The sequence below is a fragment of the Schistocerca piceifrons genome, chromosome 1 (assembly GCF_021461385.2).
Source record: "Schistocerca piceifrons isolate TAMUIC-IGC-003096 chromosome 1, iqSchPice1.1, whole genome shotgun sequence".
In the NCBI taxonomy this organism is placed as follows: domain Eukaryota; kingdom Metazoa; phylum Arthropoda; class Insecta; order Orthoptera; family Acrididae; genus Schistocerca; species Schistocerca piceifrons.
The window spans coordinates 1,133,991,003-1,134,135,181 of NC_060138.1; the positions used below are offsets into that span (position 1 = coordinate 1,133,991,003).

Consider the following 144,179-nt stretch of genomic DNA (forward strand, 5'->3'; position numbering starts at 1 on the left):
AAATTCTGAGATGATCAAGTCGTCCTACTGGTCAATTAAACCATAGTTCGTAAGGGGTTTTATTTTCAACTGAAGATTTTCCAGTACGATTTATTAGGTAGACTGCTGTGTTACATGCCTCTGCCCACAACCCTTTAGGTAATTTACTCGGATTTAGCATTGCCGGGCAGCTTCAACAATGGTCCTATTTTCCCGTTCAGCCACACCATTTTGTTCAGGAGTGTAAGGAGGAGGAATCAGTAGCTCTATTCCCCTGTCTGCAAGCAGTTCACTGACATTCTTATTGTTAAATTCTTTGCCACCATCACATCTAAATTGTTTGGCAACATGTCCATTAGTTCGTGCTTCATTTAAAAACTGCTTAAGCGCAGTACACACTTCACTTTTGTGTCTTAAAAAGAAAATTCGACGAAATTTACTAAAATCGTCTTTGAAACATACATAATAATGCTTGCCTCCAAAAGATTTCGTGCTAATTGGTCCATTTACATCCGCGTGGATTAATTCACCAGTACTGGTAGCGCGTATTGTTCGTGTTTTGAATGGCAGCCTATGCATCTTTCCAACCGCACAGCCGTCACAAAATTCACTCTTGGCATCTTCCACATTAATGTTCATTCCTTTTAAAATATTCTTCACACGTTGTTTATTCTGATGACCAAACCTTTCATGGTACACTTGCAAAGTTTCGGATGAAGTCATCAAGCTCATACGATTCATTTTTGCATTTCTAACAACACGCATGTTCAACACATAAAGTCCATTTTTCACATAACCTGTCATAACAATATTGCCACTGACTTGTTTTCGAACACAGACATTATTATAACTAAAATTAGTACTGTAGCCTCTGCAGGCAATGGCTCTCACAGAGAACAGATTAGCACTTGCATCAGGGACCTATAAAACATTGTCCATTCTAGCATTGTACCATTTATTGTTTCGTCGGATTTGGATGTAAACTGTTCCTTGACCGTACGCACACATTTTCACATCTTGTTTTCCCAATGAAATTACTTGAGGAACATCAAATTCACTATACGAAACAAAATACTGTTTGTTGGGAGTGATATGATTTGTAGCGCCACTGTCGCAATGCCATTTATTTGGGTCACTGTAATTACTGGTACACTCACCCATAGCGTATGAAGTAAATGCAGTGTGTTCACTGTCTCGCTTCTTTTCTTTTAATGCTGTCATGAGTGTTCTGTGGACACACTGCTGCCCAGTGACCTAATTGTTTGCATTTATTACACGGAAACTTCTGTTTTAATTGTGACTTCGTCATCTTTACTTGCTGATTATTTGTTTGCCGTTTTCTTGTTTTAGAAACGACAAAAGCTGCACTTCCATTAACGTCTTGTTCACGCGGTTCAATAGTACAGAGTTTTTCAATCAATAAATTCAAGCTTTGCTTTTCTGTCGGTATCGTATCCCAGAGATCCTTAAAATTGTCGTAGTCTTTTCCCAGTGTAGACAAAGTTCGACCATTTAAGATTCTTTCAGATAGCGTATTTTCTTCATGTTTTGATAATTCATCGTTCAGGTCCACAAATAACTATTTGCAGTTTGGCCACATGTGCACTAATATCTTCCGATTCATCACGTTTAACACGGAAAAATGTTTCAATCAACATATTCAAACGCTGAGTACTGCTACGTTCAAATCGGGCGCGTAATTTGTCCCAGATTTCTTTAGCATTCTTGCACGTTAAGACGAGTTCTGCAACAGGTTTACTTAGCGCACTTGCTATATAAGACTTGCTGCCTTTGCGTCGTCCTTGTGACATTCCACATACGCTTCTTTTTGTTCACTTGTCGCATCTTGCGGCAACTCTACACGTTCACGTGTACCGTTAATAATATCTTCTAGTCCATATGAACGTAGCGCCATAGAAATATGCCATTTCCATTTGGCCCAGTCGTCAGGTCCTTCAAGCTTATCAATGCTGACCTTATAATCGCCACTAGCAGTCATGTTTCTTTACAGACATACGCTCATTTCAATTATTGTTTTAATTAAACTGTGTTGTTTGCCTTTACACGTGCACTGGACCCATAACCTGATGAAAAATATTATTTAAAGGCAACAAAACATTTTATTAGCTTTGTAATTACACCCTGGATACGAAAAAAAAACACATTTACTGTAAGAAAAAACACAGAAGTTACACTCAAGCCAAGAATAAAGATATTGACAGCAGAGTCATGGAGCAGCACATAAATATAGACGTCAAGGAATTTTTTCTTTTCTTTTAACAACCGTACCTCCTTTGTCGATGGACTACGTTTCCTGAGAATCCTTCCAATGAATCTCGGTCTGCCAACTGTTTTTTTTTTTTTATTTGTGATTAGTTTTATGTGGTTGTGCCACCAGCAGCGGACCCGTACGCTAGCTCTTTAATGGACGTGAATGCTTCTTGTGATTGTTCTGCACTTGTGTGATCATTAAGGCCCGGATTTTAATGACTTAAAAAACAGCGAAATATGTAAGCATTTACGAGTTACAACTTATTTTTACCTTAAAAATAAAATATGTCTTTATATACGTTTATTTGAAAACATTCTTGTCGATTTTTTTTAGATACCGGTACTGGCACAGACGCCGGCTCCATGGGACCTGAAGGGGCCTGAGCCCCCTCAAAATTCGTTTGGGGGGAGGGGGGGCAAGAGTCCCCCCAATAATTTAAGAAAAATATTAGTTATATTATGCTTTGTAAAATTACAAAATTATGTTGGAATTGTTTATTTTCCTTGTTTGACGATAGTTACCTTTTAAAATACGTTCAGTAATGACTCAAAACAAAGAATTACTACGGTAGTAAGCAGGTTTACTGAAAACGAGTTTCCAGAAGGCTTACGACACCGTTCCTCGCAAACGTCTTCTAATCAAACAACCCCTCTTAGATTGTTTGCAGATGATGCTGTCTTTTACCGTCTCGAAAAGTCATCAGATGACCAAAACGAATTGCAAAATAATTTAGATAAGATATCTGTGTGGTGCGAAAAGTGGCAATCGACCCTGAATAAAGAAAAGTGTGAAGTTATTCACGTAAGTACTAACAGAAATCCGCTAAATTTCGATTACGAGATAAGTCACTCAAATCTGAAGGCTTTAAATTCAACTAAATACTTAGGGATTATAGTTACAAATAATCTAAATCGAAACGATCACATACATAATGTTGTGGGTAGAGCAAATCAAAGACTGTCATTCATTGGCAGAATACTTAGAAGGTGCAACAGGTCTACTAAAGAGATAGCTTACACCACGCTTGTTCGCCCTATTCTGGCACATTGCTGTGCGGTGTGGGATCCGCATCAGGTGGGACTGACGGATGACATCGAAAAAGTTCAAAGAAGGGCAGCTCGTTTTGTATTATTCGCGAAATAGGGAAGATAGTGCCACAGACTTGATACGTGAATTGGAGTGGCAATCACTAAAACAAAGGCGTTTCTCGTTGCGACGGGATCTTCTCGTGAAATTTCAATCATTCATCTTCTCGTCCGTTTGCGAAAACATTCTGTTGGCACCCACCTATATAGGGAGAAATATCACCACGACAAAATAAATCAAGGCTCGCACAGAAAAATTTAAGTCGTTTCTCCCGCGCGCCGTTCGAGGGTGGATCGGTGGACACACATCTTGAAGGTGGTTGTTTGAACCCTCTGCCAGGCACTTTATTGTGAACAGCAGAGTAATCACGTAGTTGTAGATGCTAACCTGCGAGTTTGTTGATTGACTGGTGTGGTGTAGATGTGATGCACAGTCTTATAAATCAGAGCGCGCATGCTTATCATCTTCTTGGCCTTTTTTACATATGACACTACTCTGTATTTATGCTTGTCGGTTAGGTAAGTTCATTGTCTCAATATGCCAAATATTATCTCGTGATTTCTTTTACTCTGTGCCTTATTGATGTCTATTACAATTTTCATGTCATAAAGAAAATCTGCACCTAATATTGCTCCTGAAACCTCTGCCAGAATGAGAGTCCGGGAGTTGCCTTGCTTGAGTGTTAAATCTCTCTCTAACTTGCACATAATTTTAGTAACTATTGCCGATTTATTTGCTGCAGTTAATCACATTAACTTAATGATAGTCTGCAAGAAGTAGTACAATGACATCTGATGCACAATCCACTAGGAAATAGCGGCGTTGTTTAATGTGACTGACATACAGCCTTCTGGAAGGGATAAGAAAATTTTTTAAGACTGCCCCCACCTGTATGTCGTAGGCGCTCTTCTCGAATGTTATGGCTCGCCACACCTATTGCTGCTCTTTGGTTAAAAGCATCGGTTTGAACATACTGTAGCTCTATTCCCAAAACGCTGGTGGACCAACACATTTGTCCTGTTGCAGTTGTTTAGAAACATATTTTTGTCGAATTTTCTGCACTCCTGCCACCACGTACGATACAGCTCCCTCTTTAATTATTGCCTTGTATGCTGCACTTGAACTGTCCAATGTCACATGTACTCTCTTGGCTACCTCCACCACAGCATGTGTGTAGTCATTGCCGCAGCCTACAATTGCTGCTTTTACCATGCCTGACAACTGAGCCAGTCAAACATGCTCGAGTGTTGCATCCAGCAAATCCACTTCTTTGACAATCTCTTGAAGATGTCTCCAATATTCTGATGGCGTCCTATCCCTTATATGTTCCTCTTTGAGCACTTGCCATATTCGTTGACTCAACAGTGCCCGCATTTTGATAACTGCTACATTTTTTAATGTTGTATATAGTCATTCTGCTGGATGTCAGAGTATCACATCCTCTCCCCTTGCTGCTACTCCAGCATCAAGTACATTCACTGTCATTGTGAACTTCTTGTGCTCGTCGATGAACTCATTCTGGATAAAAGTGAGTTCAATCATTGCAAACCAAGTTCTGGTTTTCTAGTATGTACTGTGGTGTCTGTACTTTCATCGTTTGCTCATTTCTCTTCATGCTGCTGTTATGTACTGATGCTTGTCATTGGAGTAGTTAGTATCTCTAATCTCAATTTAAGTTCTTCAAGTTGCTTCCTTATCTAATTTTGGAGGCTTCCTAGTTGCATTTCCTCAATCTTGTGTAAAGCCTCTGAATCTCAATTGCCTGTGCAAACTAGTTCTTGTTGACAGTTTTTGTGGTCACCACTTTAGCCTGTGGGGCTTTTATGTTAATGTAACTACAGATAAAACTATGGTTTGAGCCAACTCTTTATTCTGCAAATCAAATTACAAAGATAACTGACATCAAGGGTAGCTCTCTCTGCCGAAAAAAAGAAGACTAAACATATTAGGGCTTGACACTTTTCATGGAGTAACCACCTGTGTGCAGTTTACACTTCTGCTACATCACTGGTGGTTCATACAATACAACAAATGACCTTTCCACCTGTCCATGGACAACACATTCCATTCATTTACAGTCAGGGTCAACTGCCAATCCCTGCACCAGGTTTCAATCCTTTTCAGGTCTTCCTGCATTTTGCCACAATTTTCTAGCATTGAAACATTTTCATATACAACAGTATCATCGGCAAACAGCTTCTTGGGGCTCCTAAGATTATCCCCTATGTGATATACATATTTTTAATGGTCCAACAACACTTCTTTGAGGTACACCCAAAGCTATGTTAAGTTCTGAAGATGTTTCTCAGTTAAGAGTGACATCCAGTATTCTGTTTGCTAGGAACTCTTTGATCCAAGAACAAAGCTGGTCTGGTATCCTCATATTTTGTCCTTTAGGCAATAATGCATAACTGAATTGAATGTCTTTGGAAGTCAAGGAAAAGGATATCAACCCCGGCAGCTGTAATTTACTGTCTTCTGGACCTCATGGGCTAGGTTTTTCAAGATCATTATTTGTGTAATCTATCTTTATATGTACAAAGGAGACCTTTGGTCTCCAGAAATGTCATAATGCATGAGGATAAGTGTTTTACAAAATTCTACAAGAGACTAAGTTAGTTAGTTAAAAGTTCCATTGGTCAATCTCACTGTAACCATTATGATGTGGAATGTGTCAAGTACATAAAAAATGCACACATGAATCAAGGTTTCTTTCTTTCTTTTTTAAAAAAGCTTAAAATTTTTATTACCTACCCCATTCCCTTAAATGGCACAAAATGCATATTATATCTATAGATTTATTTATTCCCATTCACAAATTCATCCATGGTATGGAAGGAGCTGTCAAGGAGATACGATTTCAGTTTATTTTTTGAAACTATTACTACTGTAAGTCAGACATTTTATTTCATCTCATAATTTATCGAAAAGTTTTACAGCAGCATATTTTACCCCTTTTCTGTGCCAGAGATAGGTTATGTAGACGATAGTGTAAGTCTCTCTTTCTTCTGGTATTATAATCATGAATATCACTGTTTTTAAATTGGTCCATGTTGTTATGAACAAATTTCATTGCTGAGTAAATGTACCGTGAGGCTGTTGTAAGAATTCCTAACCTGTTAAACAGATGACTACAAGATGTGCAGCTATGAGCCCCACATGTTATTCTAACCAACTTTTCTTTTGAGCAGTGAATACTTTTTGCCTAAGTGTTGTGTTACTCCAAAATATTATCCCATATGACATCAGAGAGTGAAAGTATGCAAAGTATGTTAGCTTAATTCTCAAAATGGGTAATTATTCTGATTGCAAAAGTTGCTTTAGGAAATACAAAACATGAATTTTCCAATTAAGATTCCAGCCCATTGTGATATGTACAATCAAAAACTTAGTATGCTCTACCCTGGCTACTGACTTCTGTTGATGTGTTATTGAAGGAACTGTACTCTTTGCAGCAGAAATTTGGATGTACTACCTTTTTTCAAAGTCATGAGCAAGCCCATTCGCAGAAATCCAATTCATAACTTTTCCAAGGACATTATTTGTATAATTTTCTATTGGAGTTTGTTTTAGTGGATTAATAATGGTCAATTTAGCTTCTTGCTTCACATGAGAAGGGGACGTCATTCATGTGTATCAAGAACAGAAGGGGGACCTATGATCGAACCCTGTGGAACACCCAATGTAGTTTCACCCCAGTTACATGAAGTGGCAAACACCCCTAAATCACTTAAACCATATAAAGAAACTTTTTGCTTCCTGTTCTGCAGATATGACTTAAACCACTCACATGCTGTTCCATTTATACCATAGAATTGTAATTTCTGTAACAATGTCATGGTTCACAAAATCAAGTGCTTTGGATAAGTCACAGAAAATTCCTGTCGGTTACATTTTACTATTTAAAGACTATTATGTGTGCAGTGAAATTGTATGTTACTGTCTCATTGGGACACAATTTTTGAAATCTGAACTGTGATCTACTAAGTATCCCATTACTGTTGAGATGGCTAACAGCCCTCAAGTATATTACCTTCTCAATGATTTTTGAAAATGCTGTGGGTAAGGATACTGGATGGTTATTATTGACATCTGTGGTGTCCCCTTTTTGTGTAGAGAGGCTTGATAGAGGCATATTTTAACGTGTCTGGGAAAATAACTTCAGTTAGTGATGCATTACTTATGTGACTCAGGCTGCAGACATGTGTGCAAGTTGCATTTGCGTGTGTGTGTGTGTGTGTGTGTGTGTGTGTGTGTGTGTGTGTGTGTGTGTGTGTGTTTGTTTGTTATTACCAACAAAGGCATTAATGGCCAAAAACTATAATTGTGTGAAATTTTTTGTGGTGCCTATTGCGACTCAGAATCTCCGCTATATGGTGAGTAGCAACATTCCTTCTCTAGTATTTCTACCATAAACTATAATTATTGTTTATTTTCCACTATTGGCCAAATTTGGTTATTATGTCATTGTCATTTGGTAGGCGACATGCACGAGGACAGGCCATCAAGCAATCCGGCCACCAGCATATGGCAGACAAGCACAATACTTCCATAAAATTTTTATAAAAACAGTTTAAAAGCAGTAATAGAACTGACAACACTGCCCAATGGTGCAAGTCAACTAGACAGTATTCTCGTTTTTGCTACTGTCGTATCATTGCCTCTGGAGTCTAATCATTATACACAGCTAAGACTCCAACTTTGGAAACATGTACTTTATGATGGCTGCACCAAAATTCCCCACTCAAAGGATTGCACAAGTTCTCATCTACCATAGTCTTTTCAATATGATAAACAAATTATCCATATCTTTATTTCTCACTGTTTGTTATAGACAGAGAGACAATTTTCTCATGGTAGATTGACTGATAATGTTTTGTTGAAGTAAACGTTCAATGAAAAAATATCCATTTCTTGTGCCAAAGAATGATTTCCATCATTCCCTGCCAGTGAAATTGATGTTTTCACTTTTTTCTTGGATGAAAAGTGTATGTGACAGCATTAGCACTCATTTTGAGCTGTATTTATAGCTGCCCAAGTTTCACCTCAGGTTTCAACATAGTTCAGAATAATCGTCTTCCTTATGTCAGGTTATGAAGCCTAATACTTTCAGAGGATTTGGAGTCAATGCGGCCAATTTGAACTCTCTTTTCATGTAAAATGGTGACAGAATAGTTTTCTTACATATGGCACATCATGTGGGAAACTGAGGAAATAGAACTTGTGAAAAATTAAATCAGTTTTCAATTTTTATTAACATGTATTTACTCTCTGGATAACCCTGTTACAAAACAGGTAGTCCAAAGCTATGTCGACACAAACAGAAGAAAGATCAAATCTGGGTCTGATGAGAATTATGACCGCTGACAACATAATAAAAGTTCTAAAAATGTACAATACTTGAAACAGAAATTAAAGTTCTAAAAATGATCAATACTTGAAACAGAAATTTAGCTGAGAAAAGACTGTACAAGTGAGCAATTACTACAATAATACTTTCTCTGCTACCTGAGAATTGCTCTTAAAAATATTTTAATAATCTACTGCTTGAAAACTGCACCAGATCACACAGTTCATAATGCATTAGAGTCAGGCTAAGAAAAGGATTGCACATGAATTTTGTTACATTGTTAATAATGTACATAGGAAACAAAAACTTATGTGTATAATGTGAAACGTAAGCTGAAAACGCATAGCATCTGATAAGAAAAATTCAAACTATTATTAAAAAATACTTTCAAGTTTTATTTTGTCCAGCTGTATTTTTACAGTTAATACTGATAACAAGACCAAAGAACAATTACACAAAACACCCCCGACATATGGAAAATTTCAGGTCTTCTACCTGAAATTTCCAGCATGCATCAATAAAAGTTGACTAGAGATTTGCACAGGATTATGTCTCATCACTTAACTGAATCTTATCAGTCTGACCACACAGAAGGCTGCCAGTTACAGAAAACACACAGTTAACAAAGCAATATGAACAAAAACATGTCCAACATATAGATTACTATTAAATAAGGGGCAGCTGGCCATCCATCACTTTGCTGATGGACAGTGTGTCCACTTCTATTTATTCCTGTGTTTAATACTTCAGGCTGCCTTCTAATGTGTTGGAAACTCCAATTATCGTCAGAAGATACAACATTCTTTTCAGTAAATAACTTCTGCTTCCTGGCATTAATTTATCACCCCAACTGTTATTGTGGCTGGTTATTTGACAAGTTCGTGTAAGAGATAAATGAAAATTAAAGAAATGCTACTTAAATGCATAAACATATTTAACAGTTGTGCTCTTTATATGCTTTACAGTATCACTGTACATAGTTCTAATGTCAGATTATTAACAAGCCTAAATACATTTTATTTGAGACCAACTCTGAAGTAATTGACAGTGTATTAACCAAAATTTTGTACTTTATTCTGTATTTCTGACATTGCGAGTATTACTTCTGTGACAAACCAGGAAACAGGACTGTTACATCTACTCCCAAGTCTACATTAACTGTACAGTATTACATTTTAACTTTTCTGTAACTTTTATGTTCTCTTATTTACATACATTAGTACGAAAAATGTAATATAAAAATAGTTTTAGCAATTTAACTTTTATATAAAATTTATGACAAATTTAACTAGCACATAAAAATTTTTGGAATCCTTTAGTGTGGATACATTAGAAAAATAAAGGATCACATTTATTATGCAGCATTTCATCCCTTGCCCTAAATGTACAGAATAAAAAATTCTTGATACCAAAATCAGAGAGAAACAGTTATAAAAAAATAAATGCTTATCGTAGTTGTGATAAAAACTACATTGAAGTACAACATAGTGCCTTGGTTTTTAAGTGAGAAGTCTCTCCATCAGATTACAGGTTGGATTTGAATAGTGGTTGCATGTACTTTTTGAAGGACATGTTGACAGATTCTCTGTTGAGTGGACTTTTTAAAGCTTCATCGAAGAGACGTTGGTACACTTGGCCGTCCCAGGAACCCAACGTAGAGCGCAGAATTTCATCACAGATATCAAAACCATCTACAATACCGACTGCATTTGGCCGTAATAAAGTCAAGAGGGATTCCATCCACAGCTGCACATCCTCTATGTCTTGAGGCTTGGCACCAGCAAACTGGAAATGAGAGAGAAATATTGAAATGAAAGGAACAAATGAGAGGGGCCTGACACGTAATTTCATAAGATATTCTTTGGCACACTGTGTTACACCTGATATAGTAGGATCACCCTCCTGAAGTCACATGAATGATATCACTTTTCAAAGTTAACAGCCTCTGATAAATATATATACTAATATCAAGTTGTATACTAACCCGAAGAAAGTCACCTGACCGTTGCAAAACCCAGTAGGTGGCATATAATTCACAAAGCTGGGCCAAAACAGCTCGAAGAGCATCTGATGTTTCCAAACTGGATACTCTTTCAGCAAATTTTTCCACAATGAATGCACGGCAGTGAGACTGCAATCATCAACAACAAATTAATTATAATATCTACAGAAAACAGTTATGAATTAATAAACTATTTTCATTCCCACAAACAAATACAACATTACATTGAACAGTGATCAAATAAACTATGAATTCAGTTGAACAGAACAAGGGCAGGAGACAAATGTTAAAAACAAGTGTTTTACACAAAAGGTGTGGATAAATGATGATATTATTCAAAATTCTAGCTCTAGTACTGCAAGGCAGGGAATGGAATTTAACTAACAGCAAGAAGTCAGTCATGAACACTTAACACTACAGTCTCTAAGCCTTACCTTAACTAAATGCATGGAATGTTGGTGTGGGAGATATTTCAGGGAATGTAGGAAGGGTTGCACATGTACCTGAAGGCAGGGTGAGGCGCGGTGTGTCCTGAAGTTGTTAAGGGAGGAGCAGGTCTGTATGGGTAGTGAATTTGCCACATATGATTGCAAATCATTTAATCTGATTCGATGAAATGTGTTACTTGAACTACTAAAGGCTGTTGTACTATGGTTATGGAAGTTAATGAGAACTCAGCCTGAAGCTCCAATCATCAGCAATTTGGGACTGATGTGACAGGCAACTGTTGTTGCAATTTGTGAACTTTGCATTCACCTACGTTATTTGATAGCCATGTTCACCATAACAATTCACCAGTACAATATCAATATCACAGACTATTGATACACCCCTCATGAATCATGACCTAGCCATTGGCGGTGTGGCTCGCAAGCTTCAGCGATACAGATAGCCTTATTGTAGGTGCAACCACAATGGAGGGGTATCTGTTGAGAGGCCAGAGAAACGTGTGGTTCCTGAAGAGGGGCAGCAGCCTTTTCAGTAGATGGTGGGGCAACAGTCTGGATGATTGACTGTCCAGGCCTTGTAACATCAACCAAAACATTCTTTTTGTGCTGGTACTGTAAACAGCTGAAAGCATGGGGAAACAGCCGTAATTTTTCCTGAGGACAAGAAGCTCTACTGTATGGTTAAATGATGACGACGTCCTCTTGGGTAAAATATTCCAGACGTAAAATAGCCCCCCATTCGGATCACCACATCAGGACTACTCAGGAAGATGTCATCAGGAGAAACAAAACTGGAATTCTACAGATCGGAACATGATTTGTTAGATCGCTTAATCGGACAGGTGGGTTAGAAACTTTAAAAAGGGATATGGATATTTTGAAGTTAGATATACTAGGAATTAGTGAGGTTCGGTGGCAAGGGGCACAAGATTTCAGGTAAGGTGAATACAGGGTTATAAATATAAAATCAATTAAGGTTAATGCAGAAGTAGGTTTAATAATGAATAAGAAAATAGGAATGCTGGCAAGCTACTATGAACAGCATAGTGAATGCATTATTGTAGCCAAGATAGATACGAAGTCCAAGCCTACCACAGTAGTACAAGTATATAAGCCAACTAGCTCCACAGATGAAATAGAGAGTGAGGAAATGTATGATGAGATAAAAGAAATTATTCAGATAGTTAAGGGAGACAAAAATTAATGGTTGTGGTGGACTGGAATTAGATAGTAGGGAAAGTAAGAGAGGGAAAAATGCTAGGTGAATATGGACTGGGGGAAAGGAATGAAAGAGGAAGTCGCTTGGTAGAATTTTGCACAGAGCATAATTTAATCATCATTTTTAACACTTGGTTTAAGAATCATAAGAGGAGGTTGTATACATGAAAGAGACCTGGAGCCACCAGGAGGTTTCAGTTTGATCATATAATAGTTAGATAGAGATTTAGGAACCAGAGTTTAAATTGTAAGACATTTCCAGGGGCAGATTTGGCCTCTGACCACAATTTATAGGTTATGGCCTACAGATTAAAACTGAATAAATTGGAGAAAGGTAGAAAATTAAAGGAATGGGACCTGGATAAGTTGAAAGAACCAGGAGTTGTTGATAGCTTCAGAGAAAGTACCAGGCCACAGTTGACTGGAACAGGGGAAAGAAACACAGTGGCAGAAGAATGGGTATGTTTGAGAGATGAGATACTGAAGGCAGCATTGGATCAAGTAGGCAAAAAGACAAGGCTTTCATAGGTAAAAAGACAACACCTTGTAGGAATCCTTGGATAACAGATGAGATATTGAATTTAACTGATAAAAGGAGAAAATTAAAAAAATGCAGCAAATGAAGCAGGCGAAAGGGAAAATAAATGTCTAAAAAATGAGATTGACAGGAAGTGTATAATTGCTAAGCAGAAGTGGCTAGAGGACAAATGTAAGAATTTAGAAGCATATTCCAGGAGGGGAAAGATAGATAACACCTGCAGGAAAATTAAAGAGGGAAAAGAGAAGCAGCTATATGAAGAGCTCAAATGGTAAACTAGTCCTAAGCAAAGAAGGGAAAGTTGAAAGGTGGAAGGAGTATATGGAGGGTCTATACAAGAGAGATGAAATTGAAAGCAATATTATAGAAAGGGAAGTGGATGTAGATGAAGATGAGATAGGAGATACGATGGTGCGAGAAGAATTTGACAAGACTCTGAAAGATCCAGGTCAAAACAAGGCCCCGGGAGTTGATGACATTCCATCAGAACTACTGACAGCCTTGGGAGAGCCAGTGTGGCAAAAACTCTTCCATCTGCTGTGCAAGATGTATGAGACAGGCAAAATACCCTCACAGACTCAAAGAAGAATGTGGTAATCCCAATTCTAAAGGAGGCAGTTGCTGACCACTGAGAAAATTACCGAACTATCAGTTTAATAAGTCATGGTTGCAAGATGCTAACGTGAATTCTTTACAAAAGAATGGAAAAACTGGTAGAAGCAGACCTTGGGGAAGATCAGTTTGGATTCCGGAGAAATGTAGGAACACACACAAGTCAATACTGACAATATCACTTATCTTAGAATACACTTATAGCATTTGTAGACTTAGCCAAAGCTTTTGACAGTGTTGACTGGAATACTTTCTTTGAAATTCTGAAGGTATTGGGGGTAAAATACAGACAGCAAAGGTCTATTTACAACTTGTACAGAAACCAGATGGCAGTAATAAGAGTTGAGGTGTATGAGAGGCAAGCAGCGGTGGAGAAGGAAGTGAGACAGGGTTTTAGCCAATCCCCGACATTATTCAATCTGTACACTGAACAAGCAGTAAAGGAAATCAAAGAAAAATTTGGAGTAGGAATTAAAATCCATGGAGAAAAATAAAAACCTTGAGGTTCACAGATGATGTTATTCTGTCACAGACAGCAAAGGACTTTGAAGAGCAGCTGAACAGAATGGACAGTGTTTTGAATAGGGGATATTAGATGAACATCAACAAAAGCAAAAGGAGGATAATGGAATGCAGTTCAATTAAATCAGACGATGCTAAGCGAATCAGATTAGGAAACAGGACACTTAAAGCAGTAAATGATATTTGCTATCTGAGAAGCAAAATAACTGATTACAGACAAAGTAGAGAGGACATAAAATGTAGACTGATAATGGCAAAAAAAGCATTTCTGAAGAAGGGAAAGCTGTTAACAGTAAAAATAGATTTAAGTGTTACGAAGTCTTTTCTGAAGGTTTGTCTGGAGTGTAGGCATTCATGGAAGTGAAACGTGGATGATAAACAGTTTAGATAAAAAGAGAGTAAAAGCTTTTGAAATGTGGTGCTACAGAATAATACTGAATTGGGGAGACAATAAATTTGTGGTACAGCTTGAGCAAAAGAAGGGATCAGTTGATAGGACACATGCGGAGACATCAAGCGTTCACTAATTTTGCATTTGATGAAGTGTGTGTGTGTGTGTGTGTGTGTGTGTGTGTGTGTGTGTGTGTAGGGAGTAAAAATTGTAGAGGGAGACCAAGAGATGAATAAAGTAAGCAGATTCAGAAAGATGTAGGTTGTACCAGTTATTTGGAGATGAAGTGGCTCACAGGATAGAGTAGCATGGGGAGCTGCATCAAACCAGTCTTTGGACTGAAGGCCACAACAACAAACAGACTATGGATAATCCCCAAATAGATTGATAAACTTTACATGTGGATTTGTGCCAACCCTTAGACAGCAGATTCTTGCAAACAGTCAAAGAGATATTATTGCTCCCCCTGACTTCGGCTCTCTTCATTCATTCCTTGTGTTCTGTTACATCACATAGGCCTTCAAGGTTATACATTGATTACAGTTATACATTGACAAAGAGAAGTAGTAGTGAGAAATTAATTTTGTACGTTGCATCGTCAACTAACTAAGTAAATTCTGTACACAGGTTAAAACAAACATGCTGAAATTAGTTGAAAAGCTGGTGCTTCCTTAGTTATTCTAAATAGCTGCTTTTTATTTACCATTAGTAGCTTATTCGCCAGCTTATCAGCCGTACTTGAGTCTGTGTTTAATAACTACTGCTATTATTTACAGTGACCAAAACAAACTGTTTTCTTCACTCTGTAAGCAAATAGGGCTTCTGAAAATACCTATGATTTTATTTTGACATTAAAAAATTTAAAACTTTATCATAATTTTTTATTGTGACATCTGCAAAGTAACAGAAAATAAATATAAAAAATTGGCTTCAGATTAATTAACTCTTTATCACCATTCTGTCATGATCTGCTAGCTTTAACAAATGTGAGTATTCCATTTCCAGTTGTGTAAAATGCTTCAGCTTCCAGCTGTGTAACATGCTTCAGCTAAGGTAACTGTTTCTCTCTTTTTTAAAATACTTTTTAATGGTGTAATATGGCCTAAAACTCAAAAGTATTTTATTCAAGTCAGAAAATGTTGGCAGAAAATGAGTCAGTACAGAAATAAGCAGAAGTTTACACATTTACTAAAACACATTAAAAATTTTTGTTGTTTTTGATGATAATACGTACATTTTACAAAATTTAACTTTTAAGTCCAAAATGGAAATTCACATAACAGCCATCATAAAATAGCAGTAGTTCGTATCTGTATCACTGTCACTCGTGGTTAAGCTTTCTGACCTATGTTCCAGCATATCAACCATTACTGTCTTCAACACTACTCCATTTCATACTTTTTCTTTTTTGCTCCAGAAACTTTTGTTATCACAAGATATCCTGCTTGGTCAAGCCATGTTCATGCTAGATTTAGTTTGCACCTAAAATTAACTGGTGTTCCATTTCTATTATAAGCAACATTTTCTTTGATATTATTTGCATTGGTGTACGGTACCCTTGTCCTCGCTAAAGGTTGATCTCTCTCTCATCCTGGGGTTATGCGTGGGCAGCACTTTCTTTTTAACTCCCCCCAAACTATCCCTCGCTCCTCTTGAGGAAGTAAGTATTAGTTCTGAATCTAGGTAGTGGGCCGCTTTTAGTTTTATATTTGTCTATGGGAAGTGCAACACATACATTCTTCTGAAAGTAAATAATGGCCAGCAGTTCAATCTCATAATTTATTAGTTTTCTTTACTGAATTTTCCTTTGATACAGTTTGCATACAGTAACTCTAATTAACATAAAACACAGTTGGATTTCAAATAAAAATTACCTCCCGTAAGTCCCTTAAAGGACTTTCTATTAACATTCCCCTTCACAAAAAAGCAAGAAGCCTGAAAATGTCTAATAATAAGATAATGTAGCTTACAGAGTAAAAGTAGTACTACGAATGCAAGTTAGAAGGATTACGTCATTTGGTTTCAGTTGAAGACAAACTCACCTCTGCGCACTGTACTAGTTCTATAGACGTCATATTCCAGGCGTCCTCAGACGAATATCCACCTCGTATCCTCCTTTCCATGTCTTGGTGACAAAGCTTAATTTTTCTGTGTACAAATACACTTAATTGAAAATGTGCAATTTTTGGCATATAATATCACCAGTTACTAATAAAACACAACTACTACAATAGACTTCAAGAGAAGCTATATCAACTAATGGATATTTTGTGATACTTCAATTCAACTAAATCATTAATAACTTACACAAACAGCTCATTGTTTCACCAGTGAATGAATTTAAGAAAAGATTAAGGAAATACATACTGAATAACTTGTGGTTCATATTCAAGACCATGCACTAAGTGAATAAACGTGTTCGGTCTGCACACATCTCATTTGTACGTCAGCAATATTCACGGAAGCACAGGAATTTAAAAAGAAAGGGGAGCATGGATATTTTACTTTAAATATTTCAACTTCTTTAATCAACAGATTTGGTACTGCAACAGATTCCCAAGTTCTTTAGCGCTCACTTCATTTATTTGCTGCAATTTTATTGCAGCTCCTTAGTAGCACCGGAAGAGATGCAGAACATCAGGAAGGTTTTCCCTTTTTGATATTACTCTCACATTCTGTCAAGTGCAGTTAATTTTATGCAAATATCTCTTATTAATTTTTTTTACTAAGAAATCTGATGTTCCACTAAAATAATATTTCTCTCTCCTCTTTTAAGCGAATAGAAATATTGGTTCAGGTGAACTTTTAAACTGCATAAATAAGCAGCAGGATTCAGCAAAGATTTTTGACATGAAAAATTTTAGAAACTCATTTCCTCGTCCATTCAGGGTGTAGGTGCAGATATTGTGATAACTGGCACTTTAATACATACCCACTTCAGTGTTTTAGTTGTTTTTTCTTTGCATGTAACAGTCTTCCCACAAACATATCACATAATTTACTCCCTTATGTTTTCTGTACAGTTGGTACAGCTGCGCCATGAAGTGGACGACTACTGTCAGTATAGACGATCTGCTTTGCACCCTACATTTTTAATACCCAACCTGTTACCCAGGGGAAAATAAATGTTAATGTCTTGCTTGTGTCATGCGTATTTGGAGGTACCAACCAACCTAAGAACATATTACTTGAAACAGCTAAAATTATTAGTCTGTAAATGAAGTGAATATTGATGTTGTCTGTACACTGCCCCCTTCCCCCAGCCCAGCCCCACCCCACCCCACCCCCATCAACAGAAATATCTGCACTTATACCCCTAACACTATGTATACAATGGTGACATATTGATTGTATTTTCCTCAACATTCTATACAAAGACTATCCCTCCAAAGACTCCATCTGATCCTGCCTTACACAGATATCACAGCGATATTTAATATTTGCTGATAGTGTCAGCATTCTGACCAGGGCTATAAACTCAACCACACAATCAAGATATGTGCCAGATAAACTTCTAGTTAGTACACAGAAATCTGATTTGTAATCTTAAAACAGTCTGTAATATGCAATCCCAAATATGTAAAAATAATTTAATTTTCTAAATAGTAAATAAAAGTAATCTGGGTCACAGCTGCTGCAAGCCTTTCAATATGAATGCCACTTTGATAGCTAGGCTTAGTTATTGTTCACATATTAAATGAAGATTCACTGGTAAAATATTTTATATTTTGTACTGGGATGAATGACACATGATCAAGGAACTCTGTTTGTCCCAATTTCAGAATATTATCTTTCTGTGTTAATATGCATGTAAACACATTAACTGAAAGAGACTTGCTTTGCTTTGTCTATTTTTCCACATGCAGTCTGATCCGAAGACTGGTTTGATGCAGCTCTCCATGCTACTCTATCCTGTGTGAACTTCTTAATATCTCAAAAACTACTGTAACCTACATCCTTCTCAATCTGCTTACTGTATTTATCTCTTGGTCTCCCTCTATGATTTTTACACTCACACTCCTCTCCAGTACTAAACTGGTGATTCCTTGGTGCCTCAGAACATGTCCTATCAACCAATCAATTCTTTTAGTCAGGTTGTGCCACAAATTTCTTGTCTGTCCAATACTATTCATCTAACTTATGTAGCCACAAATAAGATTTGCTGCTTTGCTTTTGGATGCAAAACTGAATAAGTTTTTAGGTTGACATAAAAGTTTTTTGTTGAACATGCTACTTGCAGTTGCCCATGCAAGATACAAGACTTTTGAAATCCACTCCGCAATGTTAGAATGTTTTCCATTGCATTTTATCGATTGTCATGCTGTGCGCTAATCTCACTGGAAATCTGATCCTTTTAAAACAAGATGGCAAGTTGAAATGAATGGAATTTGTGGTGTGAATACTACCGTTCCTTTTCCGCTAATTTCTCTGGTTCTACGTAGTTTTAATAGAAACATTTTTGCACGGGCATACTGGGAACATTGAATTCAGGAATTCTGTTAGGAGCTTTTCTGACTACATCAAGGGATTCATCTTTTCTTGCTAAAATTATTCTTTCACACAACTATTCTTTGTCTGCATTCTTTCTCTCTATAGGGGGATAGGCCTTTCTTTGAGTTGTTTCTCTCTCTTTACTATCTTGCACAATTCACTGTTTAACAAGATAATGCCACAGTGTACATCAATGAGATATGTGCCGTTTCAAAGTGATAATCTAGAGAGAATACTGCAGAACATTCAAAAACATTTGTTAAAATTAGAGAGAACTCATAAATGCCTAAGAACAATCTGGAATTTCCCTCTTGAAAAATCCACTGATGCAAAAGAGACAGTCTGGTGGCCACATCAAACACTCATATCTCCATGATCACAATAACTACCACCACATGGCTACTATAGCCACAATGGAGGATTGAAGGGAAGCTAGCACCAGACACAAAAGACAGCTATATGATTATATGAATGCATGGTGTCCAAGCTTTTGGACATGCCCGAAAGAACAGACACCACACAAAATCCACAGCTATGATACATTATACGGAAATTGAAGGTGGGGGGGAAGAAATGAAAGGAAGAGGAAGGGGTTATTGATGTTAGATGCATCAGGACATTACGCAGAACCAGTGGCGACAAGTGAAAATGTGTACCAGATCGGGATTCAAACCCAGGATCTCCTGCTTACTAGGCAGGTGCGTTAACCAATGCGCCATCTGGGACACAGTGTTATTGCAACTGCACAGATTACCTCGGCACACCTCACGGTCGACCCACATTCCCACAGAGCTCCGTCTATCTGCAGTCCCTGTCCATTTCCTCATGCTCGGATGTACTTGTGCACCCACACTGAAGAAGGTGGGTCCATGCCCAGCTAGGGGAATCAGTTGTATGAATGCAGATAGGCGGCGCTCGGTGGTAATGTGTGTTGTCTGTGAGGCATGCTGTGACAGTCTGTGCAGTTACGATAACACTCCAGCCCGGATAGCGTAGTAATTAACGCATCTGCCTGGTAAGCAGGAGATCCCGGGTTCCAATCTGGTCCGGCATACATTTTCACTTGTTGCCGCTGATTCCATGTAATGTCTTGATGCAGCTGACATCAGTAATCCCTTCTCTTTCCTTTCCTTTCCTTTCCTTTCCTTTCCTTTCCTTTCATTTCTTCCCACCCCTCCCCCCTCCACCTTCAATTTACATATAACAAAAACCAGTCACTGGTATTGGGTGGTTTTGAGCCACTGCCACTATATTTTACATCCTCACCAATCTATGGGATAATTTTGTTCTAAAACAGAAAATTTCAATATGTCATTTAAAGCACACAGTGAGAAAATTATTCTTTCAACACCTACATATATACTCTGTAAACCATTGTGCAGTATATGATAGAGAGTGTTTCTGACTGTAACATTGATCATGGACTCTTCCTTCCATTTGTGTATGGATCATGGGAGGAATAACTACTTAGAAGTTTCTGTGCTCACTGTACTTCTATTAATATTGTCTTTGCAATATGTAGACGGTTGTACTACATTCCTAGATTCCTTAAGGACATCATGGTTGCCTTTGACCATAAAATTATTTATTTAACACCCACTATTTCAATTTTAGTTGTGTGGCCATTATCAAGTAGAATACTGTGAAACTATGCTTCAGCTCATGTCAAACCGTAAGAACATATTTAAAAGTTTGCGATGGTACAGTGACCTCACATGGCAATGTTTTTGCCATAGTGCAGTGATCAGTCATTACTTATGTTTGTTTCAGTGTGGAAGTGATCGGTAGCAAATTGTGGCATGTAGATTGAAATGCTGAATTTTATCAAAAGTGTTAATATTTACTGAGTGTTTGAATAAATCATAATCCATGGGCCCTTAACACGTCATGTTCTCACTTGAAATGTCATCGTAGTAGCCCTGGAGGGATTATTTAATGAGATTAGCTGTACGGAAAGTTTGTTGGAAAAGCAAGGAGAGACTGCGATGTAAATATAGCGGGCCTGAAGGAATACTGACAGTGTTGTTATACATGAAGAACGATGACAAGGACATCACTTTCTGCAACAATCTTTGTATCCAGAGTTCGAGTGCCAGCATCTGTGTATGGTGAGTGAATTAGACATTTCCAAGCAATGTTGGACAGGAAAAGAATGGTAGGCTGTAAATAATCTCATTTTAATTATAATTTGTGTGTGCAGTATATAATTGAACAACAATGTCTAGTCAAACAGAGAATGGTGACATAATCAATGGAGAGGACAGTCTTAATCAGGACAGTGGTGTGTTAATGAATCAGAATTGTGTGGAATTCAAAATGTAGATGCCCCAGGAAGTGGAAATACAAACTTGACTGTAAATGTTGAACCAAGTCATGCAGTAACAGATAACAATATGGTTGAGGTTGTAGGAAACGTGGATGTACTGATGCAGTTTTTACAAAAACTGAACGCTGATTTGAACAAAAAACTATGATTATGAGCAAAATCTGAACAAAAAATTCAAACAACGTACTAAAAACTGGACAAAATGTTTGATCAAAAGGTATTGCATTTTTGTAATGAGTTTCAGGGTCAGTTTAATAATTTTGTTCAGGAATGTAGGAGTCATGTGCAGGGTTACAGCACAGTATCAAAATGTCAAAGCAGATGTAACTAAGATACAGAAACAAGTCACCTCACAAAAAGATGTATTAAATGAGCTTTACTGAGCAGTGCCATTACAAATAAGGAGGTATTTCTAGTTCCAACTGTGTGTCAACAAAATAAGAAATCAGTCATTAAAGTAGCATCAGGTGTGCAACAATGTTTCAATCTAGGATCAAAAATACAGACACTGGCACAATTAAGAATGTAAGAATATTCCGTACCCCAGTAGATACAAACATTATCCAACAAGAAATTGAAATTTTAATACAAGAAAATCATGGTACAGGTTGTTGTAAAAACCTTGTTAACATTGTGCTTGGTCAAGGACAGCTAAAGAATTTGACCAATATAAACAATTACACCCTGTGGATTTCATGAAACAATTGGAAGTTGTATTTGTATGAATTCAAAATGAATCAGAAAAGAATCGATATTTTTGTATAAGGCACATGCATGCAGGTGCTAGGACATGGGGAAACTGTGTATCCAATCAGTATGCTCAGGACCGGCACGAGGAGTCAATGCATGTATTTCTTCAAAATCACTGGAAGTACAGTAATTATCTGAACAATCCTATGTGTTGATAATTTAATCATAATTCTGATAAAGCATTTACCACGGAAAGTAAGGAAACAGTTAGCATTGTGAAAATTTGATGATTTTGATGAGTTATAACGGGTTGTTGTTCATTTAGAAGAAATATATAATGAAGGAACACTGAGTGGATCAGAGTGAATCTCAACTCATTCTAATGAATTGTTTCAATGAAATGATGCACTGCAGCAAGATAATTATGGACCTACAATGTGACAATCAACAGCAACACACTACCACAAGAGGAGATGAACATTCGAGAAATTACTGGTGTAATGATGATCAGATTCGAAATGATGAGAGGAGACAAAATGATTTTGGTAGACATAACCAGCAGATATTAGATTATGGAAGAGTTTGGCATTATTTGTCACTCAGAGATATGGATGACAGACTAGGAGTTTCGATGAGATGTGCTCCACAACGTCTGGAAAGTCTATTGGGTCAAATAGGAGAATACAAATGATTAAGTGTGAAAGTGAAGATATTAGGGCTGAACTACTGAGAGGAAGGTACACACAATGTAAATGAAGTGTTGAATCCAGTAATTGAACTTAGTGTAAGTGGACAGAAAATTACAGCAATTTTAGATTCTGACAGTGATACTACAGCAATTTCTAAAAGTTTGTATGAACTGCTTCATGGAATAGAAGAGGTACCTGCTTTCCCTGTCAATAGTGTGCATATCATTACAGTAACTGGGCACAGAAGTTGTGCTGTTACTGGATGGGCGCTCATTAGAAGCAAGATTTCAGACAGATATTCTTGATTCTTTGTCTGTGGACTGGACTTCTGGCAATGACTGGCTGGCAGAAAGAAGATGTAAGATTTATTATGGAAGAGGACGTTTAAGTGTTTGTGATGGGAATGATGAATTGGAGCCTTGTTTTGTCAGTTTAGTAGAAGAAAAGGAGACATGTCTGCAGGACTAGGAATTAGTGTGACTCAAAATAAAATAGATGATATTGAAGCACCAGGGTATATGAAAGAAAATGTGTCCAGAGGAAAGGAAGAAATAGTTTGAGACGTCACATAAAAAATTCAGGAAAAAATAGATGACTTAGTAACTTGTCAGCTTCTTATTGAGAAGAATTACAAGAAGTTTTACGTATGTGCATGCCAAAGTATTTTCAAATAAACAAGGATTTACTGAAGGGAGTGTAAATATCATATTAAAGTATGGCTGCATGAGCCATTTAAAATTAAATCATATTCAATACCATTAGCTATAAGAGAGGCCATAGGAGAGGAGATTAAACACATGGTGAACTCTATGACAGATCGGATAGTGAATATTGCAATCCGATATATCCAGTAGTTAAGAAAGATGGATCCGTCTGCCTGGTGATGGAGGCTCGAGCTATTAATCACATTATTTTGTCCCACAGGGATCAGCCCAAAAACATGGAATATTTGCAGAAGTTTGCTGGTGCTTATTTTCTTAGTAGCCTTACATGACAAGTAGCTATTGGCAATTGGAACTGGAGGAAGGGAGCTGAAAATATGCTGAATTTTTGTTCAGTGGATGGTGTTATCATTTCGAATGGATGTCATTCTTTTAAACATTTTGCCAGCAGCATTTCTAAGAACTCTAGATGACATTCTTGGAGAACAACTCATACAGCACATAATCGTGTATGCTGATGACATTTTAATCGCGTCTCCATCTTCTGAAGAGCACATGTATATCCTCAATCAAGTTTTGAATACATTTGAATCAGCTGGAGTTACAATCAGTTTGCAAAAATCTGAATTCGCTCGAAAGAAAATCTAATTTTTAGATGTGTTATCTCATCAACACGGATTGAAACACATGAAATCCATTCGACCAAGGCATAATAACCCAGAACTTTTATTAATTGTAAACCAGATCCACAGAAATTAGAAGCTGTATGAAATTTTCCTGTGCCAACATCTGAGAAATAACTTCAATCCTTTCTTAGGTTCTATGGGTATTATTGTTGATTTCTGAAAGGACATTGTCAGTCATCACCTGCGTTACTGTCATTAATCAAGAAGAACTCTGTTTGGAGCTGGGGGACTGAATAACAAGAAGCATTTGATGAGATACAGTAACAACTTTTGGAATCTCCACTATTACACCAGCCTGACCTTCATGAACCATTTAATCTTGAAACAGATCCAGTGAGTGTGGACTTGGTGTTGTTCTATATCAAATAATCATTGAAGATGGTCAAGAACAGAACTGTATAGTTGACGTTTACAGGTCATGTTTTGACAGCAGGTCATGTTTTGACAGCATGGGAGAGAAAATGTACAGTGACGGAAAGAGAAGTGCTTGCAATTATTTGGGGCTTTGACCAATTCCACTATTTTCTTCTGGGATGGTGTACTATTGTATGGACAGATCATATGGCATTATCTCTCCTTCTGCACTGTAAATTACTTCTTAATTGTCTTTCCAGATGGGCTATCGCTCTGCAGGAATACAGTTTCGAGATTCACTACATTCCTGGTGAAACAAATGTGGTAGCTGATGATCTGACACATCTTCCTCAAAATTTGAAAAAAGTTTGTACAGATACACCACATGTGAACGACATCAAAATTAATTTCATGAAAGGATTTGAAGGAGAATCAAAAATTTGTTCCACACACACACACACACACACACACACACACACACACACACACAAACAAACGGAACTTACACACACATGACCACAGTTTCTGGCAGCTGAAGCCACTCCGCTATATGTTGAGTGGCAACTATCCTTTTCATAATATTGTTACATTCCATCCTGGATTTTCCATAGTTTGAATATGTTTTCTTGTACAAAAGAACAGACTTAAACTCTGAAGAATGGAGGCTTTGCATACCACAGCATATGACTGATTAATGTTTTAATTAAATACATCCACTATGGTTCTGGAAACTTTGGTCTGAAGAAATGCTTACAGCAATTTGAAAAACTCACAATTTTCAACAACTACTCAGTGAGTTGACAGATTATTAAAGAATCTCCTGACTTATGTCAGTATACCAAAATATCTACAACGCAACATAAAGGACTTATGCACAACATTTTGCCACATAAAATAGGTGAGATTGTTGGGTTAAATCTTCTTCGACTTTTTCCAAAGTCTCATGGAAATTTCATACATAGTCATCATCGAATTATTTTCAAAATTTGTTCATTTCTTCCCACTAAGAAAAACTAACAGTAAGATTGTCATTAAGAAATTGAAAGTGGGTTACTTTCTGAATACCATACGACTGTGTAGTATTTTGACAGATAATAGACTGTAATTTCATTTTAAGGTATGGAAATCATTTATTGATTGGTACATCAACATATAGACCTGCATCGAAACCTGCAGAACGTATGATGCGCATACTTGAACGACTGTTTAGAGCATATTGCGGAAGGAAGCACATTAATTGGATAATAAGTTGTCTGACTTTGAAGAGGTAATGAACAGCTTAACCCATGATAGTGCTGGTGTTCCAGATTGTACCATTTTGCATGATAAAGAACCTGACAGTATCTTTGATGAATTTATTTATTTTCCATCACAAAGTGAACTGACGGCTGGGGGCAAAAACGCAGCAACAACATACAGCTCTGAAGCAAATGGATGGCCTTGGCAAGAAAAGAAAGACAGAACCATTTAGTGAAACCTGTTGTGTATAAGATCAGGGATTGTTTATTAATACAATACCATTTTAAATAGTCCGTAGCAAAGGAAAAAGTTACGAAGTTTTTACATTACTGTTTGAGACCATTTAGAATTTGGAGAATAGTACAACCCAACTCTGTTGAAATAGAAAAACTTAATGGGAAAAATATTTTGGACCTCATCTTGTTGAAAACATCAAACTTTATCACATGAGGCTGGAAGGAAATGGAGAAGAATAGTGTGATAGTGCTCAAGACAAGAACAGAATGGTTGAGGATTTTTTCCCAGTGAGTTAGGATAACAAATTGATTGAGTTTTTTTCTTTTTACGCTGCTATTAAGATGTTAATAACAGAGAATTAATGAATAGTTTGATTTTTTGCAAGTGCTATGATGTAATATGTCTTGTGATGGTTTTCAAACTTAATTTGCTTAGGAATTATTACAATGTGAATGTACTTAAATTTCATCTCTGTGCCATTTTGAATTGTACTGTTAGCATGTGATGATTACATTTATTTTTGTTGTGGTTAAAGTGTGTTAAAGTGAAGTGTCCTGCTGCATGTTTTCTTTCTGTGTTTATGAGGTACCATAACCTGGCAGTATTACGTCACCACTACGTCAGAGTGTGCAAACTGCTGGCTCATGGAAAGTAACCAATGTCACAACATGTGACATCCAATAGATTACAAATTCTCTGCTGAGTGGTGCACTGTGGCAACCAGCCATGCTACACTGCCACCACCGCTGTAAGCAGCGCAATGTCCCCCACTCCACCAGAGCATCTCTGTGTGCAGTCGCCCTACCCAGCAGGCCATGGACAACGGGGTGTTTATCAACAAACCCACATGATGTGGAGCAGTGTCACTGTTGTGAATCCCATGTAATGTATTTACTTTGCTGGTTAGGTATTTAAAAAAAAAACAAAGAGTACCCACTACTGTAGTGATTAAATGTGATACCAAAGTGCAACAAAAATATTTTTTGGATATTGCAAAGATGTAAGGTATTTATGTATTCATGTATTTGTTTCATGCACTCACTGCAACTGAAACAACATTTGCCACCTTCCCCCCCCCCCCCCCCCCCCCTGCCCCCCTTTTTTAAAATCCATTAATTACAGATGATGGATGTCACTTTGATTACTTATTTATCTGTGTGGCTGCATTGTTAAGCATGTGATTACTTGTCTTTTTGTTGTGTTATGACAATATTTCATCTTTGATTGTGGTGATAACAAGAATGTTAATTTTATTAATGATTATTACTGTCTGGTTTAGCAGTGCTTTATTAATTGATCTACTGAAATTGATTACTTCATTGACTAATTAAAAAGTTGATTACTTCAGTAGATACTTTAATGATGAACTTTAAAGTTGATGAATTCAGTTAGGAATAAAAGACAGAAGAATGTTATTTTACACAACAGTGGCAGTTAGATTACTGTATACTGTGCTGACAGTTTGTGGCTTAATGCCTGACAGTTTGTGGCTTAATGCTCTCATCTTTCTTTATCGATCTCTCACAGGCACAAAGTGGGCTGTTTTGATGATGCTAAAAATAATTTCTCTTGGTAATGTTGTGGTGTGGTAACTCTCTTGGAATGACAATAACTTCAATATTTCTTTAATTAAGGTTATATCATATTCCCTTGTGCTCTTTACTGTTTACTGGGGCCCTTCTTACATGATCAATTTCACACTGAAACTTTATGTCACCACAAATTTCTAGGCAAAATTAATTTTTGAGATCTGAGAGCATGTGAGGGTAGTGTCTTCACATGCCAAGTATTTGCTGTATGTTAATAATTTAGAATGTATAGTTACTGATGAAGTTCTCCATTGAACGTGTTGTAGCTGTGGCTACCAGAATAAGTTAATCTTTACTTGTGGACAGTAGGCTAGAGACCAGTCATTGTTGTGGTGTGAGTTAGTTGCAGTTGGACTCTCGGCGAGGACAGAGTGAGCCAAGTTGGATAGTGCATTCATTGGCACTGCTCGGTTGTCTTAATGATTTTACAGCATGTCCATGCCACAATAGGTTGTTGCTTAAATTTCATTGTGGCATGTAGATTGAAATGCTGAATGTTATCAAAAGTGTTGATGTTTACTGAGTGAATAAATCATAACTTGTGACCTCTTAACAATCAATGTTCTCAATTCAAACAGTCATCATAGTTCCTCTGGAGGAATTATTTAAAGAGATTATCTATATGGAAAGTTTGTTAGAAAAGTGAAGAGTGACTGAACTGCAAGAATGCAGCTACATTAACTGAGAACAAGACTATGTATATCACATATGGAAATGTGATTATGACGTACACGCATGTCAGGTGTATTTTAAGGTCCGACATGTGCTGAAACACAGTTTTACAGTATTCCACATGATAATACACCCACAACCAAAACTGCAATAGTATTGTCTAATCAATTAATTTTAAAGTCATTGGCAACCGTGATGACCTTCAAAAAATTTGGCATGACCGTGAACCCCAGATAAGAGAAGTTAATCACTTAATACTGGTTCTTAAAACTTCAAAAGTAGCCTTTCACAAGAAGGTTTGTATGAATCTTCAAGTGTCTGCCAGATCAGTTTTTTCTGAATGTCTATGACACTCTCCCATGATTCAGACAAACCTGTGTCCATTTGTGCTGCCCTTCTTTGTTTACAAAATAATATAATTGGATAGATAAAAAAAATCTACTCATCAAGCAGCAGCAGAACACACACATAAAAGCAGGTTATAATTACAAAAGCTGTCAGAGTCAGTGGCTCAGTCTTTAGGCAGAAGGGTTGAAGGAGAAGGAAGAGGAGTGAAGAAAAAGGACTGGAGAGGTCTAGGAAAAGGGGCAGATATCGGGAGATGTACGGGACGGGGTAAGAAATAAAGACAGACTGTTGGGGACTGCACTGGATGAGATTTGAAAACCTGAGAGCTTAAAGGTGGAAGTCAGGGTAATATGCAAGACAGAGATTACTGATAAAACATCATACATGAGTTAATAAGAGTGAAAAGCTAAGTGCATTGTACATAACAGAGGTGGAGGGGGACAGCAAAAGATAGACAAGACAGAAAATGAAAGATGTAGAAAAATACAATGGAGTGAATAAAGGAAGAAATGAAGAGATGCAAGAAATTAACATAAATTAAGACCAGGTAGGTGGCAAGAACATAGGACACGTTATAGTGTTAGTTCCCACTAGTAGAGTTCTGCAAAACTGATATCTGGGGGAAGAATCCAGATGGCGCGTGTGGTGAAACCAGGCACCGAGGTTACAACAGGACTGTCATGTTGTAAAGCATGCTTTGCAATAGGATATTGTGTGTTACCACTGTACACCTTCTGCCTATGCCCATTCACCCTAACTGCATTCATGCCAATGTAAAAGGCTGAGCAGCATTACGCCACCAGCCTAGTTCAAAAGCAGATTTCCGGCCATCACATCCAACCCTGGTACTGCTGATCCCTCCAAAAACCAACTTCAGAGCACACCACTTGTCACACAGTAATATCCTGGTCCTGAATGTATTAATTAGCTACTTCAACAAGGCCACGACTTCCTAAAATCATGCCCTGAAATGTGAGACATTCTGTCTTAGATTTTGCCCACCACACCTAGAATACCTTTTCGTTGCCATTCCAATCTCCGCAATATCCTTGTCATAGTCAGACTCTATGCTCTTTATGCACCCATCTCCCTACGCTATGGCTCCTATCCTTGTGGCTGTCCCTGCTGTAAGACTTGCCCTGGGCACCCTCCTACCACCATCTATACCAGCCCTGTAACTGGGAAACATATACTATCAAAGGGGACAGCAACCTTCTAAAAAGACACGTCATATACCGGCTGTTACGTAAACACTGTTGGGCCTTTTACATCGACGTGACTATTACCAAGTTATCAGTTAGAATGAATGGACATAGGCAACACACAATATCCTGTTGCAGAGCATGCTTTACGACATGACAGTTGCGACTTTGGTGCCTGTTTCACCACACACACCATCTGGATTCTTCCCCCAGTTACCAGTATTACAGAACTCTACAGGTGGGAACTAACACTACACTGTGTCCTAGGTTCTCGACACCTACCTGGCCTTAATTTATGTTGCATCTCTTCATTTCTCCACAGTAGCTACTCCTTTCTTCACTCCATTTTAGTTTTCTACATCTTTCATTTTCTGACTTATCTATTTTTCGCCGTCCCCCTCTTACTTCTGTTACGAACAAAGCGCTTGGCTTTTCACTCTTATGAACTCATGCATGATGTTTCATCAATAATCTCTGTCTTGTGTATTACCTTGTCTTCCACCTTTAAACTCCCAGGTTTTCAAATCTCGTCCATTGCAGTACCCAAAAATCACTCTCTTTCCATCTCATATGGTAAAAATGTGTTTGGGCACAGAAGATTTTTCTATTTGCTTTTTTTGTCATATATCAGCCATAATAAAGACTACAGTTTCAAAAAACCTATCACCTTACAAGCAAAGTGCATTCCAAACTTTATGTTACAGGTCAGTGCAGCAGGATGATACTAGTGGCTAGTGTGTCACATGGTACACTGTGTACTCATGCTCCACGTCGTCCACCATCTGCCTTCTTATATGCACACTACTTTTGTGAGTTCAACAGTGATGGAATAATAAACTTACTTTCTTCTAGTCCTGGTGCAAAGTACAGAATATGTTTCTAGTGGAATCTACATATTTTTTGAAAGTTTGTGGTATTTTATAACCACATACAAAAAGTATTTAATGATCTATCTATGGTCATAATATGGAGGATGTGAGGGGAAAAGATTCCTTGAAATCCATTTTGCTTTCTGCATGATCCTGAAATGAAAGTATCTTTGCCATATCCCATCTGCAGCACTGCTCCATTATGAACAAGAAACTGCTTACAATGAACCAAAGGACAATCACTTTTGTCGCAAACACTGGTTTCAGTTTTATAGCATAACTTCCATATGCTTTGTAAAAACTTCATTAACATTGTTTTCTGTACGTACCCTGCAGCCACTTGCCAGTATGCACGGATGAGTCCTTGCATTGTTTTCTCAAAGGTTCCCTCACTGCCTCTGCCTACAGCTTGGCGTAAGTAAGCCACCGTTGGTGTCAGTGCCTGATTGCTGGCAGCAAGGCCCCATGCTTTCATCAAGAACCTGCAGAAAGTTAACAATGATTTTACAGTTTAACAACCTTCAACGCAAAACAAAATAATGTATTTTCAAAAAACAAACTGCAGTGAGTAATGACAGATAAAGAGTAACTGTGTTGAGATGCAGTAACAGCCCAATAGACACCAATAAAAAGACAGCTGACACTGAAACTTATTCAACTAAAGCATCCATTCCATTTCACAGTGTATAGGGTTGAGAGAGAGAGAGACTAGAGTAGGTAAGGAGGAGGAGGGGGGGGGGGGGTGAGAGTGATAAATAGGGAGACAGAAACATTTAAGAGTGCATATATTGTAGCCATAGATTTCTGTCCAGCAAAATGTATGGAAATTACTGAATCACTTATCAGTTAAAAAATCTACAGATATACAGCACATTTCAGGAGGAACATATTTTAAGAGATGGTAGTATAGACTAATTCAAGTAAAACATTCCATATCACAATGCATCCAGTTTTATTGTTCACAGAAACACAGCTGTTAGAATGTAACTCAAACAGAATACTGACAGAAGGTTTTTAAGCAAACACAATTGATAAACTTCAAAGTTTATTTTAATAAATTCCACTTATGACTTAAATGTGCTTTTGAATTCTCTTGATGATATCACCTGTCTGTGTGGTTACCTTTTCTTTGTAGACTTTGCCTTTCAACCACCACCACAGGCAAAGATCTAAAAGGGGCAAGTAACATGAAATTTCTACTGATCCATTTTTCAGGGATTGTTAGGTTTATATGATGTCTCACCTAACTACTACAATGTGCAGAACAACATACCCTCCCTTGTAGCCAAAGGAACCTCTTCCAATAATGCCAGAAGCTAATTTGCAGTGAAGTCTAAATAACTGGTCCGTCTATTATACCATACTGCACATTTACAGAGAAACATTCTTGAAAATGTGTCTCCATAAAGGCATGTGAGTTGTCATTGAAGAAACAATGTGAGTTATCAGTGTTATTTGATACAGTCATGAGTTAAAGTGGCTTCATCAGTAAACAATATTAATGAGATTAGCTGCTGATTTGCAATTAGCTGATGACAACATTCCAGTTGCCCACCTTCATATCCTCCTTGAAGGCCCTGAATCCACTGTAAATGGTAAGGATACAGGCCCTGCATATACAATGTCTGCCAAATTCTTGTATGTGAAACACAGAGACATGTAGCAACTCTGTGTGCGCATGTTTATGGACTATATTCTACAAATTTAATAATGCTTTGCATGAGGTCTCCTCAAAAAATTATGGAACATTCGTAATTTCATGGCCACTGCTGTGTTGGAGTGAAATGTAGTTGGCATCTCTGCACATAAGTCCAACCCCTCGTCCAAGTCGTGGGAGATGGGCAACGGCACAAAGTAGGGGATTGCCTTTAGGGGCGATGTACAGCGGGGACTTCGTGTGCCCCAGGACCGCTACGGTAGCTGAGAAGGCCCTATGGGAACCCTGAAACGTGACGGCTAACGGGGCTCTGGTGAAGCTGCGATAGGCCTAGCAAGCCAGTAGTGGATAAATCAACTGCTTTCAAAAAGGGAACATGCCTCGGATCACGGAACGGATTTAAAGGAAACGGACCAAGCAATGGAAAAGGGTTACGAGATGGTTTACGGCTGGGCACCTTAAACATAAGGACTCTAACTGGGAAGTTAGAAGAAATTGTAGAAATGATGGAAAGGAGGAAATTGGACATCTTGGGACTTGCTGAGACTAGGTGGAGAGGAGTTGGTGAAAAACCACTAAGTAAAGGATGTAAACTGTACTGGATAGGGAATGAGAGGGGAAGAAATGGAGTGGCAATAGTGGTCAGAGAGGGTCTGCAGGAGGAGGTGGAAGGTATCAATGATCGAATGATAAAAGCCAGAGTACGGGTGAAAGGAAAAAGCATTGAAATCATCCAAGCATATGCCCCACAGGTGGGGTGTACAAAAAAGGAGAAGGAGGAATTTGAAGATGACATGCAAAAGCAGCTAAATGGAGGAAATCAGATTATAATAGGGGACCTCAATGCACATGTTGGCACAGACAGGAAAGGATTCGAGGAGATAATGGGACCAGAGGGCTGGGGGAACCGAAATAGAGAAGGAAAATTGTTGCTGGAATTCTGCAAGAGGAATGGGCTGGCGATCGCAAATTCGTGGTACAAGAAGAGGAGTAGTCACAAAATAACTTGGTACAGTGGGGACTGGTCCCAAACTTCAGTAGTAGACTATGTACTAGTGGATAGGCAGATGATGAGCAGCCTCACAGATGTTAAGGTCATACCATCTGAGGCCTTAGACAGCGACCATCGGCTGTTGGTAGCCACCCTAAGAGAGAAAAAAGATAGGAGGGCAACAGATATACAGGAGAAAAGGTTGAAGACATGGATGCTGAAAGAGGATGAACGGAGGACCCAGTACCAGACACTGATCAGGAAGAAGCTGCCAAAGGAAGATCAGAGAACAGTGGAAGAAGAATGGGGCGATTTTAAGAGGGCTCTAGTTGAGGCAGCTGAGACTGTGTGCGGAAGAACTAGCACAAAGAGGAGAAGTAGGGAAACCCCATGGTGGAACAACATATGTAAAGAGGCAGTACTTCGAAAGAACAAAGCCTTCAGAGAATGGTTCCAGACCCGAACAGAGGAAGCTAGGGTAAAATATAAGGAAAGCAAGAAAGCGGCACAGACCATAGTAAGGGCGGAGAAGAAGAAGTGGATGGAAAAATGGACAAGAATGTTAGAAGAGGACAGTGAAGGGAACAAAAAAGTACTTTACACCATGGTAAGAAATAAGAGGAATGACAGAAGCGAGTGCCTGAGGATCATGGATAATAATGGAAGAGTTGTGGAGGAAATGCATGAGCTCAAAAAGATTTGGAAGGAGTACTTTGAAGATCTGTTGAATGCTGCCAAGCAGGTAACTAACAGCGATGGAGAGCCTAAGGCAGCAGACGATTATAATAGTGGGGAAATTGATGATCTAACTTGGAATGAAGTGGAAGAAGCCATAAAGAGGATGAAAGGGGGCAAGGCACCAGGTTGGGACGAAGTAACAGTGGATATGATACGAGCAGCAGGAGAAGTAGGAACCCAGTGGCTATACAGAGTGCTGAGGGTGGTGTGGAAGGAGAACAGAATTCCTGAGGATTGGAAGAAAGGAATTATAGTCCCGATCTTCAAGAAAGGGGTAAAAGGAGATGTGAGAACTACAGAGGAATCACCCTGCTATGCCACTGTGGAAAAATCTATGAAAAGATGCTGGAGAAGAGAATAAGAAGCAGTATTGAAAGTAGACTGCAAGAGGAGCAGTACGGTTTCAGACTGGGAAGATCAACAACGGACCTCATATTTGCGGTAAGGCAACTGCAGGAAAGGCACTATGAGTACGGGAAGGACTTAATCATGGCCTTTTTGGATATTGAGAAGGCGTATGATAGTATCTGTAGGGACAAGCTCTGGGATGTGCTGAACGCAAAAGGGATAGATGAAGAGATTACACGAAAAGTCAGAAAAATGTATGAGGGAAGTGAGAGTTGTGTGAAAGTGGGGAGGGAACGTACTGCATGGTTCAAGCTGGAAAATGGGCTGCGACAGGGAAGTGCACTTTCGCCTTTATTGTTTATTATTGTTATGGATGAAATCCTACAGCAAGTATCAGATGCAATTGGAGATCATAAAATGAAAGCAGTGCTTTTTGCCGATGACCTGATGTTATGGGGAAATTGCGTGAAGGAGGTGCAAGAGCAGTTAGATGCATGGGAGGCAACGGCAGCACAATATGGAATGCATTTCTCTGCAAAGAAAAGTGAAATAATCGTCACAACAAGGAAGAAGAATAGGCCAAATGTGGATATAACTTGTGGAGGGGAAAAACTACAAGTGGTAGAGAACTTCAAGTACCTGGGAAGCGTGATTGAAAGTAAGGGGGGAAACGCAATGGAAATAAATGAAAGATGCAGAAAAGCAGGGCAGTTCTACAAATGCATTAGGGGGCTTATTTGGAGCAAGGAGGTGCCACAGAAATCCAAGGGAATTATATACCGAACCTACTTTGTCCCCATATTGACATACGGAAGTGAGACATGGGTAATGCACAAAAGCGACAAAAGTAGAATACAGGCTAGTGAAATGAAGTTCCAGAGGAGCAGGTTGGGTGTAACAAGACGAGACAGATTGCGAAATTTGTATGTGAGGGAAAGACTAAAGGAGGAACCAGTACAGGACAGGATAGAAAAATCAAGACTGCAGTGGTATGGACACATGAAGAGAATGGATGAGGGAAGAATTCCAAAGAGGATGTTTGATCTGCAACTGGAGGGGAAGAGGCCCAGAGGAAGACCAAGAGATAGATGGGTGAAGGGAGTGAAGGAATGTGTGGTGAGAAGAGGAGAGAACTGGACGAAGGTGGAAGAGGGGGAATGGTGGAAAGACAGAACACGGTGGAGAGGCTTGTGTTCCCGACAGACCCAGCCAGTGGCTGGAAACTGTCCAAGATGATGATGATGATCTCTGCACACACCTGTTTTAATGTGTAACTGCTGGAAGTTTCATTGTTGTATGTTAGTCAGTTGTTGTTCAGTGCTGTATTGAGTAGAATGTTGTGTCACACAGTTTGTGAATTTTGAGATGACAGAGTTATTAGAGCAATGTGTCTGCATTAAATTTGGTGTGAAACTCAAGTAAACCTTTACAGAGACACAACAAATGATGCAGGAAGCCTACAGTGATGAGTGCTTAAGCTGTACTCAGTGTTATGAATGGTTTACACGGTTTAAAAATGGCCAGATGGAAGTTAAAGATGACCCCACTCAGGATGTCCTTCGATGTCTACTGACGATGCTCATGTCAAGAATGTCAGGATTTTTGTTTCAAAATCTGTACACAGATACCTTATTGGCAGACTCTGTATTTTTAAATGTGTGTGGCATGTTTAAATGATAGAGTGGAATTGGCCAGCAGATCACAGTCATGGTGCAAAAATTCAATTATCTACACTCAAGCGCAACTTCACAATCATAACATGTAGGCTTTCATGGCCAGCATCTTCATAAGTTAAAACTTCCGAGCTGAGAGGCCGTGGTCGATCTGTAAAAGACACACCTCAGAAGATGTTTCCCACAGCTGGCAACGAAACATAAGGAAGAAGTAGTTTTACAGATTGACCAAAGCCTCTCGACCTGGAAGTTTTAACTATTGACAACTTCACAACTTGAACTTCAAAAGAAAAAGATGGTTAATAACTAAACCCATGGAATGGGTGAGAACTTATCTCTGTAACTAGCTGTACATCTGAACCAATAAAAATCGAGCGCATGTTATAAGGAATGTTTATTTGAATTAGTGTATTAGTACAACTAATTCAATAAATATTATTTATTTACTATTCCTCCTATATTCACATGCAATGTGCCATTAAATGAATATTAAAAGCTGTGAAACTCTTATTATTTCCTTTGAATTAAACGTTACTGGTCTGAAACATTTGGCCTGTAATCTGCTGATTTTTTAATGGAACTTGTACCGTTCCACTCATTTATATGTACCTATTCTTCAACAGTATAAATATAAAGAGGAAAGTGTTAAAATAAGTCAAACATTCCCATATCATAAATATAGCACTTTTTCATTCATTTTATACCATTCTAACTCCTATTCTGCTTCACAGCAGTTTTATTCTTCTGTTTTCCCCAAATATACAAGGGCACTAATGACATGTGGCAGTACTATAGAGTTGTTACCTGGCAGTCTGCAGAAGCATAACGGTGTTCTCTCCCTCGTATGTGCAGGCAGCAGTTACAAGACCATAGATGCAGGGAAGATTGCTGGATGTCATGTAACCGTGACCACCACATGCTAGCCGGCAAGTTTCCACTCCTGCAGCTGCATCTGCAGTTGCAACAGCTTTCAGACAACATGACATTGCATGCAGCTGAAAAGAAAAGTAACTTATACCAACATCTGCAGTTGTTTTATTGATTCTTTCCTTTTTACTGATATTACACATGTTTGACAACAAAAAAGACAATAAAAGCATGTTGTCTCCAGTGTTTAAAATACCATTTTTTCCTTCTTTCTATAACAAGTCATTCTTATTTGTTTGATATGACATAATATTAATTTTTAATTTTTGTGAAATTAAGAGTGAAACTGAAACTTCCTGCCAGATTAAAACTGTGAGCAGGACCAAAACTCAAATCTGGAAGAGGAAGAGGAAGAGGAGGAAGAAGAAGAAGAAGAAGAAGAAGAAAGGATACTGCAGAGAATTGGCTTAGCCACAGACTAGGAGATTGTTTCTGGAATGAATTTCTCACTCTGCAGCTGAGTCTGTGCTGTGTTGAAACTTCCTGACACATTAAAGCTAATTGTGCACCTGGACTTGAACCTAAGCTTGTCTTTGAGTGTGGATCATGAATGGTACCTGGCTGTCTTAGAGCAAGAGCACTGCACATGAAAGGCACAATTCTGGGTTTGAGTCCTGGTCCAGCCTACAGTTTTAATCTTCCCAGAAGTTTCGAAACAATGCACACTGCCTTGCAGAGTGAAAAACTAATTTAAGAATGAAACCAGCTGTTGGCCTGTTTTGATTTCACATAAGCAGTTGCTTTTCTTTGTTTATGGTGAAATTATACGACAATTTGATGTGTCTCCTGCACCTGAATCAAATGATTATGTACATTACGAGACAAATAAATCACAATTCACACTTCAATTCACAATTCTGGTACAGTTGAGTTTGACACGTAGATTGGGATGCTCGTGTCATCAGAAAACACTGTAGTCAAACAACCCCGATCACTTTTTAATCGTGTGCCAGTTAATTGCAAAGAAATTTTAATTATGTCACAGTTAATTATAAAGAAATTATGGTGGACAATGAACAGCAGAGGAGAAAAGTTGCTAATATGTTATTGCTACACTTGTTAAATTTTTGGTTACAGCTGAAAATGGATGGGGGTTTGATCCATTCAAGAGAACTGTCTGGCTAAGCTTGACACATGATGAGGCAAAACTCACATCATCTAAAAGACTATGCCTTAACAAGACTGTAACATCAAAGTAATTTTCCACATTAATGAATGGCGTACATTGCATACATACTTAATAAATTATGATTCTGTGGACAAAATAGAGTTAAGAACACTTATGTAAAAGAAAATAATTATTTTTCTCAATTTCAGTCCATAACTGGTACTGTAGGACATCAGATATACTAGTACAAACATGCTGTGAACTCATCATCAGAGAAAGTTAACTAGATGCAAATAAATAAGCTTACAAATCTGTAAATCTATTGTAGGGAAGAAATTAAGTTAAACATTTCTGGATCAGTGGTTCTTGGGTAATGAAAGCAACCTGAGGTTCATCAGTCTGTTTAATTTACAACTTTCTTTGTTAATAACCCAAATAAGTGTTTCAGTGTTGGTTTTTATCTAATTTCATTTTATATTTATTTCATTTTCTGTCTAACCAACCTCAATGTAAATAGTCTGTGTTTTTTTAATCCGATCCGTACTTCTTTCCCATGGAATTTGCACTCCTCTCACCCCCACAGGCCTTTGATCCTTTTTGTGCAGTTTTTTAATTACAGATTTCAGTATGCAAGCTTGAATTAATTAATTTTTATAAACACAATGGAAAATCCAGATTGAAATATCAACAATCTAGGAAAAGAGAGATTGCTACTTACCCAAAGATGACTTGTTAAGTTGCAGACCGGCACAATTAAAAGACACTTACACATTAGCTTTACGCTACAGTATTTGTCAGAAAAAGAAGAGAAACACATGCACAGTCATTCACACAAACAAGCACATGTCACACACACATGTCCATCATCTCCAGCAGCTCAGACCAGAATTTCTGCTTGTGTTCTACGTCACAATTGCATTCCAATCCAAGCTGCAGGAGATGGCGGTCATGTATATGTGAGGTGTGCTTGCTTGTGTGAATGAATGTGTGTGTCTTTCTCTTCTTTTTTCTGATGAAGACAGTGGCTGAAAGCTAATGTGTAAAGTCTCTCAATTGTTCCTGTCTGCTACTTAACCATCATTTTTATGGTAAGTAGCAATCTATCTTTTCCTACATAGTTAATTTTTATTCATTATTTTAGCACATTTTTTACATTAGTCATGTACGTAAGAAAGTGAAAAACAAATGACTTACCTCAGGCAGTCTTTCCATATCACCAGACTCCAATTCAGATGTGACACTGTTATACATTTCCCAAAGCCAATTTGCACTAAAGCGCAGAGCGAAGTACAAGGCAATATTTGGGAACAGTTTGTACTGTTGTGTAACGTAATCTATAATTTGGGGTTCCCTTTGCCTAAAATAAACAAACAGGATTAATAATTATAAATTTACACATTTTGAGTATAGCATGAATAAAGTGAAACCAAACTCGTGTTCTTCAAGTACTGTCTTGTAAGAGAGAAAGATGCAGGTAATCAATTGGATTTGGCATTTCTTGACTTTCAGAAAGCTTTCAAATGTAGGCCACACAGATGTCTACTACTAAGAAAACTACTTTAATACAGTACATCTAACCAGTATGACCCTACCATGTTATCGAGCTATTATTTTTGTGAACAGAGCCAGGCATCTAGTCCAGTTACCTCAGGTACAAGCAACGTCATGTGAAGTCGCAGTTGGTTCGCTCATAGTTAGTTAGTTAGTTAGTTAGTTAGTTAGTTGCATGTTCCATTGATCAATCGCACAGTACAGCAGCCATTATGATGTGGAACGTGTCAAGTACACAAGAAACACACATATGAAACAAGATTTTTAATATTAAATGGCACAAAATGCATATACCATATTTATAGATTTTTTTATTCCTATTCAAGAATTCATCTATGGTATAGAAGGAATTGTCAAGGAGATACGTTTTCAATTTATTTTTCAAGCTATTGCTGCTGTCTGTCAGACATTTTATTTTTATCTTGTAATTTGTCGAAAATTTTTATAACAGCGTATTTTACCCGTTTCTGTGCCAAAGATAGGTTGCGTAAAGGATAGTGTAAGTCTTTCTTTTTTGTGGCATTACAATCATGAAAGTCACTGTTGTTTTTAAACTGGTCTATGTTGTTGAAAATAAATTTCATTAGTGAGTAAATGTACTGTGAGACTGTTGTAAGAATTCCCAATCTTTTAAAAAGATGCCTACAAGATGTGCGACTATGAACCCCACACATTATTCTAACCACTATCTTTTGAGCAGTGAATACTTTTTGTCTAGATGTTGAGTTACCCCAAAATATTATTCCACATGAGACTGAAAGTATGCAAAGTATGTTAGCTTACTAATTTCTATATCCTCAAAATTGGCAGTTATTCTGATTGCAAAAGTTGCTGAACCTAGTCACTTTAGACGATCCAAAATATGAATTTTCCAATTAAGATTCTCATCTATATGAACACCCAAAAACTTAGTATGCTCTATCCTGCCTACTGACTTCTGTTGATGTGTTATATTTATTGAAGGAATTGTACTTTTTGCAGCAGAAAATTGGATGTACTGTGTTTTTTCAAAGTTTAGAGCAAGCCCATTTGCAGAAAACCAATTAATGACTTTTCCAAAGAACTTATTTGCATCATTTTCAATTGGAGTTTCTTTTACTGGAGTAATAACAATGCTTGTACCATCAGCAAACGGTGTCAGTTCAGCTTCCTGTTTCAGATAGGAAGGGAAGTCATTCACATATATCAAGAACAGAAGGGGAACCATGATCGAATCTTGTGGAACACCTAATGTAATTTCACTCCAGTTAGATGAAGTGGCAAACTTATTTAAATCACTTGACCCATATAAGAAAACTTTCTGCTTCCTGTTCTGTAGGTATGACTTAAACCACTCATATGCTATTCCATTTATACCATAGAAATGTAATTTCTGTAACATAATGTCACGGTTCACACAATCAAATGCTTTGGACAAGTCACAGAAAATTCCTATTGGCGACATTTCACTATTTAAAGATTGTATTATGTGGACAGTGAAATTTTATATTGTTGTCTCAGTGGAACAGCATTTTTGAAATCCAAACTGGAATTTACCAAGTATCCTATTACTGTTGAGATGACTAAACACTCTTTGAGTACATTACTTTCTCGAAGATTTAGAAAATGCTGTAAGCAAGGATACTGGCTGATAATTATTGACATCTGTGTTTTCTCTTTATGTAGAGAGGCCTGACAATATTTTAACCTGTCTGGGAAAATACCTCGAGTTAGTGATGCATTACATATGTGACTCAGAATATCAGCTGTAATTGCTCCACATTGTTTTAATATCTTATTAGAGATGTCATCTACTCCAACAGAACATTTATTTTTCAAAGATTTAATAATTTTACTTATTTCACAAGAGGTTGTTAGGTGAAACTTTATCTGACTAAATTTTTTCAAAACAGACTCTTCCATGTACTGTCTGGCTTTTTCCTTTGAACTATTCTCACCAATTTTTTCTCCTACATTTAAGAAATGTTTGTTAAATACATTAGCTACTTGTGTACTGTTGGCTAGGATGGTCTCTTTCTCTTTAATAGTAATACTACCTACCCCAGTGGTTACTTTTCCTGTCTCCCTTCTAACAACATTCCATATCGATTTGATTTTATTGCTGGAGTTGTTAATTTCTTCTCTAACATACATATTTCTTGATTTCCTTACAATTTTTCCCAGTATGTTACAATAATTTTTATAGTGTAAAACTACTTCTAGATCATTCCTAGTTCTTGTAGTCTCATACAGTTTTCTTTTTCTTTCTGAAGACACTTTAATACCTGTAGTAATACAAGGTTTCTTTGAAAAGTGTGTGGTGTCACATTTAGTAATTTTCTTTGGAAAACAATGTTGCATTTATCATTAGCATTTGGTTCATTATATACATCTTCCCAGTTTACATTTCCTAAACTTTCTCTGAAGTGATCTATAGATACCGAGTTGAGCACCCTCACACTTTTACTTAATGGTTTCTGAAGTGTACAGACTGTTAGGTTTTGTAAGTTAATCGGTTGTGCATCATGGTCAGATAATCCATTTACTACAGGGAAAGCATGGAATGCTTGTAGGAGAGTCTACTACTCAGTAAAATATCCAGTGAGGTAACATTACAAAGGTCACTGATATACATAGGAAAAAGTAAGGGCCTATGATGGAACCTTGTGGGACACCACATATAATTAGTTCTCATATGTATGATGTGAATAAATGTACACAGTTTAAGTAAATTGAGATACTATGGTGTTACAAGAAATGCTGCAAAATGGCTCAAATTTTATCACTCTGATAGGAAACATACGGAAAAACTCCTGTATTATCCATTGGGAACTAATAACTTAAGGTGTCCCACAAAGTTCCGTCTTAGAGCCCTTACTTTTCTTCTGTATACTTATTCACATTGTATCCGTACTATCACAAGATCCCAAGCTTATTTACTTGTTGACGACACACAACGTTTCAATAAATAGCAAATCAAGTATAGTTTTAGAAAGATTGGTTAATGGCATTTTCGTCAACATTTGTACAATTTTTTATCACTAAAGTCTGAAAAGGCCTATTATACACAGTGTAAAACTTTTAAGACATTTCCATCAGTACACGCCTAAAATATGACGAAAAACAAGTAAAAGAGGTTGACAGTGTTAAATTCTTGAGATGATAACTTATAATAAATTCAGTTGGGAGCAGCAGACCACAGAATTGTTGAAGTGTCTAAACAATTTTTTATTTGCAATATGGATGTTGTCAGACATAGGTAGTAATAAAAAAGCTAGCATATTCCACTTACTTTCATTCCATAATGCCATATAGGATCATTTTTTGGGGAACTCATCCAACCTAGTAAAGGCTCAAGAGTCTAATAGTGTGTAATATGAATTATTTAGTCTGTTATTGTTGTTGTTAGTTTTACAACAAGTTTTACATCCACAAGGACATCCTCACTATGGATCTATGGAATGAAAAGGACACTTAATCTAAAATAAATAAGTGAACAAGAAGTGCACCCAAATGCCTATTTCTGGGGCTATGCTTTTTGATTACAGCAACCCCAAACAAGGCCTGTTAGAATTTCAGATTTTGAAACAATAAGTCACTTATATAGAAATAAAAGCCTGTATGTTTGGTGCAGTATATGAATTTATTAGGAAGGGTTGCAAATCAATGAAATATGACTCATAAGAATGAAATGAATTGAATAGATTCAGAGCACAGTGTGTGTAAATTAACAGAAAATTGAACTATTATTATATGTTTTAAGACCATCTGAAGGGTTCCTGAATTATCCTAAAAATCAGTCAGCTAGGACAGTTGCCCACAATAACTACAATGTTAACTTCAAAAGTGAATGTATGATAAGCAATCAATAGTTACTAAATTAATCTTTAGTACTACTACTACTAAAAGGAATTAGTCCAATAGCTTATCCAATGCACTACTTTTAAATGTGCCTGTCCACTGCTCAGTATCTCCTCTATGTGACAAGTAGAAATTTGTCTAAATTCATATTGTTAATTTTCAGAGAAAATTGCAGAAAATCTCTCTTAGGTACCACTTACAGCATATTGCATTGTAGTCACAATTCTTCTTCAAAAACAGTACATCAAAGCCTACTAATATATCATGAATGACATAGTTACAGTTTTAACGGGAGGAACTTGTTATTAGCCATGTGATACAATATTATACGAGAGGCATTCCATGATTATCTACAATTTATATATCCACTATGAATCTCTCTGTCTCAGCAGATACATGCACTTTTTCTACATAGACTCCATTAAGCTCCACACACTTACACCACCAAGGTGGTAATTACTTTATGTCTTCCTCGATACACTTTTTTGGAGTCTGTTTCACCCACCGCAGGACACCAGCTTGAAGTTCCTGGTTGTTTGTGAAATGACGTCCATGCAGTGGTTTCTCATAGTCATGGATCTATGGTAATAAGGAGGGATCAAGTCAGGAGTATATGGTGCATGTCACAGTACCTGGAACTCCTCATGGTTGTCTGACTTGGATGGGGATGGGCATGATCATGTTGCAAGAGCACTCCTTTCATCCATTTTCCTGTTCGTTTATTTTGAATTGCATGTCGCAGCCTCCAAATACATCATGCTGTTGGACGGTGGTCCCTGGTTCCAGTCAGTTAACGACGGGGTTCCCTCCTTGTACCATGTGTTTTTCCCTGAAGGCACTGTATGGGACTTTTTCAGGAGGTTACTTGTATGCTTCCGTTGCATTGATTGGGCTTTGATCTCCAGCTCATGGTAGCAGAGTCAAGTTTCATTGCCAATCCTGAGTTTGGACATGACACCTTTCAGATCCTAGCTGTGGCATTGAAGGGAGGCCACTTCATATGTCTTCGCAATGTTGTGTTTGTGCTGCATTCAGGGATTTGGGGATCCACATGGTGGACATCTTTCTGAGTTTGACCCTTTGAGTGCCTGTGGCTTCTTCCTGAAACTATTATTTTATTATTTTTATAATTACCAGTGTCTTTAGCATGAAACAACCAATGCTGCCACTGATGCTGTCGCAAGACAGAGACATCTAGTGGTACACATCTAGTGGTACAGTGAAGTACTTCTACTAATATAGTACATTGTAGCAGTCACTTACAGCATTGAGAGCAACAGTCACATGGTGACTGTGCTAGTGATTGTAGGAGATTGTAAATTTATTGTAATGTAATTTGAGTTTGTACTACTGCTTTTATGAGTGGTTTCAAACAGGAGCCATTGGCACAGATGTATTTGCAATACAGAATTTATTAAATTTTAGGCCTACTTTTGCTTGTTATTTAGGATTATAATTTAATTTACATGTTACAAGTTCATGGAATTTCCAAGATGCGGGACTTCGCCAAGGAAAAATGCAAGTTTGCTTTCACACATATCATATGAAATGATGGCTACTTGAAAACTATATCCCAGCAGTTTCAAAGTAAAACCACCTCCTGACATGTTCCACATCCTGGAGGACCTCCTCACTACGGATCAATTGGAATGAAAGTAAATCTAATCTAATCTAATCTTAAGACAATTGATTGTCTACAGTTGGCTGATTTCTTCTTTTATTTTATGCTTACTACGATAATAAAGGTTGATATCGTGAAAAATTTTAAAATTACACTTTTCATATTGTTGGGACTCAAAATGATAAGCTATTCATGCACTATGTAGTGCACAGTGCCTTTTGCAAGACCTACGGCTGCCTCCAATTCTGTGAATGTCATGCACCTATTCTCCTGAATACACTTTTCCACTCTTAAAATGCTGACTGGTGTTACCAATCTTTTCCTTCAAGATTGGTTCCTTTCTCCATTGATGTGCAGCCACTTTTACAGCCATCCATCCAATTGTACGCAGTTTTTGTGATGGTGTACACTTTCCACACACTACCACCAATCACCTGTGAGTATTGAAAACATTTATACCCTCCTTCCACAGAAATCAAGTCGTCCAGCACCATCCTTGATGAGCTAAAAGCCAATTTTTACACTTCTTCCAAAAGAAATTCTGTAGTAGTATTTCCTTATTATTTTGATAGAAGAAGTGCATAATTATTCCTCTAGTAATGTTCTCCACTTGCATTATGGCAGCAGTTGAGAAAATGGGTTGCACTATATAGCGATTACATGTTAAGTAATTGTCCTACTACCTAGACCAAAGCACAATGTACTTGTAATCATAATTGTGTGTCAGATGCGCATCATGCGTGACAGGAATAAATAAACTGTAAATCAATATGAAATGCCCTTGTACTTAGAAACTACAGCAGGAATTTCATTAAGTACAACAATCTCATCATTCTTTAGGCATTCAAATAGAATTAACCAAAAAGTCAATGTCTTATAAAATGCTTATTCTACAAAATAAAAAATATATGCACACATACCCTGCTTTCATCTCTGATTGCCTACGCACAGCGCTGTACCTCGTAGCAATTGTAACTGCTTTTGATAAGTGGCTGGACATATCCTGTACTAGAACAACTCTGACAAACATCATTGTTCCGTATGTTAACTTGTCACTGGGAGACTTCACATATGTTCCATCCTAAAAGGAAATGTCAGTCTCAGTTTTATTTGGCAACGAATGCCTTGGCTATAGATAATTTGCAAAACTCAAACATGCTAAAACATACATATAGCTTTAACACATTCACAATTAAATGACTCACACATTCTCCTGAAATTCAGCAATTTTTTTGCTAATAACACTCCATTATTTCCGTGCTGTGCTAAAAGCCAATTTTTACACTTCTTCCAAAAGAAATTCTGTAGTAATATTTCCTTATTATTTTGATAGAAGAAGTGCATAATTATTCCTCTAGTAAAACAATTACTGGCTATTAGTGATGGTTGTTCTGAGTGTGCCACAAAGCAACAAACATTTGTCAGTTCCTTATTAATACTATTTTTGTGCTATTGTAAGTATAAGTATTCTTATTGCAGTTCATTAGCATCTACTTGAAACAAACAGAAATGTGGATTCCGAAATACATTTTTCGTTATATTTTCGTAATAAAATATTGAGTATTCATGTGCTATGTGAATTTATCAGAATCACCTATTTTATCATTTTGAATAAATTTGCTCTGCAATGTTCCAAAATAATCCTGTGGCCCTCATGAATCATCATCTGTCACAGTACGTATGATGATGCAAATATTAAAGACATTCTACAATCCACAAAAAAGTATCTCTTTTTTGAAGCCTCGTTATTGTCTCCCACAGTGGCCAAAATATTGAAATTTGGCTCAAAGATGCCTAGAAGCTTCCTTTGTAATGGTGCAAAAATGTAATGCCTGGTGATATCACTCTTGGACTCGATGACACGTCAAGCTACAAGGTATTGACACATGCAAAAAAGAGGCCACAGCTCGGAAGTTGATGTGAGTTGTAAAATGGGATAATGATGTCACATTGGCACCAAATTTCAACATAATTCTGCCCAGCACCATCATGGACATGTCACACGATGGGGAGGTCACCACACTTCTGACATTTCCTCCCCTTGTTTTCACACCTCTGCGATGGAGGTCAGGACCATGACACCCAGTGTTGAAATCACATGATTTTCTTATGAGTGACCGAGAAAAATATTTCAGGCAACCTACTGATCATATGTTTTCTTATGGGTGACCGAGAAAAAGATTTCAGGCAACCTACTGCTCACATGATTTTCTTATGGGTGACCGAGAAAATGATTTCAGGCAACCTACTGCTCAGAACTGACACAAAACGTCCTCAGTAAGTGCATAAAGTACGTCAGTGAAACCATTTCTTCCCTTAGGGCATGAATTCCCACATATATCGCGGTCTAAAATGGTTCACACTGCAATGAGCAATGGCACGATGTTCTTGACAGTGTTTGCCACTGCTGACATCCCTCTGACAATTCAACCCTACTCTAAGGACATTGTGGGGCTGCAACCACATACTCCGACTCATTTGGAGTGTAGTGAGGTTGCAATTTTTGCTCTGGTATCCAGGGTGGCCGCACTAGAGACTGTTCAAAACCATTCTATGAAATCTGAACACTATCTGAAGCAGCAAAGGGCTCTTACGCTTTTGCAACCTTCCTGTTTTGCATCATCCTGTGTCGTGATTACGGAGGAGTGGAACACAGAAATGTGCGTGAATAAATCAGCAATTGTCCCTCTAAGACCCACCAGTTTGGCAACATCCTCGGTGTCCCCAACCTTTGTTGAGCACGTTAGATATGTACCTGCCAGGGACCTTGGCACTCATTCAGCTATGTGGTGCCTTCAGGGTTGGTCAGCTGGGGATATAATGCGAACACCTTGTGAACTACACAAGCACTTGTGCATCCTGTTGCCACAAACTGTTCTCCTGTTTGGAGCAGAAGTAAATCCAGACCAATACCATGGCTATCAGTGCTTGCAGTATTTGCCAACCATATCTCCAACAACCACAAGCAATAACACAGGAATGGATGAAACTCAAAAGATACAGAGAATTACCAGTTCATGAAACATTGTTCAATTGACCACACAAACAACTAACACTCTAGAAATCAATATGGGTAAACAACGGTGAACTCATTCCAAAAACCTATGGTCTAAGGCAGTGATATGCAAAGTTTTTGGGTCCACAGCTCCAGTGACCGGTATCGCATTGTGTTCAGTGATGAATTGCGGCTCTTTATTACCCCAGATCATCATCAGTGAGTAATGTGGGGACCTGGGAAGAGATACCATTTTTCCAACATTACAGAGAGGCACAGTGGTTTTACTCCTGGCATTACGGCGTGGGAAGTGATTGGGTATGATTTCAGGGCATGGCTTGTAGTGAATGTGGGAACTCATACAGCACAACAGTGCGCCATGGCCCTCTCACATCCTCGTGTGTTACCTCTCATGCAACACTATTGTGGTGCCATTTTTCAATAGTTTAATGTTCGCTAACACATGGCACATGTCTCTACGAACTATCTATGTGAAGTTGAGGTATTCCCATGGCCAGCAAGGGCTCCAGACCTGTCCCTAGTAGAACGTGTGGATCTGGCTCAGACATCAACTCTGTCCCACTGCCAGAATGCAAGATATCAAGGACCTGTTGAAACTGCTGTGGGTCAGCTCACTCCGGGAGAGGATACAATGATTTTACGTCACCCCTTCCATCTGAATCAGTGGATGCATCCAAGCCAGATGGAATGCATCATTATACTGATAAGTGGGCTCATACACTGGGGTGACGAAAGTCATGGGATACCCCCTAATATTGTGTCAGACCTCATTTTGTCTAGCATAGTGCAGAGACTCGACATGGCATAGATTCCACAAGTCATTGGAAGTCCCCTGTAGAAATACTGAGCTGTGTTACCTCTGTAGCTGTCCATAATTGTGAAAGTGTTGCCGATACAAGATTTTTTGCACCAACTGACCACTCGATTCTGTCCCATAAATGTTTGACGGGTTCCATGTTGGGTGATCTGGGTGGCCAAGTCATTCACTTGAAATGTCTAGACTGTTCTTCAAACCGATTGTGAACAACTGTGGTCTGTAAGATGGTGCACTGTCATCCATAAAAATTCTATCATTGTTTGGGAACATGAATGGTTGCAAATGGTCTCCAAGTAGCTGAACATAACCATCCCAGTCAATGCTGTGTTCAGTTGGATCAGAGGACCAAGTCCATTCCATATAAACGAAGGCACACCATTACGGAGGCACCAGAAGTTTGCACACTGCCTTATTAGCAACTTGGGTTGGTGGCTTCATGGGGTCTGCATCACATTTGAACCCTACCAGCAGCTCTTACCAACGAATTATCAATACTCATCTGACCAGGCCTCTGTTTTCCAGACATCTAGGGTCCAATCAATATAATGAAGAGCCCAGGAGACATGCTGCAGGCGATGTCATGCTGTTGGTAAAGGCACTCTCGTCAGTTGTCTTCTGCCACAGCCCATTAATGCCAAATTTCGTTGCACTGTTCTGAAGGATACATGCATCTTATATCCCGCATTGATTTCTGCAGTTATTTCGTGTAGTGTTATTTGTCTGTTAGCACTGGCAATTCTACAAAAATGCCACTACTTTTATTTGTTAAGTGAAGGCCGTCAGGCACTGTATTGTCCACGGTGAGAGGTAATGCCTGAAATTTGCTATTCTTCGCACACTCTTGACACTACGTATGTCAGAATATTGTATTCCCTAATGATTTCTGAAATGGAATGTCCCATGCATCTAGTTCCAACTACCATTCCATATTCAAAGTCTGTTAATTCCCATCTTGTGGCCATAATCATGTTGGAAATCTTTTCACATGAATCACCTGAGTGCAAATGACAGTTCCACCAATGCACTCCCTTTTACACCTTGGGTACACAGTATGGCTACCACATGTGTATGTGCATATCGCTATCCCTGTCACCTCAGTGAACTGCCAAGTTCTTTGAAAACTGACTCAATTTTCTAATCACTGAAATAACAAAACATACCCTCTGAACTTAAGAAGTTTCCTTTTGTTTCCCTCTAACCTTCTAGATAGCTCACTTTTTCTGTCAGGCATGTAGATACTGACATTTCATAAGCAACTCTGGGGTGGATGATGCATGGTGCATGGACGCATCAGTATTATTTCTCCCTTACTGTATTTGGTTATTTCATTTTATCATCATAGGCACACAAAGATACCTGTAACAGAACCACACTACGAAACATGCATATGAATGGTTGGCAAAATAATGTTCGACAATGAAAACTCCTACAAAAAAATGTCTGATTAGCAACATGAACAGAACCCTTCTGCAACTCATATGACCTCTACAAATCATTTGGTGGGTGTGCTCACTGTTCTTATGCCTACAGTTTTCTATAGTGGTAAAAGATATAATTGCTGTCACTGTAGTTCCAATTAAAATAACAGGTACCTTTATGTATTTGTCCTTTCACCATCCATACATCTGTCCAACGCACATGCTTTTAGAAGTATGATATTAACATAAAAAATGATATGAAAACCCAAGACTGTATCAGAGAGATTTAAGGAAGATTACCTCAAGCACTTGTGAATTCTTCATCAGCATATTTTCTCGAGGAATACGAACACTTTTGAAGCCTAGGTATCCATTGTTTGTGCAGTTCATCCCCAGCTTTGTACCTATTTCTCCTATTACGATACCTGTTGGAAAAATGTTTGAAAATTGCACACATTTTTAATTATTTAACTCAAAGCTTATCTAACTGTGTTCACCTGTACAGTAATAATATTTATTTTGAGTGCTAAGTAATAATATTGTTATGTGCCCGAAATTTTCTTTTACTAAATAAAAATGTCAACAGAAGAAATTTTGTTTCTGTTACTTACTCTCACCCAGCCAGTTTCAAGTACATTGAATTTTTTTGGGATTGTGTGGACGATATTTTTCTGCAAGTCTGATGGTATGTCCCGATCTCGCAGATTCAACACACCGACTTGAATAGTCATTTGGTTGTGACTTCTCCTAATAACTTTAGAATTTCCAAAGCAATGTTATACCCCTTCTGCCTTATCTGATTGCAAGTCTTCCAAAGCCCTATAAAGCCTGACTAATACTGGATCTCCTGTGTCTTCCATATCAACTCCCACATCATATTATCAGGCAAGACCTCCCTCCATAGACGGTTTCATTGTATTCTTTCTACTTATCTGTTCTCTCCTTCGTGTGTAACAGTGAAATTTCAGTTTCATTCTTAATGTTGATGCCCTTGCTTTTAATTTTAACAAATGCTGTTTTGACTTTTCTGTATGATGAATCAGCCTTTATGACAAACATTTGTTTTTGCATTTCTTCAAATTTTTCCTACTGTCACTTTTTCCTAGCTCCCCTGCACTTCCTAAGTAACTTACATTGTTGTATTTCTGTCTTTTCCTAAACATTTTTACACCATCTCCTTTCATTAAGCAATTGAAGTATTTCTCTTACCAAAGGTTTCTTCACAGTTACCTTCCTTGTACCTATGTTTATCTACCCAGTTTGTTGATAGTCTTTTTAAAGACATCCATTCCTCTTCAAATTAACTGACTACTGAGGTGTTAATTATCTCAGTAGCAATAGCTTCAGAGAACATCAAAAACATCTCATAGTTCCAGAATGAGATTTTCACTCTGCAGCGGAGTGTGCGCTGATATGAAACTTCCTGGCAGATTAAAACTGTGTGCCCGATCGAGACTCGAACTCGGGACCTTTGCCTTTCGCGGGCAAGTGCTCTACCATCTGAGCTACCGAAGCACGACTCACGCCCGGTACTCACAGCTTTACTTCTGCCAGTATCTCGTCTCCTACCTTCCAAACTTTACAGAAGCTCTCCTGCGAACCTTGCAGAACTAGCACTCCTGAAAGAAAGGATATAGCGGAGACATGGCTTAGCCACAGCCTGGGGGAGGTTTCCAGAATGAGATTTTCACTCTGCAGCGGAGTGTGCGCTGATATGAAACTTCCTGGCAGATTAAAACTGTGTGCCCGACCGAGACTCGAACTCGGGACCTTTGCCTTTCGCGGGCAAGTGCTCTACCATCTGAGCTACCGAAGCACGACTCACGCCCGGTACTCACAGCTTTACTTCTGCCAGTATCTCGTCTCCTACCTTCCAAACTTTACAGAAGCTCTCCTGCGAACCTTGCAGTACCGGGCGTGAGTCGTGCTTCGGTAGCTCAGATGGTAGAGCACTTGCCCGCGAAAGGCAAAGGTCCCGAGTTCGAGTCTCGGTCGGGCACGCAGTTTTAATCTGCCAGGAAGTTTTACATCTCATAGTTCCTCAGTACTACAGTATTCGACTTTTTCCTCAATGATTCTTCTTCACAATTCTCTTAAACTTCAATCCACTCTTCATCATTGCTAAATTGCAATATGAATCTATACATGTTCCTGGGTACACCTTACAGTCCAATATCTGACCTAGGAAACCGCTCATCCACTGCCACTGACATGAGTTGATTATTTTGACGAAACTTCTCACAGCAAAAGGGCACAGTTTGAGGTTAAAAAGCAGTTGTTCTCTACCACGCCATGACAAACAAGGCCTTAGTAATGTGGATGTGCGCAGTTTGATTTTCTCTCTCTCTCTCTCTCTCTCTCTCTCTCTCTCTCTCTCTCTCTCTCACACACACACACACACACACACACAATTGACATTCACTACTGTAGATCTCTGTACGTGAGTGAAACTTCAACAGATTCTGTATATCATAGTAACTATCAATAGTATTAACGACAGCATTGTTTATATCACAACAACTTATGTTACTGTTTTATTTATTTATTGTCATATTTAGTAATATATGTGCATCATATTTTACTAGCAGAAAAACCACCACTTTCAAACAGACTGCTGGTTTTTCAATTACAGTCTGCCATAGATTATTCATTATGATGAAGTACTGCATAAATCACAATCTAATCAAACTGACAATTTACAGTAAGTAGCTAGTCATTTTATAGCACACATTGGACATGAATGTGTCTGCATGTACACCATTAATGCATTTCAGAATGACTGAGGATGGCATGTGACAATGTCATTTGATATTGTTCATCCATTATTCTACATTGATTCACACTTTCAGTGATTAATCATATCTGAGTTTATTTTACATCAGCAAAAAGAAAGTGTGATCGATAGACCAGCACTCTTCAGGAACATTTGTAACTTAAAAATACTGACAATCACAGTAAAGGATTATTAAATTTACCTGGCAATGGATGATGAGTCTCCTCATCCCTTAGCTGCACAATAAATGGATGGATGCCATGACACTTGCCCTTTGTGTGAAGCTGTGCCATAACAACTGCATAATTTGCTGTCTGCCCCACTGCAACAAGAACAGAAATCCATTAAACTCATGTATGCTTAATGTAATTGGAAATTTAAGAGGAATATTTTTAGATTTATTTTTAATGGTGATGCAACATGATTTTAAAACATACAAAGAACATTTTAATTGCTGAAACATTCCTTTAAAAAAATAAAAGTAAAGTTATCTCCAAAATGAAGGTTGGTTGCTTTAGTAGGCATGGTTCTACAGGACGTGGTATGCCCCACCTTTCTCTGCCCTTTGATTTACCTTGCCAGTTATAAGCGAGCTATTGTTTAATATGGACTCTAAACTGTGGGGAAAACTGACATTTTTACACGATTCAGTCTTTGCCAAGGGTAAAAGAAATGAAAAGTGACAGAAAATTCCTAGTTTTGACAGGGAATCAAACCCTGAGCAGCCTTTGAATTGTAGTCTGGAACTTACTATCGAGCTACACATAGTCAAATTACTAAACAATTACCTAGTCATCTTTGGAAGTTACCTGCACATTGCAGAAGAATAAAACAACTTTAGAAATGAATAAGAAAACTCAATACAAAAATTTGCAACCTGAATAACAACTGATCAAATAGCAGTAATCATTAAGAAGTACAGAAACTGAACTTTGGTAGTACTCGTAGTAAATTTGGATGATGGGAAATTACAGTTTCTTCTGTTGGATACATGAATAAAAATGAAAAGAGGACAAGTGATGGATATGTGGTAAGGTGTGGTGTTTCTCTTCTGTTAATGTGTACTCTACCCCACCTACATTTATACCTTATGGAATATGTCAGAGAGTAAATTTACCGGGTGATCAAAAAGTCAGTATAAATTTGAAAACTTAATAAACCACAGAATAATGTAGATAGAGAGGTAAAAATTGACACACATGCTTGGAATGACATGGGGTTTTATTAGGAAAAACAAAAGAGTATTGCTAGACATGTGAAAGATCTCTTGCGTGCATTGTTTGGTGATGATTGTGCGCTCAGCCACCACTTTCGTCATGCTTGGCTCCCAGATCCCCAGACCTCAGTCCATGCGATTATTGGCTTTGGAGTTACCTGAAGTTGCAAGTGTACCGTGATCGACCGACATCTCTAGGGATGCTGAAAGACAACATCCGACACCAATGCCTCACTATAACTCAGGACATGCTTTACAGTGCTGTTCACAACATTATTCCTCGACTACAGCTATTGTTGAGGAATGATGGTGGACATATTGAGCAATTCCTGTAAAGATCATCATCTTTGCTTTGTCTTACTTTGTTATGCTAATTATTGCTGTTCTGATCAGATGAAGGGCCATCTGTCGGACGTTTTTTGAACTTTTGTAATTTTTTTTTTTTTTTTTGGGGGGGGGGGGGGGGGGGGATTCTAATAAAACCCCATGTCATTCCAAGCATGTGTGTCAATTTGTACCTCTCTATCTACAGTATTCCGTGATTTATTCAGTTTTCAAATTTATACTGACTTTTTGATCACCCGGTACTTTTGGTACTATTGTCATTTCCACTGACCTTTTGTGTTCCCTTTGCAAATGTTGCAAGGAAGATTGTCAGTAAGCCATCATACGACCTCAGAGTTCTCTGACTTTCCCATCACTGTTACTTTGCAAACTGTATATGGGGGATCTAAGGATCTAATGCCTTTCTTATGGTGTCTGCTACAGGAGAAGTTTGATGAGCATCTCTGTGATGCTAAAATTTACTAAACTAGGCAATTATTTTCTGTTACTATGGCTGGACAGTCCTGCAATATTTTAAAAATGACAACATTTTCCAAATGGGTTGTTATTAAATGTTTCTACTCACAATCACAATTTTGCCCTATTGTGTCATTCTCAAATGACAGCTCACTGAAGTGTGTCAGTGCATAACTGTTCCTTTTAAGAGGACACTGTCCTCATCTCAACCACATTTACAAATTGCATATGCATTATAGGACAGAATTCTTTGTCATTTATATAAAAGAAAGATTCTGCACTGATACACTCCTTAGTGAGCTGTCTCTCAGGAAAGGCATAGACTGAAACTTCAGTTGTGAATAAGGACACATAACAACAGCCCAGGGAAGAAAAAGTCATGTCTAAAATAAACCATATTCAGAATGTAGCGTACTCCTTTGTATCTCCCATATCCCAGACTGGCTAGAGATTCTCAAGCATCGGCTGAGAGAGTGTTTTGTAAGCCACGTTGCATCAGCTTGAGTGAACCACAATTTGGTTGCCAGTTGTGAAAACCCAGTGGCAGGCACTGCAATACTGCTACCTCTGCATCCTGAACTCTGCACGCTGCCTTACGAGATGCCAGCTCACTGCACATACAATGCCTGGGGCAGCAATTTTCAGGCACACATGACAACAAGCAGGGTTTCCTGTCACAATGATGCTGACTGGAGAAGTATAGCTAGGCCTCCAGCCCAACAGAGGAGCACACATGCTGGGGACTCACCTCTCGTCACCTGACATTAGACCTGACCTGTCCTGTCCTGCCCCAATGTCATCCTGCACTCCTGACATAACTATTACTGGGGCCATGCTGCACTTTGAGTCCAGTCCTGTCTATGATTCCATCTAGAGAAATGATGCAGCCTCAGTGCCAGCCGACTGTCTCCATAATCAATACTGGCTGCTAGACGCAGTCATGGGCCTCCTAGTGCCAGCTGGCATGATGTCCTCTGTAAGGATACTGTAATTGACATCCTCGCCAGTGAACTACCTAGCAGCAGGCACTAGCTGCTGAGCCTCATGTTCTAAAACATTCTGTGGTCTCTCACCTTTTTTCTGGCAGACAGGGTCCTGTCGTGTCATGGCAAGAGTATGTGTTAGTAGCGAGGACATGGTAGCAGTAGTGGGGCAGACTCAGTCAAGTGAACATGTCGTGAAATAGCTGTGAATCATAAATACACAAGGTGGATTATTATGTGTTTAATACTGCATTAAGGGAAATATTTCATTGAAACAGAAATGTTCCACCATCCATGGCTTTTTTGGAGTGTGACGACGATGAGGTCCCATACTCCGAGGAGCGTCGGGGACGATGTGGGAGACCTGCACCGCTGTACTAGGCAAGGTCCTAGTGGAGGTGGTTTGCCATTGCCTTCCTCCAACCGTAATGGGGATGAATGATGATGACGATGATGATGATGATGATGATGATGATGATGAAGACAACACCCAGTCATCTCGAGGCAGGAAAAATCCCTGACCCGCCGGGAATCGAACCCGGGACCCCGTGCGCGGGAAGCGAGAACGCTATCGCAAGACCACGAATTTGTCAGTATTATCGAAGTTAATGGCTGTGATATAATTAGGCATGTTTTCCATTGTCATCAATGTCAGATATGTTATCTTTTATTCTAGAAGGATCTTAGCATCTCTCATTACAATTTTGGCGGTAAATAATTAGAGATATGCCAAGTACAGTCCAGCAGCAATTTCATTTTTATGTGGTCATGGCTGGAGTAAGCCATTTGTCCCATAGTCTGATTGCTAACCATGAGAAATATGGTCAGAAAGCTTGAAATTATGGTTGGGCAGCTTACATCTCAGGCATCAAACTAGGTCTGTTCTGGTGGGGCCTACAGTAGATGTCAATGTCTAGCACTCCATTGACACCAGAGATCCTGGGTTAATCACAGGCCATGCCAAACATGGCTTGCTGTCTCACAGCCTACCCACAACTCGCACCGCTGGTGCTGGTTGCCTCTTTGTGGTGGGGCTGTGCTGACACAGTCCATCTCAGTAATTCTGCCCTAGATGGCTGTAGCTACCATTGTGGGTGGCATGTTCTGTCATCTCAATGGTTCTTGGATGCAGGCACTGGCCAATTCTGCCATACAGGATGGGCTGCTAATAAAAGCTGTTTAATTCAAGATGGCCACCAAGTAAGATCACAGGTATTTTCTTTGTCCCCAAAAAGAACTTATTGAAGAAGAAATAGTGTCAAATTTAAATTTTCTTAGTTTCATATATTTGCTGTAGTGTCCATTCTTGTCACACAACTGAATATTAGCGACCCAGCAGAGCTTATTCTTGAAAAAACTTCATGTTATCTGAAGTCCCAATAATCGTGACATAACCCGAAATTTTGCGTGACAAACACAAAAAAATTCTATGCAAGTTTTCTTGATAGTGCAAAATTTGTTAAAAAAAGTTTCATTATTGTCTATTGTCTCAGTAAAAGTGTAATTAAACATTTCTAAATTGTATTTAACTAACACATTTTGTACTGTTTACTACTAAGACAGACACGATCTAGGCCTAAATTTTCTGAGTTATAAACGTTTAAAAACTTGACAAAACACATTTGATAATGTAAATTATCTAAAAGCAAAGTAATTACTAATTCATTCTTCTGTCATTGTATCTCTAAATCAGTACAAAACAACAACAACAACAACAAATGCACATAAGACTCCTTTTTCTTTCACACACACACACACACACACACACACAGAGCCAATCTCGCGTCCTTGACAAATTTAAAACATTCTTCAAACTTAATTATTCTTTCGAAACTACCCATGAGTGAGAAATGTGGCAGCTGTTATAGGGTAGTGAGTAGAGTGATTTGTTGCCAATCTTGCAGGAAATATTTTCACAGGGGGGGGGGGGGGGGGGATGCAGTGGGAAGAATGTTGGGAGAACAGAAGAGGCTCTCTCCTGGTACTGCAGAGTATGCAGTAGGAACATTTTGATTGGGGAACAGGAAAGGAAAATCTGTGCCCTTCAGGCACAGTTGGTGGAAGCAAGGAAGGAACTGATAAGGATCAAGGGAGATAGGGGGCAGGAGGGTGGTTGGGAACTGGTAGCTGGTAGGAGGATAGGAAGAAAGAGAAAGCAATCTGACGATTTATCATCAACACCAAAAACAGGTATCTACCACTGCCAGAGTTAAGTCAAGAAGAGCCTCAGGTAGAACGAGGAGCAGGAAATGTGCAGCACACTTCAACCAATGCCAAGAAGCCTAGGAATGTACGAAGTGTTAGTAAGAAGAAAGTGCTGCTACTTGGTAGTAGCCATGGGTGAGGTGTAGGCCCTCGGTTACAGGAAAGTTTAGGGGCAGTGTACCAGGCCACCAGTATCCTCAAGCCAAATGTAGGGCCAAGTCATGTGATAGAGAACTCAGGGTCTTTATGTAAGGACTTTACAAAAGAGGGCCACGTAGTGATAGTGGGTGGTGTGATACTAAAATGTAGACTTTCACGGCCGGAAATATCATGTCCATTATAATTATCCGGGCTGTTATGCCGTGGTCGGTTGATGAATTCTGTGTTGAGGACATATTGGTCAGCTTCGATGTGGTATCGCTGTTTACCATGGTTCCACTTAATGATGTATTGGAACAGCTGGATCGAATTTTTCCTGCCGATATTTCAGAACTGTTTAAGTGCTGTTTGACGACCACATAGTTCAAGTGGAATGAACAGTTTTATGAGCAAACGGATGGCATGGCTATGGAAAGCCCCCCTAAGTCCCGTAATTGCAAACTTCTTTATGGAGAAATTCGAAGAACAGGCCTTAGGTACTGCCAGCAAAAAACCAAATGTATGGTTCCGATACGTGGATGACACGTTTGTGCTGTGGAGACATGGTAGGGAGGAACTAAGCCGGTTCCACAAACATCTCAACAGCATAAACTCGAGAATTCAGTTTACAATGGAGGAGGAGGTAGATGGCAAGTTACATTTCCTCGATGTGCTTGTTTTTAGAAATGAAAATGGTAGTTTGGGCCACTCAGTATACCGCAAACCCACGCACACGGACCGTTATTTGCACCGGGATTCGAACCACCACCCACAACAGAAGCGGGGTGTTATCAAGACGTTAGCGGACAGAGCTAGAAATATTTGTGAACCTGAGTTGCTCGACACACAGATGGAACATCTCCACAATGCACTAATGAAGAACGGATATTCGTCCGCCGAAATAAAACGTGCATTGAGGCAGCCACGCAGAAATCATACTGACGTACAGGCTACTGCAAAACCTAAGGTTTTCCTGCCGTTTGTTAAAAATGTAACGGAAAGAATAGGGAGGCTCTTGACGAAGCGGAATATTACCGTAATTTACAAGCCCACCAGGAAGATACAGGAATACCTTAAGCCTGCCAAGGACGCTCGCAAACCACTGGAAAAAGCTGGAGTGTATAGGATCCCATGCAGCTGTGGTGATGTTTATGTGGGTACCACTAAAAGAACTGTTTCTAAACGTTTGGAAGAGCATAAGGGAAATTGTAGAAGAGGAGAAACGGAACAATCAGCTGTTGCGGAGCATGCTTTCCAGCCAGGGAACCACAATATTCATTTCGAGGAGACGCAAGTACTAGCGGCCACAAGCGGATATTACGAAAGGCTCTACAGGGAGGCAATCGAAATCGCTAAACACCTAAATAATTTCAACCGAAAGGAGGAGGGTGTGAAATTAAACGGTATATGGATGCCGGTGTTAAAGAAGATGTGTACCACACGTCCACTACTGGGTGATGGCAACGGCGATCGACGGCGACGGACAGCGGCCAATTGCACTGACGTTTTCAAAACACGTGACGTCACACTGTGGCGTGGGAGCGCGCGGACACAGAATTTAGCGGCAGTCAGTAGCGAGCCAGTGGGTGTGTTGGACTTTCCATTGAGCTACGGACCCCCTTGAAGATGTCTCCCGCAGTCGGAGACGAAACGTTGGGAATTGACACAGAATTCATCAACCGACCACGGCATAACAGCCCGAATAATTATAATGGACAGTGGGTGGGGTGGGAACAGTTTGGAGAGGGATGGGGCATATGACATAGGAGGTGGCCTGGAAAAGATAGCTTCCCTGACTCATGGCACCAATGTACACTTTGTTGAGCTGTTCCGGCATCATGATCGACCACACCTTGATGGAGCTGTGAGCTGTGAGGCGAATCAATGTGTGGTTAGAGATGGCCCTGAAGGCAACCAACTTCGCTCATGTTTCTCTGGTACCCATCAGGACTATCAACAGATGGAGTTTCACTAGGCATGGCATACACCTTAACAGGACTGGGAAGGGAAGATTGGTACAGCTGAAATTGTGGGGGGTGGATCCTGGGCCACACATGGTCAAATACCTGTGGTTATGGGTAGGAATAGTAAGTTTTTTTTAGGATAAATCCAGACAACAGGGTCCCCTGCCTAAAGAGTATCTCCAGCCATTTAAAAAATACTGAAACAATCACACAAATACAGATTTTAACACTCCAAATGTCACTAAGAAAAACAAACCATTGGAAAGAGTAACATGGAGCATTTCACTGACTTAACAATCCTCCATAAAAACATGCAATCAATAAAAAATAAAATACAACTATTAGAAGTTGAGCTCCAAACTTTGAACTGCACAGTTACTGAGCACTGGCGCAGAAAAACAGAAATCCAACATGTAGTATTATCATTGTATGACAGGGTAAACTCTTACTGCAGAACTGCTTCAAGGGGTGGAGGATCATGCATTTATATCAGAAAAGGAACACAGTTCAAATCAAGACATGCCCTCAGTACAATAAGTGAGGACAAACACTCTGAAATATCAGCTATTGAATTAACAGGGCTTGATATCACCAAGAAATTAATAATTTTGTATGTGTATATATCTCCCAGTGGTAGTGTGGACACTTTTTTCAATAAATTAACAGAAGTTGTAGATAAAGTCTCAAGTACGAAGGTCAGCAAAATTCTGTGTGTGAACATTAATATCAACACTAATATCATAAATGAATCTAGCAGTACCCTCATAAATATCCTTCAGAGTTTTGGCATGTCCCTATTGGTCGATAGTGCAACAAGGGTTACTACACTGACTGCATCAGTAATTGACCATGTGACCACAAACATGGACAAGGAAAAATGTGACATAGCTGTAAAAGATCTCTGACTATCAGACCATCTCTGACACATAACAGTAAAAATCAGGCAACGAACCATTCCCTAAACTACAAGCCTACAAATGACATCTATCAGAAATCTAAATAAAAGATTTTTCAAAAGAACTAGCAAAACAAAGCTGGGATGAAGTGTATAAGGAAACCAATGTGAATACGAAATTCTCTAAATACACCATATTATTTAAACTGAACTTTGAAAAGGCAATGCTTAGATGAAGTACAAATATGTGTATTGAAACAATGCTTAGAGATTATACAAGGCCCCTTAACAAATATAATAAATGAATCCTTCACATCAGGGACGTTTCCAGAGCAGTTAAAACAGGTAAGAGTTGTACCTTTGCTTAAGAAAGGTAATGCAGAAGACATAGAAAATTACTGGCCCATTTCCCCGCTGTCACCATTCTAAAAAATAATAGAAGCAATTATGAAAGACAGATTAATGAATTACCTGAATAAATACAATCTTTTAAGCAAATCAAAGTTTGGTTTTCGGAGTGGCAAAAATACAGAGTCAGCGATAGTAGAATTCACTAAAGTTGTACTTGATGCTCTTGACAAAGATATTTTTGGATCTTTCTAAGGCCTTTGATACAGTTGACCACAAGATTCTATCAAATAAATTAGAAGCACTATGAATAAGAGAGGTAGCTAATGACTGGTTTCGATCACACCTAGCAGATAGATTACAAAGAGTAGAGATAACACAACACTTATCAGAATCAAAATACATTAATATAGGGGTTCCGCAAGGTAACATATTAGGACCAATACTATTTCTGATATACATCAATAACTTTCCCAGTACTGTTACTAATGGTGAAAAAATTCTCTTCGCTGATGACAGCAATATTATAGTCACTCAGAAAACATGAGAACTTGCAGAGAAAGCAAATGAAACTCTCAAGGAAGTTTACGATTGGTCAACAAGCAATGCAATGACATTGAACATAAAGAAAAAGAATGTTATGAATTTCAGTTTGAAGAGGGGAAAATGATGATGATAAATTAAATGTAGATGGCACCTCTATAGACTGTGTAAGAAATGCAAAATTTCTAGGAATGAATATTGATTGTCAATTGAAATGGTGTGGACACACAAAGGTACTTGCAAACAGGATGTCATCAGCATGTTATGCCCTCAGAATCCTATCATCAGTGTGTAACATGCAGTGTCTTTTAGTTACATACTATTCATGCGTACACTCAATTCTTAGCACAAAATATGAACACAATTTTCAAACTTCAGAAGAGAGCCATACAAATAATAACCAAAAACAGTGGTCGAGCTCATTGTAAAGATCTGTTCAAAACACTGGGGATTTTAACTGCTTCATGAGAATATATTTACCAGTCAGTTTTACACATCAAAAATAACAATGGTAATAACTGCACAAACATCTCTGCCCATGACCATGGAACAAGAGCTAGACTCAACTTACATTTGCCAAGAAAAAATAAACATAAAACTAGAAACAGCATTTTCTACCAAGGAATAAAACTGTACAATAAATTACCAAAAGAGACTAAAAAATTGCAAAAATACACATATTTAAAAAGGCATCTAAAAAGTACCTGTTATGCAATCCTTTTATACATTGAAGGATTACTTAGATAAAACAGAGTAGGGCTTTGGTAAAAAAAGATGTTACGCAAATAAATAAATAATAATAATGATGATTATAAAAGATCCAACATTTCATTTAACGCCTTCACACTATGTTTTTTTCCTTCTTTTTTCCTTTTCTTGAAAAACAGGAATGCTTACCCGCAAGCTATGCATAGCACAATACTAACACCTCTTCCTCTTTCTGAGCTCAACATCTCACTCATTATAGAGGACTGCTGACTCAGTTTTTCAGGATAGCAAATGGGAAGTTGCAGTACAGAAAATGTCCCAGAGATACCAGTGTGTGTGTGTGTGTGTGTGTGTGTGTGTGTGTGTGTGCTTAGTGAGTGAAGTGTTATGAAACAATGTGTGTATAGTGTGTGCAGTGACTGATAGTGAGATATGAGTGAACAGTGTGGCATTATCATTATTAAATAAGTTATTTGTAAAAAAGTATTGTATACCAGGAGTAAATCAAATGACTGTCTCTAACTAGAAGTCTGTAAATGTATGTGTATACGAATTAGCTTAATTTAAATTGGTCTAAACTTGTAAATACTTTGACATGTCCTCTATCCTTGTAAAAAGAGATCTATGGATGAACAAAGCAGCAGCAGCAGCAGCAGCAGCAGCAGCAGCTACTACTACTACTACTACTACTACTACTACTACTATTTCCAAGAACATTCTTTGGCTTTGTTGTTGCCTCTGATCTGGTGTTACCCATTCTCTGAGGTCATCCATACATAACATCCTGATGGCCAGGTAGCCAGTCTGCCACCAATGAGTGACTACATATTTGTCAACAAGCCGGAATGATACCTACGAGTTAAATACCCTTGAGTTTCTTCCAATGAATCTCAGCCTGGCAATGACATTTCCGATGTTCTCTCTGATTAATCCACTTTTGGTCCTTCTGGAGACATACTCCAGGATATTTTACGGTTGTTACTGTTTCCAGTTCTGAGCACAATGTGTATATTTAAAAATAATAGACCTTCCCCCTCTATTTATGCAGACCATGTTACATTTATTTGTTTTGAGGTTGAATTGCCAGTCCATGCACCAAGCATTAGTGTTCTACGGATCTTTCTGAATTCAACTATAATTTACAGGCATTTTTACTTTTGTATAAGCAACAAATCGTCAGTGAACAGCCTCTCAGGGCTTCCAACATTGTCCATGTCCTCACACCATAGCTGAAATCATGGAAAGGATATGTACAGCTGTGGATAAAATCCCACTGAAAATACTAAATCAGGATATGGAAGTCGGTTCACTGTCTGGAGGAATGCATGGAACATGATAGTGACCATCTGTTATGGTGTTATACCCAAAACCAAGTGAAGGGTGTATATGATACACAATGACATACATTTTTCTTTATTTTCAGTGTGCATTTCAATAAATTTTTTGTTTTTTTCAAAGTTCTGTACTCTTTATAGCATACCATTAATTCTGTCAGCCCTGTATGTTTCACCTATTCTCTGTGTCATTTACATTAATACTGTAATTAAGCTGTAATTTGAATTTTCCAAACACTTCCTTACATGCATCTACACTGCTCAACAAAAGTTTGGAATACTATCGTAAAATCTAGTCTACAACACTAGAGGCCTCACTGACCTGGGCACTTCATGCATTATCAACTTGCTCATGGATGGTGTTTACTATTGGCGCGCTCTGTGGCAGGTTTTCAGTCATGTAAACATATGACTGCCACAGCGGCACACTGCGAGCAGTCTAGTATTATTCAGTTTGTTTTCAGCATTGCAGTATCATGCCATGTAGAGGCCATACACCACTTTGATGGAGTGAGGATAGTGGCTTTACTTTAAGCATGTCATACACATCAAGGTTTTTTTTTATGGCGCGAAACTGCTACGGTCATTAGCGCCCGGTCTGTTACTTAGGAAAAGGTAAAAAGAAACGAAACTGGAAACCATCAGCAATGGGAACAAAACTCAAAAAATTGGAGAAACTAAAAACAGAAGAAAAGCTTTAAAAAACCACTATAATAAAAAAAAAAATTTTTCACGAGCGGTCTAGCGCAACCAATAACCACCACATTCAATGATTATACTAACAACAATGTCGATTATACGATCGAGATCTATAAAATACAGCGCTACATGCTCTTCATAATGTAAAGCCCTATACACACGCACGACTCGGCGGTCGCAGAGCGACTGGCGCTGAGAGCGGAAGTGCGGCTGGACCCCTGCGGCGGGCCTTATCAGACGTTATCAGCGCCGTTACGCAACCGGACATGAATTTTTCTGCAACACGGGTCTAGTAATACTAGGACCCGTGTTGTGTTGCAGCGGCCAGAAACTAAGTCCGAATTCAAGGTCAAGCGCAGTAAAACGCGTAAGACACAATACCCACCCACCGTCCCCTCTCCTAAACTCAGTAGACCACCCAAACAGTACGTATACTGTTTAATTAAGTTATTTTTAAGCAATTATTTGTTATCAGCGACGTAATCTCCATAAGAATAACACACACCGGAAGTGAATTTTTCTGCAACACGGATCAAGTAAATATACGGGACGTGCAACAATGCCATAAGCGAGCGCAACAATCATCCAACAATGGCATTGTTGCATGATTGTTGCGCTCGCTTACGCCATTGTTGCACGATTGTTGCGCGTCCCGTATATTTACTTGATCCGTGTTGCAGAAAAATTCACTTCTGGTGTGTGTTATTCTTATGGAGATTACGTCGCTGATAACGAATAATTGCTTAAAAATAACTTAATTAAACAGTATACGTACTGTTTGGGTGGTCTACTGAGTTTAGGAGAGGGGATGGTGGGTGGGTATTGTGTCTTACTCGAGAACGCGATCGGCTGAGCGCGTGTCATCTGCTAAAATGGAAGATATATCAGGCGACAGCTGTAGACGGGCGAGTAACAGAGTAAAAAAGGGGCACTCAAGAAAAAGGTGTCTTACCGTCCACAGCTGGGAGCAGTGGGGACAGAGTGGGGGAGGATCACCACTTAAAAGATGTCGATGGCTAAAAAGACAGTGCCCCACCCGGAGTCTAGTTAAAATTACCTCCTCCCGATGACGCGTTCGGGAGGAAGAGGTCCAAGCACAGGGAAAAGGTTTCACGTCCCGCAATTTATTATTGGGAAGTGTCTACCAATGTGCGTGCCATAAAAAAGCAACACGATGACATAAAACACTCCGTAGATCGGCGAAGGGAATCATGCGAATAGCTGGTCGAAGAAGAGAGACTGCTGCCTTGACCGCTATATCGGCCGCCTCATTTCCACAGATACCAACGTGTCCTGGGATCCAGAGGAACGCCACAGAGACGCCCCCCAAGTGGAGCAAGTGGAGGCAGTCCTGAATCCGGTGGACCAGAGGGTGGACAGGGTAGAGAGCTTGGAGACTGAGGAGAGAGCTGAGAGAATCTGAACAGATAACATACTGTATCCACTGATGGCGACCAATGTATTGGACAGCCTGGAGAACAGTGTAAAGCTCCGCAGTATAAACCGAACACTGGTCGGGAAGCCGAAATCGATTTGGGGTGTCGCCAACAATATAGGCACTCCCAACACCTAACGATGTTTGTGAGCCAGCAGTGTAAATAAATGTGGCATTCTTCATTTGTGCGCATAGAGCAGCAAATGCCCAACGATAGACAAGTGAGGGGGTACCATCCTTGGGAAACTGACAAAGGTCACGGAGCAGGCAGGTCCGGGGATGGAACCAAGGCAGTGCTGTACCCCAAGTTGTCAAGAAAGTTTTAGGAAAGCGGAAGGAAAGAGAATGGAGCAGTTGACGGAAGCGGACTCCCAGTGGTAGTAGGGAGGAAGGGCGGCCTGCATACCCTAAATCCAAGGAGGCGTCGAAAAAAATTTCATGGGCCGGATTTGCAGGCATGGAAGACAGGTGGCTAGCATAACGACTCAGAAGAGGTTCAGCAGTCTCAGCATAAAGGCTTTCCACAGGGCTGGTGTAGAAAGTTCCAGATACTAAACGTAATCCACGGTGGTGGACAGAGTCGAGACGACGAAGAATAGACGGCCGAGCAGAGGAGTAAACTATGCTTCCATAGTCCAATTTCGATCGCATTAAGGCGCGATAGAGGCGGAGAAGGGCCACTCGGTCCGCTCCGCAGGAGGTACCATTCAGGACACGGAGGGTGTTGAGGGATCGCAGACAGTGAGCCAAAAGATAGGAAACGTGGGAGGATCAGCACAGTTTTCTGTCAAATATAACACCCAAGAATTTAGCGACGTCCACGAATGGAAGGTTAACGGGGCCTAGATGTAGGGAAGGCAGAAGAAACTCCGTTCGACGCCAAAAATTAACACAAACGGTCTTACTGGGAGAAAAGCGGAAGCCGGTTTCGATGCTCCAAGAGTGGGGGCGATCGAGACATTCCTGAAGAAGTCGTTCAAGAAGGCTGGTCCGTTGGGAGCTGTAGTAGATTGCGAAATCGTCCACAAAGAGAGAGCCCGAGACATCAGGAAGGAGACAATCCATAATTGGATTTATGGCAATGGCAAACAGTACAACACTTAGCACAGAGCCCTGGGGTACCCCGTTTTCTTGGGAGAAAGTACAGGAGTGAGTAGTGTTTACCCGCACTCTAAATGTGCGCTCTGCAATAAATTCGCGAAGAAAAAGGGGCAGCTGACCGCACAAAGCCCCAAGAGAACAGTGTGTGGAGGATGCCTGTCCTCCAACAGGTATCGTACGCTCTCTCCAGATCAAAAAATATCGCTACTGTTTGGTGTTTCTGGAGAAAATTGTTCATGATACAAGTGGAGAGAGATCAAGATGGTCAACTGCAGAACGATGCTTTCGGAAACCACATTGGGCAGGTGTTAAAAGACTGCGGGATTCCAGCCACCAAGCTAAATGGCAATTCACCATACGCTCCAAAACCTTGCATACACTACTCGTGAGAGAAATGGCGCGATAGCTAGAGAGAAGATGTTTGTCCTTTCCAGGTTTCGGAACAGGAACGTCTGGGAAAAGTACTGTCAGTCCAAATTCGATTATAAAGGCGAAGGAGTTAACGCAGACTATGGTATGATAAATGCAGCAACATTTGGATGTGGATACCATCCGGTCCTGGGGCGGAGGAGTGAGAAGAAGAGAGTGCATGTTGGAGTTCCCACATGGAGAAAACAGTATTATAGCTTTCGTGATTTTGAGAGGAGAAAGCAAGAGGTTGCCCTTCCGTTGCATGTTTCTTCAGGAGAAATGCTGGCGGGTAATTTGAAGAGCTCGAAATCTCAGCAAAATGTTGATCCAATGAGTTAGAAATTGCGACGGGGTCCACTAATGTATCATGTGCGACAGTGAGCCCAGAGACCGGGGAGAAACTATGCGCGCCAGACAACCATCGAATCCAACTCCAAACTTCCAAGGAGGGAGTGAAGGTGTTAAATGAGCTAGTAAAGAATTCCTAACTTGCCTTCTTGCTACCGCGGATGACGTGACGGCATCGCGCATGGAACTGCTTATAGCGGATACAGTTGGCCAAAGTAGGATGGTGTCTGAAAACGGGATAAGCACGTCGCCGCTCACGTATTGCGTCACGGCATGTCTTGTTCCACCAAGGAACTGGGGGGGCACCGGGGCGAGGTATTGAACGTTCCGCAGCTGTAATAATAACGTCGGTAATATGAGTGACCTCATCGTCAACACTAGGAAAGTGACGGTCATCGAATGTCGCTAGAGACGAAAAAAGTGTCCAATCGGCTTGGGAAAATTTCCAGTGTCGCGGGCGCATATATGGCAGTTGTGGCTGCAATTGAAGGACACATGGAAAGTGGTCACTCGAGTGTGTATCAGCAAGGGCGAACCATTCAAAGCGCCGAGCTAGCGGAACAGTACCGACTGAAAGGTCCAAATGAGAGAAATCTGTCGTGGAGGCAGACAAAAATGTAGGGTCCCCCGTGTTGAGGCAAACAAGGTCCGCTTGGTGGAAGACATGTATCAATAGTGAGCCACGCGGACAAGGATGTGGAGATTCCCAAAGCGGGTGGTGGGCATTGAAGTCCCCAACCAGCAAATATGGGAGCAGAAGCTGACTAAGAAGATGAAGGAGATCAGCTCGTCCCATTGGTGTGGACGATGGAACGAAGACAGTACAAAGAGATAAGGTATATCCAGAAAAGGAAAGACGGACAGCGACAGCTTGGAAGGAAATGTTTAAGGGGATTGGGTGATAATGGAGAGTATCATGGAGAAGAACCATGAGTCCTCCATGTGCTGGAGTGCCCTCAACAGAGGGGAGATCAAATCGGACTGACTGAAAATGGGGGAAAACAAAGCAGTCATGGGGACGCAGCTTTGTTTCCTGAAGACAGAAGATGACCGGCGAGTAGGATCGTAAGAGGATCGACAATTCATCCCGATTGGCTCGAATTCTGCGGATATTCCAATGGATAATGGACATAGGGTGGACAGAAAATGGAAGAATGTGACCAAGGTTGCCGTCAACTCAATGACTGCTCAGAGCTTGCAACCAACACCGTGGAACGGCATTCAGCCGAAGGCAGAAGATCCTGATCCATAGGTTGTTCAGGAGGAGCTCCAGCCACCAGCGATCGGCCGGTTGATCGGCCGCCAGCAGTGCACCTCGGCGACACAGAAGACGGCCGAGGGCGGCTACCGCCAGGTGGTGCTGTAGATGAGACACACCGTGGCGGAGAAGGAGAGGAACTGGGTTTCTTATTAGCCTGCTTGGAAACAGGATGTTTAGATGAAGGAGGAACTGACAGTTGTGAAGTTGGGGTACGTAAAAAATCTTCACGAGTAGGCTCTTTTTTGGAAGTCCGGGTGTCTGACTTTTGGGCTCGAGATTTAGCAGAACCCGATGAAGGGTGAGCCCTAGAGTGAGGAGGTGAAAGTGGGGAGGTTGAACGGGCGATCTTTGCGCTGGCTGATCTGACGACCGTGGCACTAAAGGTGAGATCACAAGTCTGCGTGGCCGCCTCCTTTGTTGGCAGAGGAGAGGCAAGGACACTGCTGTATTTACCTGTCTGAGGCACAGTGGGCTTTCGACTGGCGAATAATTTTCGAGCAGCAAAGGTCGACACCTTTTCCTTCACTCTGATTTCCTGAATGAGCTTTTCGTCTTTAAAAATGGGGCAATCTCTAGAGGAAGCAGCGTGGTCACCCATACAGTTGATGCAATGAGGAGATGGAGGTGGACAAGCACCCTCATGGGCATCCTTGCCACAAGTAACACATTTGGCCGGATTGGAACAGGACTGGCTGGTATGATTGAACCGCTGACACCGATAGCAACGCGTAGGGTTTGGGATGTAAGGGCAAACGGAAATTATCTCATAGCCCGCTTTTATGTTCGATGGGAGTTGAACTCTGTCAAATGTCAAGAAGACAGTACGGGTTGGAACGATGTTCGTGTCAACCCTTTTCATGATTCGACGAACAGCCGTTACGCCCTAGTCAGACAGGTAGTGTTGAATTTCCTCGTCGGACAATCTGTCGACGGAGCGTGTATAAACGATCCCACGTGACGAATTTAAAGTGCGGTGCGCTTCCACCCAGACAGGGAAGGTGTGTAGCAGTGAAGTACGCAGCAATTTTTGTGCCTGGAGGGCACTGACTGTTTCTAACAACAAGGTGCCATTTCGTAATCTGGAACATGACTTTACAGGACCTGCAATTGCGTCGACACCTTTCTGAATGATGAAAGGGTTGACCGTGGAGAAGTCGTGACCTTCGTCAGACCAAGAAACAACAAGGAACTGTGGCAACGATGGAAGAACTGTCTGTGGCTGAGACTCATTGAACTTACGCTTGTGAGCAGACATAGTAGAAGATGAGGAAACCATTGCAGAAGTATCCCCCATGATTACCGGCGTCTCCGATGGCGTGCTCCTCCCATGTGGGGGCCCTCTCTGTGGGCACTCCCGCCTTAGGCGATTGTTCACACCTCAGGTCACACCTCCCGAGAAATGGACGGAGGGACCAATCGGCACTTTCGGAAGGTATCAGCTCGGGTAATCACCCCTCCCTGGGCCTGGCCATTACCAGGGGTTACGTACGTGTGCTACCTGTCTACCCGGGGCGGGGAATTACGCATTACCCCATCACCGGCTACGCATGAAAATGCGTGGATTGGCCTTCAGACACACACAGGGAGGAAAAAAGAGAAAGGGAAAAACAAAGAAAGGGAAAGGAAAGAAGAGAGGTCTCAAATGCCGCAGCGGAGTAACGGGTAAAGAGAAGAGGTAAGGAGAAGAGAAGGACAAAAGAAGGATGAAGACGAGCAAGCAGAGAGAGCGAAGAAAGCGAAAAATGTGTTACATTTTCAAGCGTCCGTCTCCAGACGTAGGCACAAAACATACTCCCAGAGGGGGAGAAAGGGAAGGAAAGAGTAGGAGGTGAGGGGGAGGGGGGAGAAGATGGGGGATGGGGAAGGACGCTGAAAAGGAAGGTGTGCAGCCCGGAAAGCTCGGGGTCCCGTGCTCGCTACGCACGTATCCACAAAAGAGTTGTGGACCCCCTGGGGGGACACATCAAGGTGTTGCCGGTTGGTTTCATGTCACTCAAAGTGGTGTGTCAAAGATGTGGAGAAATTAAAGATAGACAGGATATGTGAACAACAGACCTCTCAGTGGTCATCCTCATAAGATAATACCAATGCAGGATTGTGTCTCCAAATGTCGGCTTGCAGGTGCCCATCATCAACTGCCAGAAAAATTGGAAAAGATTTCTCCTTGGCAACAGGTATTTGTATCTCAGACCAAACACTGCGTAACAGATTGCAACAGGGTGATCTCCATTCCAGAAGACCAATGAGAAGTTTTGCACTGAACCGATGTAATCGAAGGGCCTGGGCTCCTGCACATCAACATTGGTCCTATTGCAGAATAGAGTAATGTCATGTTTGCTGACGAGACCAGGATTGGTTTGCGACCGGACACTAGACGTGCTAGGGTTTGGAGAAGTGCTAGACGACACCAGGAATGCCGATATGTTCAGGAAGTCCATCTGTTTGCAGGTGGAAGTGTAACGTTTTGGGTGGCAATAATGATGGGATGGCAGATCCCTCTAATTGCTACCTAAGGCAATTTGACCAGCCCCTGATACTTACAAGAGGTCCTACAAATGATTGTAAGGCCCTACACACATGAAGTCAGTGTACCTTCAAAGATGCAACATCAACTGGCCAGTACAGTCCCCAGACATGAATGCAATTGAGCATGCATGGGACCTGTTGAAGGTGACCATTGCACAGCGTCCAACTCCACTTGACAATCATCAGGACCTCACTGAAGCTGCCACTGAGGAGTGGGACCTCACACCCCAAGATAAACTTGATGATCTCTTCCAGAGTGTGCCTCACAGAGTGGAAGAACCATCCATGTGTGGGCAGGACATACTCACTACTAACAAGGGAACTTCCCCATCGCACCCCCCTCAGATTTAGTTATAAGTTGGCACAGTGGATAGGCCTTGATAAACTGAACACAGATCAATTGAGAAAACAGGAAGAAGTTGTGTGGAACTGTGAAAAAATAAACAAAATATACAAACTGAGTAGTCCATGGGCTACATAAGCAACATAGTGGACAATATGAGAGTAGGAGTGCCGTGGTAGCGTGAGCAGCTGCAGAACGAGAGGTCCTTGGTTCAAGTCTTCCCTTGACTGAAAATTTTACTTTCTTTATTTTTGCATAGTTATTATCTGTCCGTTCGTTCATTGACATCTCTGTTCACTGTAATAAGTTTAGTGTCTGTGTTTTGCGACCACATCGCAAAACCGTGCGATTAGTAGACGAAAGGACGTGCCTCTCCAATGGGAACAGAAAACATTTGATCGCAAGGTCATAGGTCAACCGATTCCTCCACAGGAAAACACATCTGATATATTCTATACGACACTGGTGACGGCATGTGCGTCACATGACAGGAATAAGTTGTCGACCCACCTAACTTGTACACTTGGCGAATGGGTAAAAAGATTCTTCTACCTTGCCCGATTTAGGTTTTCTTGTGGACGTGATAATCACTCCGAAAAAAGTGATGAAAACATAGGAGTTTGTCACATAAACTGAAAATAAAAAATTAAACTTTTCATTCGATGGAAGATTTGAACCAAGGACCTTTCGTTCCGCAGCTGCTCACGTTACCATGAGACCACGGCGCTCTTGCCTTTCTTTTGTCCTTAATGTTGCCTATCTTGCCATGAACTACTCAGTTTGTATATTTTGCTTATTTTTTCACAGTTCCACACAACTTCTTCCTGTTTTTCTCAATTGATCTGTGTTCAGTTTTTCAAGGCCTATCCACTGTGCCAACTTATAACTAAATCTGAAGGGGGTGCGATGGGGAGGTTCCCTTGTAAGGATAATCATCATGATGAGGTAAAGATTATCACTGTTTTTATTGCAAGATGTACACTTAAGAGAGGGTCTGCTTTGCTCTGCAAGGATTTTTTGTAACTAACCACAATTGTTCTTGTTTTCAGAAGGAACTATGTTTATTTTGTTAAAAAGGTGTTTTAAAAACCTCAATTGGTTTATTATAAGAAGTCATTGTAGTACACTCTATGATATTCCAGACTTTTGTTGAGGTGCGTATATTCTACTCCAGCCAGGGGCAGTCAAGGTTTTGCGGTCACTGAGTACAGTTACTATGTGGGTCTGAGATGTGCATCCACTGAAGATAGTTACTGTCATGACTATGAACTACTACTTGTAGAATTACATTAGGCTAAATGGAGCATATATAAGCACTGACCTGGTGTTAAGAGGCATATATATTTTTAAATTGATGTTCGAGATAATCATTGTAAATATGCTTGAGGTGCAGTAAATTTAAAATGAAGTAAAACTTAAATTCATCTGTGTTGTTTCCAGTTATTTGGTAACCATTCAAAGCAGTTATTTAGTAGTCAGTGAGGCAAGAAGACCATACAGAGGACTCCTGAGGCATTGAAATGTACAAGTGAGAAACGTTATAACTTGAGTTGGTAGTTTTTGCTTTAATAAAATAAGTCCACCCACAAGTAACTCCCTTGGCACCCTCCCCATCCAAGTAAAACAAGCACTGCACATATGTCTGTAACAGGCAGAGTTCCATGACCCAACAGTCAAAACTGTATGTCATGAATAACAAACTGTACTGAAAACACTGCACAGAAAAGAAAGTCAAATAAAACTTTCGTTTGTGGGCACACAGCTTGAAGGCATGTTAAGGTAGCAATTTTCAATCATGATATAATTTGAGAACATACAGATATTTTTTATGATGATAATGGGTATGTTTAGCATGCTGCATACTCTATTTATATCAACAAAACTTTTAAATGTGCTAAAGGGTGAAGGAAATGAAACCATAACTTACATCCACCAGGCCACCATTTGTACGATGTTAATGTAGGAGAATTCAAAACAAATTCTTTAGTTTTAGGATCGTAATGTGCCGTTGTCTCCAGCCCTCTAATAAAAGTACCATGTCCCAGTTCAGTCTGAAAATAATGAAAGATGAAAGATATAAAACTAAAATTAGGGAACTTCTATGAGTTTCTTTACATTTAAAATGAATGACTAACAATTACATAATTCTTAACTCACACATATTTGTCTATATTGTTCAGTGATCCATTCCTGTAAACAGTTGCACAAATGTTAACAAGTACTAATTTTGCTATCTGATGTTTTCATAAAGCAATTTTTCCAGAAAAATCTACATCAACTACCATCACAAAGAACTAGCAACATACAAACTTATAAATGAATGCACAAGGTGGCAACCTATCATCAACGGTGCAGCTCTTCCATAATGTCAGCCTGACAACAGGATCCCTGTCAATACTGAAGCCAAGGAGTGAGTTGGTTGGTTGGTTTAGTGATTAAAGGGCCCAAACTATGAGGAAATCAAGCTTCCCACCCACCCACACACACACACACACACACACACACACACACACACACACACACACACACACACACACACACACACACACGGAAAAGGCAAGTCAACAAAAGTACACACCATAGAAGGGCCTAGTGTACGAAACCCAGTGAAAGAAAATCTCAAGGTCTACCAAATGTCAACAAAGTCTTGAGAAAGGAACAAGGAAGAAGGAAAGGGGGGAAAGGAAGAAAAGTGAGTGAGGTGCTCTGTCCAGGGAGCAGAAAGAGGCCCAAAAGGCAGAAAGTGCGATGGGGGACATATCCCTGCAACTTACGAGTGTCACCCCACCCAAAAATACTAGGAAAAAACTACAAGCATGGACAGGGTGAGAGATGCACAAGAAAACAGAGGAAGAATACCATATCAAACAGAGCACACAAGAAGGGAAAACAAGAGGAGAAAGGGAGATAAGGTGAGGACTGGGGCAGGTCGCCAAGCCCAGACAGCTGCTGTCCTTTTGGGGCAGAGGAGGCAATGGGCGTCCTGGCATCCCCTCAATCGGCCAACAAGGATGAGGCATCATCCCTTAGAGAAGAACCATAAAATCAGGTCAAACACTGAGGGATAGTCCGTTAACACCAAGGATAGCGAATCAGTAAGATTATGCGTCTGCTGCAGGGCAGCTAAGTTAGGACAGTCCAGCAAATTGTGGACTACTGTAAAACGGGCACCACATTGACAGTGGGGCAGATCCTCACGATGGAGGAGATGATCATGAATCAGCAAAGTATGGCTGGTGCGGAGACGACAAACAGTAGTTTGTTCAGCAAATTCAGAGTATGCCAGTCTGTATTCCTGATCCTTAGAACTTAACGGCTTAATACTAATCAAATGTCTGATTCTGGAATACCAATCTCAAAAGGTGGCTTGCCAGTAGCCAATTTGGCCAGCCTGTAACCGAGTTCATTCCCCGAGACCCCAACATGACCCAGGGTCCAGATGAAGACCACTGAATGTGCACATTGTTCGAGGGCAGAAAAGGAGTCAGGTTCAGAGAAGCCGATCTCCATATGCAGTTTCCACGTAACCTGTTTGGCCAGCCTGTCAGCAAGTTTGTTGCCTCGGATTCTGAAGTGACCTGGGGTCCAGACAAACACCACAGAACGACTGGACCTTACCAGGGCACAGATGGACTCCTGGATGGTCGCTACCAAAGGATGACGAGGGTAGCAGTGGTCGATAACTTCTAGGCTACTCAAGGAGACAGCACACAAAAGAAACGACTCCCCAGGGCACGAATTGATGTGCTCAAGAGCACGAGATATAGCCACCAGCTCTACAGTGAAAACACTGCAGCCATCAAACAAGGAATGCTGTTCAATATGTCCTCCATGGACATACGCAAAGCCAACGTGACCATCAGCCATCGAGCCATCAGTGCAAACCACTTCATGCACTTGGTACATGAAGAATGAACAGGAAATGGCAGCGAAGAGCCACGGGATTAACTGAGTCCTTAGGGCCATGTACTAGATCCAGGTGAAGTTGCGGCCTGGGTGTACACCATGGAGGTGTACATGAATGGACCTCAAGTATAGGTGGTAAAGGCAAGGACTCCAGTTCAGATCGTAGGGATCAGAAGCTAACTGCAATTATAAGCCCTGACCTGGGCTACTTATGCAGGAGATGAACTGCCATGGGTGGGAAAAGGAGATGGTAATTCGGATGTGTAGGAGAACTACGAACATGTGCAACACAACTGGCGAGCAGTTATGCATGCTTAACTTTCAATGGAGGGATCCCAGCTTCCACCAGGATGCTGGTCACCGGACTCATTCTAAAAGCTCCCATCACTAGTCAAACGCCACAGTGGTGCACTGTGTTGAGTAAACACAATGCTGAGGGCACTACCAAACTGTAAACCAGACACCCATAGTCAAGGCGGGATTGAACAAGGGCTCTGTAGAGCTGCAGCAGCATACAGCAATCTGTACCCTAGTTGGTGTTGCTCAGGCAGCGTAGAGCATTGAGCTGCTGCCAGAACTTCTGCTTAAGCTGACAAAGGTGAAGAAGCCAAGTCAAGTGGGCATCAAAAACCTGTCCTAAGAATCGATATGTCTCCACTACAGTGAGTGGATCATCATTAAGGTAAAGTTCTGGTTTCGGACGAATGGTACGACACCGACAGAAATGCACGACTTTGCGGCTGAAAACTGGAAACCGTTGGCTAGAGCCCATGAATGTGCCTTGTGGATGGCTCCTTTTAGGTGCTGCTGAGCAACACCAGCACTGGTGGAGCAGTATGAAACGCAGAAGTCATCTGCATACAGAGTAGGTGTTTTTTTTTTTTTTTTTTTTTGTGGTTTTCGGGCGCACAACTTCAATGGTCATTAGCGCCCTGACTACTCTAAGAATGCACCGCGAGGCACAAGTTGACAACAACAACTAAAAGGGAAAACACAATAAAAGACAGACTGACAGGCATAGGATTAAAAAACATCATCAAATGTCCTTAGCGAGGTTTGTCAAATTGATAAAACAAAGAACACGAGCAGCTGCTCGTGGGTCATCCGCTAAAATGGCATCTAAAGTATTAGGCAGGTTAAGATCGAGGCGCAGTGTGGTAAGATCTGGACAGGACATTAAAATGTGTCTAACCGTCAGCAAGTGCCCACATGGGCAGAACGGCGCCGGCGCAGCCGTCAGCAGATGGCGATGGCTGAACCGGCAGTGTCCAATTCTTAACCTTGCTAAAACGACCTCCTCCCGCCGAGAAGGGCGTGAGGAGGACGTCCAAGCCACGGGAAGAGGTTTTAAGGCCCGAAGCTTGTTGTCGGTAAGTGCAGCCCAATCGGCATGCCACAGCGACACAACGCGCCGACAAATGACCCTGCTAAAATCGGACGAAGGGACACAACAAGAAGCTGTCCGAGGCTGGAGGACCGCAGCCTTGGCCGCGGCATCTGCAGCTTCGTTCCCAGGGATACCGACATGGCCAGGAACCCACATAAAGCTAACCGGCGTACCGACGTCCACCAGCTGCTGAAGAGAGCGTTGGATCCGGTGTACGAAAGGGTGAACCGGGTATGGATCACTGAGGCTCTGGATGGCGCTCAGGGAATCTGAGCAGATGACATAAGCAGAATGTCGGTGGCGGCAGATGTAAAGAACAGCCTGGTAGAGGGCAAAGAGCTCAGCTGTGAAGACCGAACAATGGCCATGGAGCCGGTATTTGAAACTTTGTGCCCCGACAATAAAGGAACACCCGACCCCGTCATTGGTCTTAGAGCCATCTGTATAAATGAAAGTCATGTCGATGAACTTCGAACGAAGTTCCAAAAAACGGGAGTGGTAGACCGAACCGGGGGTGACCTCTTTTGGGAGCGAGCTGAGGTCGAGGTGAATGCGGACCTGAGCCTGGAGCCAAGGTGGCGTGCGGCTCTCGCCCACTCGAAAGATTGCAGGGAGTGAAAAATTAAGGTGTTGAAGGAGGCGACGAAAGCGAACTCCAGGGGGTAGCAGGGCAGAGACATACAACCCGTATTGACGGTCGAGAGAGTCGTCAAAAAAGGAACGATAAGACGGATGGTCGGGCATTGACAGTAGCCGACAGGCATACCGACAAAGCAGTAGATCGCGCCGGTAGGTGAGTGGCAATTCGCCAGCGTCAGCATGAAGACTCTCTATGGGACTGGTATAAAATGCTCCGATCGCAAGTTGTAAACCCCGATGTTGTATGGAGTTGAGGCGGCGTAAGATGGATGGCCGTGCAGAGGAGTATACGAAGCTCCCATAATCCAGCTTGGAGCGGACGATCGACCGATATAGACGAAGTAGGACGGTTCGATCCGCTCCCCACGACAGACCACTGAGAACACGGAGGACATTTAAAGAACGGGTACAACGGGCGGCCAAATATGACACATGTGGAGACCAGCTAAGTTTCCTGTCAAATGTAAGGCCTAAAAATTTGGTTGTCTCCACGATTGGGAGAGCAACGGGACCGAGTCGTAAGGACGGTGGGAGGAACTCTTTGTAGCGCCAGAAGTTAATACAGACCGTCTTCTCAGCAGAAAAACGGAAGCCATTGGCGACACTCCAGGAGTAAAGACGGTCAAGAGAACGCTGAAGACAGCACTCCAGGACACGTGTACACTGCGCGCTGCAATAGATGGTAAAATCGTCCACGAAAAGGGAGCCTGATACATCAGCTGGGAGGCAATCCATTATTGGATTGATCGCGATGGCGAAGAGAGCGACGCTTAAAACTGAGCCCTGTGGCACCCCATTCTCCTGGCGAAAGGTGTCGGACAGGACAGAACCCACACGTACCCTGAACTGTCGATCCATTAAAAAGGAACGAATAAAAAGAGGGAGGCGACCGCGAAGGCCCCATGTATGCATGGTGCGGAGAATGCCCGCCTTCCAACAGGTGTCGTAAGCCTTCTCCAAATCAAAGAACACAGCCGCGGTCGGGCGCTTCCGCAAGAAGTTATTCATAATGAAGGTCGACAAGGTAACCAGATGGTCAACAGCAGAGCGGCGCCTACGAAATCCACATTGTACATTGGTAAGTAGGCGTCGAGACTCGAGCAGCCAAACCAATCGAGAGTTAACCATTCGCTCCATCACTTTACAGACACAGCTGGTAAGCGAGATAGGTCGGTAACTGGAGGGCAAGTGCTTGTCCTTCCCCGGCTTAGGAATCGGGACAACAATAGACTCGCGCCAGCATGCGGGAACATGTCCCTCAATCCAGATGCGATTGTATGTACGAAGAAGAAAACCTTTACCCGCAGGAGAAAGGTTCTTCAGCATCTGAATATGAATAGAATCAGGCCCTGGAGCGGAGGACCGTGATCGGCCAAGTGCGGTTTCGAGTTCCCGCATGGTGAATGGGGCATTATAACTTTCACAATTCGAGGAGCGGAAGTCAGGTGGCCTAGCCTCCTCTGCCTGTTTGCGGGGGAGGAAGGCAGGGTGGTAATGAGCGGAGCTCGAAACCTCGGTGAAAAAGCGGCCGAAGGCATTGGAGACAGCCTCAGGGGCCACAAGGACTTCATTCGCGACCTTCAAGCCAGAAACTGGGGAGTGGACCTTAGTGCCAGATAGCCGGCGCAGGCTACCCCAGACAACAGAAGACGGAGTAAAACTGTTGAAGGTGCTTGTGAAAGCAGCCCAGCTGGCTTTCTTGCTTTCTTTGATAATACGACGACACTGAGCACGTAATCGTTTATAATTGATACAATTCGCCACTGTAGGGTGGCGTTTAAAAGTGCGTAAAGCACGTCGACGGGCACGTAAAGCGTCTCTACATGCTGCGGTCCACCAGGGGACCGGTACGCGACGTGGAGAAGAAGGAGGGTGAGGGATGGAATATTCAGCAGCAGCGAGAATGACTTCCGTGAGGTGTGCGACCTGACGATCGCAGCTTGTAAAGGTTTGATCCTGAAAGGTCGCCCTGGAAGAGAAGAGCCCCCAGTCTGCCTTGGAGATGGTCCAATTAGAGAAGCACGGAGAGGGGGTATGCTGCAGGAGATGGATAACACACGGGAAGTGGTCGCTCGAATATGTATCAGAAAGTGCATACCACTCAAACCGGCGTGCAAGTTGGGGAGTACATATAGAGAGGTCTAAATGGGAATAGGTGTGAGATGTGTCCGAAAGAAAAGTAGGGGCGCCAGTATTGAGGCAGACAAGATCGAGCTGGTTGAAAAGGTCTGCTAACAAGGAGCCCCTCGGGCAGGATGCTGGAGAGCCCCAAAGGGGATGGTGGGCATTGAAGTCTCCAGTTAACAAAAATGGTGCAGGTAGCTGAGCAATAAGTTGCATCACGTCTGCCCTGGTAACGGCAGATGACGATGGAGTGTAAACGGTACAAAAGGAAAACGTAAAAGTGGGGAGAGTAATGCGGATGGCAACTGCCTGCAGGCCGGTGTGCAACGTGATGGGATCGTAGTAAATATCATCCCGGACCAGCAACATAACCCCTCCATGAGCTGGGATACCTACCACAGGGGGTAGGTCAAAACGCACAGAGGTGTAGTGTGCCAAGGCAATTTGATTGCATGGGCGTAGCTTCGTTTCCTGGAGGGCTACGACAAGCGGACGGTGCAAGCGGAGCAGCAACTTCAAGTCCTCTCGGTTGGAGCGAATGCTGCGAATATTCCAGTGAATAAGTGCCATCGTAAGAAAAGAAAGATGAGAGAAGTGGTCACCTCGAAGGCCGCGTAGGGCCTGGCTTCGAGCGAGCACTGCCGCCGCTATCAGTAGGCGGACAGTCATCGTCCATTGGGTCTATAGGGTCATCGGCCATCTCGGGAGGATGGCCGGGAGGGGGAGCTTCCTCCGCCAGTGAACGGCCAGATGTACGGCGACCAGCGGTGCGGCCAGGCGAAACGGATGACGGCCTGGGGCGGCAGCCGCTGGGTGGCGCAAGAGAAGAAATGCGCCGTGGCGGGGAAGGAGAACTGTGCTTCCTATGCGCCTTTTTGGAAGGACGTGTAGTGGAAGTACCGGTCGAAGGCTGTGAGGTCGAGGTACGGAGGAAGTCTGCACGGGATGGTTCCTTCTTGAAGGCCCGTGCATCTGACTTCGGTGTCTTCGTCTTAGCAGAAGCTGAAGAAGGTGCTCGTGTCTGTGGGGTGATGGGAGGAAGAGGAGACGTCGACCGCGCGATCTTAGCACTGGCCGAACGGACGACCGTGGTGCTGAAGGTCAGATCGCATGTCTGGGTTGCTACCTCCCGGGTAGGCCGAGGAGAGGCGAGGACAGTACTGTATTTCCCCGCTGGGAGCAGCGTGGGCTTCCTACTAGCCAATAGCTTGCGAGCAGCCGAGGTGGACACTTTCTCTTTGACCCGAATTTCCTGGATACAGCGTTCTTCCTTATAGACAGGACAGTCGCGGGAGGATGCTGCATGGTCACCCTGACAGTTCACACAACGAGGAGACGGAGGTGGACAGTCACCCTCATGGGCATCCCTGCCACAGGTGACACATTTAGCCGCATTGGAACAAGACTGTCGAGTGTGATTGAAACGCTGACACTGGTAGCAGCGCGTAGGTGTCGGGATATAGGGGCGAACAGAAATAACCTCGTAGCCCGCCTTAATGCGCGATGGCAGCTTAACACTATCGAAGGTCAAGAAAATTGTCCGGGTCGGTACAAGGTCATTGTTGACCTTTTTCATGACCCTATGGACAGCCGTCACACCCTGCTCAGCGAGGAATGATTGAAGCTCCTCGTCAGTCAATCCGTCGAGGGAGCCAGTATAGACCACACCACGAGACGAATTCAAAGTTCGGTGGGCCTCCACCCGGACAGGGAACGTGTACAGGAGGGTGGCCCGAAGCAGTTTTTGTGCCTGAAAGGCATTCTCAGTTTCTAGTAATAAGGTGCCGTTACGCAACCTGGTACAGGATTTGACAGATCCGGCTATGGCATCGACACCCTTCTGAATAACGAAAGGGTTGACAGAGGAAAAATCCTTTCCGTCCTCAGTTCGAGAAACTACGAGAAACTGTGGGGCAGGCGGTAGTACTTTTGTCACTGTTGGCTGGTCTCGTTTCCGTTTTTGGGTCGAAGTCGAAAGAGATGGAGTAGAGTCCATTGCGGAGGAATCCCCCATGATTGCCAGCGTCTCCGATGGCGCGCTCCTTCCTTGTGGGGACCCTCTCAGAGGGCACTCCCGCCTTAGGTGAATGTGTACACCTCAGGTCACACCTCCCGAGAAACAGACGGAGGGACCAATCGGCATGGTCAGAAGGTATCAGCTCGGGCAATCACCCCTCCCCGGGCCTGGCCTTTACCAGGGGGTACGCGCGTGCCTTACATGTCTACCCAGGGCGGGGACTTACGCGTTACCCCGTCACCGGCTACGCGTGCGAACGCGTGGGTCGGCCTTCAGACACGCACAGGGAGGAAGGAAGAAGAGGAAAAAGAAGAGAGAGGGAGAAAGAGGACAGACTGTCTCAAACGCCGAGGCGGAGACCAGAGAAGGCAAGGAGAAGAAGGCAATGAGAAAGCAAGGAGAAGGAGGCAATGAGAAGGCAAGGAGAAGAAGGCAATGAGAAGGCAAGGAGAAGAAGGCAATGAGAAGGCAAGGAGAAAAAGGCAATGAGAAGGCAAGGAGAAAAAGGCAATGAGAAGGCAAGGAGAAAAAGGCAATGAGAAGGCAAGGAGAAGGCAAGGGAAAGAGTAAGGAAGACAGTGAGGTGGAGAAGAGCAAAGAAAGGAACCAACAAAAGGAAGGAAGAAACGAGAAGTGAAAAAACCAAAGGGACCACGATGATAGGTCGTGGAACCGTCCGTCTCCGGACGCAGGCGCGAACTACCCCCGTGAGGGGGATGGACTCCTTTTAGTCGCCTCTTACGACAGGCAGGAATACCGCGGGCCTATTCTAATCCCCGGACCCGCAGGGGGGAGAGTAGGTGTGATGGACGGACATACAGCTGCTGCTAGACCATTAATGGCCACTAAAAATAGAGACACATTCAATACAGAGCCGTGCGGGATGCCGTTCTCCTGGATATAGGGGACTATGGGAGGCACCACCTTGGACACAGAAAAGTACAAAGCGACAGGAAATTTTGGATAAAAATTGGGAGCAGGCCCCAGAGACCCCACTCACATAATGTGGCAAGGATATGATGTTGCCAGGTCATGTCCTAAGCTTTTCGTGAATCAGAAAAGACGGCAACCAGGTGTTGGAGTCTGGAAAAGGCTGTTCAGATGGCAGACTCGAGGAACACAAGATTATCAGTGGTAGAGCGACCCTGGCGGAAACCACGCTGTCATGGAGCGAGTAGGCCACTTGACTCCAGGACCCAACCTAGCCGCCGACACACCATATGTTCTAGCAGCTTACAAAGAATGTTGGTGAAGCTGATGGGCTGATAGCTATCCACATCAAGTGGGTTTTTGGCAGGTTTGAACACTGGTATGATGGTGCTCTCCCACCTCTGCAATGGAAAGATGTCATTGCACCAGATCCGGTTGAAGATGATGAGGAGCTGTCACTTGTAGTCAGACGAGAGATGTTTAAGCATCTGACTGTGGATCTGATCTGGCGCAGGAGCTGTGTTGGGGCAATGTACAAGGGCACTGAGGAGCTCCCATTCTGTAAATGGGGAGTTATAGGGTTCACTGTGGCATGTAGTGAACGAAAGGACTTTCCCTTCCATCCGCCGTTTGAGAATGTGAAAGGCTGGGGTTAATTCTCCAATGCAGAGACTCGAGTATAGTGCTCAGCAAAGTGCTCGGCAATTGTGTTTGCGTCGGTAGATAACACGCCATCGATGGTAATGCCAGGGGCACCTATTGGGGTCTGGTACCCAAAAACTTGTTTGACCTTTGTCCAGACTTGGGAAGGTGACGTAAGGCACACAATGGTCGAGACATACCTCTCCCAACACTCCTGTTTTCACCTGGTGAACACAGGCCCAGAGCCATTTAAAGGCTATAAGGTGCTCTGTGGAAGGGTGCTGCTTATGTCACTGTAGAGTTTGCCGACACTCTTTAATTGCCTCAGTGACTTCTGGCGACCACCGAGGTACCGGCTTTCACCGGGGGCACCCCAAAGAACGAGGGATCACATTTTTCACCGCAGAAACCACCTGCTCAACCAAAACATCGATGGCACCATGTGGGGAGGAGCCACATTTCGGACAAGCCCTCCACCTCCCCAAACTTATCCTCTAAATGCTCAATGAAAAACTGAGGCTTCATTGAAACAAAGGAGCCCCATCACCTCTTGTACATACGAGGTACTGATGCAAATAAGGTTTGCTGCCATCCTTAGCTTGGTGTTCCTCCCATGGTGTGGCCAGGGAGGGGAATGATTTAGGGTCATACTTCCTTGCAGTGTACTGAGACGTGGAAAGCTTAGAGACTCCTGGTGTGTGATCACCAGCAAGTGATGACACAGTATGCTTCCTCGCGCATCATCTGCCCTGATGCCACACCTCCGACCAGGGGGGCTCTCCACGGGTGACACTCAGCCACAGCAAAGGCCACCTGGCAGGATGCCCATGGCCAGGATTCCCGATGCCCCAGGGTAATGGACATCTACTCCTTGGCACACGTGGGGAGTTAATGGTGCAGGTATCAGCAGAGCGATCCCTGTGTGGTCAGGGGGCTACAACCAACAGGGTACATGGCAGCCCCACCACAACAGACTGGCTACTGTGCTGGATATCAGGTGCAACCAAGCAAACAGGTCCATTATCATCGTCATCACAGAAAATTATGATGCACAGTGGATGGACGAAAATGCACCCAGGAGGGTGATCTCACCCAACAGTTGGAGAATGAGTGGAAGTGCAGAACCTCTTCAACGAAGGATGCGAGAGGTCTCAGCGCATGATGGATGCGATGCACCATGTAAGGCACCCTTCCTCAATTGACTCGCTCTTTGGGAAAATTTGGAAAAAATGGAGGTCAAACCCGACAGGGGACCATCACATACAGGCCGAAGCGTGAGAGACTCCTTTTAGTCACCTCTTACGACAAGCAGGAATACCTCAGGCCTATCCTAACCCCTGGACCTGCAGGGGTACATAACGGGGAAAGGGTTTCACCCCAAGCCAGCATGTCTGGCCCTAGTCCCAGGAGGTGGCTGAGTAGGGGAGGGTTTTGAGGAAGCAAATGTAGGAGCAGGGAGAGAACAGTTCCTACTGAAGACATGGTCACAGAAGAGCGGCCAGAAACATGGTGCTTTCTTGCTAAGCTCCACATTTCTGGCCACTCTTCTGTAGCCATCTTTTCAGACAGGAGTGGTTCTCTCTCAAGTGCTAAGCATCTGCCCAAGTAACACCCACTCCGATCAGGGCTCACTCTGTGGGCACCACCCTGCCTGGCACAGTAGTCATTGGTAGGAGTTCCAGTACTCCAAAAAGATGAGCTCCTATGCATATATAAGGCAGTGACAGCTCAGGTACCAGAAGTGTGAGCCCTATGTTGCCAGGGGGCTCAGCCTGATAGATACTTAACTGCCCCACCACGTGGGCAGACGACACATTCTGGTGACCGTGCAGAAGGGGGCGGGGCTATGGCAGAGAAGGACAGAGGAGAAGAAAATGCTGGAGATGCTAGGGATGGAGGTCAAACCCCAGGGGGCAACAGAAAGAGCTGGAAAGAAGGGAAAGTGAAAACATCGAAAAACAAGGCAGAAAGGAATTGCAAAACTGAGGGAATAGCTGGGTATTCATAGAGGAAAACACCATGGGAGAAAGAGGGGAGGAGGGAAAGAGTGGGTGTGGGGAAGTGAATGGGAAAGGCTGCAATAGTTCAGGGCCTCATGCGTGCCACCCATGTACCTTCAAAAGAGCTGTGAGCCCCTTGAGGGCCCAGGATGTGTAGTCTAATATGCAGCACCCACCTTGAAGAAAGATACCAGCCATTTCCTCGCAAAATAGCTTTCCCATTATAAATGTACACAATTCCTAAAAAACTAATATGATTGTGGTCTGAGGTCCTGTGATGATGATGTGGCCAGTAGAAATGGAGAACAAGTTTGGATTGTTCGATATTGGGTACGTAGATCAATTGTGACAGTTTCAAGTAATGACATCAGCATATCCCTGAAATGATTTAGAAAAAACCACAGAAAATCTAATTTTGAAGGTTGGACGAGAATTTGTCACCCCCACCCCCCCCAAGTGCTACCTCAGTTCATAAACTACAGCACTTGGTAAAATTTCTTATACTTTTCTCGGATGTGAAGTGCAGCCAACAGATAACATGTAAGTGAATGGACTTGTAATATTTGGGCTGGGAAAATATTTTCCTGGAACAAGGTGGGTAGATGAGATGGAAATTATGTGAGACTGGGCAATAACCCACTTGAGAAAGTTAAGGGAAATGAGTCAGTGATGGCTTTACCAACGAGCCATCTCATCTTCTGCCTGAAGTGGTCCAGCTAAAGGACTATGGGCCTTCATATCTCTGAAATATAAGTTCACTCAATCACTATTCTACTTCTCGATGTAACCATGCTAAGGATGACAGAGTTCACACACAATGTTGTAAGTGGTTCAACATGAACAGCCTAAGCATGCACTATATCAATCACGACATGTTGGTCGTTATGAATGATCTATCTGCTGGCAAAATATGTGCACATAATTTTAACATGGTACAAAGCAAACTGATATTTACAACTTCATCATTTACTTAAACTTACATCTAAGTGAAAAGTAATTATTGGGAATGCAATGTATGTTCTGGCTCACTTTGTTTACATTTGTGATGTCAGATGAGCAAGGTCATTGATCTAGAGATGTTATCAGCCTTATAAGTGATGCTGTCATCCTTACCGGTGGCAAGCCACACCCCAATTCCACCTCCCCCTCCCCTATCTCCAACCAATCACAGCAAAGTATTAAAAATGAAAGAATCAAAAAAATCCAAAATGGTGGAAATAGCCCAATTGTGTTAGTACGAAATTTAAAATCTCTCATCTCTCCAGCTGATCACAGTAAAGTATTCAAAGGAGGCATCCAGTTGGAAAGTAGTTTTAATAAATAATTGAATTTTTAAAAATCCAACTAGTCCAATTGTGAAACTTTCTGTCAGATTAAAACTGTGTGCCAGACCGAGACTCAAACTCGGGACCTTTTCCTTTCGCGGGCAAGTGCTCTACCAACTGAGCCTCGTCTCCTACCTTCCAAACTTTGCAGAAGCTCTCCTGCGAACCTTGCAGTCCAATTGTATTTAAATTACAGTGCACTCTGACTTTGAAGTGACCTTCAAGGTAATCACATGATCATGCAGGTCAAACATGACATCATAAATGACCTCGACATATACACATAAAGTCATCATTCTTATTAGTGACATCATCACTCAATAAAATTAATCAATCAACTAATAAAATGCCTTTACAAAATCCTCTCTCTCTCAATTGTATTTTATAACCGCCCTCCCTTTCCTCTCTCCAACCAATCAGAGTGTAGTATTAAAATGATTTGTAAAACTGGCAACAGTTAGCTCTGGTGTAGAAATGATGCCAAGTTACATTATTTACAAAAGATATTTATCTCTGGTGTAAAAATGGTGTCAAAGTCACATTATTTGTGTACATGTACATACCTCTGGCATAATATTAAAGTGATGCCATGCTCAAAGACATGCATAATGTACATAAAATGGTGCATAAGCCCATATATGTATTTCAGACATTAAATTTTGTAATCTTTACCCACAAAACCTGTCTGCATTTGTACGTCAAAAAATACTGTACTCGTTGAGCTCATTTGTGGCCTCTGTCATGTAAAGTAATCATCTCCCCCCATCCCTTTCACTTCCACACATAAAAACTGTGTCAAGTTACCTTTCCATTGAAATATATTACTGACGGAATGAAACAAAAAACACTAACATACTTGGTTAGCATCCAAATACCAATAATATATATGTATATTAAAGGAATGTTGATATCAAACTTAATTTTCCGTCTAGTAACTTCAGAATGTCTTTCAATGTACACTATATTTGCTATGCATATGCTTCTTTTTACACAACAGTACACGCAAAAAGCACAAAGCTAGCAGAAGAAATACCTGCGCATATGTTCCAATGATGTCACAACTCCATGCTCTTCCAACCCAATATGCCTGTTGTTCCACATTTCCTTGGCCCATAATTGTTGGAATAAACATGACAAAGTGAAGCGCAAATGGATTTCCATCATTCAGAACCGCACTGCCAAGCATACCACCCAAAACTTGCCTAAAAGAGAAAAATAGTGGTAATATTTAATAGAAAGATATTAAAAATGGAACTTTGTCCTTATTGCTACATATAATTTAAGTAGAGTAAATGCTGTTTTTTTTTGGAAGTAGCTGCAGCATTTTAAAGTACATACCTGTAACCATCAACACTTCCACCTCCTCCACTGGACTCATTTACTTTCTTGAATAATGCACAAGCCTTCTTAATAGAATTCTCAAATTTCTCCTTGTGGCTCAGATATTCATTAGGAACGTCATCTCTAAGTTCTGCATCCGACAGGAAGAACTGTTCTGCAAGTTTAAACAGAAGCCTATAAGATTCACAACAAATCAAAGACTTAAAAAGTATATTTTACTTTTTAATAATAGTTTTCAAAACTCCACCAGCAGTACCTAGTGAATGGATTGAATAGCTGAGTAGTTGCTGTTGCTAGTCCCAAGCCTGAACAAGGTGGGTATAGAGAGCATTAAGGAAACATCATAAGGCAGCTTCTGCACTTAAAAATCACAGCTGCCAAGAGATGCCTAATGCACTGTTGTATTTCACTAATGATATCTAATATTGTCAGATGTCGTGCTGAAAGTATGCCGGTAAAAACATACTGAATCTTTAGGGCCAACACTTTACATCTCAGAGTGTCTAGTTTTGTGCCATGCCCTTATGACAATGTACTTCCTGTACCATGACGAATATTATGACATGACAGAAGGCACAGTGACGGTATCCCATTGTCTCCAGCTGTTGTGAACTAGTTCATGGAGTACAATGGTAAGCAAGCCTGAACTCAGTGATGCTGCATGTCTTGCTTGCTACGCTATGTTGATGACATCCTAATGATATGACCTGATGGTGCAAATGCACTGCAGTGGTTCATCAGTCACATGCACGGTGTCCATCCAAATATTAAATTTACTATTGAGATCGAGGGGAATGGCAACCTACCCTTCTTGCATGTTTTAGATGAGTGAAGGCAGGAGGCTGGGGATCATCATTAGAGAAAACCAATGCACAGTGAACAGTACTTGAGCACAAACAAGCTTTCACCACCCAGTACATGAGAAAGTGATAATTAACATGTTAGTATGCAGAGCAAGATTATTTCTCACAACAATCATCTGCAGTGTAGAATGAAATTTTTGCTCTGCAGCAGAGTGTGCACTGATATGAAACTGCCCAGCAGATTAAAACTGTGTACCAGACAAACTCAAACTTGGAACCTTTGCCTTTCGTGGGCAAGTGCTCTACCAATGAGCTACCCAAGCATGTCTCATGACCCATCTTCACAGTTTTACTACTGCCAGTACCTTGTCACCTACCTTCCAAACTTCACAGTAGCTCTCCTGTGAAACTTCCAAGACTAGCACTACAGGAAGAAAGGATACCGCAGAGACGTGACTTAGCCACAACCTGGGGGATGTTTCCAGAATGAAAATTTTGCTCTGCAATGGCTCGTATGCTGATGTGAAACTTCCTGGCAGATTAAAACTGTGTGCCAGACCAAGACTCAAACTCAGGACCTTTGCCTTTCGCAGGCAAGTGCTCTACCAACTGAGCTACCTAAGCATGACTCTCAATCCGCCCTCACAGCTTTACTTCCTCCAGTACCTTGACTCCCACCTTCCAGACTTCACAGAAGTTCTCCTGCGAAGCTTGCAAGATTATCACTCCTGGAAGAAAGGATATTGTGGAGACATGCAAGTTCCACAGGAGAGCTTCAGTGAAGGTTGCAAGGTAGGATACAGTAATGTTGTGAGGATGGGCTGTGAGTTGTACTTGGTTAGCTCAGTTGGTAGAGCACATGCCCACACAGGGAAAAGGTCCTGAGTCATAGTTTTGGTCCTGCACACAGTTTTAATCTGCCAGGAAGTTTCATATCAGTGCACACATTGCTGCAGAGTGAAAATTTTGTACCGGAAACATCCCCCAGGCTGTGGCTAAGCCATGTCTCTGCAATATCCTTTCTTCCAGGAGTGCTACTGTTGCAAGTTTCACAGGATAGCTCTTGTGAAGTTTGGAAAGTAGGAGACAAGGTACTGGCAGAAGTAAAGCTGTGAGGATGGGTTATGAGTCATGCTTGGGTAATTCAGTTAGTTGAGCACTTGCCCATGAAAGGGAAAGGTCCCAAGTTTGAGTATTGCTACAGCACACAGTTTTAATCTGCCAAGATGTTTCATCTACCATCTAAATTGCAGCATTTAAAGACATGTGTCAGGGAAAATGGTTACATCAACTGGCACACTGCAAGGGACTTCACGTGCCACCGACATAGGACACCCCATGAATAGCAAAAAGAAGCCAAGCTAGCTGCATTCCTTTCATACTGTGTGGCCATGAGCAGCAAGATAGGACGTGTGCTGCAGACACATGGACTGAGACTAGTGTCCCAGCCTGTCTCAGAGATACACACAGGTAAAGGTGATGTAATTCTGTTATGATGTCCCTGCGTGGCAGCATCTGTATAACTATTCACACTGTTGCTGAGCACTTGTGACATATTAAACAAAAAGAGCTTGAGAAGTTGGCCATAAATGAACGTCGCCTGGAAAACAGACAAAGAATACTATTTGAAAAGATGAGTTTCTTGGCTTATACATCGCCATTTTGGGATTTCATCATAAAGGAGGTCGCCAAAATTAGAATAAACCAAAATTTTAATGGGGACTAGGGGTACACTTGGTAGGTCACAGGGATGTACTTTGGACGTCAAACAAAAGCAAAGATAGGTTATTTGAATGCTTGTGGATGAAGGGGTGGGGGGGCAACATTTCCAAATGTGGTGCCTGTTCCTCCTGTTACTGATGTCACTGGTTTCACAGTAGGCCAGAGCTCGTATGAGTGCCCAATTTGCCTTCCTGCACTTGTGCACATTGGTCCTCTCTGGAAAGTTTCACTCACTGCTATCACACCTACATAAGTAGCAAATGATCTCATTCCCAGTAATTGGTGGCTCTTTTCCCCTGATGATGACAGCAATGATCACCATCAAAAGCTCGAGTGTTCTATTTCAAGTGACGCTTATATACCAAACAGATTTTATGAGTATTTGTATGAGTATGAGTTGATCAGTTCCCACTGTGGGTCATTGATATTATAGTCATTTTTGTTTTGGAAAGTGTACAATCTTACATTTCTCAGCATTTGAAGCAAGCCATCAATCTCTGCACCTCTTTGAGATCTTATCAAGATCTGACTGTATATTTGCACAGCCTCTTTCAAACAGTTAGTTTGATAGATAACTGCAACATTTGTGAAAAGTTTGAGGTTATATTAACATCTATAGGGTTATTCCTTCAGTTATGCATGCCTATCTTCTAGGCTACTTCCAACATGTGTTATTAGGTGTGTTAGCTATTGATTGCTATTTGATTATTTACATGTTTTCTTTAATAAGAGAGCTCTCAAATTCTTTAACTTAATTCCTGTTTTATCTTTTAACTACTGTATATAAAGATTTAATTTTTCTATCTGAGTAATTAATTTAAGACATTATTCAAATTTATTTCCTTAATGTTTTGATCAATATCCATATGACAGCACAATATTTCTTGTAATATAGAATTAGTTTTCTGTTTTTCCTAACTATTTCATAAAATCTCCTTCTCCTTGCACATAATTCGACGTTCTAGTGTTCAAAGACTAACATGCTACAATTGAAGCCATTTTGGAAAAAGTGGAAATCAGTTATTGGTCAGTTTTCAACATCATGCACAATATTTTGAACACTACAAAGGCTGCTGCTCACTGGATTGTGTAACTCCTCTCAACCATTCAAAAAGCCCTCCAAATGGAAGCAGCAGTGGAAATGTTACAGTTACATCAAGCCAATCAGGATGGCATCTTTAGCGTCCTAATCACCATGGAAGAGTGTGGGTGTACTGCTTTCTGTGTAATTCTCGATATTTCCTGGCAATATCTTGTAAAATGTTTTAATAATAAATATGTGTGTTTCCAGTTTTTACTGAAAAACATGTTTTACCAGTTTCAGATTATATATATGTTTCTAGCTCTGTCTAGTAAAGCGTAGTGGTTTTTTAAGCTGAGCTTCCAGATGATGGCAGATTTTTCACTGTTTAAGCCCTCCTCCCTTCACTGGAGGTATAGCACAAGTTGTATGACATACACAAAACTGGGTTTTGTAGTTCAAGTGAAATGATTATATCCATAGATAGATGCTTTTCGTCGTCATTGTCATCATCATCATCATGTCACAGCTCCAGTTCCCTGGGTGCAGATGAATAGCCTTTTACACCTTTTTTATTGTTCTACAGCTCTTCCTCGTGAACCCCATCCCAAAGGAGACCACTTTTGTCACAATGTCCTTCTTCACTAAGTCGATTCTTGGCTGTTTGAAATGTCTTTTCCGATTTATAATCATTTCAAGGAATTTCTTCGCTTTCCTGTTTCCTTCCATCTGTTTCGCATTATCATACCATCTTAATCTTGACTCGTGCAGTTTTTCCGGTACACTGAGTTTACATCTGCATCCATTCTCTTCCTGACAACTTCATTTCAGCAGCTTTGTTGCTTTTAGTCTATAAAAAGTTACAGAAATGGATTGCAAACTGGGCATAGGAAATGTGATTCATTCTGACACACTACGTTAATCATATTCACAACTAAGTCTTTGATCTCCTTACATGCCAAGAAAGCAGTAGCACTTTCAATATCAGCACTTGGAGCAGACTTCTAACCAAAGTGCCAGATATATTTCACAAAGCCTACAAAATGTTTTAAATGGGTAAGTTGCATTTCGTTGAAAACCTTTCCATTTTAGCAGGAAGAAACTGTGTATAAAGTATTCTCTGTTTCCTAAGAGTTCAAGATTTTAATTCCCACTATTAGTTACACAAGGCCTCCACATTAGCAGCTTCACCAGTCAGTTGCTCCTGATGGTGACTGTTGGGGAAGCCATTGATTGGTTGGTTGGTTTGGGGTATAAAGAGACCAAACTACAGGGTCATCAGTTCCTTTTTCCTGACACAACCAAGGTTCAAGGTACAAAAACATCCAACACCACACCTAAAAAGAAAACGAATGGAATGAACAAAAAACAGGGAAAACATACACCACAAGGAAAAGCAGAAGAAGGTATTAAAACCATAGAGCAGATGGTCTGGGCTAGCTGATCACAATAATAAAAGAGGATGAGCCAGCCACTCTGCAACCATTAAAATGTCCACCCCAAAAAGACAAGGCAAGATGAACACATGTAGAGAAAAAGACGACCACCAAGACAAACAAATGCAAAGAAAGTGCAACAGAGTTAAAATGGAGGGAGAGTGGCAACCTCAGAGAGAAGGCTAAATATCCATCCTTAGATGGTACAATAAAAACTGCCCTCAGGAATAAAACGTAAAACTAAATCTTCTGTTGAGGCATTGTCGCCCAACACCGAAGTTAGGGTGCTGGGAAGGTTAAAAGTCTGCTGCAGAGTGGCTAAAAGTGGGCAGTCCAGCAAAGATGTGGACAACAGTCATATGTAAGCCACAGTGACACCGATGTGGGTCCTCACAATGGAGAAGGTAACCATGCATTAGCCATGTATGGCCAATGCGGAGCCTGCAGAGAACCACAGATTCCCTGCGAGAGACCTGCATGGAGGTCTTCCACACATTTGTAGTCTCCTTATAGGCACGCAGTTTGTTGTGTGTACTGAGATTATGCCATTCCGTCTCCCAAATCTGAAAAACCTTGCGGCGTAACAATGATCACAGGTCAGTTACAGGGATGCCGATCTCCAGCAGTGGTTTCCGTGCAGCCTGTTTGACCAGCCTGTCAGCTAGTTCATTTCCTGGGATTCCAACGTGGCCTGGGGCCCACACAAACATGGAACGACTGGACCATTCCAGGGCATAGATGGACTCTTGGATGGTCGCTACCAAAGGATGGCGGGAGTAGCACTGGTCGATAGCTTGTAGGCTGCTCAAGGAGTCAGTACACAGAAGAAATGACTCACCAGGGCATGCGCGGACGTGCTCAAGAGCATGAGAAATGGCCGTCAGCTCTGCAGTGAAAACACTGCAGCCATCTGGCAAGGAGTGCTGTTCAATATGTACTCCATGAACAAACATGAAGCCAATGTGACCATCAGCCATCGAACCGTCAGTGTAAACCATTTCATGGTCCCTGTACATGTCAAGAATCGAGAGGAAATGACAGCAGAGAGCTGCGGGGTTAACCGAGTCCTTAGGACCATGTGAAAGGTCTAGGTGAAGCTTCGGCCTAGGTGTACACCATGTAGGTGTACATGAATGGACCTAGAGTATAGGTGGTAAAGGCAAAGACTCCACTTCCGACAGAAGAGATTGGACGCGAACCGCAATCTTAAGCCCTAACCTGGGCCTCCGATGTGGGAGATGAACCACCGTGGATGGGAAAAGGAGACAGTAATTCGGATGCTCATGGGAACTATGAATGTGTGTAATGTAACTGGCGAGCAGTTGTGCACACCTAACCTTCAATGAAGGGACTCCGGCCTCCACCAGGATGCTGGTCACCAGACTCGTCCTAAAAGCTCCTGTTGCCAGTTGAATGCCATAGTGGTACACTGGGTCGAGTAAATGCAATGCTGAGGGTGCCACCGAACCATAAACCAGACTCCCATAGTCAAGGCCGGATCGAACAAGGGCTCCAGCACTGTAGAGCGATCTGCACCCCAGTTGGTGCTGCTCAGGCAGCGGAGGGCATTGAGGTGCTGCCAGCACTTCCGCTTCAGCTGATGAAGATGAGGAAGCCACGTCAATCGGGCATCGAAAACCAGTTCTAAGAATCGATAAGTCTCCACTACAGTGAGCGGATCATCGTTAAGGTAAAGTCCTGGTTCCAGATGAATGGTACGACGCCGACCGAAGTGCATGACTTTGCGGCTGAAAACTGGAAGCCGTGGGCTAGAACCCATGACTGCACCTTATGGATGGCTTCCTGTAGGCTATGCTCAGCAACACCAGTACTGGAGGAGCAGTACGAAATGCAGAAGTCGTCTGCATACAGAGAAAGTGGACCAATGGGCTGACAGCTGCTGCTAGACCATTAATGACCACTAAAAACAGAGAAACTCTCAGTACAGAGCCATGCGGGACCCCATTCTCCTTTATATGGGGGGAACTATGGGATGCACTGACTTGGACACAGAAAAGTACAAAGCGACAGGAAATTTTGGATAAAAATTGGGAGCGGGCCCCAGAGACCCCACTCATATAATATGGCAAGGATATGATGTCGCCAGGTTGTGTCCTAAGCTTTTTGTAAATCAGAAAAGACGGCAACCAGGTGTTGGAGTCTGGAAAAAGACCATTCGGATGGCAGACTCGAGGAAAACTAGATTGTCAATGGTAGAGCAACCCTGGCGGAAACTGCCCTGGCATGGAGCCAGTAGGCCACATGACTCCAGGACCCAACACAACCACCAACTTACCATACGTTCTAACAGCTTACACAGAACATTGGTGAGGCTGATGGGTCAATAGCTATCCACATCAAGCAGGTTTTTACTGGATTTGAGCACTGTATTGATTGTGTTCTCCTGTCATTACAATGGAAAGATGCCATCACACCAGATCCAGTTGAAGATGACAAAGATACGTCACTTGTAGTCAGACAAGAGATGTTTTATCATCTGATTGTGGATCCAATTTGATCCAGGTGCTGTGTCGGGGCAATGTGCAAGGATGGTGAGGGGCTCCCACTCTGTAAATGGAGCAGTATAGGGTTCACTGTGTTCAGTGAGAGGGATTTCCTTTCCATCTGCCGTTTGAGGGTGCGAATTGCTGGGGGATAATTCTTTGAGGCGGAGGCTCGAGCACAGTGTTCAGCAAACTGCTCGGCAATAGCTTTTCAGTAGATAACACACCATTGACGTAAACGCCAGTAACACCTGTCAGGGTCTGGTACGCACACCACAAACATGTCTGATCTTTGTCCAGACTAGGGAAGGTGACACATGGCACCCAATGGTCGAGACGTACCTCTCCCAACATACCTGTTTCTGTCTTTTTATAAGTTGGCGAACACGGGCATGGAGCCATTTAAAAGCTATTAGGTGCTCTAGGAAGGGGTGCCGCTTATGTTGCTGTAGAGCTCACCAACGCTCTATAATGGCCTCAGCAGCTACCAAAGTACTGACTTTCGCTGGGGACACCCTAAAGAACAAGGGATCATGTTTTCCGCCACAGAAACGATCGTTCTAGGACCTGCTCAACTACCACATTGATGGTACCGTGTGGGGGAGATTCAAGGGTGACAGCAGAGGTGAAAGCTTCCCGGTCTGCCTTGTTTAAAGCCCATCTTTGTAGATGTCTGGGGTATGGTGCTAGGGGAGTGACAGAAAGATGGGAAAGTGCTCACTACCACACAAGTCATTGTGAGCTCTCCAGTGGACCGATGGGGTGCCATGAGCCACAATTAAATGTGTGGGGGCCCCAGTATTTAAGAGGCAGAGGTCAAGTTGAGACAGGAAAGTTTCGACATCTCTACCTCAGGCAGTAAGCACAGTGCCACCCTACAAAGGGTTATGGGCGTTATAATCTCCCAAAAGTGGGAAAGGTTTAGGGAGTTGATGAATCAGTGCAGCCAATGTGTTCAGGGGCGGTGCACCATCTGGAGGAAGATATAATTTGCAGACAGTTATTTCCTCTGTCGTCCTTTCCTGACAGCCACAGCTTCAAAGAGGGGTTTGAAGCGGCACATGTTCAGTGCATACTGAGTTCAGGACATAGACACAAACTCCACCTGACACTTATTATAGTGTTTCCTGGAGGGCTATGCAGAAAGCTTAACTGTTGCCGTAGCTCAGCCAGGCGGTGGAAAAAAACTGCAGCAATTCCACTGGAGGATGGCGTTATCAAGGGGTTGGGAAGGCATGAAGCATGCAAGGAGGCAGGTTATGCCTCAGGATCACCTGCTGCCACCAATTGAGTACTTGTATCCATTCCTTTTGTGGATGAGGCATCAGTGAGATCCAGGTCCTCAGGGGACGCTGAGATCTCCACCTCATCTGCAGGTGCAGAACTGCTAGGGACTGGTGGTGTTGGGGCCACCAGAGGGTCCTTTTTCTTAGCACACTTCTTTGTTTGCTTGCCCTCTCGCTTCTCCTTAGGGGCTTGCTGGGAGGACTTTCTAAAGTAGCTTCAGGTACAGAGGAAGACCGTGAAGCTCTTCGTCCAGCAGCTTTTGGCTCCTTTAGCCACTGGCGCGTGTGTGTTGTGGCATTAGTGGATACCTTCGGAGAGAGGGTCCCAAGGGACCCCTTCTGCATGAGAGTAGCCAGAGGAGGCTGTTGCTTCTCTGGCTGGGTGGAGGGGACCGATGTCCCCTGCGTTTGGGGGGGGGGGGGGGGGGGCTTGCTCCAAAAATGGGTACTGTGCAGTTTGGCAAGCGGGGGGAGTGCTGCTCTCTACAGTTGATACAAGTGGGAGGAGACGCACAGTGAGTATCTGGATGCGGTGAACGTCCACAGTCTCGACATGTGGTGCTGGAAGTGCAGCGGGAAGACATGTGCCTGAATTTCCAGCACTTAAAGCATCGCATAGGGGGAGGGACGTATGCTTTAATGTCACAGCAATAAACCATCACCTTGACCTTTTCAGGCAATGAATCACCCTCAAAGGCCAAGATGAAGGCATTGGTAGCAACCCTGTTGTCTTTGGGTCATCTGTAAATGCACCGGATGAAATGAACACCCCTCCATTCTAGACTGGCGTGGAACTCGTCGTCAGACTGCAAGAGGAGGTCGCTATGGAAAATAATCCCCTCAATCATGTTGAGGCTTTTATGGGGAGTGACGGAAACAGGAATATCACCCAGCTGGTCACAAGCAAGTAACACCTGGAACTCGGCTGGGGATACTGTCTGAATCAAGACTGCACCACTTCTCATCTTGGACAGCGCTGTCACTTCCCTAAACTTATCCTCAAGATGTTCAACAAAAAATTGAGGCTTCATAGTTAGAAAGGAGTCCCCATCCATTCTGCTGCAGACTAAATACGAAGGCGAATATGGCTCTCTTCTTTCTGTAGCCCTAAGTTTCTCCCATCTTGTAGTGCAAGAGGGAAGTGATTTAGATCATATCTGTCAGCATTGTACTCAATCTTGCCCTTCTTAGACTCTGCTGGCGCCGTACAGACACCAGCACGAGATGACTTAGTCCACTTCATTGCGGGTCATCCGCCCTGATGCCACGCACTCTGATAACGGGCTCTCCCCACGGGTGCCACCCAGCCACAGCAAAGGCCACCTGGCATGATGGCCGTTGCAGGGAGTCCTGGTGCCCCAGGAAGACAGGCATCTACTCCTTGGCATACATGGGGAGTTTACAGCTCAGGCATCAGCAGTGCAATTCCTGTGTTGTCAGGGGGCTACCACTAAATGGGTATATGATGGCCCCAGCACAATGGACTGGCTACTGTGTTAGATATTTGGTGCAGAGAAATCCAATACTGTCATGGGGGCGAAAGAGGACAGGAGACAATGGAAGAAGATGACATACCCAGGAAAGTGTCCTTGCCCAAATAGTTGAATTGCAGGTGACAAGAGGTTCAGGAGGTCAAATCTAAGGACACTATGAATAACTCATGTACCTCGTAAGGTGTCCTTCCCCATATGGCCCGCACTTCTGTAGAATTTGGGAAGTGGCACGTCAAACCATAAAATGGGACTTGAACTTATAGGACCGGAAAGTGTGAGACTCCTTCTAGTCGACTCTTACGACAGGAACGGGGAAGCCATTGAAAGGTCACGCTCACACCCAAATCAGGTGTGACAAGACAGAGAATATTTTATCCAAAGACACTGACACGAGAAACTTTCTTCCAGCAAAAACTTTCATGGAGTCAAAATTCTGAATCATCATGGATGAAATCAAGTTGTTAATGAATTTCTTGCTGGCCTACAGAACTAATTCCCCCAATCACAGAGTCATTCAGACATAAAATTCTTAGCAAAGATTTTTGACCACCTTCACGACTAGTCTAAAATCTTTTCTCAGTATTCTTTTGACTACAGAAAATAGCTGCATACAGCCACCGGCATAAAAGTACACGATGTGTACAAATTTTCAGCACATTTCAGTAGGCCACACTATGTCTATAAACACGCATCGCAGAGTAACTTCATGCTCAACCGTGGTTGTACTGATATGTTACTGCAAGAAGGGCTGTCAGCATGCGAAGTTCTGCCTCATAGTGGTTGTGTGAGATCAACAGTACCAGGTGACAATCACTACAGACAAATTAGAGCTTGTGGGCACAATGACGAGACTGCAACAGAACAGGAGTGCAACTGGTAGCTCTGTGTCAATTCGGACAATAAATAACTGATCAATCTAGTTCCTCATTATGAACAGCAGTACAAATGCTGCAGTATCATAGTCCACAAAGAAGATGGACAAGTTAATCCTTAAAATGGAATTCATGTTAATGGCATTGGGGTCTCTTCACTGCATGTCAGGATTCATCTGATGCCTGATTTTCATCATAGATATTTGTGGAGGCGGCTAGGCATCAGCATCTGTCTCAAGCATGCTGTCCGACCTGTTGTAAGATGAGGGTAGACTCGTTCCTCTCATCCTTGAGACCTACCCTTCCTTATTAACCTCGCCAACCTAATCCTCCTTCCCCATACAGAGAATAGTTCTGAAAGCTAGTGGAGCATCTTGTACTTTTACGCAGGATAGTCAATAAATTAGCTATACTTTCATCATAAGATACCGTTAAATTTCTCGCACTACCTTCTGCGCATGCATGCGTACAGTTGTACCACTGCAGTCATGCATGTGACTTTCAATGCCAAACACATTAACTGCATTCTCTTAGTTACACCATTAACATGTCCGCTCTACTACTAGTTTGCACCAAAGATGTGTGATGATCTTTGGTTGCATGGTGTGAAAGGAGCTGAAATTCTTCATAGACTTTCAGCACAATACAGGGACTGTACTATATCATGGCAGTGTTTATTTGCTGATTGAGATGTCTGAAAGTTGCTAGACTAGTGTGACACATGAAGAGGGAGCAGGATGCCCATCAACGTTCACCGTGGCCTGAAAGACTCAACGAGTTCAGGAGATGGGTTTAGCAGATAGTCAGGTTACTATTGACACGGCAGCATCTTCTTCAAATGTAGGTCATGGTTCTGCCTATCAAATCACCTATAACTGATACTGAACCACAGCATTTAAGCACAGTGGGTATCAAGACAGCTTACTTAAGAACTCAAGGCGCAATATGTTGACATTCCTATTCTTACCCAACTGTTTCAACAGCGAAGGTGATTCACTTTTGATGAAATGTGAGTTTACCACTATAAGCCAGAGTCAAAACATCAAAGTATGGTGTAGAAACACGCTGTATCACCAAATACGAAAAAACTGAAGACTCTGCAATCAGCAGGAAAGGCTATGCATGCAATTTTTTGCATTGCTAATGGATCTAAACTAGGAGAGGCCATGACAAAGGGAACAACCATCAGCAAAATGTCTTACAGTGAATTGTTGGAAAATAAGCTAAAGCTATCAATTCTCACCAGATGATACAGTCTGTTGTCAAGAATGTGCTACTGTTGGATGTCAACATCCACCAGTACACAGCTCACCACACCGCTGATGCCATCAAGAAACTGTATTTTGAACTGCTGGAACACCCTCCCTACATTCAAAGATCTTGCTCTCTCCAACTTTAATATGTTTGGGCTTCTCAAGAATGCTTTGTAAGATCACTGATTTTCCTCAGATGTGCAGGTGCAGAAAGCAGTGCAAAAGTGGTTTTGCAATCAACTGAAAACCTTCTTTGAACATGCAAGTTTCTGGATCGCTGGTCCAAGTGCATTGAAAAGGACCGAGACTAGGATGAAAAGTAAGGTACATGCCAGACACCCTTTTTCGTGTTGCAGAATGAAAAGTAAAGACCATTTTTTACAGTCCCTCGTATATACACCTACTGGCAGTAGTGTAGGTAGGCTTAAGTACTGGCAAGCAGTTATGTTTCATAATTTTATATCAGTGGCATACCTGCAACATTTGTTTTTAAGTTTTCTCCATGCCTCTTAAGAGGTTATTTATGTGCCTATGGATTCCAATGCCACTCTAAATAAATATATTTGCCAACTGTTGACTTGAGTAAAAAATGACATGTTTATGATTGCTTAATGCACATCCAGATATGACAGAATATTATTAAAAATGTGTGTGTGTGTGTGTGTGTGTTTTCCTCATCTCCTCCTAAACCACAGGACGAATTTAAACCAAACTTGGTGCACATGTCCCTTACTGTGACGCAATAATCACTGTTAGGGTACGAACCATCTACCCATCATAGTTTTCAGGAGGTATGACATCATAAACAATGAGATGAGTGAAAAATTGCTACATCACGCAGGACATTTTAATACATTTTTTTCTTTGCCACTAAGACACTGCTACTGTTGAATCAACTTAAGAAAATCCCCGACAGCTGGTGGTGCTCTTGACAGCTTTCAACTACGAAGCACAAATGGCTGTATGCAAGGGAAACAGCTGTCTATAGAGCTACGAAAAGGCAATGCGTAGAGATGTTTACGAAATCACATTGCAGACACATGAAGACATTATGCATATTTCTCTGTACAATTATTTTATTATTTCAAATGTATTTTCACAAATACCTGGAAATGAATTTTTTTTATATTACACTAAAAGCATAGTTCATTTCTTGTTTTCATTTTCGATTGAAAATTGGCAAAATGAATACACGGGTAATGCCCAGTTTGTCAGCTAGTTTTCATATACAGCCATCAATAAAGTGTTTGGTGCTCCAGAATCTTAACACTTTCAGTAGGCTACACCAATACATGAGATGCAATAAATTCCTGCAATGCACATTTTTCTGCAGGTACACAAAACGTGTATACACTCCTGCAGTGGGAAGCATTTTAAAGAGTGGTGACTGAGTAACAGTCTGAGTGACACTCCAGTTCTAACTTACATCAACATTTGCATAATCCACTTGTTTATTTAAAGAGGCTGTAAAATTTACAGGTACATCAACAACTATAAGAGGAAAGAATAAAAGTTAATTGTGATATACAATTCCTTACAAAATAAGTGAAACACCCAGAAGACACGGTCAGATCTCAACACAACTTTGTATACAAACACCATTGGCAGATACAAAAGTCATTGAAGTTGCAGGTCTCTGTGACGGGTAGAATGGCCTCCAGACTCCATTAGTATTGTTTGTGTTTAGTGTTGCTACCAAGCCTAGAAGAGTATATGAGGGGCATAAACAGTGTCAGATGTTGAGTGATCACTTTGAAGAACACAGAGATACCACGATTTCATGTGAGACAGTGTGACTTCATTACCAGACAGTGTTTGAAAGGTGCATCATCACAGATCTACATCTGGTTAGCTGGTTGATTTGTGTAATCTCAAGATTTTTGGGGCATTCACTGCATGTGAATGCGAGTGCAGGCGTACTGTCGTCAAGATTCCAACCAACCATATCTGGCGAAAACAGGGGGGGGGGGGGGGGATCATGGTACTGTGCACCGAGCAAATTGGAACCCCTTAATGTCAACACCTGCTATCCAAGAACAAGTGAACTCCCTGCAACACTCTGTGACATGCTGCAGCCTCGATCAGAGGCTAGCAGAAGCCAGACTAGAGAGTTACTGCCTTACTGTCTCATGAGTAGGCTGCCATTAACATCACAACACAAACAGCTGTGTTTGGTGTAGAGCTCTGACCAGGAACTGTGGACTGCTGATCAGTGGCATTGTATTGTGTTCTGCACTACCCCTGGATGATCATCATCAGTGAGTATGTTGGTGACCTGGTGGGAGGTCCCATTTTTTCCAATAATCTGTAGAGACACAGCAGCAGGGCTACTCCTGGCATCATTGTATTTGGAAGTATCAGATAGGACTTCAGAGCACAGGCAGCAGTGATTGAGGGAACTCTGACGGCCAACAGTGTATCACTGACATCCTGCATCCTCATGTGGCAGTATCTTACTGCCGTTTTTCAATACAACAATAGCACGCGACTCTACAAGCTAACTGCGCGATGCTAAGGCACCTGACCGGCAGTTTCAATGTGGTCAGTGTGCTCCAGTGACAACAATTAAGCTGTCTTTACACTGCCTTTCACAGTGCAGCACAGGAACATTAGTTTTGTCGGGGCCCGCAGACTGAAACAAATACAAAACCTAGCCACTAGTAGTTTTAGAATACGACTAAGGGCTTTAGAGATGAAACTTCCTGGCAGATCAAAACTGTGTGCCGGACTGAGACTCAAACTCAGGACCTTTGACTTTCGCGGGCAAGTGCTCTACCATCTGGGCTACCCAAGCATGACTCATGCCACATCCTCACAGCTTTACGTCTACCAGTGCCTCGTCTCCTACCTTCCAAACTTTACAGAAGCTCTCATTTCTTTCAGGAGTGCTAGTTCTGCAAGGTTCGCAGGAGAGCTTCTGTAAAGTTTGGAAGGTAAGAGACGAGGTACTGGCAGGCATAAAGCTGTGAGGATGGGGCGTGAGTCATGCTTGGGTAGCTCAGATGGTAGAACACTTGCCCACAAAAGGCAAAGGTCCCGAGTTCAAGTCTCGGTCCGGCACACAGTTTCGATCTGCCAGGAAGTTTCATATCAGCGCACACTCCATTGCAGAGTGAAAATCTCATTCTGGGCTTTAGAGATGTCTCATGACATTACCGTGGTTTGTTAGTTACTGAAGGCTTCCTGAAATGCTGGAGGGCAGTGAAGCATCCTTCTCTTAGCTTTTGTTTATCTGCATATTTATGAGTTCCTCTGTAACTAATGTGCAGTATTTGCCTTTCCTTACAAGCCTTCCTGATAATGCTTATGTATCAAACTGGATCTACATCTACATACACACTCCACAAGTCACAGTATGGTGCATGGTGGAGGGTTCATTGCACCACAACTAGTCACTCCTTCTTCAACAGCCTCAATTATTCTGATAAAAGTGAAAGGTCCAGATTGGAATATCAACAGTTATGAAAAGTATAGACTGCTACTCACTGTAAATACGACATGCTGAGTTTCAGACAGGCACAGTGAAAAAACTGTTATACACTGAGCTTTCGGCCAAAGCCTTCTTCAGAAACGAAACACACACACACACACACACACACACACACACACACACACACACACACACACACACACACACACACATATTCACATGAGCAGGCGCACCTGACACACACAGGACTGCTATCTCTAGCTGCACTAGTCAGCTTGGCCAGCCACCCAGAACAGTAGGTCAGTGACGACTTACCAGAGGGGATGAGAAGGATTTCTAAAGTGTTCTGATTTTGAGTTTGCTATCTACAAATACAGTGTAAATATACTTAATTCATTAGACAATAAATTACAAGCTACTGGTGCATTTTGCAATGTGTCAAAGGCATCTGACAGTGTAAATCACAGTATCCTTTTAAGTAACTTAGAATATTGTTGTGTAACAGGAAATGCTGCAAAATAGCTTAATAGCTATATCTCTGGTAGAAAACGAAGGGTGTCATTAGGAAAGAGACGTGAATGAAGCTGTCAGGCATCATCCAACTAGGAACTAATTACATGTTGTGTCCCACAAGGCTCTGTCTTAGGGCCCTTTCTTTTTCTTGTGTATATCAAAGATCTTTCATCAGTAACATCTGCGGATGCCAAGTTTGTTTTGTTTGCAGATGATACAATCATTGCAATAAATAGCAAATCAAGTGTTATCTTAGAAAGATAAGTTAATGAAATTTTCATCAACATTAATAAATGGTCCCTAACCCAATTCTTTGTCACTAATGCAATTCAGAACTTGTAAGAGGTTTCCCACCAGTATATGCTTAAAATATGACGACAAACAGAAGTGGAGTCTGTTAAATCCTTGGGATTACAGCATGATAAATTCAACTGGGAGGAGCACACCACAGAACTGCAGAAGCACCTAAACAAATCTGTATATTCGCAGTGTGAGTGTTGTCAGACATAGGGATATAAAAATGAAAAGCCTGACATACTATGCTTACTTTCATTGCATAATATCGCATGGTATTATTTTTTGGAGTAACTTCATTAAGCCAAGCTATAGTTTTCTGGGTACAAAATGTGCAATAAGAATTATTTGTGGTGTGAACTCAAAAACACTCTGGAAAACCTGTTTATGGAACTAAAAATATTAACTACCATTTCCAAAAATATTTATTCCTTAATGGAATTTATAATTAAATATATATCTCTTTTTAAAACCAACAGCTCAATTCATGGAATCATTAATAGAAAGAAGAATAATCGTCACAAAGATTTAAAGTCACTAACTTTGATCCAGAAAGGAGTCCATTATTCAGCAACACACACACATTCAACAACTTGCCAGCAGCCACAAAACGTTTAACTAACAATCAAATTTAGTTTACAAGGAATCTAAAGGATTTAACGGTGACCAACTCCTCCTACTCCATTGATAAATGTGCAAACGACTGGGGTGTGTGTGTGTGTGTGTGTGTGTGTGTGTGTGTGTGTGTGTGTGTGTGTGTGTGTGTGTGTGTGTGCGAGCATGTGTTTTACCAACGATATAAAATAATGTGAATATTAGCTCAATATGACTTCTTTCCTACCCCCATTAACCATGGACGTTGCCAGTGGTGGGGAGACTTTTATGCCTCAGCGGTACAGATAGTCATACCATAGGTGCAACCACAATGGAGGGGTATTTGTCGAGAGGCCAGAGAAATGTGTGGTTCCTGAAGATGGGCAGTAGCTGTTTCAGTAGTTGCAGGGGCAACAGTCTGGATGATTGACTGATCTGGCCTTGTAACACTAACCAAAAGGGCCTTGCTGTTGTGGTACTGCGAACGGCTGAAAGCAAAGGGAAACTACAGCAGTAATTTTTCCCGAGGGCGTGCAGCTTAATAATGATGGTTTCCTTTTGGATAAAATATTCCTGTATTTGGATCTCCAGGCAAGCACTACTCAGGAGGACATCGTTATAAGGAGAAAGAAAACTGGCGTTCTATAATCCCCTTAAAGGGCAAGTAGGTTAGAAAATTTAAAAAGAGAAATGGATAGGTTAATTTTAGATACAGTGGGAATTAGTGAAGTTTGATGACAGGGGGAACAAGACTTCTTGTCAAATAGGGGTAATGCAGGAGTAGGTTTAATAATGAATAAAAAAATAGGAGCGCGGGTAAGCTATTACAAACAGCATAGTGAACGCATTATTGTAGCCAAGATATGCACAAAGCCCACGCCATCCACAGTAGTACAAGTTTATTTGCCAACTAGCTCCGCACATGATGAAGAGATTGAAGAAATGTATGATGCGATAAAAGAAATTATTCAGATACTGAAGGGGGGCAAAAATTTAATAGTCACGGGGGTTTGGAATTAGATAGTAGGAAAAAGAAGAGAAGGAAAAGTAGTAGGTGAATGTGGAAAGGGTGTAAGCAATGAAAGAGGAAGCCGCCTGGTAGAATATTGCACAGAGCATAATTTAATCATCACTAACACTTGGTTTAAGAATCATAAAAGAAGATTGTATATGTGGAAGAGACCTGGAGACACTGCAAGATTTGAGACTGATTATATAATAGTTAGACAGAGATTTAGGAACCAGACTTTAAACTGTACGACATTTCCAGGGCCAGGTGTGGCCTCTGATCACAATTTATAGGTTATGGCCTTTAGATTAAAACTGAATAAATTCAATAAAGATAGGAAATTAAGGGGGTGGGACCTGGATAGTAGGAAGAGTCAGAGATTGCTGAGAGCTTCAGTGAAAGCATCAGGCAATGGTTGACAAGAACAGGGGAAAGGAATACAGTATAAGAAGAATGGGTAGCTTTGGAGATGAAATACTAAAGACAGCAGAGGATCAAGTAGGTAAAAAGATGAGGGCTAGTAGAAATCCTTGGGTAACAGAACAGATAATGAATTTAATTGATGAAAGGAGAAAATTTAAAAATGCAGTAAATGAAGCAGGTGAAAAGGAATACAAATGTCTCAAAAATGAGATCGACTGCAAGTGCAAAATGGCTAAGTAGGGATGGTTGGAGGACAAATGTAAGGATGTAGAGGAATATATCACTAGGGGGCAAGATAGATACTGTCCACAGGAAAATTAAAGAGACCTTTTGAGAAAAGAGAACCACTTGTACGAATATCAAGAGCTCAGATGGAAAATCAGTTTTAAGCAAAGAAGGGAAAGCGGAAAGGTGGAAGGAGTATACAGAAGGTCTATTCAAGGGCGATGTACTTGAGCGCAATATTATGGAAATGGAAGAGGAAGTAAATGAAGATGAAATGAGAGATATGATACTGCGTGCAGAATTTGACAGAGCACTTTTAAGACCTAAGTCGAAAAAAGGCCCCAAGAGTAGACAACATTCCATTAGAACTTTTGATAGCCTTGGGAGAGCTAACCATGACAATACTCTACCATCTGGTGAGCAAGATGTATGAGACAGGTGAAATACCCTCAGACTACAAGAAGAATATAATAATTCCAATCCCAAAGAGAGCAGCTGTTGACAGGTCTGAAAATTACTGAACCAACAGTTTAATAAGTCATGGCTGCAAAATATTAACACAAATTCTTTACAGACAAATGGAAAAGCTGGTAGAAGCCAACCTCAGATAAGATAAGTTCGGATTCCATAGAAATGTTAGAACACGAAAGGCAACACTGACCCTACAACTTATCTTGGAAGATAGATTAAGGAAAGGCAAACCTACATTTCTAGCAATTGTAGACTTAGAGAAAGAAATACAGGGAGTGAAAAGCTATTTACAATTTGCTTAGAAACCAGACGGTAGTTATAAGAGTCGAGCGGCATGAAAGGGAAGCAATGGTTGGACAGGGTAGTAGCCTATCCCCACTGGTATTCAATCTGTATATTGATCACGCAATAAAGGAAACAAAAGAAAATTTTTGAGTAGGAATGGACAAGAAATAAAAACTTTGAGGTTTGCTGACGACATTTTAATTCTGTCAGAGACAGCAAAGGACCTGGAAGGGCAAGTGAACGGAATGGACACTGTCTTTACAGGAAGATATAAGATGAACACCAACAAAAGCAAAATGAGGATAATGGATTGTAGTCGAATTAGATTACGAAATGAGACACTTAACATAATAGATGAGTTTTGCTATTTGGGGAGCAACATAACTGATGGTCGAAGTAGAGATGATATAAAATGTAGACTGGCACTGGCAAGGAAATCGTTTCTGAAGATGAGATATTTGTTGATATCGAATATAGATTTAAGTGTCAGGGAGGTCTTTTTTGAAAGCATTTGTACGTAATGAACCAACGTATGGAAGTGAAACATGGATGACAAATAGTTTAGACAAGAAGAGAATAGAAGCTTTAGAAATGTGGTGCTACAGAAGAATGCTGAAGATTAGATGGATAGATCATGAAACTAATGGGTAGGTACTGAACAGAATTGGGGAGAAGAGAAATTTTTGCCACAACTTGACTTAAAGAATGGATCGGTTGGTATGACATGTTCTGAGGCATCAAGGGATCGCCAATTTAGTATTGGAGGGCAGCGTGAAGGGTGAAAATCATAGAGGGAGATCAAGAGGTGAATACACTTAGCAGATTCAGAAGGATGTAGGTTACAGTAGTTACTCAGAGATGAAGAAGCTTGCACAGGGTAGAGTAGCAGGGACAGCTGCATCAAACTAGTCTCTGGACTGAAGACCACAACAACATGACTTCTGTACAAAGTCAATGCAGTAATGTGATCATTGTAAGTAAGTGTTGTGAAGTGATTTTTCTATTCAGTGTTTATTACCTCATAAATGAAAATGTGTTTAAAATTTTTTGCACTCATTCCACATCCATGACAATTATTCCAAGTTTGTTTTTCATTGTAAATATTTATTGTGTATTCTTGTACTTCTGAAATGTTCTAAATCCTGGACAGTCTCCTCACTATAGATCACATTCACACAAGTGCAACTCTCACACACCAGACCACTCTGGTCACTGAGGCTAACCTCATTGGCCCGAGACAGTGGTCATGTGTGTGTGGGTTAAGTTTGTGTGAGCATGTGTGTCTTTTCTACATTAGAAGAAGATGTTTTGGCCACAATATCAGACATTTAGGAGTTGTCCTGTTGCGCCTGCCTGTGGTTCAACATCTCTATACAATGAGTAGCAGTCTATCCTTTTCATAACAATGTGATTATTCCATCCTGGATTTTCCATTGCTTAATGTTTTTTGAGAGCTTGTTATTGACTGTTTATATTAACTGATATACAAAGATAAAATGCACTTGGCCTGTTGATACACACTTTAGGAAGTACATCTGCCAGAACATGTTAAATGTCACATAGATAATGTAGTGGAGTTTAAGAATGATTTGATAACCTTCTTATTTGGCAACTACTCCTACTGCATGAAGAGTATCTTCAGAGAAACACTTTAAATGAATTATTTATGTTATTTCATAAATAGCATTAATACAATAATCTTTTGTAATGCTAAGTTGTTTCACCTTATTGCACTTAAATAGGGTCGACAGAAGCGTTCGATCCCACGCGTCGGCTTTGACCCGTGACGTAAGGGTGTTGTGTGTGACGTCAAGACGGCGCGGAGTTTGGTTTGAGTGTGGCTGTCTCCAGTTCTGTTTTATCTTATTTTATTTACTTTTCTGGTCTGTTCGTTCTATCTCGTGCGATTTTTTTTTTTTTTTAATTTAAAAACACTTATTACTTGTTTTAATTATCTGTTTCCTCGAATTTCTGTTTTAGTTTATTATATTTATCTTTCTGATCTGTTGTTCTATCCCGTGAGATTTTTTTTTTTAAAGGCAAAAAACACTAATCAGCTACTGAAGCATCTTTATCTTCTATGGGTTGCAGGGGTTACGACCCCTGGGGAGGTGGGTGGGTATTCATGCATGGCTGTCTTCACTTACACGTTGTCACTACGCAAGGCGTCTAAATTTGTTTATATTTAGTTTGCCCCCCACCCAAAACACCCCATTTCCCGCGCTTGTCCCGATAGTGTCATTAGGCTTCTTGTGGAAAGTGTGTATGTTTGTTTTTGTTTCCGCCATATTTGTGACGTCATGGGTCAAAGCAGACGGGTGGGATCGGACGCTTCCGTATTTCCCTCAAATAAAAATGTATATCTTTGAATTTATTCTATGCCCCAGAATCCCTCTCAACGGAATCCATGCAATACAACTAATGTGACGTAATGTTGTATATTCTCTGACTGTTACAGTGTTTCACTTTTGATGTCCAGCCTGCAGTATCCTGATCTAGGAAGTGGAGGAACATTTTCTTACCTTCGTCATCAGTATTACCCACTATTTCAGATTTAATTAGAATATCTATGCTATTTTTGCTGTATCAACAGTTAAGAATAGTTACGACTAGTTAGCTGTGTCAGCTTCAGCTACTTTCTCTCTCTCTCTCTCTCTCTCTCTCTCTCTCTCACTCACACACACACACACACACACACACACACACTTATCTTCTTCAACTTTGTGCTTGTCTTTCTTTTATCAATTTCAACAACAATATGGAATAGCAACCAAGTGTTCCAGTCTTACCTGGAAATCAGGGTGCTGACAATAATTTTTAGTAATCCAATTGACAGAAAAGAAACTTCTGGACATAGTTGTTCCTCACGACAGTGTATTTGGCCCACTTCTACTCTTAATATTTGTCAATGCCTTTTCAGACAGTGCAAGACACAGAGAAAAAAAGTTTCTTTGCACATGACAGTAACATCTTTTTCACTGATAAAACACCTAAACTCATATTAGAGAAAGCAAATGAAACTCTCATGGATGTTTACAGTTGGCCAGTAGGCAATAAATTAAGACTTAACACAAGGAAAATGAATAGTACACACTTCAGCATAAAGAGGGAACACAATTCAGTTGAATTAAGCATAGATGATAAACTCATAGATTGTGTAACAAACACGAAGCTTTTAGGGATGTTAATGTGGAAAGAAAACACTAATATTCTGGCAAAAAGAATGTCCACACTATGTTTTGCTATTAGGATTCTGTATTTAGTTTGCAACCACCATGTCTTGGGGTGACATGCTATTCCTATATACACTCAATTCCTAGTTATGGGATTCTTTTCTTGGGATCATAGGTGCAAAACATGGACACAGTTTTTAAACTGCAGGAAAGGACTGTAAGAATAACCATTAGAATTAGCAATCAGACTCACTATCAAGAACCGTTAAAAAAACTGGGTATTCTCTATGCATCAAGTGAATACATCTACCAATCTGTTGAGCATATCAGGGGAAGCATTACTAAGTACTTCACTAACAGTTCTACAAATAATCATGGAAGGAGAACCAATTTGGATTTAAATTTACCGTGGAAAAACAAACAAAAAACTCAAGAAAACATTTTCTATGAGGGAATAAAATTGTGTAATAAATTGCCCAATGAGATTAAAACAATTACAGTATTAAAACACATCTGTTTAAAAAGACAGCTAAAACTTTCACTATAAATATTCAGAGCTGGTTAATAGTGGTAGGGGATAATTACAACAGCTCATTGCATCATGTGCCAAAATCTGCAGTCCATAATGGTAATATCTTGTTATTTTCCTGAATTCAACATCTCAATCCTCAGAGGGGGGGAGGGGGGCATATGCTGACTCAGTTCTTCAGTTGGACTGAGGGAAGAACATTAATATATGCATCGGGAATAACAGAACATTTACGGAAGTGAAATCAGCTTTCCAAATGGACTGGAGTTAGTGCAAGGGACATAGCAACAAGCTCATGGTTCTGAAGTCACAGTGGTAGCCCCCTATATGTGCAAAATAACAGAGAGAGAACTTGTGTTTATATTTAAGAATATTGTACAACAGGGACCAACTGAATGAGGTAGAGCAGTTGTTAAGGTGTTGATTCCATATTTGAGAGGAAAGAGTTTGCTTTGTCTGGCAATTCTGTTTTAGGATTTCTGTGGTTTTCCAAAATAATGTCCAGTAAATGCTGGAATGGTATTAAGACCATGGCTGATCACCTCCCCTATTCTCATAAAGTATGCTTATATATTCTGTGGCCAGTTTTTTGAGCTATATACTTTTTTGTACTATGGCACCAAACCCGCCATCACTGCAAGATGATGCCTGGGTGAATAAATAAATAAATATATGATTTGTTTCCCAAGTATTTGCAAGTTATACTTTCTGTTTCCTTTAAAATGGATGAAACAGAATTAGGGGAAAATTAAGTAGATTGGCATGAAATAGAAAATAAAATGTATAAACTGAGATTTTGCGTTTCATTTGGGATTTTTGTCATTAATAAACAGCGACACTAGATTCAAATGTGTTGATATTTTTAGCAACTTCTTAGAGAATTGTGGTGAGATATGATTCACAAAAGCAGAAAAAAATTGGTGTTCCAAGAGTGGTACTACTCGTTGTGTGTAGTAGCCCTAAAATATACTAAAAATATTTGTGGGCTGAATGGAAAACTTACAGCTCTGATCACAGTGTGTTTGCATTCAATAACATCTTTAGCGTTACTTTGCGCTGTCAGATGCACGGAATATGATGTTAACTACACCACAATCCTGTGATATGTGTGTTTATTTTTTTGTGAAAATTCTATGAACAATGCTACTGTGGCAGATATTAAAAAATACTGTTACACTCCATTTCAACAGACAGATTATTTTACACTTACATTGTCTTTCTCTTCTCTTAAACGAAGTAAGCGTCTACCAAATACTACTGACACTTTGGGTTTAGTATGCTCTCTGAAAGGTTACGTTACTTTTAAACACATTTTTGACTTGAAAAATTTTTATAGTCTGTGTGTGCTGGATTTAACATGTTTTTCAATCAGGACTATGAAAATCGCCGAAGTAGTGGTTACTCACGTCTGTCTCTCCTCTCCTTCGTCTTGTCCTCGCCACCGTCAAGCAAGTGTGTCAGTTCAAGTGGTTCAAATGTGCATTTCTTCCTCTCATTTTCGAGATCCTCGTTGCACTTCATGGTGCGGCCACTATACGAAGTCATATTTCTGGGAAACCGTTCTTGACAACTAGGACGGAATTTTTCAGCTGTCTGTCAGTCGTCTGCTACGTGCGAGTTGACTTACGTCAGTCCGATTTGGTTAAACAAGTTTTACACGTCCTTTGAACACACATACAACCACTTGGCGATTAGAGCGTGAAGCGCGTCACCGCCCGAGCAGAAAACGACTGAAGAGAAACTGCTCCTGTCAAGTATACAAGGATCAAGGGCAGGAGAGGGGGATTCAGATAAACGTGTTTGCGTCTTAACGCTTTGGAGTTTGTACTCTCTTCATGTCATTCGCTTGTGATTGCACGCACATCACCACATTAACGCTCTTCGTATGCTGACAGCTCAGCATTCTTTCGCTGCACTGATTTTCCATTTCTGGCACAAGCGCGAATTTTCCGTAACACTACTCCTCCGCCCTCACCGCCACCCCACCAACACATATGCTACATAATAACAGGGCGGCCAACGCCTTCTAAATTGTGGTGGCACTGGACAGGAATGTGACAAATCTTCCCACAAATACAGTTTGTATTTCTAGCGTAGGGGGAAACAGTAACACATTAGATTACACATCCTAAAGGCGTAGAATTTTTAGCAGTAAATATCAGTCAGAGCAGGTTTAAAGCGTTGCTCTGTAAATAATCAGAAATCTGTACTTTGAATAATTGTTAGTTTTCTTAATGAACTATCACTCTACAACATGAACTCACTTGTGACTAATTCTGACAATGGCATATAGTCGTAGTTAACTATCAAATAAAACAGAGATTTTATTTTTTTGTTATAATGCTAGTGCTGAAGACCTCTTTTGAAATTGAGAAGAGACAAAAATGTCATAGCTCTTCAGACATTGTACTGCTTTGGAAGCCAGAAGCATTCCCTTGAGTAATTGGTACGTTATGCAAGGTACGTATCGTTCAAAAGACTTTTTGCAAACATGACATCATACACACTAATCGAAGACCGCAGGAACTGCTACAGACTTTCGTTTCGTTAACATTCGATGCTGGGTGCTTGAGAAACACCATAATGACCATACTGGAATCCACGCCATTCTTGATATGATTTGTTATAATTAAGAGTCGCATAATGACGTATTGGCTGTTAAAGCCTTCATGAGATCTAAGTTATAGTTAAAAATGGAAACTATCAATACCTCATCATGGTGTAGTGGACAGTCTGCGAGCGAGCACGGTTTGTTTACCTCCCTGTTGCGGCTTGTACGACCAAAAGCGTATGAGGAAGAACGGTTTATTCGGGACGAAATGGGTCTCCCGCCACAAGCTCTTCTCGGAATTCTTTTTTCGATCCGTAGTACCACTGTGTACACAAGCTGCCGAATGAAGTACTGTTCTGCGCCAAGATACCGATCTCAAGTTCCGATATGGAAGCTGCCGTGGTTGATAACGCTGGTGTTGGGCTCCGAACGTTGAGGGTTTTCGAATTCCCGTTTGAGGTTCCGTCGGATGTTGTGGTGCCCGCCTATAAATCTTACGGAAACGGTCTCAATCACGTCGCTGAAACGTGGAAGAGGGTCGAAACATACCGGGCCTCAGTGATGTCCATCAGGTAAAAACTGAACTGAGGAAACACATGCCTACTTGGTAATTGCCAGCTGCAGGGTGTTGTCATGTACGATGTCCAGCCATGCACTTGTTCAAGTTGTGGCCAGCAAGGTTACGTCGGTTGAGAATGTCTCTGACGTAGACTGGTTCAGACGCTGACTGGAGACGTCACTCTCCCTGTGGCGGCCACTATGTTACTGGTTCGCAGTGGGGCTGCCTGCTGCATCCACTCTTATTCAGTCGCCACCAGCTTTGGCTCCTCTTGACAACGCGATGAACGTTTTGCCTGTCTCTCCTACACTGCCGCCAGAGGCAGTACCAATGGACGATAGCTGTGAGTAGCCACAAAACATCTGTCCCAACCACATAGTTGTTGATCACAGAGTTGTACCGACCTCTGCTTTACTGTCATCTGGCTGTGTGTCGGACTACAGCCACTACTCATTGGCTGAATTTTTGGATATAAATTAAAGGGAAAAAATCCCTTAAACATTAGTGTCATGCAATATTTTGTGTAATGTAGTATCTTGTACAGACATCTTTTATTAACCTGACACATTCCACATCATTACGAAGTGTCGTGTTCATGATCTATGGAACAAGTATTAATCTAATCTAATCTAATTTCTGCCTTCTGACACAGATCAACATTGCAGGAAGCAATGGTCGCCAAGGAAACGGAAGAGACTGTGCCATATCCCTTCTGGTGACCGTCTCCATTGGATGTGTGCATAGTATGATGACCCACCTACTGATGATGTGTTGTCCTCTGACGCCATGACACTGGACGATGCAGCCAGCCGAAGTGGCCGAGCGGTTCTAGGCGCTACAGTCTGGAACTGCGCGACCGCTACGGTCGCAGGTTCGAATCCTGCCTCGGGCATGGATGTGTGTGATGTCCTTTGGTTAGTTAGGTTTAAGTAGTTCTAAGTTCTAGGGGACTGATGACCTCAGAAGTTAAGTCCCATAGTGCTCAGAACCATTTGAAGCATTTGAACTGGATGATGCGACATCTCCAGGTTTTGCACATTTCAATAGCCATTCTTCCAGTCACCTCAACTGTGTTTACATCTCCCTCAATAGTATCAGTGGAGTGCAGGCTGTTGAATTCTGGCTCAATGCATTTTCTGACCATGATGCATACATCTGCATCAGCCTCTGCTGCCAAAGAGTGCAGCATGGCTGGAGACCATGGAAAATGTACGCAATCCATCTTTCTTCAGCCAACTTCTGGCAACTCATAAAGACCAGACAGCTTGTCGTCAACACCATGATGCTATCAGTCTGCCCTGTCTTGGTGGCTGCTCTGTGCAAAGCCTGTCTTCCACAAGGCCTTCGTTGGTTACGGAAGGGAGGTCACAATGTGGTGATGACAAACCCAGGTTTCTACTTTACCATTCTCTGGGAATGTACTACGATGTCATATTCACCAGAGTGTCAGGTGATGGTTAATCGTGCCAGGGCACAGCTCACTGCTATCTCTCGATGTCATCTTGAAGGAACTATGGTCAAGACGTGCACACATGACAGATTAGCACAGGAGCATCCGTCTGTGTACCATGTCATAGTGGAACATTGCCACTGTCAAAGGACTTTGATTAATGTTCTTTTGACTGATAATGGGGGGCACATATAGACACCCATTGTGATAAAGGGTCTGTCCCCTACCAATATTAATTTATGTTTTACTCTGCACAACATCACCAACCTTCCGACATTACAGCGATCTCCTGATTCTCATTTGGCTTGTTTCTGGGGGCTGCAATGATGGATCTACTTTTTGACATCATGAAGGGTGAAGTCCATGATGCTATCCAGGTAGGTTCTACAAACAAGTTGCTCATGTGTGACTGACTCATCCCCTACTGGCACAGGTGTGGACAGAAATTTATTGGGACCCCACGACACCTATTGTGCAGATTCCAGACAGTTTCCTCGATGGTTTCCCCTGATCAAACCTGTTTGGAAGGTGCCAATAACATCTGTACTGCCTTCTGTAGCTATTGACATATAATCAATCTTTCTCACACTCATTGTGTGACTGGATTTTTGGTCCCTCTTGACTTCAGGCAGGTATTTGATCAGGTTGATCATGACTACCTGGAAAGGGTGCTCTGCAATCTGGAATACATGATACTACCATCAACATTGTAATGTCTCTCTTTTATGCGGCGATGTGCTGTGCACCCTACAATGGCCATCTCACCCCTCCCTTCTTGATACATCATTCAGTGCACCAAGGCTGCCTGCTCTCTGCTCTGTTGTATGTCTTTCGCCATGGAACAATTGCTCTGAAGCCTCTGTCATTGGTCTGGGATGTCTCTTGGTGGCCAAGTATTTTACTGCACTGGTAGTGTGAATGATCTCATCCTCGTTCTTCGTAGTGGTGCTGAGGTCAGGGAGTCCTTGGTATGGGTTATCACCTACAGTGAAGTTTCTAGTATCTGCCTTAACGTCCACAAATCGAGCGCTATGGCTACAGGTGTGGGGCTTCCTGCAGACAGCACTGCTCCATTGCATTTGCTGCAGCTGTCAAATGCTCAGGACTCGATTGCACAGGTGATCTGTGGTGCACTATTGCCCTCAGCTGCCAGGGCCTACTATCCCAACTACGAGCTGGACTTCTAGACCACTGCTTATGAGTCCTCTATCTTCTGCAATTGACACAACATGTAAATGTATATTTGGTATTACATATGCCCCACGTGGCACAGACACTCCCCATTCTGCCATCCTTGTCCCACCATATGCTATCAGCATTGGGTTCATATGTTTGCCACGACTTGCTGTTCAATATATTGTACAAGACCGTCGCCCTCTACAGTACAGGGGCAGTGTAGGCCTGTATCGCGTCCCTGACAGAGCGATAGCCCTTTTCATCTGCTCTCAGACAGAGCTGTAGCGCCATTTTCCCACGTGCCTTACTAGCCTGTTGTTGGAGATCCTTGGACAACGATCGCTGTCACCCCCATCCTTCTTTTACTTCCGTTATTGTTTTTTCAAGCTGAGCTATGTCCACACTGTGATACTGCCAATGGACTTGATGTCCACGAAGGATATCTACAGCTTTCTTCAGCAAAACAGGTCACTTAATGTGGTTGAGGGGAAGCATCCCCACATCGATTGGCGTCCTGTATGACGATCGGTGTACGCTTCTGATCTTGCCACTGAGGTCCAGTCTGCATCGTACCTTGCGGTCAATGGGAAGCAAGTATGCTGGTTTCGCCTTCACGGAATTCACCTTGCAGACACCTTGTTGTGTGTCACCTGTGATGCTCTGGACAAGGACGAACATCGCTTCGTGTGCAGACCGGCGACATGTGTCTGATTCTTGGTGCGACAGATGCTGGCCTTAATTAGCCCTACGGATCGTCATCAGATACATCACACCTGCTCCTCTTTTGCGACTTGGGATACTTCGACAAGCTAAGACGAACTCTGTGAAGTGAGTTGTGGACACACAGTTCACTATCTGTTTGTTGATGGCGAGAAAAATGTCCTCGATTTTTGGGACTTCCTTAATAAAAGATATTGTGCAGCTGTCTACAGTTCCAAATACAAACAATTGTTCTCCAATTTTGTTTGTAATGTGTTTCTTAATCTACCTCAGATTTAGTGTACGAGGTGCATTCAAGTTCTAAGGCCTCCGATTTTTTTTCTCCAGACTGGAAAGAGATAGAAACATGTGCATTGCTTTAAAATGAGGCCGCGTTCATTGTCAATACGTCCCAGAGATGGCAGCACCGTACGGCAGATGGAATTTTACTGCCAGCGGCGAGAATGAGAACTGTTTTAAATACTTAAAATGGCGACGTTTTCCTTACTTGAACAGCTGAATTTGCATGGTGTGAAACCAATTGAAATTCATCGACAGTTGAAGGATACATGTGGTGATGGAGCTATGGATGTGTCGAAAGTGCGTTCATGGGTGCGACAGTTTAATGAAGGCAGAACATCGTGTGAGAACAAACCGAAACAACCTCGGGCTCTCACAAGCCGGTCTGACGACATGATCGAGAAAGTGGAGAGAATTGTGTTGGGGGATCGCCGAATGACTGTTGAACAGATCGCCTCCAGAGTTGGCATTTCTGTGGGTTCTGTGCACACAATCCTGCATGACGACCTGAAAATGCAGAAAAGTGTCATCCAGGTGGGTGCCACGAATGCTGACGGAAGACCACACGGCTGCCCATGTGGCATGTTGCCAAGCAATGTTGACGCGCAACGACAGCACGAATGGGACTTTCTTTTCGTCAGTTGTGACAATGGATGAGACGTGGATGCCATTTTTCAATCCAGAAACAAAGCGCCAGTCAGCTCAATGGAAGCGCACAGATTCACCGCCACCAAAAAAATTTCGGGTAACCGCCAGTGCTGAAAAAATGATGGAGTCCATGTTCTGGGACAGCGAGGGCGTAATCCTTACCCATTGCGTTCCAAAGGGCACTACGGTAACAGGTGCATCCTACGAAAATGTTTTGAAGAACAAATTCCTTCCTGCACTGCAACAAAAATGTCCGGGAAGGGCTGCGCGTGTGCTGTTTCACCAAGACAACGCACCCGCACATCGAGCTAACGTTATGCAACAGTTTCTTCGTGATAACAACTTTGAAGTGATTCCTCATGCTCCCTACTCACCTGACCTGGCTCCTATTGACTTTTGGCTTTCTCCAACAATGAAAGACACCCTCCGTGGCCGCACATTCACCAGCCGTGCTGCTATTGCCTCAGCGATTTTCCAGTGGTCAAAACAGACTCCTGAAGGAGCCTTCGCCGCTGCCATGGAATCATGGCGTCGGCCTTGTGAAAAATGTGTACGTCTGCGGGGCGATTACGTCGAGAAGTAACGCCAGTTTCATCGATTTCGGGTGAGTAGTTAATTAGAAAAAAAATCGGAGGCCTTAGAACTTGAATGCACCTCGTATTACTGCAATGAGGAGTTGATCCACGCCTTTTCCACCCATGTTGTTGTTGCTGTGGTCTTCAGTCCAGATACTGGTTTGAAGCAGCTCTCCATGCTACTCTATCCTGTACAACTTTCTTCATCTCCCAGTACCTATTGCAACCTACATCCTTCTGAATCTGCATAGTGTACTCATCTCTTGGTCTCCCTCTACGTTTTTTACCCTACACGCTTCCTTCCAATACTAAACTGGTGATCCCTTAATGCCTCAGAACATGGCCTACTAACCGATCCCTTCTTCTAATGAAGTTGTGCCACAAACTCCTCTTCTCCCCAATTCTATTCAATACCTCCTCATTAGTTATGTGATCTACCCAACTTATCTTCAGCATACCACCCTTAGTACTGGTTATTCTCCGCTCATTGGAATGTTGTGCTCCCACCGAGTGTGGCGACTCGCCGCTCCCCCCTCCTCGCGACGTCGATCTCCTGCTATGTTCCGTAGTATTAAAAAATTAATTAACTGATTAATTACAAAAATAAAATAAAATAAAGAAATAAAATAAAAAACAAAATCATTGATGTACTTTGCATCTATGCTCCACGTTCCATATGTTTTCCCTGATTCCTGGGGGAAGGAATGGGACACGATGGCCAGACCTCAGGTTGCGACCCCTGTTCACTTCGCTCCCAACCCTCCCTTCAGGCGCCATGAAAATTCCTTTGAAAAGAAGTAGTGACTATGTGTTAGTTACAGAGTGTTGTGTAGCAATAGAGCTGGTTCGGGTACTGCCGTATCTGAATCTTTTTTTTTTTTTCACCATCATATTTACACAAGGTTCTGGGAATACCTTATTAAGTTAACAGAAGTATATTCTGTAATATTCCGTGTTAGGTAAATAGAAGAGTACTCTCTCTCTCTCTCTCTCAGGAGTGAATTCTCGTTGTCAGTAATTTACAAATTAAGCATGACACACGCAAATGTGAATAAGTATTCAAAACACGTTATCATCTGTTAAAACAAACTACCACTCAGAATAAGAAGCATAGAAAAGACCGACACTTTTGCAAAAGAATTAAAAGGTCGGCTTAGTTTCAGTGATCCGTAAAGTGTAAAAGAAAATTTACTAGCTAAGTCTCTTACGACACTTCCTTGCCAAACAAAAATGTCTTCAATTAAAGTACATCTTTAACCTCCAATATCACGTTTCCCGTAATTTTATTACAACAAATTGCACCAAAACCGACGCGTTTTCGAGAGATCCTCAACGTCTTGGTGTTCTGAAACAGCATTTATTCATTGCACATAAGATAAATGAGCAGCCGTTTTAATTTGTCTGCTGGAGTGGCTTTCCATCCCTTGTAATTACAGACCAACTCCTGAAACTACGGTTTGCTTGGAAATCAGTAACCGTCTCACTTGCCCGCATCTCGTGGTCGTGCGGTAGCGTTCTCGCTTCCCACGCCCGGGTTCCCGGGTTCGATTCCCGACGGGGTCAGGGATTTTCTCTGCCTCGTGATGGCTGGGTGTTGTGTGATGTCCTTAGGTTAGTTAGGTTTAAGTAGTTCTAACTTCTAGGGGACTGATGACCTAAGATGTTAAGTCCCATAGTGCTCAGAGCCATTTGAACCATTTTTTGAACCGTCTCACTTTCTGGGTCGAAGATTTATCAGAAGGCATATTACAAAAACAATACAACTTTTTTAATACGTTTCGGAGTTAATTCTTGCCCACATTTTAATTCCTCCTTTACCCACAGCCCAGTCTGCATGAACGCAGAACTTAAAATATTTACGAATGGCGTTAACTTCAAGGTTAACGTACGCTGCAGTAGACAACGTCATCTCCAGTTCTTTCTACTTGAAGTGACTTATTGTTTTGAAAGTCATGTTCGTCTCGTGTGTTAAGACTCGGATGGTCACGAAAACCGATAGACAGCTGTTTCCGTCTTCGATATAACAGGGCCCACGAGAACTACGGGCTTCGCAATGAACTTGTCACACTAGTCGGCTTGTCCATCACACTTCGCGAACGCTCGGCTCCTTGCAGGGATGACTGCTAGCACTCGTAAGACCTGCAGTAATACGTGATCTGAAGTATGCGCCTCGGGCTGTCTTTCTCGCGGGCCTCGTCTAAGACGATATAGCAGTTCTAGCCTCGCTATCAGCGTGTGACGTCAAAATGACGTCACGTTTGCACGAAGTAGTGTGAACTGTGGGTAACCCCGTTATGCAAACGTGAGAAATTAATGCACTGTCCTTTGAAGTTATTCTGTGTTTTTCTGGATTCGTGATTACAACTTTTGTAACATACCTGGCAAACCTGGGAACTGCAGTCTACCATACAGCCGAAAACGAATCATCTTGTTGCATTACTGAGGCCAAACTCACAACTGGGAGCGAAATGACAGAATTTTACCAAGAGACATCAAGCCCAAATAGTAAGAGCATTCCAGGCGCACAACAGAATACTTGGTTCCGACATACATGGTCTCCAAAATCACCTGAGTATGGTATGAGCTGTTTTGCCGTAAGCGCTCTGCATATTTCGAATGAAAATACTTTGCTATTACAGATAAATTCCACTTAAAAGTAATGTCGATTTTGTGTACGCGTTTGGGCTGTTTGGAATTAACTTGGCTTAAAGGTTTGGAGAGATAAATGCATGGGCATTTTGCTTATTTACTGAGCTGTCGCAAATTTTATTGCTATAGGAAAAGAAACGGCAGCGACAGCTATTTTTGGGTTTGTATTGCACTTGATCTTATTGCTGAGTATCTGTTTTCATACATTGTGCTGGGGTGGCATTGTGACAAGGCTTCCTATAATGTATGGCCGACGCCAAAGTAAAAGAGCCCTAAGAAACATTGACTTTGGAACTAGAGAACGAAGCAAATTAGCAATTTAATACACATTGAAAGATTTTTAGGGACGAAATTCATCAGTTTCTACTTTCTGGTGTGATATGATTACTGTTCGTTCATGCCAAGGGGAATTAAAGAATTAATCAAGATTCTACTCATTCTCATTAGGTACCAAGGCCTACTACAGTTTGGTGTCACGACCATTTTAAGATAAGCACAATGGCTTGGAGATCTGTAAAATGTGGAGTTAATAACTCGAGACTGCTATACATAAATCTTATCTGTAAGCGAAAACTTCAAGATACTCAACAGACTAACTGACAGCCGATTGTCACACGACAATTCCATTCTGACATAGCCATTTGTATTAAGTCTTTGCGTGTGGTGAGCTCGCTCCACATATTTTTCTACGAGGTTTGTTCAAAAAATTCCGGAACATTCGTAATTTCGCACCAATGGTTTGTTGGAGCGGAATTCGCTTGGCTTCCCTGCACACGCCTGTGTTTTATGTGTAACTGCTGGAAGTTTCATTGCTGTACGACTGTTAGTCGTCGTTCAGTGCTGTATTCAGTAGAAAGTTGTGTCGCACAGTTTGCGAATAGCGAAGTGGCAGAGTTAGAGGAGCAATGCGTCTGCATTAAATTTTGCTTGAAATTCAAGAAAAGCTTTAGAGAGACACACCTACAGTGATGAGTGCTTAAGCCGTAGTCGGTGTTACAAATGGTTCACGCGGTTTAAAAATGGCCGGAAGGAAGTTAATCGTTCAGGACGCTTTCGACGTCCACCGACGACGCTCTCGTCAGGAACGACAACGAAATTGCACGTGCCAGCCGAAGAATGGCGGTCCGAGACATTGCAGAAGAATGTAACATTTCAGTTGGATCATGTTATGAAATCCTGACACAGCATCTTGGAATGCATCGTGTTGCCACCAAGTTCGTCCTACGGCTCATGAGTCAAGACCAGAAAGACCTTCGCCTAGCGATCTGTGAAGAGCTTCTGGATCGCGCAAATGAGAACGAGATGTTCCTTAAGGGGAGGTTTACTATCTTTGGGTTAAAAAAATCGATTTTTTAAAATTGCCTTTTGGGATCCATGAAAGTGTTTAGAATCCACCCCTGAAACGTTTTCCCCGAATACGGAACGGAAATGTTTGTTATTCGCGGTTGAACAAAAGAATGCACCTGCCTGAAATCGGCCTTTTTCACGCACCAGTTTTTTTCTTTCGGAGGACGAGTTATTGTACCGGTGCTTTGGAGGAATCATACAAAATTCAAATGAAAGTTTGAGCGCGTGTGTCTGGAAGTTAGCCCCCAAGCATTTGCATTCTGGTGCGAAGACTGTGGAGACTGCGAGTTTCCTGGCAATGAACAGCTTCAACGAAGGGTATTCAGCAATTCTGAAGACCATGACAACGATGGACGTCACCCTGGGACTCTATTCGACGCAGTTCGCCAAGCATTAGGACGACCACCGGATTCAAGCGGCCGAAAACCGCTTGTCACGGGCCGTACGAGCGGCTCTGGAGCAGCACAGGATGGCCCAGATCGAGCAGAACCCCCTTTATGAGGAAGCGGAAGGACTAGTTTATGGACCCGGAATAGCAGATTGAACGTACGTTGCATAATATTGCATTTATATGTAGTCAAAACTTGAAACGCGTTTTTCTCGAAATGACTTTTTTTTTTATCGCGCGGTATGGTAACTTCAAATCTACTGAACCGATTGGCATGATTCTTTGTTTCCGACGAAGCTAACTAAATTGTCTAGGAGTTGTACCACTATTATTCCGATCCATCAACTATAAATAATTTTACTTGGCCGACGAAGTCGAAAAGTCGAGGAAAAAAAAACCTATTTTTTTTCAAATGGCCGCCATTTTGTTTCCTATGGTCCAAGTAACTTAAGCGAGATACAACTCCTAAAGAATCTAACATACTTCGCTAACGTCAACTCGATTTTGATTTCAGGCAAGCCGGCTGACCTGTGACATACCGTGCGTGAAGGTCTACATCGAAATTTTGTTTCGTTCCGATGGCACTTCCGCCTTTGTTCTTCGACATTTCCGGTCGAAAAAAATCCAGTTTGTAGAGGAAATATCAATAAACATTTTGACCAAATTTGACACTGATATCTATAACACATCCCGAGAAAAAAATTCTCAAACAACAAGCATTTTCAGGCCAAAGATGGTAGTAAACCTCTCCTTAAGAGAATCATAACTGGCGGTGAAACGTGCAAGAGCTTTCTTAAGGGAATCATAACTAGTGGTGAGACGTGGGTCTATGGTTACAATGTTGAGACCAAGGTTCAGCCTTCACAATGGGTCAGGAAAGAAAAAATGTTCAAATGTGTCTGAAATCTTATGGGACTTAACTCCTAAGGTCATCAGTCCTTAAGCTTACACACTACTTAACCTAAATTATCCTAAGGACAAACACACACACCCACGCCCGAGGGAGGACTCGAACCTCCGCCGGGATCAATCGCACAGGGTCAGGAAAGGTTCTCCAAGAAAAAAAGGTCGTCAGGTTAAGTCAAATGTGAAAGCCGTGATAGCTTTCTTTGACTTTGAACGGTTGGTTCATCGTGAATGCGTGCCGCAGGGACAAACTGTTAATCGATGGTACTATTGGGACGTGTTGCGACGTCTACGAGATTATGTAAGAAAGAAACGGCCTAAAATGTGGCGAGACAGTTCATGGCTCTTGCATCACGATAACGCACCCGCAGATTCATCCCTATTGGTGCCTGGGTATTGCACGAAATACGAAACCACAGTGCTGCCTCATCGTCCGTACTCTCCAGACCTGATCCCTGCGGACTTTCTTTTATTTCGAAAATTGAAAGCCCCATTGAAAGGACGGAGATTTGTAATGATAGACAAGATAAAAGAAAATTCGCAGATGGTGCTTCGCGCGGTCAAGCAAGAGGCGTACCAAAACTGCTTCCGGAAGTGGAAACGGCATTGGGAGCGGTGTACTAATTATGGAGGAGAGTATTTCGAAGGAGACCAAGTACAATAAGTGAAAGACACGCGTTCAAAAATTTTGTGGTAAAGTCCCAGGGCAATGATAGTATATCTGATACAAAAAATGTGTACTCATGGAGGTAAAAATTTCCTTTATAAACTATGAACCAAAGATTTACGAGAAGTTGTTTTGCACATAGTTTATTTTTAGGTGCACGAGCCACTAAAACCTAATGGAGTGATAAAACAAAAAATAACTCCTCCTTCACAGGCCATGAAGGCTCAACGGTACTGACCGGCCGCCGTGTCATCCTTAGCTCATAGGCGTCACTGGATGCGGATATGGAGGGGCATGTGGTCAGCACACCGTTCTCCTTGCCATATGTCAGTTTCCGAGACCGGAGCCGATACTTTTCAATCAAGTAGCTCCTCAGTTTGCCTCACAAGGGCTGAGTGCACCCCGCTTGCTAACAGCGCTCGGCAGACCAGATGGTCACCCATCCAAGTGCTAGCCCAGCCCGACAGCGCTTAACTTCGGTGATCTGACGGGAACCGGTGTTACCACTGCGGCAAGGCCGTTGGCAGTGGTAAAACTAATGATATTAAGTTATGGCTCCTGTAGAAGTGATGTTTTGCGAAAATGATACTGCATCTAAATAGGGCAATATGAAATTGGCACTAAATGTTTAGAGCCTACATTCAACTTCTAATAGAGAATGTAATCGCTATAAATAGCAACATGAACTTCCCAATGACACTACATGCTGTTAACTGGCGTCTGTTTCACTCTCTTTAGATTAATGTGGAGGGACAAGACTAATTAGGCACTGATTGGGACAATCTTACTGGACGCGCAGTACACCAGTAGCTTTCGTCACATTGGTCTTCTGTTTTCCTGACATTTTGTCTCTGTGAACATTGGAAAATAATATTTGCTTTATATGGTCCAGCATTAACATTTTGTAGAATAATACAGTCTGATGTGAATATCCTAACATGACAATATGAGGTCACTCCAATGTAACTGGGAAGTCTAGCTCCCAATATGAACCACACCAAAAGCTGTGTATTGCGCCAGCAAGACACATCATACAAGCACTGTTTTGACTCTGTATATGGGTTTTCTCAATGACACAAAGAGTAGTAAGAGAACCGACTAGAGCTTGTGGCTTGCAACAAGGGAGCATAGAATTTCAAATTGTGGGACACAGCTTAGACCGTATAGAAATAAAATATTTTTGTCAAAACCATGCAGACTGTGACAGGATAAGCGGATATTCTGTAACGTGGCCATTGTCGAAACTGCTAAGGGACTATATACTAGGCATTTTGTTAGGTGTCATGACCGTCACAAATAGGTTAATACATGTCTGCTGGATCATCAGATGACTGACCTATCAGTAGCATTTCATGTTTCAGAGGCGCATCTGAAAGTTACTGAACACATGCGCCTAAGTGTGCTGCATAGTTACTTTCACGTCTTACTGTGCAAGCCGTGAAATATGTGCTGAGGAGCTACTAAATGATATGGGTTAAACTCGATAGATCCCAAAGATGAAAATGCTGTTCTGATAAGCTCTTATAATCTCAACATTAAAAACATAAAAACAAGCATATTATTTTAAGAAGATTTTTGGAAGTTTGTTTGGCTATGTTTGTAGGAAGAAGAGCAAGCCTCCCAAAATTTCAGAGGATATTTGACTTCCGCAATCTCAGCCATTGGCCTCTTTAGCTGCTTGCACACTGAAATTTTCGCTTCTCATGTTGCAAGCCACAGCAACAAAGCTTAGTCGAGCTCCTTCCAGTTTTTCTATTAATTTAAGGGCTCACTACTTATCTTGGTTAAAACCGTCTTTCTCTATTTCCGTTGAAGTTTTTACAACGCCAGAAGACTGTGTTTCACATAAAACGCATTATAGACGTCGAATCACCTTTGATGAAAAATACAATGACAAAATATCCAGGATTCCATTAGCAACAGTCTTACGTTCCACTTCATAGACTTTTGTTAAGACGTGATGTGGCCGTTAGCCTCAATTTGTCACTAGTTGTTTCCTGAGGTTCTCATTTTACTTACTTCTTATAAATATGGTTGAATACGAGATGGATTCCACACTAACTGCTTGTTCAAGCTTTCTCTTTTTTCGAAGACACCAAATATTTAATCGCTAAAGCACTTCCTGGCATAAATGCGATACTCACTTTTGTAAGGACCAAGAGATAGAGGTAAATAATAAGCACGCACGTGCTTAGAGGTTGTCAGTGATATACTTTTAACAACAAGCTCGAAAACATCACATTTAATATTCACGAAGCACAAATCACAACGACCAAAAACAGAAACTTAGGAAAGTGTTTCTTAATGCTTCGTAAACGTAATTAACAAATTAATTCGTACTCTTTTCTCTTACATATTATAACTTGTTGTAGAATTATCAGTTTTTATCTCCCAACGGTATATTTTCTGCGAAGAGGCTGTGCTAGATTTCCTCAACTCCCTCATGTAATTCACAGGGAGTAAATTTGCTGAGCATGCGTTTGCACTACAAACATTTATTCTCTTCACCCACTTCCGCCCAGATACCGACGTGTACTGGACGGTAACGTTCCCCTATACCAATTATTTCACTATTGCGACCGTCACGAAAATAGACACCTCATGGTCATATCATCGTCTTACGGCATTGCCAGTTAGGGATAATTTCAAAGTTTAATAAAAATTCCGAAAAAATACTAGAAATCTCTATTTTTCCGAAAGAAAATTCTTGCTAGCTGCTAAGAAAAAAATAAAAATAACGTTAGAAGAAAGTTTGAAGAAAAATAATTTTTTACTTCAGAATGTGGAAAAAACGGCACCACTGGCATATTTCGATTGAAAAACTATAGGTACATCCTCAAAGTTTATAAATGCAGGTGGTGCATATTTTATCGTGAAAGCCTAAAAGTTACCCGAGATAAAAAAATAAAATACCTTAAGAGATGTGAAACTGTTGCACTGTGTAAAGAAAAATGTCGTCGCTCATGAATTTACGTTCTGTTGGACCTTGCAGAAACTTCCAGCGAGCAAGTCGTTAAGAAAACTATAATATTAATTTTTGAAAAATATGAGACGTCATTATCGTATCGTGCCATCCATGGTCGCATATTATTTACGAGACACTCCGTGCATATTATTTAAGAGACACTCCGTGCGCGGCAGGGCGTGAGTAGTTGTAAGCCGCCATCAGGACTAGTTCCGACGTCTCGCCCTGATGCGACCGAGAATGTTCCCAGCCCCCAGAACTGTTTTTTACTTGCAGTCATTACAAACCCTTCATCGCTGGACCATCACACAAATCGCCGATATACGCTATACAAAAGTAAGTATGTATTTTCAGCCCGCTATTTCTTTTGAAGTAGAGCAAAAGATATTTGTTTGTATTGCTTTGTGAAACATACGTTTTATCGAAGTGTACAACAAAACTAGGGTTGCCATGCATCCCGATATATCGGAAGCGTCACCGTAATGGATCTTCTTGTCCCGACATCCCGACAAGACCCAATTTTGCCCCGATTATGCAAAATACTGTTACGAGCTCAGATTAAGGACTAAAGTAACACCATCTGTTAGCGTAACATGAAGTTGCAGCCCATAAACTATATTCCGCACGAACAAGCCATGAAGACCCAACAGTACAGACCAGCCACCGTGTCATCATCAGCTCAAAGCCATCACTAGACGTGGATATGGAGGAGCATGCTATCAGCAAGCCGCTCTCCTGGCCGTGTGTCAGTTTACAAGACTGGAAGTAGTATGGAAACAAGGACAACACTTCAGGTTGCATTGTTGCAAAATTTATTCAAGATGTAAGATCCAAGACGGCGGCGATAGAAGTGGCAATATCGCAATGACGTCATGGTGGGAAGATCAAATTTTGGCGGGAAAATAGGTCAATTGGGCAACCTCCACGAATCTAAACCCCTCCTCTCCCCCCTCCAACTCTCCCTCCCCAAGAAATTGCGGGAAGTTCAGATTTAGGTATGGAAAAAAGGGCACTTGGGCTACCTCCAATAACCTAAGAAAATGGCAGGAAAAGTTCACTTGGGCTACCTTCACTATCCTAAGTCATCTGAACGCCACCTCCTCCTAGGAATTGGCAGGGAAAGGACTTAGCATGTGCTGCGCCACTGTAAAGGATGGACGTAAGTCTTTATTTTGCAGGCAGTCTTTATTTAAGCAATTTGAGGCAGTAGCTCCATCCAGTCTATTCACTATGAGGTCCAGAGTCCAACTGACCTATTACACAGTACTGCCACCAGAGGGCTATCGTCCCATGGAGGTCTGGGGGCAAATGGCGAGAAAAGGACTCAGTCTGCGCTGGGCTGCTGGACAGAGGAAGGAGTGTACTTTATTTATTTTGGAATGATTTATTTAGGGACAGATTTCACATAGTTTATTTATTACACTGATACAAAACACTCGCTCTGACATGCTTGGGGTCACAATACACAGCCTACAGACTTGCTAACTACTCATAAGTCACCGAAATAATGCAGTACACTGATGTCCAGACACGATAACAACTCGTAATTGTAAAAATAATGTATGTAAAACACTCTGCAGACACGCTCACTAATTCTAAACTGTCCAACTAATGCGTAGCACAGCCTACAGACCTGTTCACAAAATAACGCAACAGACACGTCCACTATGCGTGAAATTGACAAAATAATACATATATAATGTACTGCCAACACGCTCACAACGCCTAAACATCCGAAAATAACGCAGTGCACAAATACTCATTGTATATAAAAAATGCTTTCGAACTATCGACAACCGCAAAATATCAGAGGGTCCAACAAGCGCACGCACTGACGCCACCATGACCCACCACCGGACAGACGAATGCAGGGGTGTGAGCCATTGCCGTCTGGCCACTGTTGTCACAGCCAGCAGGTGACAGTCGCGTCAATTTTTGGGTATACAGCTAGAATTCTTCGAGTGTTATACTGACATCACATGTCTATGTAAATAAGAGCCAAGTCGACCTCTCGGAAATCGTAAAGTGTCGCAGAAATAGTTAACGGTCACTTTTGTAGGAGTTTTCTTGATGTCTCAGCTTGTCCGCATGGAAATTATTGTCTTAAGAGAACCTGTTTACGAAAATAGCCCAGAATAACGCTGGATGCATACCTCCTGATGGTCCTAATGTGGCACCCCATACATCACATATTACCCTTCCAGGAAATCGTTAAGTCCTACTGTCAACAAACATCTCTGAAACGCGAACGTTCTCACCATTATATAGAGGCTCCCATGCCCTGACACGAAGGATGTAGTGTGAATGAATAGAGCATTATGATCGGCTCTTACTGAATTTGCCCGCCAAATTACTGATGCTGCTGGTGAGGAAGCACTGTCTGCCTTTTTCTCTCTGCAGACAAGACTTTCAGTGGCTAAACTATTTTCACAGACCGCCATATTACACTGACAATTAAACCCTGCAAAAGTGGCCTACAGATTGTCAGAAACGGAAAGACTCTTACTCGATTACACTGCTCTGCCACTGAGGACAGAAGCTTGAATATTAGAGCGTGAAGCCGATCTCAATCCCAACAATATATCACCATGTAACGTGTCGATGTGATAAACGTACAATTCGTATTCTGCGCCATACAAAATCACCCCTTTTGCATCATTCATATAGCTATCGACAGCCAGACAGTTGTACATATACTGAAGACATACGGCATAAGCACATGCACTGTAGGCACAATCCTCGCAGCACTAGATATTTTCCCACGGGGTTGGGCAGTCATCCACAACAGGCGACAGTCACAAGTCATCCTCTCCCAACGAGTGACCAGAGAACCATCAGTGGACTGAAGTCACTCCTCTCAGCACTAAGGTGTTACTGCTCCCGGCCCTGACCTGCATGCTAGCTTGCTTTCTACACCCATCTCCAGACTCTTGGATTACAAGAATATATGTAATTTCATATGGGTTGCCAGTATATCATGCCATTTACGCGATACTTCTTGATATCAAGCACACAACAACATCGCTTGCATAGCAGTAGTATCCGAAGATATAGACAGGAAATTATTTCTCCAGAAACTCGAAACTTTAGCGAGGTGTAGCGTGCTGTAAACCACTGAGTAACTAGAAACTTTTCCCGTCTGCGAAGACCTTTACGTGAGAAATGCAAAAAAAAAAAAAAAACAAAACGGAGGAAACTAAGATTTCCCATCACGAATACTGATGTCGGCGCTGTTAATAGACTCCAAATTATTCTTATAATTCACAAAGTGAACTAAGGTGTTTATCATCTCTAGAGAACCAGCAAACGTGTCTTCCACCCATCTTTCATCTGCTAGATGCAAACACCACAATCAGCATCCCCTCAACGAAATTACGGCGCGAAATTAGTAGAAGCTGTCAACTGTACAATTTACATGGGAGGGAATAACGGTCCAGCATAAACACACGTCCATATTGAAACTTCTCCAATTTCCACGTGATCACGAAAGCTATCCAACACATACTAAGTATTAGTCCACTATTCGGCCGTCTAGAAGACGCCCTGGTTAAGGCAGCTACATTCCTGCATCCCAACAGGCCTCTCCATTCACACAGCTCATCCTGTTAGCCGGAAACGTGAATCATTCCAACCACAGGTCACTGGGGCAGACAGAACCATCCTAGGACACTGGCCACATATATATTTTGTCTAGCTACTTTAAGAGAAATGCGAATTCCATTAGATAAATTAACCACTTTTTGTGGAGACAACACCAATATCAACTTCGGAGGACTTCATCGACGTGTTTCACCAAACTGAAGAAGAACTAGGAAAAAGTGTTCAAGGATTTGGATGCCTTGGCCATATTCTCCACAATACTACATCAAGCGCTGCTGAAGTGTTAACTGTCAACATTGGAATAATCTTCATGAAAATATTTAATTATTTTTCAATAAAACGGCAAGGACAGAGAAGCTGAAAGAGTTCTGCTTGTACGTTGATGTCAAGCATCGGACTCTCCTATCTCACTCAAAAACAAGATGTCTGTCGTTAATGGTCGCAGATGACTGAATTCTTGGGCTTTGGATTCCATTCAAACAGCTTTGTGACCCTGGAGACAAGCCACCTAAAAAAATTTTAGATTTTTTCTGTTGTCCGATCAGTGAATCCTATCAATTCCTGGGAAGAGATGGCGTTTGGATGACTCAGGATAGTCAAGGTAGCCCACATGAACTTTTCCCCTGCCATTTGCGGCCGGCTAAACCAAGATGAATTTGAACAGATTAAAGAATGACAACGCTAACCAAGAAATAATTAATTTGATTTCGAAATCTGAGAAAGAGACAATGCATTTGATTACTTAGAGAAATGGACTATCCTTTTAATAAATTTCAAGTATTTGATTGGATGATGCTACCTGAAACTCCAGATGGGTTATGATGGAAACCACTATTACATACCTGACTAAAAATGGTCTGAAGATTTCAGGCCACTATTGTTTTCGGAAATATATGTATCTGAAGAGCTTTTCTGAATCCAAGCGTGACTCGGAAGAATGGAAGTCTAAACAGTCCGTGGAAATAGGGAGTACTTACTTTCCTAAGGAAACCGAAAATCCTGGACGCAAATGACAGCTGCTAAAACTATGGGAGTGTTTTTTTTCCTATTCCCGCACACAACGCTACGGTGGGAACTTTATTTTACTTCATTTCTCCACCTCAGAGTGTCTCGACGAGGTACCAGCTAGATATGACAGCCCTATGCAAGACTATTGTCTTTATCACACAATAAGTGCATTGCACATAAAACTTCGCTCGTGCTGCTGCAGTGTCTCTGCATGTCATTAAAAATTTGCGTCCATCATTAGTCTTGCTAAGCACAAAATCAAGTACGCGGAGAAGACGAAAACGGAATTATTTCACGGAGATCGCCCTGTATTTTTTAATCCGTCGGATGCCTTCCGTTCTCGTGGTAACCAAGTATAGTTCTACGTACAAATTTTTTGTTAAAACCGTCAAATTCCGTAGATTAAGCACGTGCTCACATCTTGAGAGTCTGCCGTTGTTGTCTACTGCTAATACGGAATAAAGTCGATTCGGAAATATCACGAGGTTTTGCTGTCAGTTCATGAATTTGCGCAAAATTTATATTATTCCTGGCTTCTTCAATGTTGGTCGGGTCACAAAAAAGCTTCAGTAAGTTCGATAGACAATCTTTCGAATATCTTGTCGCATTTTACGCACTCCGACCATTGAGACCCTTACTCCTCCATTATCCTCACTACAAAACAGAAGTCAGTAGACCTTTCCACAGAAGACGGAAACCTCACGTGAACACACGTCACACGGCAACACTTAAAATTATTTTATCCGTTTTGGTTGGAAAACACCGCGACTATTTTCGTAAATTACACTGTAGGAAATACTGCTTTCGTAAATTACACTGTAGGAAATTCTGCAATAGGGCGAGAAGTTTTCTTGAAATGATTTTCTTATAACATTACTAGTTACCAAAGATTTTTCATTTTACATTTGCGCCCTAAAATTCAGAAACGGTATGATTTGCAAAATAAAAGCAAACCTCTGTCTTATAATTTGTAAGGGAGGGGTTAAGTTCACTGTATACAGCACCCATAAGTGTAATACTATGCAATCATAAAAACTTTGTTAAATTTTAATACGCAAATCTAATCTGAAAAATCTTTTGCAAACTATGCATCACAAAAACTTTGTTACATTTTAGAACATAAATGTAAAACTTACAAGAAGTCAACGCCCCCCGTTGCCGATGGACACAGCCCGAAACTAGAAATGTAACAATTAAATCATTTCAAGAAAACTTGCGGCTGTTTACAGGATTTCCTACAGTGTAACATTGAAAATACAGCTGGCGCTGACCTCCATTGTTGCTACAGTACGTATGTGGCAACAAAGCTGTGAAGCTGACAAATCACATAACGGGCACGACCTTGAGGTATCTACACTCATGCTTATAAATTAAGGATAATTGCAGAATGTGGCGCCACTCAACGTGGTACTACACAAAACTGGCGCTAATAGCGTAGGCACATGGGGAACACACACGACACAGATCTGTAGTCCACGGTATTGGTGATACGGTGAGGAAACCGTGCCGAAACACATGTGCTACAAAACGCCCCTGTCTTCTGCGCATGTACCCTGACATCAATATGGGATATGATCACCATGCACACGTACACAGGCCACAGAACGGGTTGGTATGCTCTGGACCAGGTGGTCGAGCAGCTGCTGGGGTATGCCTCCCATTCTTGCACCAGTGCCTGTCGGAACTCCTGAAGTATCGTAGAGGTTTGAAGACGTGCAGCGATACGTCAACCGAGAGCATCCCAGACGTGCTCGATGGGGTTTAGGTCTGGAGAACAGCCAGACCGCTCCATTCGGCTGATATCTCCTGTTTCAAGGTACTCCACCACTATGGCAGCTCGGTGGGGCCGTGCGTTATCATTCATCGGGAGGAAAGTGGGACCCACTGCACCCCTGAGAAAGCGGATATACTGGTGCAAAATGAGGTCCCGATACACCTGATCTGTTACAGTTCGTCTGTCAGAGACATGCAGGGGTGTACATGCCCCAATCATTATCCCACCCCACACCATCAAACAATGACCTCCATACAGGTCCCTTTCAAGGACATTAAGGGGTCGGTATCTCGTTCCTGATTCACGCCAGATGAAAACCCGTCGAGAATAACTGTTCAGACTATACCTGGACTCTTCGGTGAACATAGCCTGGGACCACTGTTCCAATGACCATGTACTGTGTTCTTGACACCAGGCTTTACGGGCTCTCCTGTGACCAGGGGTCAGTGGAATGCACGTTGCAGGTCTCCAGGCGAATAAACAATGTCTGTTCAGTCGTCTGTAGACTGTGTGTCTGGAAACAACTCTTTCAGTGGCTGCGCTAAGGTCCCGAGCAAGGCTACCTACAGTACTCCGTGGCCGTCTGCGGGCGCTGATGGTGAGATATCGGTCTTCTTGTGGTGTTGTACACTGTGGACGTCCCGTACTGTAGCGCTTTTTTTTTTCTTTATTGTTAATTTGAAACCTGTATTACAGGCAGGCCTGAAGCAGCATACGACGCCGCTCTTTGGCCGCAGAGAAACACAAATATACAAATGTAGACATTTAGAGAAAAAACATGGTGGACATATAAACGGAGACAAACACTTTTTAAAATACAAAGTGCCGTTCACGGGCGTAGAGTCCAAGATAAAATTGTTCAGACACTTGGACACAGACAGAGACGAAAATTGTCACACGTGAACGTAGGTGCACAAAACGAATAACACTGAATCACTTAAGCACAAAACGATGGCACACACAGAACACGAGGCGTTGATCTCCGGCGCGCGAATGTTTACTGACCGTGTACGAGTCCGGGGACCTGCCAAGAGAGGAAGAGGGGGGGGGGGTGGTGGGAGAGGGAGAGGGGAGAGCAGATGCCATGGGCAGGGGAGATAGGGGGAAGGGAGGAAGGGGGAGGGGAAGCCCGGGGGAAGAGGGAAGGAGGGAGGGGATGGGGGAAAAGGAAAGAGAAGGGAGGGAGGGTGCCTAAAGGAAAGGACACAGGAAGTGGGGGGGAGGATCAAAGTTGATAGGAGGGGTAGATGGAGGGGAGGAGCGCATCATCAGGGAGGGGGAGCTGGCGGAAGCCACCTTGGGAGAGGGTGAGGAGGGTGGAAAGATGGAGACCGGGTGGGACGTGGGAATACAGGTGCGGCAGCGGGTGGGGGTGGGAGAGGATGGGTGAGACAAGCAGATGAGGAGGATCGAGTTTGCGGGAAGTGTACAGGATCCGCATCCTTTCAAGGAAAAAGAGGAGGTAGGGGAAGGGGGATGAGATCATACAGGATCCGCATTGGGGAGGGGAGACGGATGCGATAGGCGAGGCGGAGAGCATGGCGTTATAATGAATTCTACTCTGCTTTCGTAAATGATGAAAGTCTATGTGAATGCAGCTTGCCGCTAACTTGGTGTAATGTTTTGTCTGTACAGAAGTGTATCTGTCGCCTTTATCGCTCTTTCCCTTTCACACATAAATCGGTACAATAAAGTCAGGGCTTCGTGTTTTCTAGTTAGGCTGATCCGTGAAAAGACAGAGAAACAATTATGCTAATGGAGGATTCTCTCACTTTCTCTCTCTGTCCTTTATCTGTGTACAGTTTAAATATATTATTTACGTGAAATCGGCCTAGTAGAATCTCTGGTGGAGCCCTTCGTCTTATTATTCAGCGGCTGGCTTGCTAGAAAAGATCTTTACATTTGTTAGTATTATTAAGCGCTGCATTCAGTTGGGAAAATCGATCGTTTGAACAATTCGTTCAGTTTACGACAGATCTAAAATTTCAGATGTGGACGAAGCCTTTTTGGACGATTTCAAAAAACTCAGAGATTGCAGGCTCTCTTCGTCACAGTACTCCGTGGCCGTCTGCGGGTGCTGATGGTGAGATATCGGTCTTCTTGTGGTGTTGTACACTGTGGACGTCCCGTACTGTAGCGCCTGGACACGTTTAATGTCTGCTGAATCGTTAACATAATCTTGAAATCACACTTTGTGGCACACGGAGGGCCCGTGCTACAACTTGCTGTGTTTTGACCAGCCTCCAGTCGCCTTGTATTTTACCCCTCATAACGTCATCAATATGTCTTCTTTGAGCCATTTTCGACACACAGTCACCGTTAGCACGTCTGAAAACGTCTGCACACTTACCCGCTGCACCGTACTCTGACATACACCAACACACCTCTGCGTATGTGGACTGCTACCAGCGCCACCGTGCGACGACCGCAGGTCAAATGCACCACATGGTCATACCCCGAGGTGATTTAAACCCGCAAACCGCCCACCAGAGCGTTGTTTCACCGTGTATCAGCGTTATCCTTAATTTATGAGCATGAGTGTATTTTGGCGACGGCCACTTTAGCACCTCAACCTTCACAGGAAAAGTAGTAATCACAACACAATCCTCAATACCACTATCCCCACGCGAATTTAATATTGCTTGCAGGCTGTAGTTGGATACAATTTCATCTGTATTGCTGTTACTTATCCAGTTCCTGCAACCTGAACTACGATAATATACAATTAGCCGTTATCTCCTCGGTTCCGGAGAAAATCGCAATATTTCTAGGATAGCTATTTTGCCTTCAACGACTCAACACAACAAATGTAGAAGAGTACAACAAATTCTGGAAAAAAGCATTTTGAACAATCTGGACCGGAAACTGAGTACAAGAGGACTCAATTACTACTAATGTAAAGAAACTCGTCCTAACAGCGTAGGAAAACTGATAACAGGAAAACAGAAAAATAATGTCTCAGTGAAATGTTGTCAAAATTTTCTCCCCTTTGGTTTACTATTGGTATACTAGAAAATCTTGCGAGGTCATCGGTGGTGCACGACTTCATCACATCAAACGCTGAAACAGATTTAAATTTCCACTTGGAATTATAGTAGGTTTTCCAGATTCCTACTAGCAGATCTTCCCTACTGAATTTAACAATGAATTATTCTTCCCTAATAGATGGCAGCGGAAAAGTCGGCAGTCCGACGGCACTGAATATTTGGCGCACTATAACGAGAACTCTTCGCTGTGCAATCTTCTAGCAAGCGCTGCGTTTGTTACCTGCCTCATTACCCCTTATCTCTGACAACACTACGTAAAAACGCGAAATAGCGCCGCAGGTCGGATTCCAGAGAAGGCTACCACCCACTAACGAGGCGTTAAGTCTCTTGCCGCCATACTAAAATTTTTGCTCGACGACAAACGGGGAAATGCAGTGTGCATCGTGCCTACTCAGTCTGGAAGTTATTGGGCAAATGATGCTACACTCTATCAAACAGAAAGAAGTGGAAAACGTTACACCGTGAAGCACCAGTTCGATATTTATGAAACGTAGTGAAGATGTTCATCACATAACGGATATTCAATGATTAAACTTTCATTCCACTAGAAACTGACGTCCACCATCAGCATCAGTATGACCACGTTTGACCTGAGGGGCAGGAATAAATTATTCGTATTCGTCGTGGCATGGAAGCAAAATCCACCGAATGTCATATCGAGGAGATGCTCGCCATTCCTGAAACGTACGACGTATCAGTTCATGAAGGTTTTTGCCTGTAGGTTGGTATGTAAGTCCACAAGTGTTGGGCAAAAATACGGAAAGACCGCAAGAAATGACGATGTCAGCAAAGCCTGCTATTGTATTTGACCATGAAGCGCACCTATGCAGTGTTCTCAATACGTCGCAAATATCAGTGACGGTCAAAACAGTATTTTGTATAGCTGTGAGTGCATTATGTCGGAAGCTAAGTGAAATCGAACGTGGGCAATTTGTTGGCGTTGGTATGGTGTGTGCTTCCGTAACCAAAGTAGCCGAAATGTTTGATATTTAAACAGGTACCGTATCGAAGATTTATGCAGAATACAGGGAAACCAACGAAACATCATCCGCTAAAACACAACGCGAACGAACGTGTGTGTCGAGTGAACGCGACAGATAGTCATTAAAGAGGACTGTGACAAAAAGTAATAGGATGACAGCTGCAAAAGTAACACCAAAACAACACGAAGGGGGCACCTTAAGAAGGGAACTGCAGGGTGAGGTGGAATTCCAAAACCACTCATCAGCTATGCAAGTGGCTGTAACAGCAAAACTTGATGCCGAAGCCTTAAAAGGTGGACAATAGAGCAAAGGACGACAGACATTTGGTCCGATGTGTCCATGTTTTCATTGTTTTCAACTTATGGGCGAGTTGATGTCCCAAGAGGGAAACATGTGTAAGTAGGCTGTTTAGGTTTTTATGTTGGTAAAGTCACGTAGCGCTCTGTAGGAAAATCACTGGCTGTGCTGTGTGCAGTCTGTGGCTGGTTGGCATTGTTGGAATATTCGCTATTGTAGTGTTTGGCAGTTGGATGCGAACAGCGCGTAGCGTTGCGCAGTTGGAGGTGAGCCGCCAGCAGTGGTGGATGTGGGGAGAGAGATGGCATAATTTTGAGAGCGGACGATCTGGACGTGTGTCCATCAGAAGGAGTAAATTTGTAATATTGGATATCGTGAACATATATATATATATATGATGACTTATTAAGGTAAATACATTGTTTGTTCTCTGTCAAAATCTTTAATTTGTTAACTATGCCTGTCAGTAGTTAGTGCCTTCAGTAGTTAGAATCCTTTATTTAGCTGGCAGTATTGGCGCTCGCTGTATTGCAGTAGTTCGAGTAACGAAGATTTTTGTGAGGTCAGTGATTCATGAAAGGTATAGGTTATTGTTAGTCAGGGCCATTCTTTTGTAGGGAATATTGAAAGTCAGATTGCGTTGCGCTAAAAATATTGTGTGTTAGTTTAGTGTTGATCAAATAAGTAAAGAGAGAAATATCTGAGTACGTTCAGTTTTGCTCAGCTGTTTGAAAATCAAATAACGTAAGAGGTTTACCAGCACAGCAATTCATTGATTTTTCAAAGGGGATATGTTTCATATGTCGACGCCTTAGACACACAGTTCAGCAAGGTGGAGGTTCCCTGATGTTTTGGGGTGACATTATGTGGGGCCGACGTACGCCGCTGGTGGTCATGGAAGGCGCCGTAACAGCTTTACGATACGTGAATGCCATCCTCAGGCCGATAGTGCAACCTTATCGGCAGCATATTGGCCAGGCATTCGTCTTCATGGACGATAATGCGGGGGCCAAGCAGCAGTCGGTATTGTAATTGTAAACTGTCGAAGCTGCATTGGTAAAGTACCGGAACTTCAAGCGCTGATAGAAAGCACCGAAGCTGAAATCGTTTATCGGTACAGAAAGCTGGCTGAAGCCAGAGATAAATTCTGCCGAAATTTTTACAAAGGCACAGACGGTGTTTAGAAAGGATAGATTGCATGCAACTGGTGGTGGCGTGTTTGTCGCTGTTACTAGTAGTTTATCCTGTAGTGAAGTAGAAGTGGATAGTTCCTGTGAATTATTATGGGTGGAGGTTACACTCAACAACCGAGCTAGGTTAATAATTGGCTCCTTTTACCGACCTCCCGACTCAGCAGCATTAGTGGCAGAACAACTGAGAGATAATTTGGAATACATTTCACATACATTTTCTCAGCATGTTATAGTCTTAGGTGGAGATTTCAATTTACCAGATATAGACTGGGACACTCAAATGTTTAGGACAGGTGTTAGGGACAGAGCATCGAGTGACATTATACTGAGTGCACTATCCGAAAATTACCTCGAGCAATTAAACAGAGAACCGACTCGTGGAGATAACATCTTGGACCTACTGATAACAAACAGACCCGAACTTTTCGACTCTGTAAGTGCATAACAGGGAATCAGTCATCACAAGGCCGTTGCAGCATCCCTGAATATGGAAGTTAATAGGAATACAAAAAAAGGGAGGAAGGTTTATCTGTTTAGCAAGAGTAATAGAACGCAGGTTTCAGACTACCTAACAGATCAAAACCAAAATTTCTGTTCCGACACTGACAATGTTGGGAGTTTATGTAAAAGGTTCAAGGCAATCGTAAAATGCGTTTTAGACAGGTACGTGCCAAGTAAAACTGTGAGGGACGGGAAAAATCCACCGTGGTTCAACAACAAAGTTAGGAAACTACTGCGAAAGCAGAGAGAGCTTCACTCCAAGTGTAAACGCAGCCAAAACCTCTCAGACAAACAGAAGCTAAACGGTGTCAAAGTTAGCGTAAGGAGGGCTATGCGTGAAGCGTTCAGTGAATTCGAAAGTAAAATTCTATGTACCGACTTGACAGAAAATCCTAGGAAGTTCTGGTCTTACGTTAAATCAGTAAGTGGCTCGAAACAGCATATCCAGACACTCCGGGATGATGATGGCATTGAAACAGAGGATGACACGCGTAAAGCTGAAATACTAAACACCTTTTTCCAAAGCTGTTTCACAGAGGAAGACCGCACTGCAGTTCCTTCTCTAAATCCTCGCACAAACGAAAAAATGGCTGACATCGAAAGAAGTGTCCAAGGAATAGAAAAGCAACTGGAATCACTCAACAGAGGAAAGTCCACTGGACCTGACGGGATACCAATTCGATTCTACACAGAGTACGCGAAAGAACTTTCCCCCATTCTAACAGCCGTGTACCGCAAGTCTCTAGAGGAACGGAAGGTTCCAAATGGTTGGAAAAGAGCACAGGTAGTCCCAGTCTTCAAGAAGGGTCGTCGAGCAGATGGGCAAAACTATAGACCTATATCTCTGACGTCGATCTGTTGTAGAATTTTAGAACATGTTTTTTGCTCGCGTATCATGTCGTTTTTGGAAACCCAGAATCTACTCTGCAGGAATCAACATGGATTCCGGAAACAGCGATCGTGTGAGACCCAACTCGCTTTATTTGTTCATGAGACCCAGAAAATATTAGATACAGGCTCCCAGGTAGATGCTATTTTGCTTGACTTCCGGAAGGCGTTCGATACAGTTCCGCACTGTCGCCTGATAAACAAAGTAAGAGCCTACGGAATATGAGACCAGCTGTGTGGCTGGATTGAAGAGTTTTTAGCAAACAGAACACAGCATGTTGTTATCAATGGGGAGACGTCTACAGACGTTAAAGTAACCTCTGGCGTGCCACAGGGGAGTGTTATGGGACCATTGCTTTTCACAATATATATATAAATGACCTAGTACATAGTGTCGGATGTTCCATGCGGCTTTTCGCGGATGATGCTGTAGTATACAGAGGAGTTGCAACATTAGAAAATTGTAGCGAAATGCAGGAAGATCTGCAGCGGATAGGCACTTGGTGTAGGGAGTGGCAACTGACCCTTAACATAGACAAATGTAATGTATTGCGAATACATAGAAAGAAGGATCCTTTATTGTATGATTATATGATAGCGGAACAAACACTGGTAGCAGTTACTTCTGTAAAATATCTGGGAGTATGCGTGCGGAACGATTTGAAGTGGAATGATCATATAAAATTAATTGTTGGTAAGGTGGGTACCAGGTTGAGATTCATTGGGAGAGTCCTTAGAAAATGTAGTCCATCAACAAAGGAGGTGGCTTACAAAACACTCGTTCGACCTATACTTGAGTATTGCTCATCAGTGTGGGATCCGTACCAGATCAGGTTGACGGAGGAGATAGAGAAGATCCAAAGAAGAGCGGCCCGTTTCTTCACAGGGTTATTTGGTAACCGTGATAGCGCTCTGCATCGCGCTGTAGCTTGCCCGCCAGGTTTCGAGAGGGTGCGTTTCTGGATGAGGTATCGAATACATTGCTTCCCCCTACTTATACCTCCCGAGGAGATCACGAATGTAAAATTAGAGAGATTCGAGCGCGTACGGAGGCTTTCAGACAGTCGTTCTTCCCGCGAACCATACGCGACTGGAACAGAAAAGGGAGGTAATGACCGTGGCACGTAAAGTGCCCTCCGCCACAAACCGTTGGGTGGCTTGCGGAGTATAAATGTAGATGTAATTCGCGCCTCCATCGTGACATGAACCGTATCGAACATACCTGGGATAGATTGAAAAGGGCTGTTTAAGGACGACGTGACCCACCAACTACCCTGAGGGATCTAGGCTGTGGGACAATCTGGACCAACAGTGCCTTGATGAGCTTGTGGACTCATTTCAGTATGCCACGACGAATACAGGCATGCATCAGTGCAAGAGGACGTGCTGCTGGGTATTAGAGGTTCCAGTGTGTACAGAAATCTGGACCACCACCTCTGAAGGTGTCGCTGTATGGTGGTACAACATGTAATGTGTGGTTTTCATGAGAATTAAAAATGGCAAAAATGATGTTTATGTTGATCTCTATTCAAATTTTCTGTACAGGTTCCGGAACTCTCGGAACCGAGGTGCCGCAAAACTTTTTTTGATGTGTGTATATCGTGCAAGTGTACGACGCCTTCTGTAGGCTGATGTTTAAAATTATGGAATTCGTCCTAACGAACGTTAAAAGATATCAAATGAGGAAGAAAACCAAATAAGAATGTTTTAACTTTTATATAATGTCAAAATGGCTGTGTTTTGAGCATGAACGTTTTATGTCAAAGAACAATTATTGTGAGACAATATATTACATTGTAGACGGTTTCAGATTACAGATGTGTTATTACCTGAAGTCTCACGACCTCTATAGTGCGTTATTTGAGCTTTTTCCCGAGAGCACTGGTGAAGACGCTAAACTAAATGTCATTTCTGAATAATAAACAAAAGTCATTCCATCAAGTAAGAGAGAAATGCATAAAGTGTAAAGTATCGCAGCTATACCTATAGCAAGAATATAGTTCAAAAGAAAGGAATTTAAGTTTGGTTCTTTTCATTGAGCACTGTTGAGGAGAAAAGTTAATTACTTTAAAATCTAGGTGGCACAGTCAAGAAAGAAGAGGTACAACAACATGTCTATAAAAAGACGTCGGAAGAATTTTCCTCGTGCGC

General features: G+C 41.8%; 1 protein-coding gene and 1 pseudogene across 1 annotated transcript; both read right to left on the minus strand.

Moving 5' to 3' along the window:
• Positions 1-8,573: 8,573 nt before the first annotated feature.
• LOC124780516 (probable peroxisomal acyl-coenzyme A oxidase 1) lies at positions 8,574-113,835 on the minus strand. Its single transcript, XM_047253785.1, has 13 exons — positions 113,264-113,835; positions 88,519-88,675; positions 88,214-88,382; positions 74,138-74,261; positions 53,154-53,273; positions 50,479-50,603; positions 45,848-46,008; positions 39,110-39,272; positions 36,685-36,875; positions 30,803-30,955; positions 16,462-16,567; positions 10,672-10,818; positions 8,574-10,472 (listed from the first exon to the last, which is right to left on the minus strand). The coding sequence occupies exons 1-13, from the start codon at positions 113,400-113,402 to the stop codon at positions 10,212-10,214; spliced, it is 2,016 nt and encodes a 671-aa protein (XP_047109741.1). The 5' UTR covers positions 113,403-113,835; the 3' UTR covers positions 8,574-10,211.
• A 12,344-nt stretch (positions 113,836-126,179) lies between these two features.
• Positions 126,180-126,297, minus strand: LOC124723563 (annotated as a pseudogene).
• Between the last annotated feature and the right edge of the window lie 17,882 nt (positions 126,298-144,179).

Excerpts from the sequence above, each read along its gene's own strand:
- LOC124780516 (XM_047253785.1), bottom strand. The coding sequence starts at position 113,402 with ATGACTTCGTATAGTGGCCGCACCATGAAGTGCAACGAGGATCTCGAA. Across the intron at positions 50,604-53,153 it reads GACTCATCATCCATTGCCAG|GTATCGTAATAGGAGAAATA; the intron begins GTAAATTTAATA and ends TTTTTCCAACAG. Across the intron at positions 10,473-10,671 it reads GGTCAGGTGACTTTCTTCGG|TTTGCTGGTGCCAAGCCTCA; the intron begins GTTAGTATACAA and ends TCTCATTTCCAG.